The sequence below is a fragment of the Siphateles boraxobius genome, unplaced genomic scaffold, assembly GCF_051911475.1.
Source record: "Siphateles boraxobius isolate OS27281-9 unplaced genomic scaffold, OSU_SipBor_1 1, whole genome shotgun sequence".
Taxonomy (NCBI): domain Eukaryota; kingdom Metazoa; phylum Chordata; class Actinopteri; order Cypriniformes; family Leuciscidae; genus Siphateles; species Siphateles boraxobius.
The window spans coordinates 11064495-11192476 of NW_027508699.1; the positions used below are offsets into that span (position 1 = coordinate 11064495).

The 127982-nt window shown below is 39.2% G+C and overlaps 4 protein-coding genes and 2 long non-coding RNA genes across 14 annotated transcripts; 3 read left to right on the plus strand and 3 right to left on the minus strand.

The window, feature by feature from the left end:
* Positions 1–1598: 1598 nt before the first annotated feature.
* LOC143725963 (uncharacterized) lies at positions 1599–3340 on the minus strand. Its single transcript, XR_013198517.1, has 3 exons — positions 3261–3340; positions 2853–2934; positions 1599–1712 (listed from the first exon to the last, which is right to left on the minus strand). It is a non-coding gene; the product is annotated as an uncharacterized LOC143725963 (long non-coding RNA).
* Positions 3341–44427: 41087 nt separating this feature from the next.
* Positions 44428–52745, plus strand: LOC143712204 (Krueppel-like factor 9). 3 transcript variants are annotated; one of them, XM_077204563.1, is made up of 3 exons: positions 44428–44547; positions 44627–45270; positions 49319–52745. In XM_077204563.1, exons 2-3 carry the CDS (start codon positions 44769–44771, stop codon positions 49594–49596), a joined length of 780 nt encoding a protein of 259 aa, XP_077060678.1. In that variant the 5' UTR covers positions 44428–44547; positions 44627–44768; the 3' UTR covers positions 49597–52745. The 3 variants fall into 3 exon arrangements, with proteins under 3 accessions (XP_077060678.1, XP_077060601.1, XP_077060688.1); XM_077204573.1 differs by having other exon boundaries at positions 44451–44543; XM_077204486.1 differs by having other exon boundaries at positions 44443–45270.
* Positions 52746–54173: 1428 nt separating this feature from the next.
* On the minus strand, positions 54174–67240 carry colgalt2a (collagen beta(1-O)galactosyltransferase 2a). The gene is made up of 12 exons (XM_077204839.1): positions 67011–67240; positions 65389–65502; positions 65012–65129; positions 62414–62548; positions 59951–60155; positions 57881–58000; positions 56485–56558; positions 56271–56377; positions 55995–56127; positions 55177–55304; positions 54761–54967; positions 54174–54417 (listed from the first exon to the last, which is right to left on the minus strand). Exons 1-12 carry the CDS (start codon positions 67238–67240, stop codon positions 54174–54176), a joined length of 1815 nt encoding a protein of 604 aa, XP_077060954.1.
* A 1405-nt stretch (positions 67241–68645) lies between these two features.
* LOC143712872 (uncharacterized) lies at positions 68646–84205 on the minus strand. Of its 3 annotated transcripts, none has more exons than XM_077204813.1 (11): positions 84153–84205; positions 81243–81316; positions 79783–80714; positions 79074–79143; positions 78552–78692; positions 76913–78114; positions 76436–76556; positions 75113–75332; positions 69881–70002; positions 69158–69330; positions 68646–69041 (listed from the first exon to the last, which is right to left on the minus strand). In XM_077204813.1, the coding sequence occupies exons 3-11, from the start codon at positions 80711–80713 to the stop codon at positions 68848–68850; spliced, it is 3174 nt and encodes a 1057-aa protein (XP_077060928.1). In that variant the 5' UTR covers position 80714; positions 81243–81316; positions 84153–84205; the 3' UTR covers positions 68646–68847. The 3 variants fall into 3 exon arrangements, with proteins under 3 accessions (XP_077060928.1, XP_077060937.1, XP_077060947.1); XM_077204822.1 differs by having other exon boundaries at positions 79783–80730; positions 84153–84198; XM_077204832.1 differs by lacking the exon at positions 84153–84205 and having other exon boundaries at positions 79783–80730; positions 81243–81466.
* On the plus strand, positions 83581–117776 carry rc3h1b (ring finger and CCCH-type domains 1b). Of its 5 annotated transcripts, none has more exons than XM_077204593.1 (19): positions 83581–83743; positions 85947–86399; positions 86493–86613; positions 87739–87978; positions 93352–93527; positions 93754–93954; positions 94062–94194; positions 96969–97200; positions 97294–97533; positions 99439–99635; positions 100792–101216; positions 104607–104762; positions 105217–105363; positions 105463–105676; positions 106571–106658; positions 107112–107202; positions 108164–108331; positions 108473–108567; positions 115951–117776. In XM_077204593.1, exons 2-19 carry the CDS (start codon positions 86169–86171, stop codon positions 116111–116113), a joined length of 3318 nt encoding a protein of 1105 aa, XP_077060708.1. In that variant the 5' UTR covers positions 83581–83743; positions 85947–86168; the 3' UTR covers positions 116114–117776. The 5 variants fall into 5 exon arrangements, with proteins under 5 accessions (XP_077060708.1, XP_077060904.1, XP_077060699.1 ...); XM_077204789.1 differs by having other exon boundaries at positions 108191–108331; XM_077204584.1 differs by having other exon boundaries at positions 83589–83743; positions 106568–106658.
* Positions 89360–89791, plus strand: LOC143713761 (uncharacterized). The gene is made up of 2 exons (XR_013195305.1): positions 89360–89458; positions 89490–89791. It is a non-coding gene; the product is annotated as an uncharacterized LOC143713761 (long non-coding RNA).
* Positions 117777–127982: the final 10206 nt, after the last annotated feature.

The window sequence follows — 127982 nt, forward strand, 5'->3', positions numbered from 1 at the left end:
ACACCTGAGCAAGCTGATCAAGGCCTTAAGAGAAGCTAGAAAATTGCAGGTAGGTGAGTTTGATCAGAAGCTGTGTCTGAAAATCACCCCCTGTTCCCTCATTCAATATTTCCCTACATTAGTCCACTAATATAGTTCAATTGAAGGAGTGAATGATAACGAGTGAGATTTAAGGGCTGCCGTTTTAGCATAGATTGTGCTTGTTGTTTAATTAATTGAAACTTAGCAAACTGGCAGCTCCAGTAGTAAGATGAAAAGATTTATCTTGAACTCTGTCATAGAAACTATGTCCACACCGGACACCACTATAAATGGCTGTCCTCTCAAATAGTGTCCTATTTAACGTTATATTGGGTGATTTGGACCCAGCCAGAGTTTGAGCTAAAGGGCTGGGTTTGAGGAACTCTGTTTAGATCCTTTTTGAGAATGGCAGCTGTGTACCTGATTGTTTCTGTCAAGCCTGGGTCCGTTTGAAAGGGCATGTATGTGAAACTGAGCCAGTGTTGAGATAAAGGGTTGTTTCTGCTCTAATGAATCCTTTTGTTTGCTCACCAAATTCCAAGAGCCTTGAATTCTGACCTGAACACACGCAAGAGACTTATATATGGAAGATGTAAAAACATAAATAAATAAATATATATATATATTTCTGTCTGGCCTCACCTGATTATGGCTTCCAAACAGAGTACAGTCAACACTCAGATCACCTAGTTTTCTCTGAGTGTCATTTTCTACCCTAAGATCCAAACCCCAACCCTGAGCCTTTCCTACAATTAGAGAGACAGCATGTTCATGATAATAACTGATGCCACATGTGACCAAATAAGCAACTTCCCTCTCAATAGCAATGTGGTATAGCCACCTGTCAGTTCTGTATAACTTTGCTGTAATTGTGTTTCACCATCTGAGGAGTCAGACTGTGTTAAATCCTGATTCTCCCACTGTGCTCGGTGCGTGAGAGTATGTGACCCTCTCTTTCCAAGATAGCTTGTCTTCACAGTCAGATTCCTGGGCAACGAGTGTAGCTGGTATAAAAATAACACATTAATCAAAATGTAATGTAACACAACATAATGTAACATTCATGTAGTGTTAAGGGATGGTCACATTAGCGTTACTTGCGCGAAATCGTCCATTATCAATAGCGATGCATGAAGTCACTTACTTGGAGGTTACTTCCAAACTAAGCAGCTCTTTATTGGTAAACATTCAATTTGCATGTTCAAAGTTTAACAACAATTAATTTGATTCAAAAGCCATGTAAATTCCATATTACTATTAAGATGACTGCATTTCGCCTGTAGAACAAAGTGTGGTAAAATTAGCGAAATGTCTGCAACATTTTCATGTTCAAAAAAGGTCCATTGTTCGTCACAAATAGTGTAATGATGTATGAAGCACCGCTCACTCACACAGAAGTTTCAAACCAAGCAGCTTTCTGTTGGTCAACGCAGAAAATTTGAGTTACCAACCTGAACCCTTATGTGAAATATCCGGATTTCGCTGAGAAGCGGTAAATGTGACCTCACCTTTACAGAAGACACTATATTACGGCTGACTCAAAATTACACTACCTGAGGTATAGAGTGATTGAACACCAGCACTTGCTTAAAGCCAGAGATTGTACTCGAGATCTCAGCTTCAAAAGTCAATCCGCTCATGCCAACCAGAAGTTCTGCGGTGCCCTTAACTGAAGAGCGCGAGTGGCTCAACTGTGAGGGAACAACACGTAAGGCATTTTTACAAAAACAAAAAAAAGGATTAAAAATGCATAATAATACCCAGCTAATAAAAATATGTTTTAAGAACATTTAGCTAATGTTCCAATTAAGTTACGAAACCCTTATTTCTGAAGTTTCAAAACATAATATATATATATTTTTTTAGATTAGTTTTTATTCTTAGTAGCCTACTGCGAATGTTAAAGGAAAATGAATTACATTTTATCATTTTTCAAACATTATGGGAACACTGCTTTTGAATGTTCTCTGAACATTCTGAATCATTTTTTAAAAACTGTTCGAAGAACATTCATCTAAAACATTTTAACAAAGAAATGTTCCATGAACAACGTATAAATAACGTTTTTTTTTGTTCAAACATTTTGAGAACATTATTAAAGACCAGATTACTCTGAACGAACATTATACTAATGTTACTAGAAGAAGGTTTCTTTATAACTTTGAAAGAACCTTGCCAGAATGTTAGCCAAAGTTCTTAGAACGTTCCCTTAAGCTAGGTAACTACCCAGCATAATGAGGTCATTTGACAACACTCTAGCATACTTGAAAGTGCATTCAGTAGTTTGTTTATTTTTTTTAAGTACACTTCAAAAAATAAATTGTTTTTGAATGGTATACATACATATGAGATGAACACTGTACTTATATATATTTTTTATAAAAGGTATTTTAATTATACATGGTTGGTGCAGGTCGCCCTACTGTTGAAAAGAATCCTCACACTCATTGGCTGTCTCTGTATGTACGCTAGTAGTGTTGTTTGGTGATGTGAAGTGCAATAATTAGACAATGAAACACATTTATTATCATGCTATCGACAGGTAAGTGAATTAATTATTGTCTAGAGACCACTACCTAAAACTCAATAGTATTAGTGTGATTTTCATAAAGACAATATAGATGACAGTGCAGTGACTAACAACAGTAGTATATAATAGTAATGCTAACACTAGCTAGAGAACTACTGAATGCTCCTTTAAAATATTTATCATGCATTCACACCCACAAAAAAACTAGTATGCAATAGTATGTACACTGTTTTTTTTTCTTTTGTATATGGAATACTGCACATAGTAGCATTGCTTAATGGAAGTAACATGATTGTCATACCTGTGATTTTGAGTGAAACTCAAACGGCAGGTACGGATGTAAAGCTGATATGTTGTGGGAAATGTTCACCATTAGCCCAATGCTAAAAAAAGACATCAAAACTGAGTCCTCTGGACAGTCTAAACATACATTACATTTGTATCTCGTTATTGTAATGTATATTTAGTGATATTTCGGAAATGCTTCATTTTACAGTACGTTAACTTACGTGTACTTACAGTGTACTTACCTAAGAAAGTATTGGGTAATATAAGGTAAGTACACAGGTTAAGGTTAGGTTTAGGGGTACGTTCAGGGTTAGTACCTAGTTATTACCCAGTTATTGTAATTACTATAATAAGCACATAGTATGTACATGGGGAGAAGGACTGTAAAATGAAGCGTTACCGATATTTCCTATAACAATACCTTGGGGTATTGTGGTGACCTTGAAGATCAAATGAGAAAGCTGAACTCTGAGAGTTGGAAAGACTGGCTCTGATTCCAACCTACACAAATATCAGGATGAGTTCTGATGTACAAACACAATCAAATGTTCAAAGTGACCACTGAATCATTCTTCAAAAGAAGGAAACAGCCTTTCATGTTCTCACATATGTACCTTCAATGAGTCTTCCTCCTCCTGCCCAGAGCAGACGCCCAGCAGGTGGCCCGTGTCCATCCCCTCTGTGCATTTCACCTGTAAAAACAACTCTCTGTGCCTTCAGTTTGCTTTACTTGTAGGAGAGGAGTGTGGAATCAGAGGCATTTCCCTTCAACAACATGAGAAATGACCCAGAATGTACAGGGAGTTTCTGGGACATCCATATGTATACCAATGCACACTAAACTGATGCTTGCTTATTCTTCAACAAGTGTTTGATTAAGGAAGGAATTAACAGTGGTTTCAAAACAAACACAGATACAATAAAAAAAAAAAAATGTGTCCACATTTATCCTACATGGATGTTAGAATGGTTTAAGGACTAGCATATTCACTCATTCTTGATCAGGAGTTGTCAAACTTTTTGACACCAACCCCCAAATATAATGATCCCCTTTTTTGTGTCTTCTTTCCTAAAATATAATGGCAGCTAAATATTTCTTAAACTTAAAACCCATTTATACAGTGTGAAAAAAAATATTAAAGGGATAGGCCCCAGTTCTTTCAAACCAGTATGACTTTCTTTCTTCAGTGATATTTTGACAAAAATAGGTCCATTCAATGACAGACAATGGTCACCAAAACTATCGTGTTACCAACATTCTTCAAAATAACTTTTTTATGTTCTGCTGAAGAAATAAAGTGTTTGTATGCGCGTGTAACATAAAAGCTGGATGCTCTAATTGCATTGCAATTCCAGTAAGCTGTCCTTGCTTTATTCTCTCCCAAGGGATGAGATTCTAGCATTTGCATGGAGCACGTTCGGTTCTCAAAGAAATGGGAGGCACTCATGGCGATGCATTCATGGTAGGCTCTGTTATTGCTTGATTCTCTGGAGGGATAAGAATCTAGCGTATGGACAGAGCACATTCGACTCTCAAGACTCCCTCTGTTTCATTACCTCCCTCCCCAAATGGTTGGGTCTTGAAATAGGGATTTGCTCCCCTTTGGTAAGATGCTGCTAGAGGTCTCTCCCGATGATTAGTTTTACAAAATGACTAGAGTTGGATCACCTATGGCTCCCTCCTTGTCATTGTAGCGTTCTATAGTTTAACCATTAACTATTGTCCTGAAAAAGTGTCTTTATTCAAGACAGAGTATGAGCTGCTCTCCCCCTGTGGTCTGGGGTTTATAATTAGGGCATATATCCCCTGTGGCCTTGAGGTTTACATAGAAGAACAAGGAAGACAAAGAAAGTGTGCATATACTTAATTTGTTCTTGTGTGTCAGTTAGTGTGAATGCGATTTGAGACTCTGGGAGACTTTCAGTGATTCACAATTACTGAATGACTGTGATTCTCTAACCTGAGAGTGGACGGTCGTTTGTGTTTTATGGTGTGAACTCTGCTCCAGTGTGGCCCTCAGGCCGCTGGCCCCTGTATGCAGCTCCATTTGGGCACAGACTCTGCTGTCATTCCAGTTCACATTCACACCTGCGCTGCTGTTAAATGGAAGCCCTGCTCCAATTGACAGAGACAGAAACATATTACACTCTATGACACAGCCATAACTAGAGACTGCTAATGCCGCTGAGTATACTGTACCTGCAGAACGTAGCCAAGGGAATGTGTGAGACACCTGGGTATGAAGACTTCTGCTGCACCCATGCTGTGTCATATTGCTGCTGATGTTCACACACAGTGACTCTTCCATAGCAACTACACATAGTAAGTCACTAAGTTCTTCTCCAGAGTTCCTCTCATGCTGACGAGTCACTTCCAGTCCATATACAGAGTCATCCACTACTAGGGTCAACTCTCCTGCACCACAAACACACAACAACATGAGAGTATCAAGCACTTACATGTACATATTAGACAAACACACACAATAATAACATTTTCAAACTATCTTTCAGTAACCACGTTAATTAATATTTCCAATTAGACCATGATAAGAATGGACATTATTTATTATAGATTTATATATGACAAATATAGTCACAAAAAAAAAACTGAAAAAGGTTAGATAACTAAGTAGGAGGTACAAAAGTCAATTTAGTTGTGGAAGTAAGCCAGATTACTCTCTGAAAATTACAGTCCATAAGTCCTAAGTGGACCTCCCTTAAAGTCATTGAACTTTCTGAAACTGAACTTTTTTCACCAAAATGTTTATTTACACTCTATTAATGAATCTATGTGCCAGTGTATTACAGTAAATGCATTGGCACATTGATCTTGCACTTACCTTCAATTAGACCCTTTGTCTGAGTTAGTACTCCAACCAAACTAGCTGAATTGGGTAAAGCAGTGAGATCTCGTATCGAATTAACAAGATCCCCTGAAAGAGACAGTCGCAATTGATCACGTGGTAGAATTCCACTCAAATGAGCACTAAACATCTCCTCTTCCTTTTTTACTGTACAATGCAAGAAAAAACTAGAGAGAAAGAAAAAAAGATAGAGGCTAAAATCAAATGATAGGTAATAAAACAGTCATGATGCACAGTGAATGCAGTAGGTCTTGTCCCACAGTACAACAGAACTGCTGTTGTCGTTTTACCTTTCTGAAGAAGAATTAGCAGCTAAATGAATATGACCATCAGACGGGAGCCCTGGGAATAAGGACTGATGAAAGCCAGCATGGATGCACACATCACTACTGCTATTTGCCACCTTGTTTTCTTGAGTAAAGTGAAGTGTCACATTTTTTCCAGCTGCCTTCAGGCTGATAGAACTGACGATGCTTCCAAAAGGTGATACTATTATTTCTGCATGTGCCTGGAATGTCATGAAAAATAGGCAAAGCACTCAATATCAGTTCATGCATTCATCAACAGAACTACGCTCAGAAATATGCAATAAATTACTTGCAAAAGAGCACTTTTGAAGGTATTTACATGATAATTCTTGTCGTCAATGGCTATTTTCCCGTCAGAGTAATACTCAAACTCGCTGGTGTTCTTAGGACTACTGAGTACTTCAACATCTAGGCTGACAGAGTTCGGGAAATCCAGCTGAAAAACACTCTTAACTCAAAACATTGTAAAGGTACAACACAACATTGCTGTGAAAATGATTTGCCTTCCATCTGAATTTGACTCTAAGGCCATTTTCACACCTGTAGATAATTTGCTTTGTTCTGAAACAGGGATCAAAATTGTTACAATTGCTGCAATTTCTTCTTGGTTTGGTTCGCTATCATAAGGCAACATTTCTAAACAGACCAAAGATGTTTAATACAAGTCACTCATTAGTCATAGTGCACTTTTACTGTAAGTTCGAGGATTCCACTCATAGCGAACATCCTTCAGACTGGATGCACAGCAGCTCTTCGGGCTTACTGTGGCTTTCTTTGTTGCTGTCTAATATTGCTTTCTTATTTTGAGCAAGAATCAAAGCTTTGTTGGTATTTTTATGTGTTTAGGTCAGTTGTTCTGAAATATGTTCATCTGTCCCAACATGCATTGGAGCATGAATAAATTATGCAGCTGAATTCTGTTACTATTTAGATTTGTATATTTTTTTTATTGCCATCATTATTGAGGTTTGTATGATGGGTGTTGATGTCTAAGTGTGTCTCAACTTTTACACAAGAGGCTGTCGTGTATTTGGAAGACTGCACTCACTGCAGATATATCTTGTCAGCATTACAAGTGATATTTCTGTCAAAACAACTTAACTTATTGCTTATTTTCTTCATTAATAATATAACTTCTTAGTTATTTAAATCAGTTATGAAACTACATGTACATTCGACTGCTATTAAAGCAGATATGTTTATATGCTTTCCATCCTTCTCTTTCTTTATCAATTCACAAATGTTCTCTTAAAACACTATTACAATTGCTAAAAGAGAAATAAGTTAATAAAAGTAGAGGGTCAAGAGGCCAACTAAAGCAAAGACTAAAAAAGCTTATTTTCAAAAAAACATCAACACCTAAGCCTCTCTTACTCTCAATAAGAACTTCTGTGCATGCATAAAAGAAATAAAGACAATCTGGACTGTAATAAGTGAAGATGTAATGCTGTGAGTTGTTTAATCCACTGCTGAGGTTTTGAGAGATGTACTATCTTCTTTTATCTTCAGTTGATTTCATCTTAAGCTGTGGCTGAAAGTCATAGTTTCTATTCTTGTTGTTTATCTTTCCTTCAGTTGTTCTGCTTGTTAACAGCAAGTGTTTGAATGTTTGAAAGAATGTTTCAGGAAGATCATACAAAACTTTTTTTTTTAATTCCACACTAACTTCAAGAAAACTGGACATTTTAATGTTTCCATAACCAAAACAAAACGTTTGGAAAACGTTCTTAGAACAAAAAGTTGTTCGCTGGGAATGACTTTTTTACAGAGCGACACTGGTATCTAGGTCTTATTGTTGAGTTTTTGTTCATGAAGGGGGGATTTTTGTGGATTCATTTGTTTGGGTTGAAGATCTAATGATGTTCAGTGTAAAAATATGCAACAATACAGGAAATCATAATGGAGGCAAACATTTTCTCAGCACTCTATAGTGTAAATTGTAAAGGCAGACTTTGAAGTTATTTCGCATGAAGGTATAGAACAGAATACAATTGACCTGGCTTAGCCATGCCCCCAAACGCGATGAGCCAATCACAGTGCGCATAGCTAACCCAATACACTCGGATATTCTCTGCTTCCTCGTCCATTGAAATGCATTGCAGTTAGTCAGTTTTCATTCGTTTTTATATGTTTTTTCTTGTCATTTTAAGTTTGAAATGGTCAAACCGTGTGCATGGTATACATGCAACTCCGACACTAGGTATCCCGAGAGGCTGGGCGATGGTGTGTATTTTTTACCCTTTCCCAAGCCACATCTCAACCGAGATAAGTGTCTGGATTAAGTTATGCGTTAGACCACAACACCAACTAAACGTGGATAAATTAAACATGGATGTCTACATCTGTTCTAAGATAAGTCAACAACTTATTTGAACGTTATCTTTAACATCTCTAAAGTAAAGTTAGCGTAACATTAGAAAAGGTTAACGTTAGCTTCTAGCTGCGTTGTACATTATGTCACTTAGTTCATTAACGTATCTGTAAATAACCGAGATAACAAATGTTAGCAATGTTGTGCTGAATGATTCGTGTAAATACTGTAGCACCAAACTAACGGAGAGGTACTCTTGCTAAAGATGGTAAAAAGGCTTGTCCTGGAAACGTATGCAACTTAGACCGGCACATATTTAATTTGATCATGAACCATTAATTACATATTGAAGCACAACATTTTAGACAACTTTCTACCAAAATGTAATCTATGTAATCTTTCTGTCTCCAAAAATCATCAATTGCCTCCTGTGAAATGTCTCCTACAGTGACCGAATGACACCGAATGTTGTCTGTTTGTCCGAGTGAGTGTGGAGGGGGCGTGGCCTAGCCATAGGTCAATTAACTAGAGACTTGCTAACTTGATTACAAAGATTAGAGGCAAGTCAAAGTAAAAAAATAATGTGTTATTGTTTACCTGAAACAGCTGGGACAGGTTTGCTTTCATTGTAATACCTTGCTGAGAAGTTTTTAGGTCATGAAGTTGTACTTGACCAAAGGCTGCAAATACTTCCTCTTTTCCAGTCCACAACCTGCCCTGAATTTTATGCACATTCTTCACAGAGAGGTGAAGTTAGCACATTCCCAGGAACAAAGACAAAATGTAATTTAAATTTTTAAATTATGATCCTATATGTGACTTAAAATGAGACTAGCCTTACATTATTTGGGTGTAATTGGATATGTATATACATAACATATCTCTGCTTGCTTACCTGTTTGTTTTGGACTGTGACGCAGATATTTGAGTCTTGAGGAATTCTCTCAGTGCTGAAAGACTGGACTATTGAGGAGCACACCTGACAAATAAACCATATTATACAACAGTTATTTTCATTCCTGAAATCTGATTTGCTGAGCTGATATAACAGTCTGGTACCATTGAGACTGTTTTCACTGTTTGCATCACTTGTCTGGCTCTTTGGATCATTCATTCAACCAATTTATTCAAAAACACTGATTCATTCAGAAATTAAACAAATGGCTGTGTCCTTCGTAATAGGAAGGCTGCTTCCTTGTGAGGATACTTCCTTGACCAGTCCTTCTGAGCCTTTTATGCTTGAGTCCTCCTCAGCACTGAATGCTAGAATTCAGGAATTTAGGAAGGGTGTCCAATCCTGCTACCGGACCATGGAGCACCAATATCCAGTTTAGCTCCAGCCTTTCCCAATAGACTTGCCTAGAAGTTTGTAGTAACCCTGAAGACCTTGATCAGGCCCGTTTAGTTAGGATTGGAGCTAAATTCTGCAGGATAGTGGCCCTCCAGGAGCAGGACTGGACACCACTAGTCTAGTAAGTCCACATGGCTACATTATAAAGGTTTTCGCTCCCCTTGTCACAGCATAAAAATACTGCTAAAATGATTTTTTTAAAATACTTTACATTAAAAATCTTTGTATTTACAGACTTTCAATGAATGTTGCTCAGTGAATTGTCTGTGGTCTACCAGTAGTTTAATAATGAACAGTTTATGCCATTAATCGACAACAATACCAAAGAAAATGTAATGCTTTCATCCTGATCTTTTTTTGTCTATATTTTTGTCAATGCATTGAGCAAATACATAAAATACATTTGGTTGAGCTCAGTGTAGATTAATTTTTCACCAATTATTTTTCGTGCATTGGAATATGCTCAAAGGATTGTGTGTGATTAAAGGATGTGAAGGATATACATGATTGTAACAGCCCATAGTTCTGTTACTACTGTGTGGTTTATAGATGGTTGTCACCCTACTACCGTACACTAGGGGCTCTAAGCTGCCCACCTCTAGCCTAAAACAAGGTAAAGTAGTAGGAAGTGAGTTTTGTTTAGATAGGAGGAAGCATGGGGTGCTTCTCAATTCTCAATTTGATGCTTCCTTGTTTCCTCGCTCCTTCGTCCTCCAGCCTGTGACCCGGAGGATTGAGGAAGCTTCCAGAGGAGCTATGAGCAAGGATGCACAGGTGTGGAAGTCTACTTGCCGAGAAGCCTGTCGCATGTATAAATTCTACCCCACTTCACATGTCACAATAATTTTAATTTATGCTTTCAATAAACCATATATCACACATATTTCAAAAGGGCATCTTTCTTTATTATTATTATTATTTATGAATTTCTTAAATAATCAAACTTCAACAAAATATGGGCAGATCCTCTGAGCTAAGCTGATGAAGCTTTGAACTTACGCTCGAGTGATCAATAATATTCCAATATACAAGTTTTCCTTCGATACCTCTGTCCTCATTTTCTTTCCTTGCAGATTTCCCTCGCATCATACGGGGGGTGGAGCTGAGACCCGAGAAATGAGAAGCACCGATGGGCTGCATCCGAAATCACATACTTCCCTACTATATAGTAAGTGAAAAACACAATGTGACAAAAGTAGTATGTCCGAATTCACAGTACTCAATAAACAGTAGGCAAAAAGTACCTGGAAGACCTTCTTCTTACGGTAAGAGTCTGAAGTGTGCATACAATGGACACTTTACTATCCCATGAGGCCTCGGGAGAGGATTTATGAATGGCATTGAAGTGACACACCTGACGCTGGTAGGTCACATGATAATGACAATATGGCGAATGTAGTACATCTGGATTACATTCATACTACATACTTTTTTAGAGGTCATGAAGTAATTACTTGTTCAAAATAAGTACCTACTCAAGAGAGTATGTGATTTCGGACGCAGCCAAGGCCTTTCTACACTTGCTATCATCCATACTGAGAGTCCAGATTGAGAAACGTTTGTGCTTCAAGCTCAATCAATAAGAACTCTTTTATATTGGTAGTTTTAATACTACTAATATGCTCATTGACTGGATATAGGAAGCATTTCCATTTTGAGACTATTACATTGCATTCTATAGTGGATTTGGGACTAATCACTCAAGGAATAAAGTGTTTGTTTGGGATCACATGGTTAATGTTTATCGTTTTGACAATTGTTTGTCGCTCACAGAACTATATTTCATCATCATCATCATCATCATCATCTACAAAAAGTATGATGTACATTCATCAGAGGACATCTGTGCTTCTCAATGGACAATGGTCAGATCAGGTTTTTCTTTGCATCCATTATCCTGCCCTATTGCTACATTGTTGTTGTTTTATGTCAACCAGATTCATTCATATGGGTTTCTAAGTCTGTTGATTGTTATTGATGTGTTTTTTATTGTAAACTTTTTTTTTTACTATCCCAATTTACATTTTTCAAGGGTGGTACATTCTTATACCTCATCTGTTCTTTCTCTCTTTTTTTGGATTATGTACAAACTTTAATTCAGATAAACATGACAATTTACTTCTGTGTGCATATTTTCCTTAATAGTTCTAGCCTGGTATAATATGATTTAAGGTGCATAAGCATCTGACTTTTGTAAATATAGGAGGACAGTTACATGATGCATCCTTAAAAACACACTGAACAAAGGACACGGAACAAAGACAGAGGATCTATCAAATTGAGAAGGCCTTCAGGGGTGCTTGATGATGTGAAAGTCGAGATATTCAGCTGTCATGTCTTGTGTTGGTTTTGTTCACTTCATGCTTACATGTCTTTTATTTTTAAATCTGTCTTGAGGCTTGTTCGACTTGAACCAGCGTTGCACAGACCGATCGGTTGATGACATCAAAGTACCGCGAGAGCGATTAGAGAGCAGACGGCTCCTTATGCTTTTGAATCGCTCTCGCGGTACTTTAATGTCATCAACCGATCGGTCTGTGCAGCGCCGGTTCAAGTCGAACAAGCCTTTGGTCTTGTGTCCTGGTTTGTCATGTGACTCCCTTGCCTCTCATGTAATTTTTCATGTGCTCCTTAGTTTCTGTGTCATGTCCTGATTGGTTCTTTGTTCACAGGTGTTGCTTGTTATGTGATTAGTCTGTGTATTTAAGCCGTCATGTTTACCTTGTTACTTTGTCGGATATTGAATTAAGTTGCCGTCTTTGTTCAGTAACAAAACAAATATCTGTCTTTATGAGTGAGTCATTGAATCATTCACTCAACTGATTTGTTCAAACGATACGATTTGTTCAGAAAAAAATGTTTGTATTTATAAGTGAGTCATTGAATCACTAACTCAACCCATTCATACAAACCACTGAGTCTTTCAGGAACACAACTACTGTGTTTTGCTTAGGGAAGCACAACCATTTAATCATATGTTTGGGAAATATTTTTGTTGCTGCAGCAAAAACAGACAAAGCAACAGGTCATATTGTGTCTAAAATGTTACTCTTATATAGTCTTGTTTATTGCAACTGATGTATAAAAAACATATGGCCCTAGTGTTTACATTAATTGTCAATTAACAAAGCTAGCCACATAACATACCTGACTAACTGCAAGGACTGCAAGTTTAAATCTGGGGTAAATTACTTGGGTGACTCTAACATAACAGGCTATGTACTGTAATACAGCCTATGAAAACAATTATGACACTGTGTGCAGAAAAAGTTTAAACTCACATATGGCTGTTGTGGTTGAAAACCTAGAGTCAGGATGTGAATGGCCTTTTTGTTTCCATGGACTAGAACCTTTGACTCCAAAGTGTAAACCTTTTGATGTAGATCACTTGTGAATGTCTCCTGGAGGATGAGACTCTGAGGGAGAAATTTGAATGGTTGTCTGTTGGAAGAAGCAAAAACATAACTAAACAAGCTTATAGATATAGTGTATTACAGCACTGTGGTTAAAATCAGTGCAGTGTTCCTACTGCAGTCGCCACTATCATCACTATTCTTAGTTGTTTTCATATTCTGGACAGACCTGAAATTTAGCTTCCATCTTTTCTGATAAACCCTCCTGTCCTTCCGTATCTCCTCTATGGCACCCTCCATCTGTAGCTCTGCATAAGGGTTTTTGAGATCCGACAGGGTAATTGTCGTCATCAGACGCCTCTTCTTTAGCTTCTGCTCAGAGAGAACACAAAGTCCAGTATGGCCAACTTTCATGCAAATTCAGGCTTGGATCAGTGCATATTTTAGAAACATATTTAAACCTCAAAGGCATGAAAACATGTGTTCTGGTACCTTATCCAAAGTACTGAGAACTGCGGAAATGTTGAGGTCCTGCTTGCCATAGCCTGCACTTATTTCCAGAGTCTTCACTTGCTTACCATTGCCAACAGATATTTCCCCATGCAAGGCTGGTGTCCAGGCTGTGCTGATGGAGTATGAAGCATTAACTCCACGCTTACCCATCATGCTCCATCCACCAACCTGGAACGATACTAGTACGCTTAATGTCATGCACTTATCCTGAACCTTCTCCAGGGGGACCATCTAAGCATTTCTAAGGCTCAGGAATTATGTAGCTTGACAGAAATGCTGAAAAACAGTGATTTAATCAGGATCAGGTGTTGAACAGAAGGTAGACTCACCTTGATATAACTGGCCGTCGGCGTGAAAAGGTGTAGCTGGCCTTGCCGTTCTTTACCCCTATCCTTGAAGACACCCTCCAGTGTAACACTTCGGATGTTGACTAGTTTCCGTGTGGTGACCTCAGAGCTAAACTGTGTGATGCCACGCTGGGGCCGAGTTAGTTTTTGAGCAATGTAGACATAGAGCCAGGGTGTATCCATGTTGAATGAACCTGTGGACACAGTGATTGACAAGCATTCTTTCACATAGTTAGAAATAATATATTCATTTATACACCATTTATTTTTGTCATTCCAGACGTTTTCTTCTTCAATAAAAACATTTATTGAGGTGGGACAAGAAATGTGATTTCAGGCTCAATCTTGATTGATTGTGTGTGTTTTAAGTTAGATTTTTTTTTTATATATTAGTAATAATTTAGTAATTTTAAATACTTTTGAGTCATACTCCGCCCCCCCCCCAATAGTGGGCTCAGTGGTCTAAATAAAGTAAAACTAAAACAGGTAAAAACAAAATTCAGTCACTGGAGGAGGCTGTGATCGGACATGTGATTTTGTGGGTTTCGGAGATGGAATGTAGACATAAAAGCGATTGAAATATGGACTTTAAAAAAAGATCACTGCTTCTGCTTGGAAAAATTAAGCCAAAATGTCCCAGTAACAGTTGTTGCTGAGTATGTCTTTCGGAGCACGAGTCTGCGCAGTGGTGATCCTGTGGTGGAGCCACGACATCAAGATCACACCCACAGACTCAATCGCAAGCACAGCTGTCAGTCGCAATGTTACACCCCGTTTTCATAACTTATTGGGAAAATGAACACTTGAACATATGTCTTCGTGATAAGAAATACATAAAATTACAGAGCTAAAATGAAGAACTAGGAGACCAAATCTCATAGATCAAATTCCAGTGCCTCACATCCCAATCTACTTACTACTTACGTTTTCAAAAGTGAACATAACTGCTTCAAAATGTGCGTTTTTGCTATATGGGTCTGTGTAATTTACGTTGTATAAAACCTTAAAGGAAAATCTCAAAGGAACCATCAGCGAGTTAGTCTTCCGGGATTCTGACGTCATATACCTGGATGTCATACCAGGTATAGGACGTCAGAATCCCGGAAGACTAACTCGCTGATGGTTCCTTTGAGATTTTCCTTTCACTTTGTAGGCCAAAACTCGGAAGGAAGTTGGAATTTTAGCACTTCCGGTTCCATCTTCCCGAAGTCAATGGGGTTTTGATTTAATGGTTGAAATGAGGTCTGTGGTGAACACAAGCTCAAGATACTTTCACGTTTTACTTCACGACATAAAATACATCAGTATTACCCAACTCTTGATTTTTTTTTAAAGCCGTTACATGTCTTGAAAAAGGCGGTTGCTAACAAGTGGCTAAATGGGACTATTGAGGCTGTCAAGGAGAGTAAACGTCATCATCCTGAAAAGGTAAACTCAGTCTGCTTTTACAGCATTGTTGTGCTTATAATTGTGCTCTTATACACTATTGTAACTCAAACGTTCTGGGAAAATGTTTTAGATAAAAATAAAAAAGGGTTGTGTGAAGCTTAGTCATGGTGACGTTGTATTCATGGGACCGTGGTGTAGTTGGTTTATAGCCTACCTTTAGCTTTTTACTTCTGCCGACTACATTTAGGCTTCAGAATTCATAAAAGTTGTGTTCATATGTGATAATTATCTTGATATACAAAACATGGAAGTATCATAAACTTTTTGTTGATCACACAGCTTGTTTTTAGCGATAATCCAATGGAAAAAATCGATTGGGTTTTTGTCGAGGTAACCAGCGTTATGCTAACTGTCGGTTGGCCTACAAAGTGACGTCAGGCCTGCACCACTCTATTGTGCTGGGTTTTTCCTAGTTCCTGCGATGCGAACACGCCAAAAAGCAGTTACTTCCGCCAATGGTTCTGGTTGGTGACAATCAAGGGAAAATTATACTTACACACCTTCCCACTTTTGAAGGGAGGTCTTTGACAGATCTTTCCAGTGGACACCAGCTACCAAAGGAATTTGATTGTTATAATTGATTTTCAGGTGGGTGCTGCTTTCAGATTTTTCTTTCTTGAAATAAGAGTGCAGAAGCTGAGTTCTATAATTCAGTCCTCTGTCTAGGAGTCGCAGGCTGAGCTGGAAAAGTCAGTATATACGTTATTATTATGAGACACAATCGTAGAAGACCACAGCATAAACATGTAATAATGTGATTTAGCACATTTGATGTACACATTCTAGATTCAATTGGAATATTTTAGTTAAGTTGAACCTCTACTGCATAACTGGTAAGGCCGGGTCCAGACTTGTTTCTGAGCGACTGATTGAAGAGAATCCTGTGTTTGTTGCTGCTCTGGTTCCACTGCTTTCCATAGCTTATATCAAGCGATGACTGAACATGGATTGGGCTCCGTTCATGTCTAAGGTGAATCTGTTGGTTGAAACATTCAGCAGGTTTCCATATTTGTTATCATAAATAAGCATAGAATGTGCAACACTGTGGGTACAGTACTAGAAGTACCAAGCCAGTATTAGAATTAATTATGTAAAGCTATTTTTGTCCAGATCTATTAATTTTTTCAAAAATATATATAAAAATACAATTCACACATTCAAAACACACCTCTTCTATGATGAGCATGTTTTTAACTTCTGAAATAAAAATTCATCAAAACATAAAACAGGAAATGATATCATAGAGTGGACCCCTGCAACCCCATAAGCAAGGTTTATAAGATTTATAATACACGAATTCAGATAATATGGTGAATGGACTGCATTTATATAGCGCTTTAACAGACGGCGGTGTCAGCCATGCAAGGCGCCATTCAGCTCGTCGGGAGCAGCCGGGGTTAGGTGTCTTGCTCATGGACACCTCGACACTTGGTCAGGTGGAACCAGGGATCGAACCACCAACCTTTCAGTTTGTAGACAACCTACATGAACCACTGAGCCACTGCCACCATAGATCCGCAGACTCTGGCTCCGAAAGACATACTCAGTAACAACTGTGACTGGGACATTTTGGCTTAATTTTTCCAAGCAGAAGCATATATCTTTTTTTAAAGTCCATATTAAAATCGCTTTTATGAAATCGTTTCCATCTCCGAAACTCCTCCAGTGACTGACTCCTTAAAAACGTAATGATATTTATAAATTAATAATGCATGTTATTTGTAAATGAGTCTTTTGAAATATATACTACTGATCAAACGTTTGGGGTATATTAGTTGGGCTATGGTTTTTGTAATGTTTGTTATGCTCTTAAAAGTTTCTTCTGCTCATCAATGCTGCATTTATCTGATCAAAAATACGGTAACACTTTATAATAAGTACACAATAATAAATATTAGTTACTTCATATTTTTGATTAGTCTCTACATTGTTAATATATTAATAGGCTATATACAAATAGAGTTCTTCATTCATTGTCACTGATCTAATTATTTTTAATTAGCATATTGTTTAATTAGCTCACATGTAAAGTATGGTAATGTTTTTTTATGCTTAGTTAATAACTTATTATTCACTGTAAAAAGTTCTCACTATTTACTATCTGACCTATCTGTGATTAGGTCACAGAAATATTTCTATATATACTTTTTTTGTCAAATCAAGCTCTTGGAGAACAGTGAAGATAAAATCTTGATAAAAGTGCAGGGGAATTTATTAGTGGTAGAAAAATAGAAAAATACATACATTAAACGTTTAAATACTTCAGTTTGTGTATAGGATTAGGGGATATAATACACAGTTTGTACAGTATACAAATTACTATTTCTATGGAAAGTGCCCATACATTTTGAAAACCCACCATGTGTGTGTCTCTTCTTAATATATATGTAAACTAAGGAATACTTAATATGAATTCAATTATTGTTACATAAAAGTTGTTTTAAAGCACTTAAAAACATTATACGATTTTCCGTGACCTAAGTGAGAACTATTCACTCCTAATAACCATTACTGACTCCTTTGCTAATGGTTTAAAATGCTGTACATCAGTTATATGGTAAATAAGTTGTTAACAAATGAAGAACTCACTATTTGTATTTAGTTTATTAAAATATTAGCAATGTAGAGACTACAAACTATGAACTACTAATTATGAACTAATAGTTTGCAAATTATTTGTAAGTACTTTATGACTGTATACTTATTACCTTACTACCGTAAAAACAGATATATCGTGAAAGAATATTACAATTTATAATAAATGTTTTCTTTTTTACTAACTGTTCAAATTTAATTTATTCCTGTGATGGTAAAGTTGAATGTTCAGCATAATTACTCTAGTCTTTAGTGTCACATGATCTTTCAGAAATCAGTCTAATATGATGATTTCCTACTCAGGAAACATTTCTTATTATAAATGTTGAAAACAGTTGTGTGTTGTAGAAACCGTCATAGATTTATTTTTCAGGATACTTGATAAATAGAAATTTCAGATAAACAGTTTGAAATAAAAAAAATTCAGTATTTACTGTCACTTTTGATCCCTTTATTGCATCATTGCTGAATTTCTTTTGAACCTTCAAACTTTTAACTTTTTTTTACTTGATGGTTACACCACATAGTATTTCTCTTTTAATTGTTCTTGAAAATTGTATAAAAAAATAAATATAAAAGAAAAACAGATATTACCTTGTGGTTTAGGTGGGAACAGTGGAGTTCATGTGTTGCTGCTATACGGTACGTCTGTTCTGGGTCTGACTCGCTGTGAAGGTTCTGGTTCATCTGACACTCCTGTATGTCCTGTGAATCCTCTGAAAATATATAAGTGAATGAAGAGTCACTTAGAGTGTTCTTATCTTGAACTGTTGCATTCTTTATTGCAGAAATGACTTACCTTGTAGACCATACCTAACCCTGACAGCAGAGCTCCACTCTGGGCCCCTTTGCTTTACTAACCCAAGAACTCTGATGCTGACAGCGCTAGGTAAAATAAACCCGGCATCTATAGAATAATGTCTCCGGCCATCTTCCAGACTTCTATCCAGCTGCACTGTGAAGTGAAGCAGAACATAAAGAGCTGGCAGCAAATCATCATATCACTGGAAATGATGTCCCAGAGAAGTAACTATACAGCACAACTGTGTGGTTCAGGAAATAACCACCATTAATTGTGTAAATAGAGGAAATTAGTTTTAACGAGTATGAATAAATCCTTTAAGAACTACCGAGCTCTAAATTTCAAAGCGATAAAATATCCATCCAACCATCTATCAATCAATAAAAAGTTTTGGTTCCACTTTATTTCGAAAGTCCACTTTAGACATTGTACTAACTAGGCTATAAGTAAATTTGCAACTACATGTCAACTAACTCTCATTAGAGTAATAGTAGACTGTAGTAGACTGTTAGGTTATGGTTAGGTGTTAGGGTTCGGGTTAGTAGAATTAGTTGACTTGTAGTTGCCAAGTTACTTATAGTCAGTAAAATGTAAGTTGGGGCACCATCAAAATCAAGTGTTAGCAAATATTAAGCAGAGTGTCTACTAATACTCTAATACTCTAATGACAGTTAGTTTACATGTAGTTGCAAAGTTACTTATAGTTAGTAGAATGTCTAAACGGGACTATCGAAATAAAGTGTTACCAAAGTTTTTTATTACGCCATTCGCAATGCTTCATAGGATGAGTAGTTCAAATGATCATATACTTTATTACTTTAAAATTTGTATTATGTATCATGCTTAGAATTCTACATTGACAAATCTTTTGAAATGCCTAATGAATAAAAATGAGAAAGTGAATGGGAAAAAAGACTTCTGGGACCATTAAAAATGTGATCACTATTAGCAGATTCTTGCCTGAGAGTGATGCGTCCTTATTGAAGACATTTTTAAGCAAGGCCTGTATTATGAACTTCCTGCTGCGAGCATGTGTGGTGTTGACCGAGAGGGAGAATGGATGTCCATCTGCTACTACTTTGGCATCAAGATGAAAGTGGGCTCTCGTCTCTGAAGCAAGATTCGCCGTCTCCAGTAGTCCCTTAGGCACAATGGTGAATGATTTAATGAACCATGATCTTGAATAAGACAGGATTCTTGAATAATATAGCACAACAAGCTTTTCTTTGGACTTTACAAAGCAAATGTTCTTTTCACTTACCTTGATAAAATAATGGTGGATGTTGTCAATCAGTAATTCGATTCTGCCTGAATGTTGGTTGTTTAATAATTCAAGCTGCGCTGTGAGAAAAAAGATGAGAAAACATTCACAGAAACTATTTCATACGATAAATATTGTGCAATTGTATCGTGTTCTTGTGTGAAAGCAGCCTTTGAATATAAGGAAATCCATTTTTGAAGTGGGGTTGAGACCTTGAATGAGAATGTTTTTCAGGGGATGTATTATTTTCAGAATCAGCCTGTTTGGACTGAGATTGACATCCAGGGACACATCTCTGGGGATAGTAGATTGTGGCGTGCCAAGAAAGAGAAGCAGAGTGGCTTCCAGTGGCATCCAGGAATTCCGCTGTCAAAGATCCACAGAAAGCACAGAAAGAATGTTATTTTGACCTTCTTAACGATGTAAGGGTCACCATGATTTTGCCAAGTAAGACGTCAACATATTCAAATCAGTTTATGATTTATTATAAACTTTGGTGAAATTACACCAATGTAGAAGCCCCTAACCCTGGTTGTAAGCCTAAACTTGACATAAACCTTTCCCTCAAATCTGATTGGTCGATTGGAATTTTGTTCCAGGATCAACAAAGATGTTGCTACAGGAACATGTTGAACTTGGACACCCTGATGTCAGATATCTTGCCTACCTGGGGAACAAAAGTATAGGCCGCCTCCAAGAGGTACTGGTTGAGACCTTTGTCCAGTTTTTGGAGTCTGAGAGTAAAAAGAACTGGGCCCAGTGGTGGGACGCCTTTTCCCATCAAGGTCAAAGGATAAGTGACATCAGAGCATAACTGCCATCCAACCATCTTAGACCCTGCAAAAAAATAAATAAACATACAACTATGTCGACACTAAGCATTCTTTCCATGAAAAAAAGTAAAGATATGTGTAGCTGGCTAATGTTGTTTTTAAACAAACTCACATGTTTTGGGAGTGCATGTGTTCTTCTCCTTAAGATTTCTTGTAGCAATGAGCTCCTCTTTACTGTCCCCGCTCACACGAAACATTCTGGAGCTGTCTCAAAAATTTTAGAGTCAAGATAAAACTACTGTTTTGGTCAGTAGGTATGTTTACATTGATTCATTTTTGTCATTCCTAAAGAATCCAGTCCAATTTTATAGAAAATATTTATCAAATTTTCTGTCTCCCACTGACAAACTTGTAAGATATGCGCATTATAGCACTGCACATGCACAGGTATTTGTTTAAACAGATTGTGAAGATAGCCGTATTCAAGCATTTACATTCTTAGTTTTATTCCTATTGATCAGATTATTTCAGGTCTACACCACACCTTCCAATCCAATTAAAGTTTTATTCAGATCAAGCTCAGTCAGATCAACTGAGATGTTTACATGAAGGCTTTTCAGTCTGATTGAGTCATCAGTCTGATTTAGGTGCATGTAAACGTAGCTTCTGACAAATAAAAGTGGCTACAATTAAGAAAAAGAAAAAATATTTTAAGAATATATAGTTTAAAACACATGTTCCAAGGTCTTAAAAACTTTATATTCATGTTGGATACATTTGGTTTTGAAACCATAACCTTTAGGGTTGATAGTTCCCTTTAGACATTCTAATAACTATAATTAACTTAATTTGCAACATGTTAACTAACTCTCATTAGAGCATTAGTAGACTGTTAGGTTAGAGTAGCGGTTAGGGCTAGTAAAGTAAGTTGAAATGTACTTGTGAAGTTACTTACAATCAGCAAGAATGTGTGTTGGGGAATCATCACAATAAAGTGTTAGGAGATATTAAGCAGACAGTATATACTAATACTCTAATGACTGGTAGTTGCAAAGTTACTTATACTTAGAATGTCTACAGTGGACTATCGAAATAAGATGTTACCAACTTTTATATCTCTTTCAATAATTTAAATTAATGTTACATGGTGCAACCGTCACGTACATACTGTACACTTTGAATACATTTAAGTGTACACATCTTAATCATTATTTTCAAAAAATGTAAAAAAAACTTTTGAACGTAAAAAGTTTTTAATGAATTCTTCTTCTTAAATAAATTCATAAATATAATTTATTTTTGGGAGGAGTGGCATCACATGACATTTTACAGGCCTAACCAGTTTTGCCTGGTCATAAAATAATATCTGAATTATTGTCTGCAGTGGACTAAATGACTTCATTTCCCATTTTATGTTTTTTATGCAAGCTTCTAAACGTTGTTCGCACCACATGACTTTAATTTATAGGACAAATGTTTTAATAAGCATTGTAGAAGTTTTTTTTTTCTTTCTAAGAAATACTAATAGAAGATCATTCCAAACTACTTAAGGTTTTCTTAAAGAATTTCATTCATATTATTGACGCGTTCTTTTCTTCATTATGGTATCAGGAAAGTTGTACCATCCTGACATGTTGGTCTTTTTTCCACCGAATAACATATCAAAGTGAATTTACATATAAAATTCTTTAAAAAACATAAATATTGTTCATACCTGAAAGTCAATATATCCATGACATCTTCTGGAGTATTGAGAACCACTTTCAAGCTCTGCCCATGGTGGAGATATACAGCTCCATCCAAGCTGGTGAAGGTTTTGAGTTGAGTGACCCACTCTAATCCCACACGACCAAACGCTCCATCCACTCCAGCTCTCACAGAGATGGCGACCAGTGCACTGCGGAAGAGGAAAAACAGGAGATGACTTCCCATCATCACTTTAACCTGACAGCACACTGCCATTATCAAAACACCAACAGACATACTTTGGTTTGACATAGCCAGCCAGAGAAAAATGTGACCAATTCTTATAGTTAGCGTTGCCTTTGAGTCTGAGGGACAACAGAGTGGACATGTTGATGCTTAGCCTCATGGGTAATCCAGAGAGAGATGGTAAAACCAGTTCCTCTGACAAAACAATTGGCCTTTGACTGATTTTAACCTCTTGACCCTGAGAAAAAGGAAAAAATTAAAACAAGGATAGGGTTTAGTCTTATTATTATTATTGTTGTATATTATATTATATTATATTATATTATATTATATTATATTATATTATATTATATTATATTATATTATATAGTTAAATGTATATTATGAAAACGTCTCGGGTTACGTATGTAACCCTTGTTCCCTGAGAAAGGGAACGAGACACTGCGTCGGTTACGACACTAGGGGAACGCCCTTCAGCGTAGCGCATCTGAATTTATGAATGAAACTGAAACCAATCCTATTGGCGTTGCGTGATGACGTAGCGTGTGACGGCATAAGCGGATGTACACAAAAGCATGCCGGCACACAGAGATGTCAGCTTTTGCTATAAAGCAAGTGCTCCAGGCGGGGTGAGGTGTGGCTAACCGACGCAGTGTCTCGTTCCCTTTCTCAGGGAACAAGGGTTACATACGTAACCCGAGACATTCCCTTTCAAGGGAACTCGAACTGCGTCGGTTACGACACTAGGGGAACGAGATACCCACTATACCACAACGAACCCCGCTCATCCTAGTGTGAAGCTGTCTTCAGGCACAATCTAGGACGAAAGCACTCGTGCACCGGGTGAAGAGGGAAGGTCCAGACTGTAAAACTTCATGAATGTGTGCGGAGTGGCCCAGCCAGCCGCCTCACATATGTCATGTATAGAAACCCCTGAAAAGAGGGCTCTAGAGGATGCTATGCTTCTGGTGGAGTGAGCCCTCACGGTCATAGGTGAAGGCAAATTGCCCACCTGATAAGCCAGGGAAATATTCTGAACGATCCAGTTGCTAATGGTCTGCTTAGAGGCTGGAAGCCCCTTCTTGGGCGACCCGAAACACACCAGCAACTGGTCCGACTTCCGCCATGAGGAGGACCTCTGGATATAACACTGCATTGCTCTGACAGGGCAAAGCAGATCAAGTCTCTCCTCATCTGCCGTCACATGAGGTGGAGGATGAAATGCCTGCAGAACCAAGGCCGTGCCACATTAGATGGCACCTTGGGCAAATAGCCGGGCCTGGGGTGTAAGATGGCCTTAATGTTGCCTGGAGCAAACTCCAAGCACCCATTGGAAATAGAGAGCGCCTGGAGATCTCCTACCCTCCTCAGAGAAGTAATGGCCAACAAAAAGACCACCTTAAACGAAAGGTTCTTGGCCTCAGCCGACTCCAATGGTCCAGAACAAATGCCAGGTCCCAAGAGGGAACCCTGGTGCGAGTCGCAGGTCTCATCCTCCAGGCTCCACGGAGGAAACGTACGACCAGGTGATGCCTTCCCAGAGGACCATCACTCAGAGGAGCGTGGAATGCCGCAATGGCAGCCACATAAACCTTGAGTGTGGACGGGGTAAGCCCGGCAAAAAAGCGGTCTTGGAGAAACTCCAGCACTGAAGCCACTGAGCAGTGAACTGGGTCCAAATCACGCTCTCTGCACCAAATGGAAAAAACATTCCACTTAAGGCAGTATAACTTCCTCGTGGAGGGAGCTCAGGAAGTGAGTATAGTTTCAACCACTTCTGCTGACAGGCCGGCTTCTAGGTACTGTGCCCCTTCAGGGGCCAGACCCACAGTTTTCACAGCTCGGGCCGAGGGTGGAGAACTGAGCCCCCTGCCTGAGACAACAGACAACCCTCCTCATGCTGCGTTCACACCGGACGCGAATAGCGCGTCAGGCGTGAGTGATTTCAATGTTAAGTCAGTGCAAAGATGCGTTACGCGCGTAAAAAATTCCTGTGGCGCGAATGAGGCGTAGAGCGCGGCGCAGTAGACGCGAATACGCCTCATTCGCGCGTCAAGTTCGCGCGAATGGCGCGAATTGAGCGTATGGTGCGTTAAGCGCGTTACGTGCGAATGATTTAGTTAGTGCTATTTGTGCATTCACACGTTTGACGCGAATTCGCGTCTGCCGCCCGAGTTGAAAAATCTGAACTTCTGCGTCAATTCGCGCCGCGTTAACCAATCAGGAGCCTAGCTGCTTGCTGCTGTCACGTGGTGAAGTATCTGAATGCTTCAATAAATTATTTTGTAATATGACTGTGGTTCTAATGCACAACAAAACAAATATTTTGTCACATAAAACTTGATTTCAATATATGAGACATATTCATTTTGTATTGGATGCTATTTATTCCATATCTAGATTATATGAAATATTATTATAATGTAAAGACAACCAATTAACACAATTAACGAATTAACACAAAGTGGTCAAGCGTCAAACTAGACGCGGTAGACGTGAATTTGACGCGCTATTCGCGTCCGGTGTGAACGCAGCATCAGAGGGATCTGCCATGGCGGGCCTGCCAGAAGCAGGATGATGTCCGAAAACCATACTCGGGCCGGCCAAAACGGGGCTACTAATAGTAGGCTGACCCCGTCCCGACGGACCCTTTCCAGAACTGCTGGGAGCAGAGCGATTGGGGGAAAGGCGTACAGACGCAGCCTCGACCACGTCTGCACGATGGCATCGAACCCCAGCGGGGCTGGATGAGTGAGGGAGAACCACAGTGGACAGTGTGTCATCTCTCGAGATGCAAATAGGTCCACTTCCACCGGGCCAAACCTCTTGCATATTAACTCCACCACCTCGGGGTGGAGTCTCCATTCCCCGGGCCTTAGCCCCTGCCTCGACAGCATGTCTGCTCCCTGGTTCTGGTCCCCCGGGACATACATCGCCCTGAGAGACGACAGTCTCCGCCGGAACCACAGGAGGATCTGGTGCGCCAGTCTGCACATTAGGCGCGACCTCAAACCCCCCTGGCGGTTTAAATAGGACACCACTGACGTATTGTCGGTTCTCAAGAGAACGTGGCGACCCTGGAGGTCTGGCAGAAAACTCCTCAGAGCTTGGATTACGCCAACATTTCTAGGCAATTTATGTGCCAAGAGAAATGATGGTCCTACAAGTGACCTCTCGAAAAGCGGCCTTCCATGACCGCGCCCCAGCCCGTGAGGGAGGCATCTGTCGAAATGGATATTCGGCGACATAATGCTCCCAACTTGGGACCCTGGGACAGGAACCAAGGTTTCTTCCACATTGAAAGGGAACGAAGGCACCTGCGCGTAACCCTTACCAAGCGGAACGGATTTCCCCTCGGGGAAAACCCCTTGGCTTTCAACCACCACTGCAGGGCTCTCATGTGTAGCAGGCCAGAAGGTATGACGCTGGACGCTGCTGCCATGAGACCCAACACCCTCTGGAAGTGTTTTACTGTGATGGTATGGCCTAGCTTCACCCTGGTTAGTGTGGTTAATATGGACTCGATGCATGCAGGAGACATGTGTGCCTGCATCGTCGTTGAGTCCCATACCACCCCCAAGAACGTAGTTCGTTGGGCGGATGTCAACACGCTCCTGTTTGTGTTGAGCCTCAACCCCAAGTGCTGAATGTGGCCAAGGACAACATCTCGATGCCGAACTGCCAACTCTCGAGACTGGGCCAGTATGAGCCAATCGTCGATATACTTCAGCAAACGGATGCCCTGGAGCCTCAGTGGGGCCAGAGCTGCATCCATACACTTGGTGAACGTGCGAGGGGAGAGTGCTAGGCCGAATGGAAGAACCCGATATTGGTATGCTTCGCCCCCGAAAGCAAACCTCAGGAACCTCCTGTGAGATGGAAGGATGGAGATGTGAAAATAGGCGTCCTTTAGATCTATCGTGACAAACCAATCCTCGGATTGGATTTGACTCACGATGATAGAAATAGTGAGCATCTTGAACCTGAACCTCCTCAGAGACCGGTTCAGATCCCTCAGATCTAAAATTGGACGCAGCCCTCCATACTTCTTGGGAACTATGAAGTACCGGCTGTAGAACCCGGACTCCCTGACTGGTGGGGGAACATGCTCTATGGCCCCGTTTTCCAGCAGCGAGTGAACTTCCTGTTCCAACACCAGACCCTGCTCTGGGTGAACTGAAGTCCAGACCACACCATTGAACTTTGGTGGGACCTGGAACTGCAGTCTGTACCCGTTTTCTACAGTGCGCAGGACCCATGGAGAAATATTTGCGAGGTTTTGCCATGCCTCTGCAAAATTCGCCAAGGGAATCACTCGCCCGAGGGGCTGGTGTCCGGTGTTTTGTGCGAGTCCTTGACGGCACCCTCAAGCGGAGGACCGGCAGGGGAAGACAGACAACGAGTCACAGTGTGCGAGCTAGAACGCTGTCTGGCTGCAAGCCTTTGGGGCAGACAGATGGGCGTGAGCTCGCTGGGAGCTAGCACGTCCCGAAGCGTCAGAGACGGCGGGATACTGTCGCCAGCTTCCGGAGGGCTCGACGAGAGAGGGGACCTCAGTCGCTGTCTCTCGGGGGGCTGGGGGGCGGCCCTTGGAGGTCTTCTGAAAGTTAGGACCTCTTTCCCTTAGACTTTCTGGACTGAAGGACGGTCCTCAGAACCGTCTTTTCAGGAGGCTGCGGGTGCGAGCGTCGCCTAGAGTCCCAGGCTCTCTGAGGGAGAGCTCAAGACGCGACACTCACCTTCTGACTCTGGCGGTAAGAGGAGGAAGTAGTGGGCTGTTGCTGCTTTCCTCTAGCAGCCGCCCTCCTAGACCTAGAGCGACGAGGGAGATATTGCTTAAAAGCCTCGCTCTGTTTCTTGGCGTCCTGGAATCTGTCGACGACAGCATTTACTGGCTCGCCGAAAGGACCCGTAGAAGAAACAGGTGCATCAAGGAGAAAAGATCTGTCCTTCTCCTTGATGCCAGAGAGATTAAGCCACAGATGTCTCTCCGTGGTTGCCAGGGCTGACATCGAACAGCCGATTGCACGGGCCGTCTCCTTGGTAACCCGGAGAGACAGATCCGTGGCTCTGCGAAGTTCAGCAACATCATCCATAGAGGGCCCCTCGCCCTGATCTATTTCTCTTAACAGGTCGGCTTGGTACGCCTGCAGAAGAGCCATCGTGTGCAGGCTCGCACCAGCTCGACCTGCCGCCATATATGCTCTGCCCACCAAAGCAGATGTAGTGCGACATGGCTTGGAGGGCAGCGCCGATGATTTAAGGGATGATGCAAGGTCGGGTGAAAGATAACTGGCTAGAGCCTCTTCCACCTGAGGCATCATCCCATAATGATGATGATGATGATGATTTATTTGTCCTCAGTTTCCACCATAGATGCGTACACAATACAAACACACATGTATAACCATTCTCTCTAGCTCCCACAATGTCACTGTAATACAACATGGGGGGTTAGACAGGCGTGAAGAGAAAGGCCTGTTCAAAGATTTACACAACTCGTTGTGTAAATCTGGAAAGAATGGAAGGGACCGGCGAGAAGGCTGCATGCGGTGCTGCAGGAAGCGCTCGTCGAGTTTACTTTTGGCGCGCACTTCCTGCCTCTCTTGTGGCCAAGAAATATCGAGCTTGGCCACAGCCCGCGTTACAACCTCGAAAAGCTCATTATAATTAGGGGCAGGAAGAACAGTTCGATGTGTTTGGCTTAGATCCCCCTCCCCAATACCAAGCACATCTAAATCCTCAGACTCAGACAGCTGTAAAACGGGGTCTTCATCCCGATCGGGAGAAGCCGCGGAGGGGGCTCCCAAACGGGGGATAGGGGGATCTGAGCTACCAGATGAAGAGTAGGAAAGTGCCTCGGCAGTCCCACTGTCATCTAAAAGATCTCGCTGCGATCCCCACGTTCTAAGCCGCCGCACCGCCTCGGCAGATGCGGGACCCGAACCGCGGGAGCGCGCATTTGGCCATCCTCATCCGTTCTAGCTGGGAGAGATTCACAATGAACACAAGCAGCCCCCTCGAGAGCTGCTTGAGCGTGCTGCCTTCCTAAGCAAGACACACACATCTCATGTGTATCCCCAGGCGTGAGAAAGCGAGGGCATGGAAACACACATTTTTTTAACTGTTCACTTGCCATGATGCAGATATAAGACAATACAACATCAAATAAGACAAACTGGTTTTCACTTTCACACACACAGAGCGCTTGCTGAATAGCAAAAAGCTGACATCTCTGTGTGCCGGCGTGCTTTTGTGTACATCCGCTTATTGCGTCACACGCTACGTCATCACGCAACGCCAATAGGATTGGTTTCAGTTTCATTCATAAATTCAGACGCGCTACGCTGAAGGGCGTTCCCCTAGTGTCATAACCGAAAGTTCGAGTTCCCTCGAAAGGCAACCTATTGCATGAGACCTCCAAAACAAAATTAGGAACATTTAAAAGCATCAATGTGAATCTTGTAATTTTAAAAATGCACTTACTTTTATTCTTATGTCAAAATTGGTGTTGAATTTGAGTGTTTGTATTTTAGTGTCCGGGATTTAGGTGTTGTGTTATATTATTATGATGACAAAGTTGTAAAATTGGATATAACTTAACACAGGTGAGGTTTGTAAGTGATTTTTTTTTCACACTAAAACTATTGAAAGAGTGAATATTGAACCTCAGAATATTCCTTTAAGTAATAATTTCTTACCTTTAACAACTTGACAAAAACACCAGCCGTACTAAGTGACAGCTTTCTCTGATATGCTTGGAGGTCATCACAGGTCATAAAGGTGAGGTCATTGCCGAACATCTTCACATTTATCCAACATCGGAAGGTATTGTCTCTTTTCCTCTGCTCTGTGAACTTAAACAGTCAACCCGGTCATGTCTGATGTAGAGCCAAATAACAGACACAAAACCACCATCCGCAAGACTCTCACCTTAGTCTTGATGGAATTTAATGCTGTGGATTGACAGCCATCACCGTCACTGTTTCTATCATTCTGTCCATGCCTCGTGGAGTCTGTTTGAGCCTTAGGGCTGGAGTGATCACCAGATGCTAGAGGGTGCTCCTCAAAGATTTTCTTCAGAATAGGCTCTAGGTTTTCCATTCTTAGGCTAACCTAAACAAGTAAATAAAAAATACTATCGTTGAACTCATCCATTTGCTACAAAAGTACTAAAATATTAGTTTTCTGCTAACATTATCCAGTTCCCCACATGGCCTAGACCAGTGGTTCCCAAACTAGGTGGTGTGACCTCCGGGGGGAAGGGGGTTATAAAAGGGGGGTGTGGCAAGGCTAAGGGATAGTGTATATACAGCATATTGTTATACAAAATAAACCTCTTCGGGGTGATATTAGAACACTGTATCACGAAATGATCCGTCTTGTTATGCTTCTTGACACATATTTCATTGTCTCAAGATGACTCGCAGTATCTGCTTGAGCAGTCTGTTATCAATTGTATAGTATTTGTTGTCATGGAATAACAGAACACTAGATGGCGCGATTAACGAATCTGCTTTGATGCATCAAGTGTAGACAGCCTCGTCGAGCTGTTGCTTTGTCAACGTTGTCAAAATTATCCCTATTCACAGGGATCTGCGAAAACAACTAAAAATGCTGTGTTATGCATGCCAGGCCAGTAGTTGGCGATGTCACTTTGTAAAGAAACACTACGCGTCTATAAACTAAACATGGAATATGCATGCGCATGACATCACCATTTTCACAAATTCGCTACTTTACATGGAGACGATAATGGTATCGTTTTCAGAAACTTTCACTTTAAAACCATGAACGTACAAAAAGTTTTAGTTGAAATGATTGCAAGTAAGGTCATGTTTGAGAGTGTCTGAGAGTCTTTATGTGGGTCCATGTTGTTGAGGGACTTTACAAAAAGGGGCCCGTCAGAAAACGTTTGGGAACCACTGGCCTAGACAAATGGTAAGATTATTCATATTACCCAATTAACACCTGTAATGTTATGTTTTTCTGACTTTCTTTCTCTGAAAAATATAGAAAAAGGCCTGATTTTATCTATTGGTTATTGGCCAATAAATGGTAAAGGCGACATAAAAAAATATGGCTGAACAGCTATTCGGGTTCCCATTCGAAGTGTAACTCCGATGCAGCATCATGGCGTTGACACTATGGGAATGCCCCTACGTGAGCCGATGTGTCTGAGGCACATGTCTAAACACGGCAATCTTATTGGCCGGATGTATGGACGTGGCAACATAACATAACGCATCAACGAGACCAGAAATAGACACCAGAAATGCATGCTGTCAGCTTCTTTGTCTTCAAAAGCCACGTGTTTGCTGAGCGCATGTCTGTTTCCTGTATTGTGTGTGTGTGTGTGTTTTTAGAGTCTTTAGACCAAGAGTTAGAAAACAAAATGTCAGGTCTAAAGTTCAGGAGATGTGTGACACTGTGCCCCCGCTTTATTACGGCAGACGACTCACACGTCACATGCGTTTTCTGTATGTGTGAGGAGCACGCTAGGTCAGTCCTCGAGGGGGCTGACTGTGTACATTGTGAAAGATTTAGCATGCGTAAGCTCCATTCCCGCTTGGCTCTCTTGCTGAGGGATGAGGGCCAAGTGCCTGCACCTTGTGGCTCAGTTCATGGGGATGGCAGGTTGAGTTGGATCTCGAAGCTCGCTTTGCTAATTCTTCAGACCAAGCAAGCGGTCATTCGTTTCAAGCTTGATGATAGCTTCCTCCCCTCAGCTAGAGTGCATTGCCGCCTTCTCCCGTTCTTCCTTGACCTACATACTGAGGTGTAAAGGGAGGCTTGGAAGAACACATTTTCAGCCTTTGTACAAAACCAGGCCACCTCGAAATATTCTATGTTAGTCTGGATGTGCAAGCATGGGTATGGGGTGATGCCTAACCCCTCAGCCCATGCCTATAGTCATGTCATGTGTGAAATCAGTTATTAGATTAAAAGATTATGAAGACAAATGGAATAAACTGATAAATAACTACACAACTACACAACAGTACAATAAATAGTAAATAGGGTCAGTTTTGATTTTTATGTTTTGTGGGAAATACAAACAGATGTCGAACAGATTCACCTCCAGAAGATTGAATGCTCTGCCTAGGATGTGAACAGTCAGATTCGCCATAGCATAACGTGGAAGAAAAGATTCAGGGGAGAAAACCACAGTTCCCTCGATGTTTGCAGCAGCCACTCCTGGAGCGGACATAAAACCCAGACATCACATATGGGAGCACATCAAAGTGTTATAAATAGAAAACTGTTGGAAACAGCTGTAAAAGTTACATTATGTTTAGTACCTGTGTCCACTGTGTAGTCCATATGCGAAGAATATTTCCATGGTTCAGCTTCAAAGTCTTTACTTATAATATCATCTGGAAGTGACTCCATCAGGTCTTTCTTCAGAGGGTCTTCTGTTTTCTGGATATTAAAAAGGTGACTCCAAACAAACGACCCAACTGTGGATATATCATAGAGAATGTATGAAAATGTGTCTCATTTTACAGCTGAAGAGTGTTGGAAATATGAAAGTTGAAAATATACAACCATTTCCATGCAGAACATACAGTATTTGGCTCATTCTGCCATTTTACCCCATGTGTGACTTATATTGATGTAGTTAGGGTAAGGGTTAATTCATTTTTATTTCACCACACATTTTTTAGGAAACTTTTTTTTTTGTTTAGTGATGTTTACACTCATATTGACCTTGCTGGTTTTTAAAGCTGTATTTATTACAAGTTTTTTGCACTGACCTTTAACCCCACAACCCTAATTTTGAATCTAACAGGACTGGAACCCCCCAAATATAATGTGTGATTTATTATGAGACACACCAAATGGAGTGAAACTACCAGATTTTAATCTTGAATATTTATTGGTAACACTTTACAATAAGGTTCCATTTGTTAACATCAGTTAACTAGCGTTACCCGTTTCATTGTTAGTTAATATTAACTAATGGGACCTTATGGAAAAGTGTTATCAATTTGTCGATTCATGTTATAATTATTAGAATTTCAAACTTTTTGTGATAGTGTTGATTTAATGAAGTACATTGAGTTGCTAATAATAAGAACTTTTCAATACCTTGACTGGACTTCTCGTTGCTTAACGTTTTCTTCACAATTGTGAAAATCTCCTGGTTTGGACAGTGCATGAGCTGCTGATATGCTGCAATTCTGACCTCCACGTTCTCTTGCTGTCTTTGAAATGCCTGAGAAAGGGCATTCCTCTGATAACATATAAAAGACCATAACGCAAGGCTGTAAGTTATGCCATAATAGACGTTGCATCAATGTAAACTTGTCACTGTTGTTTGGTGATACTGACGTCATGGTGGCATGGGATTCTCCTGAACGCTCGAACAGCGGCCAGCCGCAGCTCCAGTGGCACTGAATGATTCTGCACGCAGCGGCTCAGTGTGGAGATGAGATCTGATCCAGCCGCACCAGCAGTCTCCACTGCTTTCAACACATGCAGAAGCTGCACGAGAGATGCAGAACAGATTAAAGGAATATTCCAGGTTCTTCAAGAGTTAATTGGCATAATTTCTGGCATAATGTTGATTACCACCAAATACATTTTTGGCACATTACTTTTAATACATAAAAAGAAAAAAAATCTTGGTTAGCCTGAGGAACTTACAATGGAAGTGAATGGAGCTAATTTGTAAATGTTAAAATACTTGTTTTATGTTAAAAAATGTTAAAATATAGAATGTTTCATCACTATAGCCAGAAGACATAAACAATATGAGTTATTCCAGTTTTCCAATATCCATTATTGCCAACTCTGTCACCATGAAATTGAAACTCCATAAACCTATCACATGTTGTTTCAGTTCTAGGACTCTTCTTTTGACTCTCATTTCTTTCTATTGTCTGTGTCTTTCTTGTTGTTATATTTTGTCCCTGTTTACCTTGGTTGCCTTGTTTCCTGTGTGTGCTCATTTGTTCAATAGTTACCCATTGTGTTAATGTAATCTTTTACTCCTGTGTATTTATACCCCCTGTATTAAATACTGATAAAATTACTGATAAAAATTAAGATTTAAACAACTTTAGAGCTTAACTACAACACAAGTCTTAACAGAAGAATTTATGTAAGTGCTTTTAAAATTTAGAAGCTTTACATTTCCTTTAAATCCTTAAAAAATGGCCCCATGCATCCATTTCCATTGTAAACTGAAATTATGCAACTTCGATTTTTGCTTCTTTTTTGGGGGGGGGGGGGGCCACACACACAAAAAAACTGCTGCCAGTTGAGTTTAACCTGTATCGAATCCTTTGGTGCTTGCATGATAGCATATCTCTGCTGTCTATGGTTATTGTTATCTTTCTACTGTACCTCTGATCTGAAAATGATCATCCACTTCACATCCTGCCTCAAGACTCTGCTTCAGAACATGGACAAACTGCTGGACTTCAGAAATCTCATTGCATTGACCCGGTTCCTGTTGACAAATGCCGTGGACCAGTGAAGACACAACCAGTAGTGCTTTTGGCCGGATAAGAGGTATATCCAGAAGAGCCTGGAGGAGAAAAGTCCAGCAAATCCACTCTGTTTTAGATAGAGCTTTCAGTCTTGTATTATAAATAATTCAAAATAATTCAGTGAATTACTCAAAACCGTACACTGAGGTGGCTAATCATGGATGAAGTAGGGTGGGAAGTAAAACTGATAGTATTGAGGAGGGGTAGGACATGTTCCAGGTCAACTTCTTTGCTCAGTATGAGGTCTGTCGTGACAATGATGCAGTCCTCAGTTCCACAGGCTGACAGCATATCTACAAGTGGCTGCCTGCCATGACAACCGAAACCAACATTAACATAAGAAAATAACAAATATAATAAAACATTGTAAAAAACATTGTATTTTATTATAAAACAATTATATCAAGCTTGTCAATAAGAAAGCCCCTAAGGGGACATTAGGAAATTAGATGGGGGAAAAAACATTTTGTGTTCCCTCCCAAAACATTTGTATTTTCTTGCAAATGTATTGGGTTCCCTAGTAAACCTTGCATTCTCTTGCAAAACAATTACATTCTCTGGGAAAATTTGTATGAGATTCTCGGCAGAACGCTGTAGCATCTGGACCAATCCAGGCACACAATTATTCAATATATTTAATATATTAATAAATGATTATTACTGTCTTGTCTTTTGTATTGTATACTGTTTTATGCATGCTTTATGATAGAACCATTAGTTGATGTAACCTCACCTATGTCATGTTTTGTATCATTGGTATATCATTTTTATTTTTATTATCTGAATTAGCATTTATGTTATGTTGATACCTATGCAATATATTAATATTGCAAGAATCTTTAATAGTTTCTCCATCAACACCCAATCCAGTTACATATGCAAAACAGCATGCTCAATGACAAGTTGTATAGATTTTGTATATGTTTGTGATTTAGTTTAGTAAAGCTTTTGAGCACATTCATGTGAGTTTGATTCTGCTTGTAAATCAACGATCCTTTAACGATTCGATCACAGCAAAATGCTAAGAAAGAGTAATTTTACTGTGGCGATGAAAAATATCCTTTAAGTATTGGCAGACGACCAATTCTGAGTGACCGCTGGACGAACAGATTAATTGATAGCAATGTTAATACAACTACAACAAGCTATTTCTATTCAAACTGATCCAGATATTATTCATATTTCTCTTTTGAGCTAATTTGCTACAATGCAAAAACATTAATGCAAAGATAATGCAAAAGGTATTGAAGTAAACATTTTCCTTCCATCTAATTTTTTTTTACCATTATTACCATGTCTGTTTAGAGGCTGCGTGTGCCTATTACTGCTATTAACAGGAAGGTAAAATGAATTAAAAAAATTCACCCCCAAAATTAAAATAAAAAGCTAGAAATTATACATGCATTTATAAAAAGGCATTATGTTTATGGCAATTTAGCTCATCAGAATTTATTTTATATTCAATTCTTTAAAAAATCATTATTATGTGATCAGATCACAACAACACTGTATTGTATAAATTATGATAATATTTTTTTAGCACAACAAAATTAAAGTCACAAGCAAAAAAAAATATATACATACATTTAAAACTAAAACTATATAATAATTGTTGAAGGACCAACCAATCGTCTCTGCATTTGAAGGAGGCCTCAAGCCACAAGTCTCTCAACTGATGGGATGACATTGATCGCAACTGAAGCACCAGATTGAGCAGAAGCTCTGATTGCTAAGAATAATGAAGAAATGTGAGAGAAACCTGGCATCATCAATTAAAGAAATGCTTTAATGCCATGAATCAGTGCCTGACCTCACCTGTTGTTGATCTGCAAGATAAGCACACAACCTCCTCACGGTGTTGGAAACCTCTTGAACTGATGGTCCACCGTGTCTGCCTGAGGTTTGGCCTTCAGCCTCAAACACAATACTGGTCAAGTGGCCCGTGATCTGCCCTGAAATTACAGAGAAGAATAAAGAATAATTAAGAATAATGCGTGAGCTTCTGTTTGCCATATTGGATGTGTGCGTTGATGAATACGTTCATTCAGTATGTGAATGAAGCCCAAATTCAATCTATACATCATATAAAGCCAACGTGTCGTTTCAGAACATTTTGGACCAAACCGTTCAATTCATATGGATTAGTTTTAAGATCTCTTTATGTTTCAGTTGCATAGCTGTCAATAGAGAGTTCTCAGATTTCATCAAAAAGATCTTAATTTGTGTTTCGGAGATGAACGAAAGTCTTACGGGTTTGGAACAACATGAGGGTGAGTAATTACTGACAGAATTTTCATTTTTGGGTGAACCTTTAAGGAGATAATCCATTGCACATTGTTATACAAAATGAATAATTTAGATATCTTTTTGAACCAGTTTTACGGATTCACAAGAATCTAATTGATCAAAAGAGTCGGCTAAAGCTATTCGTTCATCAATTAGATGTCGCTATCAACGACCGGTTTGTAGCTTGTTCGTGGTTTGAAAAATTTAGCAAATTTGATCCTTAAAAGGGTAGAGAGAAATGTATCAGAGAAGAAGTATTCATTTTCTTATCAAACTGTAGAAGAAATATAGCATTACTATACACCTATGAAAAGGAATAATGTGATCATATTGGATCAAAAGCCATGTAAGTCTTACCCAAGTCGATTGGAATCACGTCAAGGGTTCTGAGTAGAGATAGGCTTGAAACGGTTTTAGTTTCTGTTGCTTCTAACAGGCCCGGCAGGGGAATCAGTGACACTGTTTCTGTACAGTTGACCTTCTTTAGCATTGTCCCATCATAGAGCTGGATGCACGTGAGCCCTGCACTCACTGTCTAATCAAACGAAAGGGACACTCAAACTGAAGACAAATTCTCATTGGGTCAGTTATGTGAATATTAAGTGGGATATGCAAAAATAGGGGCCCACCATGCCCTCCTTCAGCGGGACAGAGTTCCTCCAAAACTGATTAATTCTGTCACGGAGGCACTGCTGGAGGTTTCGGGTCTTCATCAGTGATGGTCCTCTCTGTTCATAATAACTCATACATGTCCCATACACATCAGACTGTAGAGAAAACAATCCAACATCATTAATATTATATTGCTCATACTTATGTGGTCTTGAGAAAAAAAGTAGATAGATTTTTAAATAGATTTTAAATGATGTTTAAACTCACTAACATTCAAAAGTGTTTTATTTTTTTTGAAATAAGTCTTTTATGCTCATTGTCAGGTCAGGGAACAGCATGCACCTCAGCCTTCAAATATGGCTAACTCAGACTCCATGGCTGCAAAGCGTATGCCTGCTACTGTGCGATTTCTGCAATCCTATGATTATTACAAATCACACTGTACGACATGGATCTAATAAACTTGGGTACGACATGCATGCATGTAGACTGTTTAGGCTACGATGCAAGTTAGTATAGCAGAATAAAATGTCATCAGCCTGCACTAGTGGTGAACAAATAGCAATTTGGACTTTGGCATTTGTGGTTTTTATGTGCGCTGAAAAAAAGAGGAGGAAGCGAAAGAGGAGAGTATGGACGCGGTCATGACTAGGAAAAGAGGCCAACTTGGCATGCACATTTTGCAAATGGAGCTTGAGGTAAATAGTTATAAGTTTTAGCGCCTTGATACGTTTATCAATTCGCATTTCATGTTGCATTTTTATTGGCTAGTCAGTAGACGTAGGTTGTAGTACCAAACACACTGTGAGATAATCATGCTACATTTCTGTCAGAAAATGATCACATGCAGAGGCTGTCTTTGGTCGCAAGACCGTGACAACGGCCATCTTTGACCTCTACGAGGACGCGACTATTTAACTAGTTGAAATCTCGTAATTACGTTAATTACGACATGGAGTGAATGCACCTTGATTTCGGACAGATTTCTAAGTCAGCGTAACGGTTTAATGCTCTACAACAAAATAGAGCAAACTTTGCTGACAACTAAGCTAATATTTAATTACTACAATAGTCATTTCTCGCTATATGACATAAAAAGTGGGCAAAGTAGGTCAAAAATGTACATTTACACACAAACTGACTACCAACCGCAATTTTCAGACGCCATATTTATTTTTCGCTCAACTGTCATGGAACGGAACGCACAGGATTGTGGGATATCATAGTCAGCGAAGGATTCATCTATGCTGCCTTCAAAAATGCATCAGATGAATGTATCTCACAATAATTGGATTCAGATGTGTTGCCTTCCTACCTCCTTCAAGTGAACTATATTACTGAAATAATGTAGGGAATAGTTTAAGAGGGTATGGGGCTATTTCGAACGCACCCATAGAAACTCTCGATTCTTAAAGCTGAATTTTCAGCATCAGTACTCCAGTCTTCAGTCACATGATCCTTCAGAAATCATTCTAATATGCTGATTACTATATTTGCATTTTTCTCAAATACATTTTCAAAAATGAGCATATGTTTGTTGTATAAAAGCTGGCCTGTAGAGAACTGCGTTCCGAGTGAGTTACACTTCCTCTCTCACCTCTCTCAGCGTCTCCCTGACTCGTCCCGAGCGAGAGGTCTGGAACATGCTCAGAATGGATCGCTTGATGTTGAGGGTCCACACCTGCTCAGCCTCCTGTGGGCAGAGCTTTGTGACCTTTCCCCCCTCGAGCGAGAACCACAGGGGGTTCTTCTCCAATGACTCTCTGAGAAACCAAAACACCAGATGGACCTTCAACCTCTCAACACTCGTCCCATCCATGATGAATACAGACTAACTCTCGTGTGTCAAGAATTATAGCCAATGACATGACCCTCAACTATGAGTACTATGTTATTTAAATTGATTATATCACTCATAAAATAACAGTGACTATACAATTTTTTTGTAATAATTGGATGCAAACACAGAAAAGGTTTAGTTAGAAGAGCATGAGTGAGCATAAGCAAATAGCACCAACAGAAACTTTGAATTTACCTTGTGTTTTTCAAGCGTAGCACCGAATTGTCTCTTTTCGATGAGCTATGCTTTATTTGTATGTTCCTCAGCTATATATAAATGGAATAGATTAAACATAATATATAAAAGGCATTAGTATGTGAATAATGGCTATTAACTATTATCTAAGTTTGAATCAAAAGCCCTGTGTCATGTCCATGAATCTCATGAGAGATTGTAATTGTTGTTATAAAACTTGTCGCATTGTAAAGCATGAAAAGCTATATCAATATGCACTCAAAAAAATATAAAAATATAACTCCGTTAACTGTCACCCCCGTTTTTGTGAATAGAGGTGAAAATGCACTATCCAAACTTAAACGGTTGTAATTCAAGAATGCTTTGGAATATAGATCTAAGTTTAGCCTTGTTTTAAAGATGACACTCAGCAGAGTATTACTTTAAAAAAAAGTTGTGGAAGATTAAATTTATTATAAATTAAATGTATTTTACTAAATATTTTTTTGATTTTATATAAAATATATATATTTCACTAAATAATTTGAAGTTGATATCACAAAAAGTTCCTATGAGGTTTTGTTTAGGCCCTGTACCAAAAAGTAGCCACCGGGTGTCACCTACATTCTATTGAATTTTTTTTATTTCTTTTTATGCGTTCTCCTGTAAAAAAAATAATACATTTTTGTCTAAATATCACTTCTATCACTAAATATGGAACCTTGAGACTCAGGCCTTTCCGACGATATGTGTTTTGTCAAGATTAGTAAAGGTTTTGATTAAGTAGTTAAAATAAATGTTTGTAATATGAAACCTGGCAACGCCCACTAGGGGAGGAGCCTGATAAAGGAATTAAAAGTACCGTTACCATGGTAACGCAATGTCCAATTTGAAAACGGTTTTCACATGATGTTTTTTGAGTTCGTAAGCTTTCGAATGATACCTAATTTATGACGATTACTAAAATATGTGATATAAAAAAAAAGAGCGCCAAGCGTCCCACTAGCAGTATGGTGACAGTTAAGGGGTTAGAATCTCTGAATATCACTTAATTGATTGTTTGAGATTGTACATGCCTAAAAATCTGTTTTTAGTAGATTCACATTACTCATAACTATTGTTTTATTAACATTGGCTTACTCAAATATTTGCAATTGATAACATGACTGACTTACAGTAATAGTATAGAACATACCTTTAATATCATTTCTGGACATCCTGGCTGGACATCAATGTCAACAACACAGTCCAAAGCTAACTGACTGCTTCCTGATGAAGGACCTTTCCCGGCACTGGTTATCGTTGTACTGTATCTATAGGTGTGCCTTTGCCCTTTCTGCACATCTGTACACACAAGTCATATATGAGTGTGTGTGTGTGTGTGTGTGTGTGTGTGTGTGTGTGTGTGTGTGTGTGTGTGTGTGTGTGTGTGTGTGTGTGTGTGTGTGTGTGTGTGTGTGTGTGTGTGTGTGTGTGTGTGTGTGTGTGTGTGTGTGTGTGTGTGTGTTTGTTTATACTTTAGGAATAAATCTGTCCCCAGAAGTGAGCTAAATCACACACAAAACCTCCATTTGGTGAAATCCTCAATTGTAAAAGTGATAAAGTAAATACTGTTGTTGCAATTTTTCATTCTTAATGAATAGCAAAAACATATTTATCTACATATTCTCTTACCAGGGCAAGTAGACTTGCAAAGTTGACCTTGGTGCAGTTTGTGGCAGTCAGCTTATAAAAACACAAGCAAGTTTAAAACCATCATTGAATGCAGAAGTACTTACACAAAACTTTGTAGAGAAACAATCATGTAGGCAACTTGAACATTTTATATTAAATCTGAATATTCAAAGGAGGATATTAAAGAATAGGATATTAAACACTTACCACTGAAGAAGATAAGCAACATAATTAAACAGAGATTTTGGAGAGATAGACGGACCGGAGACATAGCCATAAGTGATTGGATTTAAAGTAATGCCTTGCACCAGCACTTATAGGAAGAAACCATTACTAGGAACGCATAACCACATAAGTGAATGGATAGATGTTGAGTTAAGCCTTTGTAAAAACCCACAGGACATTCAGACACCAATCAGAAGACAGATGCCCACCAGGGGACCATCCAGCTAACAAAATCTCGCAACATACCGATGGACATCTTGAACTCAGTCTCTGCCTTCTCATAACATGCTCACGGATTTGGCATGGCTTGAGCACTGAGCAAAGTTTTACCTTTGAAACGTTTAATTATCATTTCATTATTTTAATTACAAAGTTTGTTAAATATTTTGTGTTTAAAGAGCAATTTGTTTTATTTAATTTCTATTTTAGATTGTCATGCCACTATATGTGTTATATATAGGCTTTATCTATAATACAATCAACAGCATTTATGGCATTATGTTAGACAGGGGCACTTACAATAAAAGTGAATGGGGACAATCTGTAAACACTTAAATACTCACTGTTACAAAAATATTACGAAAAAGTGTAAACAAAATGTGTATCATGATTTATGAGTTAAACATCACTTACTAGCTTTTTTGTGTACAGTTACAGTATATTAAATTTTACCACCTTGCTGCTATGAAAAGTTAATGCTGAAATGCTCTAAAGCCGTAAATATGACTAATAAGGTTTTAACAGATAAATTAATGTAGGCTAATTGTTTTTATGAATTGCATCACATTTGTGCTTTAAAATCCTCCGGAAATGTGCCTCATTCACTTCCATTGTAAGTGGAACCACAATTTTGACATTATTTTTTAAGAAAATAAGCATGCCTCCTGCCATCTGATTAATAGTTTATCCTTTATAGCAAGTAAAAGCCCTTTAGTATAATTGTAAAACCGTCCCCCTTCAGGTCGTGGGTCGTGTGTCTTTTTGCTGTGAAACCTTCAATGATTTTTACTAAAGTAAGTGAAAGAATAACTTTTACAGTTGTTCGTTTTTCAAAATAAACACTTAATGGATTACAAAGTAGGCTAGTTAAAATTATTTTGTAATATGAAATCTGACACCGTCCACTAGGGGAGGGGCCGCAAAAAGAATTTAAAGTACCGTTACCATGGTAACGCAACGTCCAATTTCAAAACGGTTTTCACTGGATATTTTTGAGTTCGTAAGCTTTCGAATCATACCTAATTCATGATGATTAATAAAATATGTGATATGAAAAAAGGCGATAAATAAAAAAGAAAACCAAGCGTATAACAGGACGGTGCAGTTAAAATCTCTTCATTGATTGTTTGAGATTGGACATACAACTTGCCTACAAATCTGTTTTTAGTGGTTTCGCATTACTTTTTGTTTAATTAAATTTGCTTACTCAAATATTTGAGTTTCTTAACTTATATTTCCCAAAATCATAAGGTAGGGCCTATATTTAATTGATTTATCTGCTTTTACTCAATATTTTAAGTGTAAATGTAAAAATTACTCTTAATGGACTGAAGCAACAATACTGTGTGTGTGTGTGTGTGTGTGTGTGTGTGTGTGTGTGTGTGTGTGTGTGTGTGTGTGTGTGTATATATGTATATGTATATGCCCCCCCCCCCCCCCCCCAAAAAAAAAGTGGAGTGTTGCATTTATCATCGTATTAAGACATTATTGGGAGATACAGATTATGTTATAGGGTTAAAGATCTCACTAATTAACACTTACAAAATATCAAAGTTTCATATTACTTTTTGGCCATGTAAATATCAGCAACTGCACCATATTGTATTTTTTTTTGCTCATGGCCTTTGAATGAAATTGAGGTGTTTTTTTCCGAGGTGTTACATTAAAAAAAAAAATCTGACTATTGTTTCATATGTCAAGCTTTACATTGTTAAATGTCTAAATATAAGTGATCGTAAGAGTAAAGTTTAAATCTAGTCTGTTCACTGAAGACAGTTGAGGAATAGAAAGGCTTGTCCTCAACTTTGGCACCATCTTCTGGGCTAGCTGTGCAGTGAAGCACAAATAATAAACAAAAGCTTGAGTGCAAGTGCAAAAGTTAATTTCCTTATTAATTTTTTTTTTGCAGTAAAAATCAAGAAACATTCTTTAAAAAAATGTATTCACAAGAAGCAAAAAACTAGTTAAATCAACGTGTGTGTGTGTGTGTGTGTAAGTGTGTGTGTGTGTGTGTGTGTGTGTGTGTGTGTGTGTGTGTGTGTGTGTGTGTGTGTGTGTGTGTGTGTGTGTGTGTGTGTGTGTGTGTGTGTGTGTATGGCCCCAAACCTTACATGAACAGCACACACACACAAACTATCTACAAAGCCTTTATTTTCACTGATCTGCTAACATTATTCCTTTCAATCCTCCAAAGTGCTACCTATTTTTCCACTACACATTTCACTGTAGCTATGAACTGTTGGGCAAAAAAGGGAGGAGGCCATCATGCATGATTCACAGCATCTGTTGGGGCTTTCAGGTTGCCCTACTTCATCCGTAGTGACTCTCTATATCTCATAATCATGGCTTTTCGTGGCTTGTTGCTCGCTGTAATACTCTGACACCAGACTCCATCTGGTCTTGGGAGGAACGGCTGAAGGCCTGTATTGATGAACTGGGTCTAATCTGCTGGGCCGGGGTGTTCAATGTGCACTCTGATGACACTAGTTTATGGCAAGAGGGTGTTGTTTAGAAACTGTAGAAACTATTTCAAAAAGTTGAGGATTTATATTTTAGGATTAGAGTGCAACTTCGTGAGAGATGATTGAGTGTAAACAGGGCATCAGCCTCCATCTTAGTAAACTGAAGAAAAAAACAGACCAAAATTTTATTCCATGAACTAAATACTACTCATTTCTCCATTAGAGCTTTCTTGTCGTGCAGATTAGGTAAGATTAGGTAGTCTTCAAAATGAAGAGGACACCGCCTTCATTTAGCCTATGCTATGACGTCACCAACTGAAAAGAATTCATTTGAATAGTTGTTAATACTATTATTAATATGCACTGCTCGAAGCAAACTGCAATGTGATCATATTTTTTTTTCCAACAATGTAATTTGACTTATTAAATGGTCTCTCTTTGCTCCACGCCCGTAGTGTGCGTCGTTCACCACGTGATTCGGTGCGTGTTTTTCTTTGCATGCTGACGACTATGGCAAATGTTGGTACATGACTATGAATTAAGTCACTCTGAAGTTGCCTAGTAACCTTCCCGGTCCCGCATTTAATTAATATTTATGAGCTCGCCATGATTAGTGTATTCGCCTGCTTAAGCCACGCCTATTTACTCACGTCTGATTTTCAGCCAATCCATTAAGACTACTGGGCGAACGGCGCGTTGCGTAATCAATATTCATGAGCCAAGCCTTCTCCTTAGTAGGATTCCGAAATTCGCTACCGGGGGGCGTGGCGTGGGCTTTGCCGGTTTCAGCAGCAGACACAATGAAACGAGGGGCAATGTAGGATACCACGTTGGGGCTTGAAACACAGACACGTCGGTAGCGTATTATTTTTTACTTCTTTTTGATATTTTTTTTTATGGTTAATTTTAATTTGTTTTGTTTGTATTCATCATAGATAAATAGCAAAGGTCGCTGCTGCTGATGAGAAAAAAACAACGTGTTCAAAGTCTTTGGAGAAGAACCACACGGGCTCAGGAAACGAGGCTCTCCATCAGAACTTTTGTTGTGTCGTTAAACCCAGTCACGATAAAAAAAAAATGTCGTTCGCCTATTCGGATTATCTGGCCGCTGAGTGTCTGGTGTCGATATCCAGCGGTCCCGTCCTCCATCGACCCACCCCGGTGTCTGGTGCGGCTCAGGCCCCTCCTCAGGGCCTTCCTGCCGGGGAGCCAGACGGGTCGAGCGAGGACAGGGAGGTGCGGGAGACGCTCCGGTTAGAGGGGGCCAACATGATGACGGTGGCGGAGATCCTCACCGACCTGCACGGCAAGTTTCGTCCCATGTCGGCCTACTCCGAAAGCAGCAACTCTTCATGCGGAGAGAGCGGCTACACCACGTTGTCTGACTCCACCACCCCGACGCCGACCATGACCCCCTCCGCCACCCCTGTCCCGGGACAGTACAATAACACTCAGCAGTTTTGGGGAGGAGGGGGCGCACCCCGGTCCCCCACCAAGCGTCACCCGTGTACTTTCGACGGTTGTGACAGGGTATATGGCAAATCATCCCACCTGAAAGCGCACATCAGGACACACACAGGTAAGCTGAAGCACATGGGAGCGGATGGACGCTTACGCCGCAGACATCATTAACATTAATCATACACGTATATGTGTAGGCCTAACGTGTTGTACTTTGAATATGCACATTTATACTGTCCTTGTCATTAACTTGGATCGTATGAAATGTATACAGTTTTATAAACTGCTCATAGTGAATGTATTTGTTTTCAAATTCCCTGCTGGAAGGGTTTAACCATATTATGGGTTGTTTTATTGGAGCTTACGGTTAGAGTAACTTTTAACGGTCGCCCGTTTGTTTGTTGGCTGTTGTCAGGGGCTCCCTCTGTCAACTCTCACTAACCGCTATGAATAGAGATAATAAAAGTGAATTTGTGGATAATAATGTAATTCACTACTCGTTACTTGAACAAAAGAGTGAAAACTCCCAATTGTGTTCTCCGAACAAAGAAAGTTTATGAACAAAGGAAGGAGCGCGTGAGGGAGGACGAGTATAGTAGTAGTATAGTGACGAACCCTGTATTTGCATATGAACGGAGCTCGATTACAGAACGCGCGTGCGCGGTCCCCGTGTAAATCCACTTTCTGTTATTTGACGAAAGCTAAAAGAGCCATTTAAGCCACACCTGGCCTCTCATCATGAGCTGTTCAAAACGGTCTTTACCACTTGGTTTTGTTCATGAATTTAAGTTTACTGTTTAGACAAAGTGATAGTTTTTAAACAGAACAAGTGCAGGTCCTTGTAAGATAAACTAGTTGGCCTACAGTTACTAGTACACTAATAAAATGCAAGTACAGATAGCTACTACACTAAGAAATCATTAGTACACACAGTTAGGGTTACTTTAAAAATATAGGACTATTCCGTTACAGTTTTAAATTACTTCATACAGTATTTAGTAAAATAATCCAAGCACCACAATATGAAAGTAATGTAATCTGATTACTTTTGGATTCCTTCAAGGTCACATATGTAATTGAGGTCAAGTGAAAAGTTATGTTTAGGAGAATAATTGTGCATGCACCAGTATAGCGACAGAACCAGCTATCAAATAGAGATATCAACTGAATTCGCTGTTAATATAAATCATCCACCCACCACCTACTCGAACCTGTGATAGTCTCTGATTTAGATATCTGCACCCGATCGTCACATTAAAAATAATCAAATTCTCAGTGTTAAGCATGATGATATGGCAACATATTGCACTGAAGTAGGCTGCTTTTAAATGACATTTGGCGTATTTAAAGTAAAAGTTTTTCTTTGGCCAAACTGCATTTCCTTAATAGCCTAAACACAGGCTTTACTCCTTTAAACTTAAAATTGTTACTGTTTCCAGTGTTTCCAAATTCCCGAACACACACAAGAAATTAAATGTGCTCATCCCAAGCAAAGGCTGGATATAGGCTTAATGAGTTTTTTGTCATATTATACACAGCACTTCACAGCCATTACATATTACATACTCATCGCCTGATTCGCCCTGGTTAACTATTCATTAAAATAGTTAACACACACACACACACAGTTCTTTTCTTTCCTTTTGTTTTTAATTCTCCTTTTCTAAATTTCTCTCAGATCTGTTTTCAGTGTTCAATTATTCGAGATTTTGATTTTAGGTCATATCGTCCAGCCCTACAATATCATTGTTATCAAAATACTAATTTATTTAGTTTCAAGTGAAACCATTGTAATCCTGATAGTATTTTATTTTTATTTTTTTACAAAATGTAACTATAATCTGATTTTTTTTTTTTTTTACGTAACTAACAAATTAGTTCCCCGATTTTTATATCCTGATTACGTTCGCCGTTACATGCATTTCGTTACTCCCGAACCTCTCTTCACGGGTCCTGCCAAAAAAAAGTTATTGTTTTTGACCCATGTAACCTAGTATTTAAAAAATAAGTTTATGACGCCAACATTTTAGATACCAGGGAAATTTCCAATGCCAATTTTTATACCACAATGAAAACCTATCTGATGTAATTAGGGCCCGAGCACCGATGGTGTGAGGACCCTCTTGGAATTGCTCTTGTTTATGTTTAAACATTATTCTTCACCAAAATTAGCATTTTGGATTCTCTTTCATGTCTTATCGATCTAGATTGGTTTAAAATCTCTTGAATTCTTAAACTAACAAGACATAAAAACACATGCAAATGATTAACTTTCGTGATGGCCTGATTGGCTCTGTCGACTATGACCCTGGTACTGTATGCTAATGATAGCTGGTGATCAGTTACAGATTGCATATATATGATGATGATGATAATTTAAGTTATTAGTATAGTGTAATCTTTTACAATACACAATTTAGTTAATGTATTCTGACTAATTTTAATAGGACAGTCTTGTACCATATTGAATAAAAATACAAAGAGAAGATCTATTCCATTTTTTGTTATCCAGAACATTAAACATTACATTACATCAGGGATTCCCAGACTGGGGTTTATGAAGGAACTGCAGAGATGTAGGGAGTTTAATGAAAGCTAATAATTCATTAAATCATAAACATGTCAAATTAAAATAAGTAAAGACAAATCAACAAATGCTATTTAGATTAAATACTTTTTTTTTGTACCTGCATGTCACTCATTAATTAATTAAAAGATCATTAATCGGAATTAGAGAACCATGAATGTCCGAATGTGTGCTTAAATTATTGACTTAGTTATTAATTATATTAGGTGAAAAGAGGTGTAGCCTAGCTGACAAAAAAAAGTTTCTGTTTACCTGCATAACATGTAATTATGAAATGATATGAATTTGTGCATTTTAATGTGATTAAAAGCCAAAACCCTTCCAAAGACATATTTATACATGGTTAAATGACTGCGTGATGATTCAAATAATTATTAAAATGCATTCTTCAGGAGTTGATTAAATATGCAATGTTGAGAAAAAATGAAATGATTTTTGTATATTCAGTGGTTAAGTGTCCTGCTGCCTCTCCTTTTTCATTTAATTTTTGAGTCACGGATCATATAATTTTTTCGATCAGCATGAAAAATAAATAATTTGAAATGGGGGGGGGCATGAAAAAAAATAAGAACAAAAACACTAATTATTACAACAAGCATAAATAAATACAATATAACAAAGTTACATATAAGGAAAGGTAGTACGCCTAAATGTAAAATAACACTACAATGTTCACTGTATACCTTAAATTTAGATTAATCTTCGTTAAAGCTGTGCTTTGTTGTTTGATTAACATGAATGACAGACAGCAGGAGGTATTTATAGGCTGCTGTCACTTTAAGACCTTACGCACGGGTCCAATATAATGATACACATCCGATTTCTTTCTCAACTGTTTACGTTCACTTAAGACATAACCAAATGCGTTTACGAGAATACTTGCAGAGGCGGGTATTTTGACATAATTAAGTGTGTGGTCAAGCGCAAGGAGATGCGAAAGAGGAATCAGTTAGGTGTTCGCACGCTACCTGAAACGCGCACAGATCTTTCTTTCTTCTGTTAAACACAAAAGATATTTTGCTGAATGTTGGTAGTCAAACAGTTGACGGCAGCCATTGCCTTCCATAGTATTTTTTTTTCCTACTATGGAAGTCAATGGATACCAACAACAGTTTGATTACCAGCATTCATCAAAATATCTTTTGTGTTCAACAGAAGAAAGAAAGTTTGGATCAACATGAGGGTGAGTAAATGATGACACAATTTTCATTTTTGGGTGAACTATCCCTTTAAAAACATTAAGCATGTCACACCTATGTGACAGTCATGTGTCCAGTCTATTTTACTCTAAAACTTTTCAAAACTTTCTAAGTATTAAAATCATTTAGTTATCACAAGCTGCTGCAATAGTGCATATGTACATTTGCAATATTTTGATAATTTTTTATATATCGTGCAGCCCTAGTTGCTAAAAAACTAGTATAGTAGCTGTCTGAAGTTCATTAGTTAGTATGCTTTGTATTTAGAATAGTAGGTAGTGCAGGTGCCAAGCCATTGCTTACTTTATAGTGCACTTGTGTATTTTATGCGGCATTAGTGTCGTCTAATGAGTTGTGGATCGTCCATGTGCTCTGTCTAGGTGAGAGGCCCTTCCCTTGCTCCTGGCCCGACTGCGAAAAGAAGTTCGCCCGTTCCGACGAGTTGGCCCGACACCTGCGCACCCACACAGGCGAGAAACGCTTCCTGTGCCCACTCTGCGACAAGCGCTTCATGCGCAGCGACCACCTCATCAAGCACGCCCGCCGGCACCCCAACTTCCACCCCTCCATGATCAACCGCAAGGGTTCGGCTCAGGGATCCGCTTCGACCCAGCCCACCGCCGCCGCCTCCACAGAGTACGCCAGCACTGCCATGTAGACCCCTGACTTCTGCACTGTGACCACCGTCTCTTAAGACACTGCAGCTTACTCGATCACCGTGCATGCTGGGATCCTTTAAAGCTCAGTCCTCACTTCCACAGGCCAAAAATGAAGAACTTCACCACGTCTTCCTCCGAACCCCTTCGCCCAACCAGTGACGACCAAAACGGGCGAAGGAGACACAAACGCTCAAGCACATTCCCAAGTCACGTGATTAAACGATCACATGACCGACAAGTGATGGCGAACGCAGCTTTGGTCTTAAATTGCTTGCTTTGGTGTTCTAGATTCATCTGAAATGCCGTAATGGCCTTTATTGGGTGCATGCAAACAAAATTGCTACCAGCAGCACAATGTTTTCCGTCGGCCATCGTTGTCGTTTCACTTGTCAGCCATGTTTTTGAAGCTTCCTAAAGGATATGTCACAGTTTAAGGGAAAGTTTACTGGTCGTTCCATCTATCGTCGAAAATTTCGCACAACCTTGTTTTGTCATGTTGTCTTTTTGTGTAGCCGGAAAGGCAAACGCTCTCTGGTTTTTGTTGTCCACACATGCTGTACGACGCAATAACCAGGTTCAGTTGCAGAATTATTACAAAGTATTTGTGTGTTACTCATGAATTAGTCACGCATAACATGTGCAGTGACTTAATGTATTCTTAAACCTCCTTGGCTTTGCTAAACCTTAAAGTTGTGACGTCAAGTTTATCCATTCCTTAAATGAATTATATTCTTGACCACCTTTGAAACCAAACGACGTTATCGATTGAAACGGAAACGGCCAGTGAGTTTCTTCCTGGTAGAAACACTGCCTGCAATGCCTCATTTCCACATAGCTTTCCCTACTGAAAATTATAATAAGTTATTGTCATCTTAATTTCCTTTTGTGCTTATTTCCTTTTGTTTTCTATTAGTAGTATAAGCATGGCAACTGAAATGGTAGGTTTTTTTTATTGTTAATTTTATTAGACCATGCATTTAATATTATTATTATTATTATTTTCCACTTTGGAGGAACTCTTTTGTTTGGCCATGTAATGTTGATACATGTAGCAACGTGTTTAATAGTAATGTGGATAACGTGTAGATAAATATCTATGCTTGCAGCTTCAATGGTAAAGATGTTATATGAACTACTAGAAATAATACACCTTATATTAGGGGTGACAGTACACGCTTGAATAGAATAGTGCTGCTTGTGTGCGAATGTGTGCGCGTCACGTTCGTGTGTGTGTGTGTGTGTGTGTGTGTGTGTGTGTGTGTGTGTGTGTGTGTGTGTGTATTCACGCGGGAGAGCCCGGGAAACGATCTCTCTCCAAAACTGTCCCGCCCGCGGACCTTTTACAACTATCTCAGAGAACAAAAAAAAAACACATCAGGAAACTCAGAAAGCCTTAATATACTTGTTTTGCACCATTGTTTACTGTCGGATATTTTCTACAGGTATGCCGTCAGGCATTGTTCTTCTCGACTAAAGAAATACACATGCAATATTGCACTTTTTTTCTTACTGGTATTGTCAATAATGCTAGTCGTCTGCTAGTGTGATGGGTTTCACTCCATAAATGCTACTGCATAGTGCTCAACTATACGAACACTGTGGAAGGGGATAAAAACTGTCACAATAAATCGATACATTTTGTCTAAATGCGCACCTTCGTCTGAGTGCTTAAACCAGTGTGATGGAAAAATGGACTTGATTTTTGTGGACTTTTCACTTTCGTTTGTATTTTGCTTTACATTTTGGAGTGTAATGGATGCAAAAAGCTCTGAACTCAGTTGGTCTGGTATCAAAACTACAGCTTTTTTTTAATGGTTCATCATACCGTTCTTCTAATCATGCAATATTCGGAGTGCTTTGAGCTTTACTGCTGGCAGTAACTTGAAGCACGATGACAACTGACAAGTTAACAAACCAAACCAGAATAGCATTGAAGACTCTGTTTGTTCTGTAGCTAATTAAAGTATGTATTCGTCACAATGCTTGTATGTTTGGCCGGGTTTTTTTGTTTGTTTTTTATGTCGTCTTTTAGTAGTAGTTCTCCTGTAGTGAGTCGTCTGGATCTTTTGACCGTTGACGACATCAATGGTTCACTGTGTTGGGCTGCGGTGGGCTTTGTATGTGATTCTCGACAGACTGAGACCATTGTGATCGCGTCTTTGGACTTTCACTCACAATGCCCTCTTTTAGCAGTCCGGATTCAACTTTGCATTTGATATCCATCCCATTATACTCTACACATTCGCAGCTAGTACTCTGGACAGCCATCTCATACCACTGGATCAAATCTGATTTTTTTTTTGATTTTTTTTGTGCGTGTTTTGTGGTCTTTAATTTCAGTTACTATCTTTTGTATTTAGTTTGATGTACTGGAAAGTCTTGTTTCTTATGCTTTTGTATTGGTTGATGTACTGTAGAGGTCTATAGTATGCAGAACATAGCTTTCTAGATGGTTTAGGACCGAACCCAGATAGCTTAGCAATCGTATAGCGGGGAAAACGCGTATTCTGTAGTTCCTTCGGGGAAAAATGCTGCAACTTTTGCCGTGTTCGAGGCATCCGATCTCTGCGTTTCAAACTAAGATGTGTGTGAGCGCGGCTGCTTTTACACGACGCTAAATTGAGAATATGTAGATTGACGACTTTATTTTAAGAACTGATTTGTTGCTTGGCGTACAATCTAGATCTTGTCCATAGGTTTTGACACACTAAAACGATTATGCACTGATTGGTAGATTGTCTGTAGCGATCACACTAAAAGGATGTCTAATGAGATCTACTAAGGTCTCAGTCTACAGCCATGTCTCACATCAGTGGACCGATGGGTTTTGTCAATACAAAAGCCTCCATGTATCTCCTCAGGTGATAAAACGTAATGCTGAAAACCTCTGTCCTTCACGAGTAGGACCTAATGATAAACGTTCTTTTCATTTGCTTTGTTTTGCAATTCTCTGCCATTTTATTTATTACATGCTTTTGTTTTGGTGTGCATTAAAATATTTTTTTTTACAGTACTTATTTTATGGTATGAGACATGACTAATGATTTGATTTGATTGATTCATTGTTTGCCTCCAACAAAAACAAACAAACAAAAAATACCCTCCAGTCCAGTGCTTTTTAAATAATAAATAAATGGATTAAGAATTATTTTGTGTTTTGGTGTTTATTTTTTATATGAAAATACTGAGATGTGACTGTGATTGTAATATAGTTTAGCTTCAGTTCATCATATGTCCTCATATATACTGCACACAAAAATGGTCATTACGTTTTTCATCAGAGATGAGAGAACTGAAATATGTGAAATACAGTGTGACATGCTGTACTTCATCTAAAATATTTTTTCTAATTCTTGCATAACCTAATTGATTGAAATACATTCTTATTTAAAACAACATTATATAAATCCTGTCATCAGTATAAAAACTAACAAGTAAAAAGTAACAAAATATAATTGTTTCTTAGTAGAATTTCTTACTATTTGGTTTGTTGCAATATTAAACTATAAACTATATTTGCATGTTTGAAGAAATATCCAAAGAATATCGAACCATCTGTACAAAGAGTTCACAAGATCAATGTAACAAATTTGCTTGTTTAATTAGTATCCTTGAAATGGTGCATAATCTGAAATGCTTGATTTTGTTTAAAACTTTTTTCAAGTTTTCTTTGTTTAAAATTTTTCAAAATCCTAAAAAAAGAAGAAAATTTGATCATACATTTGAACCCCACTATTTATATACCTGTTTGGAAAGAGTTATTCTACTGTAAGCCTTATTGAAGGAGTGTGTAGCTTTTCATTTCATAAACAACCATCCAGGAAGACACATCATGGCCATATTCCAGGATCACAAGATTCATCAGGCTTAAATTGTGAAAGAATGGTTGGAAGGAGCATGAAGAATCATTTTACACATACACGAGTCCAGGCCTTAAATTCATTGAAAGTCTTTGGGATGTGCTGAAAAAGACTTTACAGAGTGCTGGACTCTTGCATTGTCAATACAAGATCTTGACCAAAAAAGATCATGTATTGACAATGCAAGAGTCCAGCACTAAGCAAAGTCGTGACACACATTTTGAGTAAACCTAAACATTTTTAGAAGCACATTCATGAAACAAATCCAGAATTGTATGAGTAATTTCCACCTAACTCTATTAGTGTTTATTTGATCACCACTTTCATCTGTATTTTGTTTTGAATCTGGTCTTTTACCTGTTCAATATTTCTCACAGCTTTCATTAGTGTGCTAATAATTGGTACACATGATTGTACATCTGTGTCAGGATCATTCCCACAATCCAGATATATAATTTGACTCTTAATCCACATTATTTATCAAGATACACGTTTTTCTTTGTGCTGTAATCTGACATTTGACATGTTCCTTAAGGATTCTCAGTAAAACTTTATTTTAAAGTGTTCTTATTACATAATGTTACATATAGTAATAACAATAACTAACCCTAATCCTAACCAGAACCTTATTAATATTACTCAGTTCTTAAATGTATAATTACACTGCATCAAGGACACCTTAAAATAAAGTGTAGCCGGATCCTGTAAGAGCTTAATCATAGTTCCTCTCTCGGGCTGCTCTCAGAGACTGGCGTAGGAGACTTTTCGCCACGACTGCGGTCTCCCCGGACGTGATGACGGTCCCAGTCAGTGTCCACAGTCTCATCGTTCCAGATGGTGGAGGTCTCGGTGTCGCTGAAATACCCCGACTCCCCAGTGTAGTGTGTGGGAAAGAGCAGCAGGGGTTCTACAGAGAAAGCCTTCAAGTCTCTCGGTTTGAAATGAGACATGTATTCCTCCCTACAGACAGAGGGAACACTACAGTTAGCCCACAGAAAGAAGTTTACATTACAATGCCTTTATAAAAGTCATTATTAAAAGTGGAACACTTAATGATAGTGCAGAGTATAGCCACTACATTTATATCCTGTAAATGCACACTACATTTAAGTTTAACTGTTCAAGGCTGCCAACTCTAATGTTATGAGTAGAGTGACTAAATTATGACAGAATTGTAATTTTTTGGGTGAACTACCCTTTTAACTCTCCTGCCATTGACGGAAATTTCTGAATCATCAAAAATGCTGGCGGTGGCTGGCAACTTATTTCAAAATGACTGGTGGGGAACATCTACGACACTTACTTGGGGTGCTTGTTAAACATAACAGGCAGAAACTCGTCCACGGGCAGCATCTTTCTGAGAGGCTGGGCTTCCAGAAGCGTCTTTGCCCCCTGCAGTGAAAGTGCATAGCCTAGTGTCCAATAAGAGTAATCCGGGCGCACCAAGTTCTTCACTCCCTCCACCCAGCGCTCTGGATGCTTAATTTGCAATCGTTTACGCCCCACGTAACTTAAAGAGAAGAGGAGAAACGGAACAGACAAAGGAAACACAATTTCTAATTATCAATGTAAATTTTATACATTTATGAAATGTTCATTTGTGGACCTCAAGAAGACAAGTGACTACTTTGTGGAAGCTCTGATGATGGATCTACTGTATATAAACACTCAAAGCAGAATAGAGAACTGTGAAGTTATCAAAATAAAACCACAACTCACATTAAGTCCCACTGCAGGCCTGATTGTTTCACATCCTCCATGATGGTGTTGAGGCGGCTCTTGAAGTTGGTTTCAAACCTGACATCATCCTCCAGTACGAGCACCTGCTGTTGCTGGAGCTCCACCACCTGAGAGCGACACACAACGTAAAGTGACTCATTTACTGTTCACACAGCATCGAAAGTCACTTGTAACTCATACAGTATTACACTCTTGAAAAGAAAAGTTCCAAAAGAGTTTTTTTCAGTGATGCCTTAGAAAAACCACTCTTTGAAGTGAAGAACGTTTGACTACCATTTTATAACCACAAGGATCTTTTTCCACTTTGAGTGTGGAAAGAGCTAGTAAGAGCTGCGCGTGTAAACCTACCTCCCCTGATCTCAAGAGTCACGCTGGCGAATGAAGCTAGAGACTGAGGGCTTTTGTTAGAGCGCCTGTCTTTTACCCGACCGGTTACATTTGGTGCCGTGACCCGGGTGGGAGTAAGGTTTGGTGAGGTGAGTATAACAGGCTATTTTTATACATCCACACCTTTTGTTTCAATCGGAATGAATTAATTCCGATTGGTGAATCTGAACATAGTGTTAAAGTGATCGGGTTGATGTGCGCGTTTAAATGTCTCAAGCTTCAAAAATGTGACTGCAACGGAGGCAAGCTAAGAGCTGTGTGTGTAAAACGGACTCCAAAAGGGGTTCTATAGCCTTTTGCCTCCTATGTTGAAAACGCTGGTTTGAATCCCGCTCGAAGCGTGTCGAGTAGGACCTGTCACACATGTTTATGTAGCAGCATATTGTAGGGCATCATGTTTTGCTGTATACCTTTTTCCAGATGCTGTAATGACTAAGGAAGCAACCGATTTCACCCTTAGTTAGCACACGATCAGAGTAAGGATCTTTATATCCAGGAAGCATCTCAATTCCTAAAGCTCTTAGCTGAGTTGAATTCAGGGTTCTGGGAGAGAGGAGACACAAGAAACGTATTTGACTGTGGCATGTTGTGTAGTAGAAAAATACACTTTGCACTGAGAAGCAGAGATGAAGGACATACAGTATAAACATAGGGTGACCATTGACATTTTGGTTATCATATCATACTTGCCATCCACCGCATCGGTGAGGGTGACATCTATACCCAGAACCTCCAACGAGCGCAGCATACGGTCTCTGCGATCTTCCCGGCGTTTAAGATTGATCAAGTAGACCTAACAAGGGGAGAAGATAATGGTAATAGTTCCATTCTGATTGGACACATGATTGAACAGTTTTTTCAATATTCTACGTTTAGTATTTCTGTTGTCAGTATCTATACCTGATTGAATGCCATGGTGTCTTTGGGTTTGGAAGCAATGTGTAGGTAATGTGAAGTTTCCAGTTTGAAGTCAACTGAGGAAGATAAACTTCAGGTTATTTGTCTTTTAAGTGCAAAGAAACATTTGCTGGTAGAAAGAAGCTCATTGTAATTAAACGATTTAGTGATTTATTGGAGCTTGTAGATTGGATTTTGAATGATAATTGAAAGGTGTTTACATTTTTAATTTAAAGACTTTTAATCAGTGTTAGTTAATTAATTTTATGCCAAAATATTGTCAAATGTTAGTTTTTAATAATTGTTTTTCCACCCCCGTTCTGACATTTAAACTGTCAATTCAAGTCATATTTGTTTGTATATCGCTTTTTACAACATGTTGTAGCAGATTACAGGGTGAAATTCTTGCTTTCTTAGCTTTGCGGAAAATCATATTAAAAAATATATATCTACATGCCTTATAGTTGCATTTAGCAGATTAGAGCTGGTTAATAACATGGTTTATATTTTGAGCATTTGAGATATAGTATCACCTTACATGGGTATAATGCATGTGGATAAAGGTGAACATAATATATATCCAACTTTAACTTTAACTTTGCACCGAAATAAATAATCTAGAGGAGATCTGCTATATTTTGTATCTCTTTATTTGATACTGCAGATAAAGTTGGATATAATATATATTGAACTTTATATAGAGAGCTGTACTATAATAGAGTTTACATTTTGTGCAAATCACGCACCTGAGATTTGAGTTATTGTATATATACCGTATAGCGAGTATACTGTATGCAGTTGGTAAAGTAGGATGTACTATATCCAACTTCTAAATATCACTGGGCAATAAATAATAGTTTACATTTTTCAGTGATATTACAATCAAACAGTTGAGATTTGCGCAAGACTCTTATGGTTAGTTCTCAGGGTGTTTAATAAAGAATTCAATAAATTATCTTTTTGGATAGGGGATGAAGTTTTTAGCTCTGAAAGTAACACTAGCCTATGTTTTATTTTTATTTTTCCTTTTTTGAATCCTTTTAACATGCCGATTTCATAATAAAGTCAAGCTAATCTAATGACCGAAGACAACAGGGTCGGAAAGAGGAGAAAGAATGTGTGAGAGATGTCACAGAGGAGTGAAAACTCTCTCTTACCTGTGAAAACTATACGGAAAAGCATACAGTAAAGTGTCTGTGTAAGCTAGAGGATCAGGAAGGCGTAGTGGTGAATGGGTGGCCCACACCTCTGCTTCACAGTTTATTCACTCATGCATATTGTACTATGGCTGCTGTATTTAACATCACCTCACCACAAAGTCTCTCAGCTTAAAAGTTGTTTTTGCCTGTGAAGACTTTTATCAATTCTTCATATTGTTTTGTGATTCAGTGATACACACTTAGTGCCTCGGTGACCGTGTGGCTGAAGCTCTCCACCTCCTCCTCCAGAGTCTGCTTTATCTCCAAAGGCAGTGGCAGGTACCCATAATGCTCTTTGTTACATAAGAACATCTGCACTCCTGTACAGATAATAACATCTAAAAAGTCATATTCGTGATATCAATACAGATAGTTTCAAAGCAGCTTTACAGTGATAAATAATGATTCAGTGATGCAAACAGAGTTCAAGCTAGTTTTAGTCCGCTACCCCCATGCTGGTGAAACGGTGGTTGTGTGACATTGTTTGATGGAGGGGTGTTAAAGTCAAAATTTCAAATCAAATTGTAAGTTATTTGGCTTTTACTATGAATATGTTAGCCTTACTGTAAGTGTGCTCCAAAACAATGACAAAATTCGCATTTTGAAGATATAAACTTCTCACTTTCGCCAATATGGATCAATGATTTTGATGACATCACGATGCACTTTAGCTTCTCATCAAATATTTTGTCCAATCAAATGATTTCTAGAATCTAAAGCGTCCCGCCCCTCACACTATAAATTGGCAAGGCAAGGCAAGGCAAGTTTATTTATATAGCACATTTCATACACAATGGTGATTCAAAGATAGATAAATAGATAAATAAATGCTGAAGCTGCGGCTGAAATTGGTCACTTGTTCACACATTTATTATTTTCTACAGGGTGAATGGCACGTAGTGCACCATAGGGGATAGAGAACGATTCAGATAGTGTAAATATGCTTTCCATTGGGGCGAATGAAGGCTGGTTTCACATTATTGTCACGCGATTTGCGAACCACACTAGCACCCACTCAGGCCTTGTCCACACTAATAAGTTTTCATTTGAAAACGCATCTTTTTCTCAGTTTTTAGCACAAAGCTTTTTGAAAACGCTCACCAAAGTGAATTCACTTGAAAACGCAGTTTTCCCGTTGTAGTGAGGACTGTGAAAACGGAGGCATTTGAAAACGATGATGTAAGTTTAGTCATGTGACGCATATTGAACCCATAAATATTCATGTTTATACCGTTATTGTGCCTGTTATGTGCAATTCACTTTCACACAGTTGCTAAAATATGTTACTTTGCACACTGTTAATATCAGAGTCCTGCAAAGATGATAGAAATAAGACCAAACATAATGGTGAGTGAGTGTGACCTTGGCTCATCAGTGAATGGTGCGATATTTTGCCAAATAAAATGATCCTGCCAGAAGAATTGTGTGATAACTTGATTATGGTTTTTTTTTGTCTGTATAATCTCAGTGAGCTTTTATGAGGGTTTACCTTTTACAGTCTATGCGGTTTACGCATGTGCTTTCAGGTGAGTTTAGCGTTTTTTAGCGAATTTTCCGACGTTTCAGTGTGGATGAGAAGCTTTTGGAAAATGCTAATGTGGACGGAGAACGTTTTGAAATGAAAAAATCTATCCGGATAAATGTAGATGCAGCCTCGATCTGCTCCGGTCAAGAGACACGAGAAAACGAGTCGGATCTGAATTGTGCACCGAATGCTATATTTTAAAGTGACATGAGGAGAAACGGTTATAGATTAGGAGGAAACTGCGGCTCTACCGAGCTCAACGGCTCTGGTCGAGTGATATAAACTAAACACTATATGGTTATCTGGTCTTTAATAACGTTCTCAAAACGTCAGCACAAAAACATTATTTATACTCTACATTGTTCATAGAATTAGTTTTTTCTGAAACGTTTTTGTTGGTAATAGATGTCCGGAGAGCATTCAAAAGTAACGGTCCCATAATGTTTGCAAAAAAAAATAAGAAATTTAATGGGAATGTAAGCAAAACATTCTTAGTACATAGTTTTTGTTATCTGTGGAATCAGTAAACACCTCATGATATTTCAGAGGAATGAATCAATTGCTGGCAAATTATTTTCAGTCAAGTTAAATTTAAATACAAATAAACCAAAGTTAAAGCAAACATCAAGCATACTGTAGGTTGCGACTCAATGACAAATTGGTTACTCTTTAATCAGACTCACAGTAAAGTACAGTAGAATATAGTACTGTGTTGTCATAAGTACAGGTATAATGGATTTGTTACCTGCTTGTCTTGCAGAAAATGCAAAAGCCATGATATCATCCAGGGCCCAAAGATAGTACCGGTGCAGAGGGTAAAAGGCCAGGGCTGCACTAGCACTGCGCCGCAGGTCTATCAGCATTGTGGAGTGAATCATGGGAACTGGGTGGCAACCGATACGCTTCCAGTTCCGAATGGGTACATAATGTGGTGTTCGCTTATAATACCCCTGCAGAGACGAAAGAGATGCTCAACATTTTCAAGATTCACAAAAGATTCAGAGCATTCTTTTTTCTTTTCTTTTTTTTGTGAAATACACATATACATTTTGCAGAAAAGGGAGAAACAAGGAATATTCTTACTATCGTATTCTAACTTGCAGTGTATTGTTTTATCATATTACATTTTTAGTTCCTCTCCTCACTTTCTGCAGTTTACATTGATTCACCAGTAGATGCAACAAGGGAGTCATTATTAAATGGATCACTTAGATCGATGATTTGTTAAAAAATAAGGACGGTTGATTCTGCTTTCACGATGGAGCAAAAATAGACAACGTAACTGGCAACTATGTGTCGAAAATGTAAGTTACTCAATATTAACTTCTTTACTGAACTGCTGTATAAGGGCAATAGGCTTCCCATAGTGACGCAGGCCTATTTGCATTAAACTTTTCATTGAATAGGTCAGGCTGTGTTAATACCACAGTAAAATAAATGGACACAGCGACCCCCTTGATTTCAACGGAGAAAACTAAACCCCGGTTAAAGCACTCACTTCCTGATGGCTGAGCGACTGCGCAGGCTCAAACCGAGCTTGACGACCATAGACATCATCATGATATCTATGTTGACGACAGTCTGACGGTTGTAAATCTTCTAGTTGCTGTGCCAAGACAAATCTGAATCACCTAATTCCTCAAAAACGTTGTTGAAATATTTTGTCCTGTTGCTTTTATGGACTCTCTATCTATGGGCTTCTCCCTTGACTTTATGCCTCCATGTCCCCCTGATTGCCTCATAGACAGTAAAAGATTGCCTGCGAGCTTCTCCTCTTGTCTATACGGTAATGTCTCTATTGTGCGACAGAAAGTCGCGTGGTTATGACGCAATTGTTAGCCTAATTTTACAAAAACGGCTTCTACGAGGCCATAACGTAAGATACAAAGTAATGGAGCCTTTTATACATTGTCGTGTTTGTTTAGAAATACATAATGGACAAATGAAGTCTTTGGACGCCTCAGATGTAAAGATATTCGCTGTCAAAGTGACGCCAAAATGAATGGGAGTCAAGGAAATGCTAACAGCAGGTGAAGTTCTGCTACAATGGCGGCTCACGCGAGGCTTCAGTTTCCGGCTGATGGATTACCCCCTTGGTTAATACAGTGCCTGCATCATTTAAATACCAGTAAAGTTAAGTCTATATTAGTTTTATTTTGATAAATATAACACAATATAGCGTTAAGATTACATCTTACATCTTACATCTTACAAAGAGTTTTTAAATGACAATGGTACACGACTGCGCTTAATGACCACAATGGATAACTACAATCCCATGAAGTATTGCGAATGACAATCAAAATAAAAACAAGAGATAAATACAAAACTATTGATTTAAAGAGGTTGATTATGTTGTTATTGTAATATATGCACAAACATTAAGTAGTTCAAGAGCGTGTAGAGACTGGCTGTATTATGACATTCTAAGAGTTTGATGAGTGTGGATTTCATTTCTCAGATTGATGGAAATTTCATGCAAAATCATAGGTAATGTAATTGTTCCACCAGGAATTGCCCTGTTGAACATGATTATTTAAATAATAATAATAAGTTGAAATAATGCAAGCAGACAGCATTTAGGCTACAATTTATTAACAACCTCTGAGCTCACATTAGGTCTGTCTTTAAAGGTTTTGTTATCATTAAAATTCAATTCCCCTATGGAAAAAAGAAATGACAGACAGAACCCAAACGTATAAATTCAACACATAGCAAATAATAATTTGTCCAACATGTACAAATATATCTACTTTCCTGCAAAACTACAGACCAGCTTTTTTGAAGTTTGTGTTTTTTGTTTTTGTTTTTTGTTTTGTAATTCAGCACAGCGTGACGTATCGATCTATTGTGGTCACCCGCGTCTTCACGTAGTATAAAGTTCACCAAATCTGAACTTTAAAATGACTTGGAATGAAAAACTTCATTACCTCTGGTGTCATGAATATCTGGCTCAATTAGGCAATCCCTTTCAGAATGATGCATCTCCGAATCCTAAATGTACACAACTTGCTATAATCATGAACGGCGGGCCACCCCTAAACTTGGGTCACGGTTAAATTGGGTAAAGTGTTTGACAATCACCCATCTTGGTTTAAAAATAGCATAATGGGGTCCTAATGATACATGATTTACCATAGAAACTGATTGTAGATCACACTGATCTCCTGGAAGTGGAAGTCATTGTAACGAAAACTTTAGCCTGTACCTGTGAGGTCATACCACACCAAAAGTTTGAATAGAGTGTCTTTGACTCTAGCATTGGAGCGACCAGCGTCCGATTCTCAGCAATCAGATGATTCAGCACTTGTGTGTTCGTCAGCAGGTTATCACTGTCTGCAAACTAGAGGAAAAATCATGCAAACAATCACACAAACCTTTCAAAAATTATCATTCGACTCAAATTCCCTTCCCCATCCATTGAATTTTAATTGGGAAGATAAAGCACACTTTCAAGCCTGTAAAGCCTGACATATGAAATAGGCCTAATAGTGAGACAAATATATTCTTTCTTTTGTATTATTAAGTAGGCTATAATTTGAGCATATTTCATACATCAGGCTTTTATGGCTCATATAGTGTGAGAATATGGAGCTTATACTTGAGAAGGGAAAAATACACAAACTGAAAAGAAATATGCAATTTGGTGCAGTTACTGATTTTTTATATGGCTAAAGGGTAAGATGAAATTCTGAAAGCTAACAATAAAATGCATATTTCTCAGTATCTTCCAATTATATGACTTATATTAAATGATTAGTTTGGTCGCACTTTAGATTAGGGTCCAATTCTCACTATTTACTAACTATTAGCTACAATTTTCGTCTCAATAAACTCCTAATTACTGCTTATAAATAGTTAGAAAGGTAGTTGTTACATTTAGGTATTAGGATTAAGTATTTAGAATATGGTCATGCATAATAAGGCATTAATATGTGCTTCATAAGTACTAATAAACAGCAATATCCTAGTAATATGCATGCATTCTAGATAATAGTGAAAATTAATATCAAATAATATCATATTTGATACTCAGATTTTATCATGGATCACAACTATTCCGTATAGAATTTAGTAAATTTGTCTAAAAATACAAAAAACATTATCGAAATAAAATATAGTTCATTCATTTAACTGAAAAAAACCCAGTTATTTTTGACCATTACGCGGGCATCACCAGAGGGTTAATAGTAGTTAAATATGATAATACAGACAGTTGTGATGCACATACAGTGGGGGAAATAATTATTTGATCCCTGCTGATTTTGTAAGTTTGCCGACTTACAAAGAAATGAAGGGTCTATAATTTTTTATGGTAGGTTTATTTTAACGGATAGAGACAGATTATCAACCCCAAAATAAAAACACACTAAAAAAAGTTTATAAATTGATTTGCATTTCAGTGAGTGAAATAAGTATTTGATCCCCAAGCAAAACATGCCTTAGTACTTGGTGGAGAAACCTTTGTTGGCAAGCACAGAGGTAAGACGTTTCTTGTAGTTGGTCACCAGGTTTACACACATCTCAGGAGGGATTTTGGCCCATTCCTCTTTACAGATACTCTCAAAATCCTTAAAGTATCTTGGCTGTCACTTTGCAAATCGAAGTTTCAGCTCCGTCCACAGATTTTCTATAGGATTAAGGTCTGGAGACTGGCTAGGCCACTCCAAGACTTTAATGTGGGTCCTCTTGAGCCACTCCTTTGTTCCCTTGGCGGTATGTTTTGGGTCATTGTCATGCTGGAAGACACATCTTCAGTGTTCTGGCTGAAGGAAGGAGGTTCTCATACAAAATTTTACGGTACATGGGCCACGTTCATCAGCCCCTCGATACGGTGAAGTCGTCCTGTACCCTTAGCAGAGACAAAAGCCCAAAAGCATGATGTTTCCGTGCTTGACTGTAGGGATGGTGTTCTTGGGGTCAGAGTCAGCATATCTCTTCCTCCAAACACGGTGAGTTGAGCTGATGCCAAAGAGCTCAATTTTGGTCTCATCTGACCACAGCACTTTCTTCCAAGCCTTCTCTGAATCATTAGATGTTCGTTGGCAAACTTCAGATGGGCTTGAACATGTGCCTTCTTGAGCAGGGGGACCTTGCGGGCGCTTCAGGATTTCAATCCATTGCGGCGTAATGTGTTACCAATGGTTTGCTTGGTGACTGTGGTCCCAACGGCCTTGAGATCATTAAAAAGCAGTTTTGGGCTGATCCCTCACCTTTCTCATGATCATCCGTACCTCATGAGGCCAGATCTTGCATGGAGCTCCAGAACGATTGATTTTTCATTTAGTATTTCTAACATTTCTGAATAATCACACCAACAGTTGTCTCCTTCTCTCCAAGCTTCTCGCTGATGGTCTTGTAGCCCATTCCAGCCGTGTGCAGGTCTACAATCTGGTCCCTGATGTTTGACAGCTCTTTGGTTTTGCCCATGGTGGTGGAGAGTTTGGAATGGAAGAAACAGATTCTGTGGACAGTTTTCCACTGACATTAGGAGTACTTTCTTAAAGTGGCAGGACTAATTTATGTTCCACATGGGCACATAACCAATCTGCTGGTTGCTTTGGGATCAAATACTTATTTCACTCTATCAAATGCTAATCAATTTACAACCTTTATATAATGTGTTTTTCTGGATTTTTTGGTTGATATTCTGTCTCAATCTGTTAAAATAAACCTACCATAAAAATTATAGACCCTTCATTTTTTTACTGAACTTACAAAATCAGCAGGGGATCAAATCATTATTTCCCCCATAGAGACACCAGAAGCTGAGCTAAGATCAGCACAGAAGAAGAGGTCATCTCACCAGAATATAGTCTGCCCACTGTGCCCTGGCTGATGTGAGCGCAGCCTGCCTCAGCTTCATCACATGCGTGAACCGAGACTCCGACCAGTGTTTGGGGCCCAGCTCATCCACATAATAACTGTAAATCAATGTAAATCAACCAGATTCAAATGCATGTTTGAGCTGTTTTATCTTAAAGCAACTTGCACTGAGATATCTTAAAATATGTCAGTGCCATTGTTTTGTCTCAAGATGTACACCAGTAATGTTTTTTTTTTCTAAGGCAAGTTTATTAAAGCTATACTTAAATGCCCTAATTGAACCAAGGCCTAATCCTGGCTTAATCTAAACCCTGTCTGTGAAACCGGGCCGTTAATGAAATGTGCATGTGTTTTCACCTCTTTTCCTCCTCCATGGTCTGGAGTTGTACTGAATGATACAAAAGCTCTACTCCAGAGAGCCATTCATGCAGCATTGCAGTGGTGTTGTCAATATTGTGATCGGTAGCAGCCCTGACAAACAGAAAGTCCATATTAAGACCAGAATTATACCATTTAGCCCATGCTGCAGTTTTTGGTAACACGTTGAGGTGACATATTTACATGTTACTGCATGTACTTACCTTAGTCATAACAGTAAATTATACATAATTACAAGTAACTAACCCTAACCATAACTCTATACTAAATACATGTTGTAATTTAATATTACTCAGTACTTATTTGAGTAAATACATTGTAACTACGTCACCTTATAACGTCGTCTTGCCATACAAAACTAATGTTCAAGATTTGTTTAAAAGAAATGAATACTTTCAATTCAGCAAAGACATTGATCATTAAATTGATCAAAAGTAACCGTAAAGACATTTATTACGTTACAGAAAATTTCAATTTTACACAATACACAATTAATAAGTCATGTCAACATGTTTTTACATTACTTCAACAAGATTCCTCTAAGTTTTTAAATTCAGTTTAATGTAAGTTGAAATGAAGGTAGCAAGTTTTTGTTTCGTTTTTTAAGTGAAGGATCATGTGACAGGAGTAATTATGCTGAAAAATCACAGGAATAAATTACATTTAAGAATATATTTAAGTATAAAATGATTATTGAGAGACTTCATTCAAAAACATTTAAAAAATCTTACTGGCTCCAAACTTTTGAATAGTAATATTCTTTTGTCCATTATTGTCTGTTGGTTTTATAATAATTATGTAATAAAATATAATATAAACAGTAATTAATTAATTAATTAATAATATTACTACCAATAATACTTTTATGTCTTTATTTGATTGGATTTTTAAATCATAATAATAATTTATAAATATTTATATATATATAATCAAATTATATATAATCAAATTCAAATAAATTATTATTATTATTAATATAAAAATAATACAATAAGAACCAAGACGACATTATTTTTGGTCACATTTTTGCGGTTTTCGGAGTGCAAACTGCCTCCACTTTCTCCTTCATTTCTCCATTTACTCATCTGCATTCTTTCACTTCACTGTGATTCTTGTCATATTTACTTTTCAAACTTTCCCGGATATTTCAGACTAAGGTGTAATTAAAAGCCCAGTGCTCACTTCAATGTCTGGTCAAATACAAAACCACTGACATATGTATTATATATCTGTGTGATAATTGTACCACATTATGGTAACTTTCAGCAATAAGACATTAAACTAATGTAATGAATTAAAGCACTTTCATGTAAACTCACATTTGAATCTGCACAATAGATCAGTTTGCGGATTCAAATGTGTTTACATGAAAGTGTTTTAATTCAATAAATTAGTTTAAGGCCATGTGATGATCTGTTAAGATTTTTAAATATAATAATGAGGGATGATATAAGTGTTACCATGATACATCCATTCCTAACCTTAATCTGATATGCCTTCCTATTAAAATACAAATCATTTTTCATAGAAATAAAGCTCACAAATTCTTTGGAAAAATAAAATTTGAAAAGCATTTGAAACATGAAACAAAAATGAGTTACCATATAGAGATGCGGTCCTTGGGATAATCCAGTCTCTCAATACATCCCAGAAAATAAGAAAGACTGTGTTCAGCGTTACGGGCCAAAACCGCAATGACTACTTTGGGTTTGAGTAGATATGTCTCTTGCAGAACAGGCTTCAGGTCAATGAGTGTATGAACAAAGCAGGGCCATGTCTGTAACAGTAACAGTCCAAACAGAAGCTTCCCAGATGCTCTTAGGTCCGCCATAGTGTCTGAATGTGCAGAAGCATGCCGTACTATAGGATACCAGTGAGAGAGGTGAAGACGCACTGACTGGGGAGGTTTGAGTGTGCTCAGCCTATATACGCAAGTGCGCTCATTTGAGTGTAAAAGAATAGCATTCACTTAGGTGCAAATTAATTAATAAATAAAGGCACGCACAAAAAAAAAAGAAAAAAATTTGTAGTGTACCCTAATCATTTTCATTCCTAATCATTCCATATATTCAATGAGCATGTGTTATAAGACAAAATTCATTAAATTCACAAAAAATGTATAAAAATTATTTGAAGAGGATGTTTATATTAAAGGGCTGGATTAACCACATGGGCTGGTTGAAAAATAATGCAAATTATTAATACAACTTGATTCAATATAATATGATGGTCACATCTTAGATTAGGGCCCAATTCTCACTATTAACTAGCTTTAAACCTCATAAATTATTAATTACTGCTTATTAATAGTTAGTTAATCCTGTTATTGGGTGATTAAAGGATGTAGAATATGGTCGTGCAGAATAAGGCATTACTAATATGTGCTTTATAAGTACTAATAAACAGCCAATATCCTAGTGATATGCATGCTAATATAAGCAACATTAATAGTGAGAATTGGACTGCACAATTTAAAGTTGCATTTATGAGAACTGGCCAGCAGATGGAGAAAGTGACACATGTCTTTAAAATTATGCTCCTGATTGGAATATCATACGACATTATTCTTAGAATTGTGCATGTATTCTGTCTTAAGTGATCCGATTTTCTTCATCTATGGAAAACCTACAGTATGACATGCTTCTTTTGCTAAAATGTGTAGCAAACACATTACACTGCGTGAGATACTGTATCCCAAGATGCAATGCACTTAAACTTCTATTTTCAGCGTGATGAATGTCATGTCATGTTTGTCTGTACAGTTTAATGTGTGGGACTTGCAGTATAGTCAGTTATTTAAGGTAATTACTAATGAGCTTTTTTTTAAAGAGATAGTTCTCCCAAAAAAGAAAATTCTCCCCCTTATGTTGTCACAAACCGGTTTTACTTCATTTCTTGAGCATAAAATAAGATATTTTGAAAATGTCTCATTTTATCCTTATAATGGAAGCCAAAATCTGTTTGGTTACCAACGTTTTTCAAAATATCTTCTTTTGTGTTCTACAATGCAAGCGGTGACCGAATTTAAATTTTTTGGTGAAATATCCATTTAACATATTACATGCACAAGTATCTTTAATTTGGTATTTTGTATCAGCATATGCTTGTGTTGTTGACAGCTTATTACTTTATTTTGCTTCCATTTTCAAGGTAGCAATCCTCCCATTCATTCATCCATCCATCCATCGACAACGAAAATCATTACAATTATTAAAAAAGACCAAGTGGCAAGTATGTTTAAAAACCCTCATGTTTTAAATGTTTTATTTCTTATTGCTCTGTTAACAAAGCATTGCAAAAAGACATTTTAGATTTCTTAACCCATGACTGAAGAACATTACTGTGTTAAAGTCATCTCAGTCAGTGCTTTGTAAACCTTCCTTTATACTTGATCTTATCTGTATAACTCCATGCTCTGTATTTAGCCTCTCAAATGTATCAGTGCTTGATCCAGGAATGTGGAAGGATTCGGATCGTGGCTTTGCTGTCACGGGTCATGAGGCGTGTAACCTGATCTAGGGTCAGTCCAGCAATGATTTCTCCATTGACTTCTAGAATCTCATCTCCTACACCCAGAAGTCCAGTGTAGGTGTTCTCTGTGGCACTGTCTCCGACCCGTTCCACATATATACCTATGAAACCAGCATAACAGATTTTGATTAAAGACCTTTAAATGCTTTGAATAGTTTCATACATTATACAGGGTTTGGGTTTTGGGTGTCATGGAGGCGAATGTGGGGGAACTAACCTGAGTCTGGTCTTCCTTTACCCCTAGAGATGACAAAGCCAAAGGGTCTATTGTTGGCAGGTCTGATAAGCTCTATCAATATAGTCCCATCAGGAAAGGCCTGCACCAGCCGCCCTAGTGGACCTCGAGAATCCTGTAGTGCCTCCTCTATGCTCTCTTCCTTTTGAAGCTGCCTGAAACTCAGAAATCAACAGCCCAATCAGAAATTTGGCATAGCCAAATATGGTTTAACAGCAGAATCAGAGTTTACATATCTGAGGCATGAAGTATGCATTTAAAGTAACCATGAAATCAAAATGTACTATTTTTTTGTACAGAATATTGCAGTGCTTATTATAAATAATTGATCCATGGACATCATTATTTTTTATACACTTTTTTTAAAATTCATATGCCCTCGTAATCTTTAATCAAAGAATGTTAACCTCCCTTCGCTATCGAAGCGACGCCTGTTACCTTTATAATGTATGTCGTAATGTGGGGCTAAATATCCTCCGTGACTGACTGCAAACTGGCATTTAGATCTACCTTCGAACTTTCTACGACACAATCAATTCCCGAAGGAAGACATCAAGTCTCACCATACATTTTTCTCATTTTACATTCCCTCATTCACTCAGATATACGTCACAATAGGGAAGAAAAGACTATCGAAACTTCCATTTCATGCCGACTTTAATACTAAAAATGTATAGAGACTTTATCACATTTAATATTACACACCTTGGTGCCAAACTCAATGGCAGTAGTAGCTCTCCTAATATGGTGGAACGTTCAAACTTCCTCTTCGGGGACTGTAGACTCTGGACAGAAGATGCTTTACGTAACTGAGCCAAAGGAGACTCCTGGTGGCAGAGAGAAACACTGAAGCTTTAAAACACTGTCTTTCTAATGAATAAACATATGTAAATAGCATCAACTGACATTTTGATAAACTAAGATTTTACTGACACGTTCAAACCTCTGACATTATATGGGTATTATAGTTTTAAAAACATCAAAAAATGCAAATTTTGTCATCATTTACTCACCCTCATGTTGATCCAAACCCGTAAGACTTTCATTTTTCTTCGGAACTCAAATGAAGATCTATTTGATGAAATCTGAGAGATTTCTGTCCCTCCATTGACCGCTACGCAATTACCACTTTGACACTTCAAAAAGTTCATAAAGAGATCATAAAACTAATTTATATGAATTGAACGGTTTAGTCCAAGTTGTGAAGAGACTCAATCACTTTATATGATGAACAGATTTAATATAGGCTTTTATTCAGATATAAACATTGATCAACACGCACATCAGATATAATAAACATAAGCTCAAGCTAATTTGCTTGACGTGCGAGAACCAATGTGGTTCATTCTTGTGTTGCGCAGCACGTTTGAGCTTCTGCAAGAACCAATGAGGTTCATTCTTGTGTTACGCAGCACGTTTGAGCTTCAGCAAGAACCAATGAGGTTCATTCTTGTGTTACGCAGCACTTTTGAGCTTCTGCAAGAACCAATGAGGTTCATTCTTGTGTTACGCAGCACGTTTGAGCTTCTGCAAGAACCAATGAGGTTCATTCTTGTGTTGCGCAGCACGTTTGAGCTTCTGCAAGAACCAATGAGGTTCATTCTTGTGTTACGCAGCACGTTTGAGCTTCTGCAAGAACCAATGAGGTTCATTCTTGTGTTACGCAGCACGTTTGCGCTTCTGCAAGAACCAATGAGTTTCATTCTTGTGTTACGCAGCACGTTTGCGCTTCTGCAAGAACCTAAGAGGTTCATTCTTGTGTTACGCAGCACGTTTGAGCTTCTGCAAGAACCAATGAGGTTCATTCTTGTGTTACGCAGCACGTTTGCGCTTCTGCAAGAACCTAAGAGGTTCATTCTTGTGTTACGCAGCACGTTTGAGCTTCTGCAAGAACCAATGAGGTTCATTCTTGTGTTACGCAGCACGTTTGCGCTTTTGCAAGAACCAATGAGGTTCATTCTTGTGTTACGCAGCACGTTTGCGCTTCTGCAAGAACCAATGAGGTTCATTCTTGTGTTACGCAGCACGTTTGTGCTTCTGCAAGAACCAATGAGGTTCATTCTTAGGTTACGCAGCACGTTTGAGCTTCTGCAAGAACCAACGAGGTTCATTCTTGTGTTACGCAGCACGTTTGAGCTTCTGCAAGAACCAATGAGGTTCATTCTTGTGTTACGCAGCACGTTTGCGCTTCTGCAAGAACCAATGAGGTTCATTCTTGTGTTACGCAGCACGTTTGCGCTTCTGCAAGAACCAATGAGGTTCATTCTTAGGTTACGCAGCACGTTTGAGCTTCTGCAAGAACCAACGAGGTTCATTCTTGTGTTACGCAGCACGTTTGAGCTTCTGCAAGAACCAATGAGGTTCATTCTTGTGTTACGCAGCACGTTTGAGCTTCTGCAAGAACCAATGAGGTTCATTCTTGTGTTACGCAGCACGTTTGCGCTTCTGCAAGAACCAATGAGGTTCATTCTTAGGTTACGCAGCACGTTTGAGCTTCTGCAAGAACCAACGAGGTTCATTCTTGTGTTACGCAGCACGTTTGCGCTTCTGCAAGAACCAATGAGGTTCATTCTTAGGTTACGCAGCACGTTTGAGCTTCTGCAAGAACCAATGAGGTTCATTCTTGTGTTACGCAGCACGTTTGCGCTTCTGCAAGAACCTAAGAGGTTCATTCTTGTGTTACGCAGCACGTTTGAGCTTCTGCAAGAACCAATGAGGTTCATTCTTGTGTTACGCAGCACGTTTGCGCTTCTGCAAGAACCAATGAGGTTCATTCTTGTGTTACGCAGCACGTTTGCGCTTCTGCAAGAACCAATGAGGTTCATTCTTGTGTTACGCAGCACGTTTGTGCTTCTGCAAGAACCAATGAGGTTCATTCTTAGGTTACGCAGCACGTTTGAGCTTCTGCAAGAACCAACGAGGTTCATTCTTGTGTTACGCAGCACGTTTGAGCTTCTGCAAGAACCAATGAGGTTCATTCTTGTGTTACGCAGCACGTTTGCGCTTCTGCAAGAACCAATGAGGTTCATTCTTGTGTTACGCAGCACGTTTGCGCTTCTGCAAGAACCAATGAGGTTCATTCTTAGGTTACGCAGCACGTTTGAGCTTCTGCAAGAACCAACGAGGTTCATTCTTGTGTTACGCAGCACGTTTGAGCTTCTGCAAGAACCAATGAGGTTCATTCTTGTGTTACGCAGCACGTTTGAGCTTCTGCAAGAACCAATGAGGTTCATTCTTGTGTTACGCAGCAGGTTTGCGCTTCTGCAAGAACCAATGAGGTTCATTCTTAGGTTACGCAGCACGTTTGAGGTTCTGCAAGAACCAACGAGGTTCATTCTTGTGTTACGCAGCACGTTTGCGCTTCTGCAAGAACCAATGAGGTTCATTCTTAGGTTATGCAGCACGTTTGAGCTTCTGCAAGAACCAACGAGGTTCATTCTTGTGTTAAGCAGCACGTTTGAGCTTCTGCAAGAACCAATGAGGTTCATTCTTGTGTTACGCAGCACGTTTGCGCTTCTGCAAGAACCAATGAGGTTCATTCTTGTGTTACGCAGCACGTTTGCGCTTGTGCAAGAACCAACGAGGTTCATTCTTGTGTTACGCAGCACGTTTGAGCTTCTGCAAGAACCAACGAGGTTCATTCTTGTGTTACGCAGCACGTTTGAGCTTCTGCAAGAACCAATGAGGTTAATTCTTGTGTTACGCAGCACGTTTGCGCTTCTGCAAGAACTAATGAGGTTCATTCTTGTGTTACGCAGCACGTTTGCGCTTCTGCAAGAACCAATGAGGTTCATTCTTGTGTTACGCAGCACGTTTGAGCTTCTGCAAGAACCAATGAGGTTCATTCTTGTGTTACGCAGCACGTTTGAGCTTCAGCAAGAACCAATGAGGTTCATTCTTGTGTTACGCAGCACGTTTGCGCTTCTGCAAGAACCAATGAGGTTCATTCTTGTGTTACGCAGCACGTTTGAGCTTCTGCAAGAACCAATGAGGTTCATTCTTGTGTTACGCAGCACGTTTGAGCTTTTGCAAGAACCAATGAGGTTCATTCTTGTGTTACGCAGCACGTTTGAGCTTCAGCAAGAACCAATGAGGTTCATTCTTGAGTTACGCAGCACGTTTGCGCTTCTGCAAGAACCAATGAGGTTCATTCTTGTGTTACGCAGCACGTTTGCGCTTCTGCAAGAACCAATGAGGTTCATTCTTGTGTTACGCAGCACGTTTGAGCTTCTGCAAGAACCAATGAGGTTCATTCTTGTGTTACGCAGCACGTTTGCGCTTCTGCAAGAACCAATGAGATTCATTCTTGAGTTACGCAGCACGTTTGCGCTTCTGCAAGAACCAATGAGGTTCATTCTTGTGTTACGCAGCACGTTTGAGCTTCTGCAAGAACCAATGAGGTTCATTCTTGTGTTACGCAGCACGTTTGCGCTTCTGCAAGAACCAATGTAGTTCATTCTTGTGTTACGCAGCACGTTTGCGCTTCTGCAAGAACCAATGAGTTTCATTCTTGTGTTACGCAGCACGTTTGCGCTTCTGCAAGAACCAATGAGGTTCATTCTTGTGTTACGCAGCACGTTTGAGCTTCTGCAAGAACCAATGAGGTTCATTCTTGTGTTACGCAGCACGTTTGCGCTTCTGCAAGAACCAATGAGGTTCATTCTTGTGTTACGCAGCACGTTTGAGCTTCTGCAAGAACCAATGAGGTTCTTTCTTTTGCATCAAGCAGGTTTGGTTGAGCTTCTGTTTATAGTCAATGATCAATGTTTATATCTGAATAATATAAAATATCTCTATTCATATGGATTTTTATTTTACAATCTCTTCATGAACTTTTTGAAGTGTCAAAGTGGTAGTTCTCCAGTATCAATGGAGGGGCAGAAATCTCTCAGATTTCATTAAAAAGATCTTCATTTGTGTTCAGAAGATGAACAAAAGTCTTATGGTTTTGGAATGACATGAGGGTGATGAATAATTAATGACAGATTTTTTATTTTTGTGTGAACTATCCCTTAAAGTACTTTTATTACAGAGTGAATTTCATGAAAACATGTCATTTTTCACCCCAAAATAAAAATAAATAAATAAACTACTGTTCAAAAGTCTGTGGTCTCTTAACCAAGGCTGCATTTATTTGATCAAAAATACAATAAAAACAGTACAATGTTTAAATATGTTTTACAATTTAAAATAACTATAAATAATTTTAAAATAATAATTTTTTACTTTTGTATATTTTAAAATACATTTTATTTCTGCAATGGCAAAGCTGGATTGAAGCATTCTCAAAATTACTGTAATACAATCAGATCAGCATACATCAAATACCAGCATGGTGCATAAACATATACAACCAAATTATACTATTTATACGCTTTTCTTCCTATTAGTATAGTATTGACTCGACATATGACGAATCAGCATGTTCAGTCTATGAAAACAAGCAGCGACCAGTGCAAACAAAACCCAATGAATGTGTCTGTTGCCCATGTCCAGCATCTGTCAGTGTCAAACAGCCTTTAGTATCCAATATTTATATTTTCTATAACCAATTTGCCTCAATTAAATTCAGCAAAGATGCATTTTATGTCAACTTGCCTCCATAAATAGAATACATTTGCTTCTAGTTTGTTCTGTTTGGTCCACCAGACTGATCATAGTGTGTCGTTACATCATTCTGCAGATGTATTAAGGTCAGCAAATAGCATGATATATGTGGTGAGCAGGACGAGGCCGAGGGCCGTGGGAGAATGGCGCGAGGCCGGTGGCGTGATTACTAGTGAGCGCCATCGGCCTCGCGCCATTCTCCCACGGCCCTCGGCCTCGCCCTGCTTGCCACAATATGTTTTTCAATTTCATTAAACAAAGCCAGAGATACAGTCCAAATGATCTCTATATTGTAAGTGAATTAACTCTTTAACAAAGAAGGGAACTCACTGTGTGGAGAGACTGGAGAGAGGGGGTCCTCTTCAGAGGGACAAGGCCTCTGTGTGTAGGGCTAGGGGAGGCAGAACTGTAGCGGGCATTCGGGGAACAAAGGTGCTCCATGCTGTTGGACCGGCTGCCTTTTACCATCTTACCCATACTGTTTAGTCCCATGGCTGAGAAAAAGCGACGTAGGGATAACTTAGTCCTCCCTTCTCGCTCCCCTGTTCTCCTACACAAAGAAGTTGTGGAAGAAATTCACGAGTGCTGTAAATGACTATAAAAGTACAAATTTATCTTGTGAAGTAATGCATTTATCAATAAGGCTTAGAGTGTGTTCACACTTGTTCACAGGTTTGGTTCCATTAAAACGAACTCTGATGTGTTTGATCAGTTATTTCGATTCACTTGAATAAGTCTGAACGCTGCCATCCGGTCTCTGGTGCGCACCAAAAAAACAGACAGAGACCTCTGAAAAGATGGGTCTTGGTTTACTTTCAAACAAACTCTGGTGCAGATAAACTGAAATATGAACCCAACATGGAGAAATCTAAACTAACCAAAAACAGGACATGATGACACAAGATCCGACCCTAAAAAGAACAGAATGCTCAAGCATATATTTTTTCTCGTCATAGGAGCTACGGTTGCCCATTACAGTTAAGTACAGGCATCGGAATGACATCTCCCTGCAGCAGATAGTAGTTTGTGAGTATGACAGAGTAATTCCTGCCACTGTTTTGACTCAGTTACACATTTTATAAGCTCTTCACAAGTTCTCAGAAGGTAAAAATATCACTGTCAAACATGTTAGAGTGAAATTACAGTATATTCCAGGTTAATTATTGCATTACTTTCACAGTACTTCCACAGTAAGAATTCTCTTGTATCTAACTGCACTCTTGGAAATATCTTATAAAATCTACAATATCATACTGTATTTCAACATTGCATATGTACTATGAAGGTATCCAGCATGCAGTGCAGCATGAATAGATTTATTTTGTAATGTTCGAAATTTATCTTTTGAATTAACCAACTTTTGCAGTGTAGACAGTGGATACTTCATTGATTATAATGGAAGCAATTTAGTAAGGTTGCATTGCGGGTGGGTTCACACCACACATTGGGCTACCAGTTATATTCAACCCATCCATTTATAAGGTAACTTTAAGGAAACTCCTTCAGGTGAGTTTGACCTCTTTAGGAACCTTTGTGTACTTAATGCTTTGTGTACTATGATGCAAATGTAAACATATAAAATCAGCAATTATCTATAGCACATAGATAATATTACACATTGTAGGGTAAGGGATCTCTTATGATATAGCTTACCTAGACGCAGCTAAACTGTCATCCCAATGTATTTCAGCTTTTCGGTGCTCTGCTCTCAGAAGTTCTGCCCTCAGGTCTTCTGCCTTGGACATTCCCATAGCTCTCAAGGCTGGGCGGCAATCTGAGGAAACAGAAGTTGTGCAAGTGCTTCTGGGATCCATACAGACACACTCACTTAACAAATGATCTGATGCAAAACAAATGAATGAGCAAACCATGTTGGAGTTGGAATCAGTAAATCAGTTCGGAATCACGTTATTTGTAAATCTGTTGTTCATTTAGAGGCAGTGTCTCACTAGCTGTTTTTCAGGCAATTTTCAATTGTATGCTTAATTTACATGGTTGATAGAACACAGGAAAAAAGCATCAAGGTTTCAGCTTAAAACTTTTTGGTCTGACATCCTGACCTAGTTGTTTTGAGTTGGCTAGTGGGTTGCCACATTTCACCATTTGAGATCTTGTTTCAAGTAAACTTACCAGTGACTGGGTCGCCTTCAGAGTCCCATATTGTCAAAGCCTGGAGGTCTGTTGTCAGCATAGATGAGGAATACCTGAGAGAGGATGGTCTGTTGCAAGACGTCAGTCCTGAGGTGACAGGAAGAACCTGAGGGGAGGCACTGAGAGTGACACTGAGGTGCTCATCAGGTTGTATGTTTTCATGGTGAGAGCCTCCATCCACCTGGTGGTCAAGGTGAATTAAACGGTACTGAACTGAGGGCATTAGCTTGACCACCCGTTGCCCTGTAGGACGGCTTTTAGAACCTGATTTTAGAGCCGATTTGATGGGGAGGTGAGGAGGAGAGTCCCTGACATTGCTGGAGAGATCCTTATTCTCATGGTCAGGTGAGGTGTCTGTAGTGCCTTGTGCAGACATCTTCCGAACTTTAGAGGGAGTAGTTTGATCCTCCAGACTTGACCGGGTTTTGGAGTTCCTTCTCTGAGCCCATAGATCCTGACTTCGAGCATAAGGTCCATTAATGGTTTCACCTCTGCTTTCTCCTTTCCTGCTCCTTCTTCGAAGCTTCCCAAAAGCTGACGTGCTCTCACCTGCACCTCCTACACCTCCCCGCCCTACACTTTCTGCCAGGCTGACGCCTCCACTAAAAGTTATCCTTTCCATGAGGGTTGGATGGATGGTTCGGCGGCATGATTGGTTAGGGCTGACCCATCGAGGGACTGCCTTCTCCCGGGAATCTACAATACTGTGTATTGGCTTGGAAGGACAATCTGTGGTCTGTGCAGGTCTCAAGATGCTTCCACAGGTTTCACATGTCCTGAGCATTTCGTCCTTTGGCACCATGGCAGCCAAACACTCTCCCTCTTTGGTTAATATGGCCACAGGAATACCAACATTTACCCAGTTTATTGCCTTGCCCCTGCTTTCCTCCTGAGTATTGTACACCGGATCCCCCTTTATCTGTTGGCTGGAGTGACATTTCTCAACCACCACTGGCCCGCGTTCACGCACCCGCTCCAGGTATCGTCGCTCAGCCTCCTTTTCTGACTCGTCTTCGAAACGTACTCTTGTGGGCGACTGGCCATACCGACGCGAGCGCACCCCACGTTCATGGTTCCTTCCACGGACGTCCGTTGACTGAAGAGGTGAAATCACTTCCTCTTGAGCCGTGACAAGAACAGCATTGTGCAGGGTAGATGACACACTGTTTGGTAAGAGCTCCCTATAAAGCAGATACAAGAGCTTTTAGAGAATACACGGAGGTCTGCAATCATTGTCTGTATTATTTATCTCTATTACATCACTGCATAATATTACATAATTATCATTCAAACCTGAATAGAAACAAACACCATTCATTTGAAGTACATAAACGAAGGCTTTTGATCAACTTTTATTTGTGTTTCAAGGAAACTGACTAATAAAAAATGCTTGACAAATATGTGTTATGTGCAGTTCATGTAATTATATAACACAAGAACACAACTCTGAATGAATTGCTTAAATTAATATATATGTGCATCACAGGATATGGCTAATGACTTTAGAAAGTATTGCATTGTTTTTTTTTTCACAGTGATATAATTAATATATGACTGTAAATAGATTCCCATGATGTTGGACAACAAGAAGGGAATTAAAAGTGTTGTGGTGACTTACAGGCCTTCTCTTTGACCAGGGCAGGTGGGGGTTTCACTCTTAGGGTTTTGAGAACGTGCTTTGAATCGAGCTCTTTCTAACAAACGCTTTGCTTGTTCATGTCGTGGACTGAGAGTTACTTCAGCGGTGGAGATCGGAGGTCTGTCCAAAACAGAAAAAGAATTTGACACTCTCTCGTGTAAATGAAATAATTATTCAAAATGTTTGATATGTCTCAACAGTAATCCAAACCTACAAAAGTACACCTTGTAATTGCATGTGTGTGTACAATATTGAACATTAGACTGTCAATATTGATGATCTTTCACTATACTTTCCACAAATCTGAAATAAACATAGAATGCCAAAGCGCAAATCTGTTTATATAATCTCTATCATGGGCATGTTATGTGCATGCCTTAATCTTAAAAAAAGATGTGTGTCTTTCACATGGATTTGTGTTCTGGCAGAGGTCTACCACAGCTAAGTGCAAATGAACAAACGTATTCAATAATGTGTTTGATTGAGTGCAATGTCTCTTACCTATAGTTAAACATAGGCTCTTTTGCAATAATTGCTGAGTCCCAATAATCTACTTTGTAGGGAGGTAAATCTGTAAAAAAAAATAATGACTTGCTGTAAAATAATAAACTCAAGCACACAGATTTCAAAAACCCAGCTGATATGTGATATCATTTGAATAAGTATTTAAAACTTGCAACAAATAAATATAATTTTGAACTCAATATCACATAATTTCTCACTTACAACATAAGGGTGCTATGTGCAACACACTGAACCATTATTCTGTAGCCTTCCGATCCAGAGAGCTCAGCCCGGTGTTACACAACATCCAGAAAACCAAGCCGGCAGATTTCAGACTACCCCTACGTCGTACAGTATTACAACACTATTATCTCCACTGCTCCACTCTCTCCCAAACCCTTCCCCAACCCTTCCCCCACATCTGTAATTACAGTGACAGGCAGGCACATCTGTTCTGAGAGATCATACTAACCTCCCTTCTGTGAGTTTTGGCTCAGTGACCCTCGAGTGTCTAATGCTGGTTAAATCATGTATACAGTGAAAAACTGCACAAGGCAATTAACGGAACCCAAAATAAGAAGACATGAGGATCCAAACAGCATTGAACATTTTTCGAAATATCTTCTACTGTGTTCCACATACGAAAGAAAGTAACAACATAAGGGCGAGTAAATGACAGAACTATCCCTTTAAGCCAAGGTCTTACCTCTGTGTGGCTCCTTTGGTGGTTGATACTGTCCCTCTGGACGCATGGAGGTTGTGATCTCAATGGCCTCAACTTGATATTGGTTAAAGTATGTCTTGTTCATCTCGACTTTCTCTGCAACAGACAAAGACCCTCCTCTGGAGCACACAGTCTCCCAACTGTCTGCCTTCCACAGCCCACCAACTGTATCTGCTGCTCCAATCTCCTTCTGGAGAGACCTATGAAAAGCACTTTCCAAGCTGTCAGACCTTTGCAACTCCTTGTGAACAAGTGCACCAACAGTTTTTAGTTTTGGCTTCCGTTTTGGACCCTCTTCAATTGTGGGAGGTACATCTTTTGCAGTTGCCAGTGTGGAGGAACTCTCTGAATTGAGAAATAGCGTCTCTGGTCGTGCCACTCGCCAAAAGCCCTTGGGAGGAGCCCAGTGCCTAGGAGAAGACGTCATTGACTTTGATGCAGTGTCACCTTGAGGTTCACCAGCACCACCCACTGCAATGTTCTCCAGGCTAGACCCTTCACAAAGCCCACGGGACAATTCTGGCACACCTTGAGATGGGCTGCCTTTCCCACTTTTGCTGCCAGTCTCCTTTTCTCCTTCCATCCCAGAGTTGGGTTCCAGCACTTCTTGCAGAGTGCTTGACTTATTGCTCTGCTCGGTGTATTCTGTTTGACAAGGAGAAAGAACTTCATCGTCTTGGGATTTCCTCACTGACCCTTCTGTGGAATCCTCTGGTAATAGATCACCTCTCTCCGCCGCCTTTAACCTTCTTTGGGACACTGCATTGACTTTAGATTGCAGGGCAGAAACTGCTGAACCTATTGCTTTGGATTTCAATAGATCAGTGGATGGTCCACTTTGAGGGTCATCTGGTAGCTCTGCCACACTTCTTAGTGGATATGTCCCAGAGAGATCTTCTGTCTCCTCCTCCATTCTGCAATTAAGGGACACTTTAAAGAGAAAATGCCAACAAGATAAAGCAGACTGAGTCGCTGTTCAGGGATTCCATGTTAGTAGATTAAATATTTTTTGAATCCCTCTTACACACAACATACTTTGTAAGAGTTTGCATAACACCAGTACTTTCATAGTGTTAGATTCCCCACACCGATCTATGTGAAATTAGTGCAAGTTCGTGACAAGGTTACACTCTCTTGAAGATAATGACAAATATCACAATGAATGCATTGTGAATTCATTGGTACAGACTTATCACTCCTTAAGTGATCTGTTTTTGGAACTGATGTAATTATACACGGACAGATCTCCGGTATGTATGTATTAGTACCTAAAATAAAGTTATAAGAAGTAAGATATTGCAATATTTCTGCATAGGTTTATTCAGATAAAAATATCTGTAATAAAATAAATAATAAAAACAATATATTATTATTTTATAATATATAGGTCATTAAATTATTACATGGCATTGTATACTATTATATACTGTATAACATCTTACCTTAATCCTTTCACTGATGGTCCATTTGAGTCTGTTACAGTTCATGCAAAATCATCCCTGCCTCCCTTTTAATACTTGAATGGCCGAAAACAAGAACAAATGTCATCCGTTGAAATGAGGAATTACTCCCATGATGCTCCTCTTCGTTCAGCTGTCACCAGCACCTATCACTGCGCATCCCCTGATGGTAGATTCCATCTCTAACCTATAAAGCGCTCGCTCAATATTCATGATTGGTCTGTTAATCCCCGCAGAAATCAGACGGATTAGACAAAAATGGAAAATAAATGCGTACTTTAATTCCTTTGATGTCAACCGTAGCATTTCATTGCATAAGTTGGTACAATTCACAGAAGCAGTATTTAAAAAGTGCACTCAGTATGTAAAGGTCAAGTGTGACAGAACAAGTATTTTGAGAGATGCTACTGATTGCAGTTGTGCAAAAAGATAATCTACCTGAGAACTTTGAAAATTTCCCAGTGTTGAAAAATACAACAACAGAAATTAAATGTACTAGGATTGTTTTATGATCATGAGCATGCAACACACAGACGCACAACTCATGAAGACTGCCTGCACACCTTCTTAGCCCATTTATATACTATATATATACCATCCAAAACAATCTGTCAATATGAAACTATGAGTCAGCCATATTATGTAAGCTGATTTTCCCAAAAAGTGTAGCTGCAAAAAAGTCTTTCTCAAATATCTTTGCGAATGTGGACTACACACTGGACATTTTCCAGAGAGAGAGAGAGAGAGAGAGAGAGAGAGAGAGAGAGAGAGAGAGAGAGAGAGAGAGAGAGAGAGAGAGAGAGAGAGAGGATGTGAACATGAATGATGACAGTTGAGAGAAGGAATAATCACAGTGTGACAACTGTATTCTGAACTCTGTCTATATGGAAAATTACATTTACATTTCTGTCACATAAGGGGATAAAAAAGTAAAAATTATGATATTAAAAATAAAAAAAATTGGTCAATTTCAACATTTTATTTATATTTCATAAATAGAGTTTATGTTATAATAAAGACTTCGTCTGTCATTAATTATGATTATTATAATTAATTATGATTATTATATGATTATTATATTATAATTAAAAAATTTTACTTTTATTTTTAAAAGTCACTAAAAAATCATAGTGTAAGTGTAAATGTGCATAGCGTAAAATGTATTTAAATTATATTTAAAACTGAACCAATAATATAAAAAGTTATAATTATGATTTGGTTTGTTATTGCAACCTTTTATATTGTAATTTCATAATTGTAGACTGTCATTATTTCATGTTTTATGTCAGATTCCATTCATCTTATAAATGTCACAATTTCATCTTCTTATGTCATAATTTTTATTTTTTGTCATAATTAAATTTTTATTACATAATTTTGACTTTTATTACATTATGACTTTTAATGTCATAATTTCCATTTTTATGTTCCAACTGACTTTTATGCCATAATTATGCCTTATGTCATGTCTATTTATCTAATAAATATTACCTAGTTTGCCGTAATTTCATCTTTTTTTCTTAAATTCATCTTAAATTTTCATCATTTATGTGATAACTAGCCTACGTTTTGTCATAATTTCGACTTTCATCTTATAATGAGATCATTATGTCATCATTTCAATTTTCATGTTCGAAAAATTACATGTAGGCTGTCATAATTATGACTTGGTATGTTTGAATTTCGACTTTTAATCTAATAGGCCTACTTATGATTTTTTTTATAGTGTCAACTGTTTAATCTTATAAATATTACACTATATGTAAATTTTGTCTGTTTGTGTAATAATTGTGACTTCTTTTCTCATAAATATTACTTTTCTGTCATATTTATGACTTAGTATGTTATAATTTCCCCTGTTTTTCTAATAAATATGACTTACTGTGCCTTAATTTCATCTGTTTATGTTATAGGCTAACTTTCACTTTACTTATCTCATAATGACTTTGTATGTCATCATTCTAATTTTCATGTTCCAATAATGACATTTAGGCTGTCATAATTATGACTTGGTAGGTTAGAATTTCGACTTTTAATCTAATACTTTTTTTTCAACAAAAAAAAATTTGTCAACTTTTTTATCGGATTTCGTCTGTCATAATTGTGACTTTTTCTAATAAATATGACTTTTCTATCATAATTATGACGTAGTATATCGATTTTGAGCTTTCTTATAATTATGAATTGTATGCCATACTTATTATGTCATAGAAACGATTTGCCCAGGCATGATTTTATTTTGTGTGTGTGTGTGTGTGTGTGTGTGTGTGTTTTCAGCGCGCTGCTCTGCTCGGCCACAGGGGGCGCCCGCTACTCACTCGTTCGGTGAACTCGAGCGCTGCCTCTGCTGGTAGTTGTGCGCGAGGAGGAACTCCCGAACTACTTCGGCAACCCGTTAACGGTCGACATGGCGACCGAGGAAATAACCAAGCGTTTTCTTAAGAAAAGATGAAGATAGCTGATACTCAGTAAAGAATGAGCGAGTGAGTGTGCATTTGTTTTCTTGCGCCTGTGGGATGCAGAACAGCGGTTAAGGTTTTGCGTGTATTATGTGTTAGTTTCTGGGTGTGGACCGCACACGGCTGGCTAACCTGATAGCACGATTGCAGCATTTAGCCGCCCGGCTAGCCTTGTGCAGCTTCGGTTTAAGCAATTTTTCGTTCAGCACGGGGCTTAATCGGTGGTTCGTCCGTGAAACATCTATTTTTTGGCGTTGGCTTTGCCAGTAAATTTGGTTTAAGCGGTGTATTCGATTGAAATAGCAATTTCGTTAGCCAGTGTAGCTTATTAGCTTAGGTTGCTAAACTGAAAGCTGTGTTTACATGGGCCCCCGTTTACAAAAATAGCTGTTTACAGTAATCCACGTGATTATGTATTTGCATATACGCTTACCACATGCCATGATTCCGCTGCGGTGTTTTGACAGTTGGCTGGATAACGTTAATAATCCAGCGTTTTGGTCAGGTTCAGCGTTTGCTGTGTTAACGTTACATAATCGCGGGATATCTTGAGGTTTAGCATAAAAGGATCGTATATTTCGCATTTATAATCTCTCAATCTCACATCAGCACACATTTGAGTCTGTTTAATTATTTTTCTATGCTTACAATCCCTGTTAGGAATTAAAAGAGGGCGTATTTGCTGCTAACGTATTCAGCCCAGATAGACACAAGAGCCAGCGAACATTGTGTTAGCTTGATAGCTAATTGAGATGGACAGTGGAGAACACAATATTAATCTGTTAATCAATTTGGATTGTTTGTGGCAGGTAAATGGGGTTAATTTGAATACGTGACTATCAAACGAGTTCATGCAAAGCTTATACTTTCAGAATTACTATATAAAGTTAAGTTTATTGACAGACGAGTTAGCTGAGGGTAAGTTAGCCTGTGTATAGCACAGGTGAATTGTCTAATTTTAACTAATAGGTAGATGACACCATACTTCCCCAACTGATAAATCACAGTACTTTAATATAACTTTTTTGTATTACTAATACTTTTTGTTTTTTTAGTGTTATGTTTAAACATGCTCCGTTATGTAATTAAAAATGCACTTATTTGCATATATTTCCAGCACACAAATCTGAACATGGGATAAAGCCTGGTTCATTTTGTTGTCATATTAGATATAAATGTTTTTACTGAGGGAATTTTGGATTTCATCTCTCTTTATACCTCCGTTTGTCAGAAAATTTGGTCAAACAAAAATACATTTCCACCATTTTTTTAGTGAATAAAATGTTATATAAATACAAATTATATATGAATAACCCCCTCTGTAAAAACCTTCAGAATATATATAGAAGAAAAACTGTAAAGTGATCATTCAATCAAACATGAAAATGCTGTCATCATGTACTCATTCTCAATATGTTCCAAACCTGTAGTTTCTTTCTTCTGTTGAACACAAAAGAAGATATTTTGAAGAATGCTGGTAACCAGACAGTTGACTGCATCCATTGACTTCCATAGTTTTTTTTTCCTACTTTGGAAGTCAATGGCTACCGTCAACTGTCTGGTTAGCAACATTCCTTAAAATATCTTCTTTTGTGTTCAACAGAAGAAAGAAACTCATACAGGTTTGGAACAACTTCAGGGTGAGTAAATGGTTACAATTTTCATTTTTGGGTGAACCTATCCCTTTAAAGTTTGGTGTATGTAAATGCTTCTGAAGTTGAGATTTCGGACTCGGTGCATTAGAAAAACTAATTTTGAGCAAACAGCTTTTAAAGATAGCTATTGTAATTTAAAAGTCTACAGATGCAATTAGATAAAGTGTAATGAACACTTAAATGTGTATTTTGGATGTTTTATTTCCACTAGTCTGAAAGTAATGGAAGTAAAATACCATAAAAAAAAAACAATGGTTTTGCCTTTAGTGTCTTGCCGTAATAGTCGCTCAATGTAATATTCCTTGACTCAATTCTTTTCAGAAACTAGGAAAAGGCTTTTTAAAGAATGTATTCTTATAATAAATGTTTAAACTAGTCTTGTTTTTAGTTTTCTCCTTTGTTTGGGTAGCAACAGCTGCCAGACGCGGTTGATCTTCAATAAGCTAGTCGTTTATTGTATTTAACTGCATAACTTTGTTGGTTAATGACATGTGTATCATGACGGTAAAGATGTTGTTTCCTAATTTCCATATTTGTCAGATTATTCATCAACGGCATCTCTTTTGTTCCAGGTTTCAGGTTTCACACCATGTGATGATCACCCGGGACGTGTGAACTTTTTTAAGAACTCCTGTGTTCAGAAGATTTTTTGATTCCAGTGGAATCTTTCATTCCCCCCCCCCCATCTATTATTTCCTTTTTGTTAAATGACACACCCAATCACACATACACCTGCACGCACACCCAGGAGAAGCGCCCCCACCCTTGTTTACATGTAGAACAACCTCGCTACAATGCCTGTACAAGCTCCACAATGGACAGAGTTTTTACTGTGCCCCATATGCACCCAGACGTTCGAGGAGACAGTGCGTCGGCCCATCAGTCTGGGTTGCGGCCACACTGTTTGCAAGATGTGCCTCAACAAGCTTCATCGCAAGGCCTGTCCCTTTGACCAGACGGCCATTAACACCGACATCGAGCAGCTGCCCGTCAACTCGGCCCTGCTACAGCTGGTTGGGGGTCAGGTGAGGCATTTTGACCGATTTTACCAAGCAGCGTAATCGTAGTCTTTCAGATCTCTCACTGTGTGCTTCATTTCATTTGTCTTTTCGTTTCAGGTGCCCAAACAGCAACCTGTGGCACTCATTGCGTGCCCAGAGGACACCAAGCATTATGATGAGGCTCGGCAGTGCGTTGAGGAGTTGGCCCTCTACCTCAAACCCCTCAGCAGTGCACGAGGTACCTGACATGGTCTCATGTGGTCTTTAAAAGTAGTTAAGTGCACTAAAGTAAATGTGGCAGGCATGCTACAATTTTTGTTCACACATCAACAGTAAACTGCATAGACTAATGCCGAGTTCACACTGCACAATAGATCAGCGACAGGGGGTTACACAATGCATGCCTTTACAATAGGAAGAATCGTCAACTCTGTCTGGTCCGCAAACTACGTTTCACAACCAAACACGCGCGAGAAGTGACGAGGAAATAACGCTAGATCACACGTGCGTGAGACCGAGATTGTTATTAAAAATGATAGACCACAAGAAGTTTGCGATCCAAATCGTCTGTGCGTTGAAAAGGTGAAAAAGAAAAAGATTATGGAGGAGGAAATGGTTGGGGAAACACGGGCAGCAAGGATTGTGTGTTCTGCTAAGAAAGTTGGAGGTCAATAAATAATTTTGCAATGTGCTGCTGTTGCGGCTTTTTAATCAAATGTATGTGCTTTTTCTGTTTGATATAATTGTAAATATATATACTACGATACTGATATTGTGGTCTATAAGTCATACCCGAACTTCCCGCTGCTCTGTATCTTGGGCTCTCATTGGCTGTAGGTCATCGGCGATGTAGTTTTCAGTCAGAACATATTTCACATATTGATATTTAGCATGCCAAATATCTCACGGGCGTCGGCGACTCATCAGCGATTATCTCAGATCGCGTCTTTGATAATTCACATTGTGTGATTGTCACTCTTGTGAACGAGCACCGATTTGCCTCCAATTTCTGGCATTTGTCGGTGATTTCGCAAAACCTGTCAGCAGGTTATATATATATAGATGCTAACATATTAAAAATGCATCATCTGAGAAGCGCTAATTAAATGTCACTTTTTTTTAGTCAATGATTTTGGCCCTCCAAAACCATTTTGTGAAAAACTAAAAAAAAATTATTTTCTAAAACAATAATTTTTGGTTGCCAAAATTACGGTGCATCACTACTTTAAAGTCGTAATGTAAGTTAAATAAATAACAACCTCCATCCGTATATAGAAAGCAGAAAGGGTGAAATTTTCATTTAATGCCAACTTTAAGCCAGTAAAAAGGTCATGACCAAATCATTTTTTTAATCATATTTTAGGAGTGGGGTTGAGTAATGCTGCTCAGAGCATGCTGAGCCGCCCCATGCAGAGGAAGCTGGTGACTCTGGTGCACTGTCAGCTGGTGGAAGAGGAAGGACGGGTCAGGGCCATGCGGGCGGCCCGCTCTCTGGGCGAAAGAACAGTTACGGAGCTCATTCTGCAGCACCAAAACCCCCAGCAGCTCTCCTCCAACCTGTGGGCTGCTGTGAGAGCCAGAGGTTGCCAGTTCCTGGGCCCCGGTAAGTTGACACTTTAAAAACCTATTCACACCAACATAAATGTTTGCCATGGAAATCTTGATTTGATTTGTCTGTACAGTCCAGGGGCCTGTACCATGATGGTAGTTGAACAAACTCAGGGTTACAGGAGTAGTTTAGAGTTGACAAAACCAAACCAATCCAACCAGCCTTTGTTGGTACCATGATGCTGATCATCAACTTTCTCTGTCAAACCAGGCTTTGATCCTGAGTTTAGGAGTTTAAGTGTGACATCAGTAGCGAAAAGCCAATCACATGTTGAGAAAGAGTGAAACTGAGATTAATTTCTCGCGAGAGAAGCAGCGCAATTCACTTATTAAATAAATGTATTAAAATAGTAAGAATGTAAACAAATTTACACAGCAAGAAGAAAACAGCTGTCTATGAAAGAGGACAACTAAAAGAAAAAGTCTCGCTACTGTATATCAGTGCAAGTAAAAGTTCTGAAGATATTTTATACAGCTGATAAAGGTATAGAGAGAATTGAACATTTAAGCTCACATGTAGTCATTTTATAGCTTCATCTATTGATGCTAAAGCGTATATATATTACCTTTATATATTTATTCATTTAAACTGCGTAATAATAATTGTTTAACTAAAATTGTACATGTGTGATTGATAAAGGGTATAATAATTACATAAATAATATCTAAATCATACAAATTTATTATTCAAAATAAGCATCACTATAAACCAGACGATTTTGTCTTTAAAAATCATTTGCTATGTAGTGACCTTTAATTTGGAGTACAAACAGGTGGAGTGACTTTATCACATCAGACATGTGTCACTTTGCTCACAGCTGATTGGTCCAAGTTCAGTTTGCAACCTCTTACCTGGAACATAACCTGCCCCGGACCAGGTTAGCCGTGGAGCGTAAGTTACTATGGCGATGAACACTGCTAAAAGCCAAACCACTTTCATGGTCCCTAAAACCCAGGGTTGACGCAAACTAAACTGAAACATAGCTGGCTAGCCACCTAAACCGGCTTCATGGTATAGGCCCCAGTGCAGTAAAAAAAAAAAAACGAATCCGAAAACAAAAGATTAATAAAAATGACTCCTTCCTCAGCTAAATGGACCCTTTTCACATTTCTGGTGTTCTCAAACGGGGAAGTCGTCCTAGTTGGGTATACTTTTGTAGTAGTGAATGGAAAAAAAAACAATTATGGCTTTACAAAAAGAGGAAAAATATATTGAGAGATTGATTATCATGGTCAGAGAGAGAACAAGGTCAAATTTGCTGTTGTAAAAGTGGTAACGCTTCCTTTTACAGTACGTTAACTTGCGTGTACTAACAGTGTACTTACCTAAGAAAGTACTGGGTAATAATGCTTAATTTTACAGTGCGTTAACTTACGTGTACTTACCTAAGAAAGTACTGGGTAATAATGCTTAATTTTACAGTGCGTTAACTTACGTGTACTTACCTAAGAAAGTACTGGGTAATATAAGGTAAGTACACAGGTTAAGGTTAGGTTTAGGGGTAGGTTCAGGGTTAGTACCTAGTTATTACCCAGTTATTGTAATTACTATAATAAGTACATAGTATTTACATGGGGAACAGGACTGTAAAAGGAAGCGTTACCATAAAAGTAAGTAAAATGTATTTGTATAGCACTTTTCACGGATAAAAATCACAAAGTGCTTCACAGCATAATGTTATACAATACAACAAAGTACACTACAATGCATAGGAAAAATTTTTTTTTTAAAAGACAATAGAAAACATAGGAGCAAAAGACCAAAAAATAAAACCCATGTTTAACTAAAAGCCTGCTTGAATAGCAGCGTCTTTAGTTGCTTTTAAAAGAATCAACGGAATTCACACAACGTAGAAAAGGAGATAAAGCATTCCACAGCCTAGGTGCCACTGCTTGGAATGAACGATCCCCTCTGGTTTTAAAATGAGTGTGGGGAACCACTAACAACCTCTGACCTGATGACCTCAAACTACGGGTCGGAGTATGAAGCTGCATCAACTCAGGGATGTAGATAGGAACTTGAACGTGCAGGGCTCTAAAAGTAAGGACCAGATTTTTAAATTGAATTTTATACTGGACAGGTAACCAGTGAAGTGCTGCTAACACAGGTAATGTGTGCTCTTTTGTTAATGTGAGTTAAAAGCCTTGCAGCAGAGTTCTGAACAGCCTGGAGACGGTAAAGCTCCTTCTTGCTCAAACAAGTAAAAAGACTGTTACGGTAATCTAAATGAGAGGAGATAAAAGCATGAATATTCATCTCTAACTCTAACTCTAACCCCTTGACACCAGTATTCTTAATTTTGATATATTCCTTAGTTGGAAGAAACAGTTTCTGATTAATTGTTTAGAGTTGTACTCTAAGGGCATTGCAGAATCAAAAACAACACCTAATCTTCTGAGGCTCGGCTGAACAGACGAGCCTAAGTCAACAATATGCTATTTAATCTGAGGGATTTTACTTTCAGGGGCGATAATCAGTGTTTCTGTTTTCTCTGAGTTTAGAAGCAGGAAGTTGTCACATAACCACTGTTTAATACTGGTCAAGCAGTTAGTTAAAGAAGACAATTTATGGAACTCAGTTTCCTTGAACGAGCAGTACAGTTGAATATCATCCGCATACAGATGGTAAGATATGTCATTGAATTGACTAATTATCTGTCCTAGAGGAAATATATACAAAAGGAACAGGATGGGTCCCAAAACAGAACCCTTAGGTACCCCACACGACAACCCTGCAGTTTCAGACATGATCTGATTTACATAAACACTAAAACTTCTACCAAAAAGGTACAATGAAAACCATTTTAAAACTGATCCAGACATCTCTACCAGATCATAATATTCATAATATTATGATCAACCGTATCAAAAGCAGATGAAAGGTCCAAGAGAACCAAAACTGTGTATTCCTTTGAGTCAGCTGACATGAGAATGTCACTAGAAACTTTAAGTAATGCAGTTTCTGTGGATTGCTTTTTATGGAAACCAGACTGGAATTTGTCAAACAGCTCATGATTCTCTAAGAAAAGGGTGAGTTGTTCTGCTACAACTTTTTCTATAATTTTTGACATGAATGGAAGTTTGTATATCGGCCTGGAGCTCTTAGGTTGTAATGGATCCAAACTGGGCTTTTTAAGTACAGGCTTAAGAACCACATGTTTAAAAAACAAGGAACGACACCAGTTAAAAGTAAAGTATTTAACATCTCCACAATACAAGGGCCAATAGAATCAAATGCTTGTACAAATAGCACATTTGCGAGAACATCCATAGGACAAGATGAGGGTTAAAATGTGTGTAGCAGAGAGGTGATGTCCTGTAATGCCACAGGTTTAAAATATGACCAGGAATGAGCAGAAGACAGATCACATACAGAGTTCAGAGTAAGTGATGGTGAAATGTTTGCCCTAACAACTCTGATCTTACTTACAAAGAAGTGAAGGAATTCATTACAGCCTGATTTAGAGGACACAGTTGGTTGAGGGGCAGAAGGAGAAACTATTGAATTTATAGTGTCAAACAAGATTTTTGGATTTTGCTGCTTAGAGGATATAAGCTGAGAAAAGAAGCGAGTTCTCGCATTTCTTAACATCTCATTTAAGGTAACCCTTAGTTCTCTCAGATGAAGCCTATGAACCTCAAGTTTAGAAGACAGCCATAGACGTTCAACTTTTCTACAATTTTCTCCTAAAACTCTGGATAGTTTCATCAACCCAAGGGCAAGGTTTTTTATGCGAGACAATGTTTGATTTCATTGGTGCCACTTTATCTAAAAGTGCTAAGCACTGATTATTAAAAGACTGGATAAAAACATCTACATCACTGCATCCCATCAGTGAACATGGGTCAAACAAGGCAGAGAACCTCTCCCCAGCATCATGATTAATAATCCGCCTCTGGACCCTAATTCCCAGGGGCGGAGGATCCAGAGGAAAGTTAATGTCAAAAAACACACAGCTCTGATCACTCACATTAACATCTACTACACGAGCATTTACTATATCAAGACCAAGTGAGAAGACAAGGGCCAGGGTGTGACCCTTAATGTGTGTGGGTCCAGTAACATGCTGAATAAAATTAAAAGAGTCCGTGAGGGATAGGAGATCCGCAGCTGTGTTACATGCGATATCATCAATGTGGGGTTAGTCCCCAAAAATTAAGACCTTCTCCACCTTTGATAATAGACGATAAAAAGTCAGTAATAAAGACGCCAGCCGTGCCAGGAGGACGGTAAATTAACACACAGTAAAATGAGTTTAAAGCACCTATTTTGAACATCTGTGATTCAAAAGAAGAAACACTTTCAGAGTTTATAGCTCTACATATGAATCTGTCACGATGCACAACAGCAAGCCCACCACCACGGCGTGCCATGCGGGGTGTCCCAGTAACAGAACAGTCGACAGGACAGAGCTCATTTAAGTGAACAAACTAATTTTCCCTTTGCCACGTTTCAGTTAAGAACATAAAATCCATATTCTCACTGGTAAAAAGCTCGTTAAGAATTAAGGTTTTGTTAGAAATGGGACGAGCATTGAGCAAGGCAAACCGGAACGATGACGGAAAGCCAGCATCCACAACAGCTGACGGAACTGACCGTAAACAGGTGACACGGTCACGTGATCTCCAGTTTCGGCGAGCAGTCAATCGCTGGTCAGACAGCACAGTAACCATCAGTAGTGGCAGGTCCGCGTTCCCATCAGTATGAAGCTGGGACAGAAGACGTTCTCCTCCAACGGGTAGAGACATTCAGGGGTACTGCAGCTGGGGAACATTTCATTCTGCATCCTGGAGGGAAACAGGCCACAGCCACTGGATTCGTTCTCCGCACTGAGGCCAGAGCACACCCATCCAGGAAGGTCGTCGCTTCTTGACCTGCAGCCCCGTCTCCTCGGTCTCTTCTTAGAATTACCAGAGCCCCTGCTCGTAAACAGAAGCCGGTACTTCGGTGAGGAGGGAGGACACACGAGTGGGGGTGGAAAAAATTGTTTGTAACGTTCCCAGCTATCAAAGAGTCCTACCATAGACTCTCTGATGTCCAACAACTAGCGTCGATAATAAGTCTAAGCAGCAGAGACACAATTATTAGACCTTACGGCTGATATGATGACAAAACATAAGAGTACAAACAATGAAAGATGAGACATATGCAACGCAGCTTCGTCACAGAGTAATGGAAAAGAGATTAGAACACCCCTCTGCAAAACAAAACAAAAATTGTCCATGTCAGTCTAGACAGATGTAATAATAGTTAAAAATATTAAGTTGCTTATCTCAACAGATTTTCACAGTGAATATTTGTCCATTTAACTTATTTGTCGAGCTCTAGTGTCTTAAGTCTGGCCTTTTTTATTTTTTTTACCAACAGCCATGCAGGAGGAGGCACTAAAGCTGGTGCTGTTGGCCTTGGAAGATGGGTCCGCTCTTTCTAGGAAGGTTCTGGTCCTCTTTGTGGTCCAGAGACTTGAACCGAGATTTCCTCAGGCCTCCAAAACCAGTATTGGACATGTAGTTCAGCTCCTCTACCGTGCCTCCTGCTTCAAGGTAGTTGTCCTTTATTTTGCACTTGATCTCACCCAAGCTGTTTACATGCATCTTACGAGTTTGTCTGTAGTTTTTCTTTTGTAATTCAGATCTGATGGGAGTTAATTAGATTCGTTTCTGTGTCTTTGAATGTGCAAATAATATTTTCATTACCATAACAGCTCATTTGCAATAACATTAACAGCTGCAGCTCAGAGGTTTCATTTGAGTCTCTTGTGAATCGTAGGTGACTAAGAGAGATGAGGATTCATCGCTAATGCAGTTGAAAGAGGAGTTCCGCACGTACGAGGCACTTCGGCGGGAACATGACTCTCAAATCGTCCAAATCGCAATGGAGGGAGGGCTCCGCATCGCCCCTGATCAGTGGTCCTCTCTGCTGTATGGAGATCAGTCTCATAAGTCACATATGCAGTCCATCATTGATAAGGTATGACGCCCATCTGTCTGTATGGCTTGAGAATTACTTGCATCCTTTCAAATTCCAGAAATAGTATTATGTCTCAGAATAAATGGATGAATATGCTTCTCTTTCAGCTGCAGACCCCAGCGTCTTTTGCTCAGAGCGTGCAGGAGCTGACCATCGCACTACAGAGGACGGGGGACCCTGCCAATCTCAACCGGCTAAGACCTCACCTCGAGTTGCTTGCTAACATCGACCCCAGTCCAGGTTTGCTAAATAATGGGTTACAGACAAACCCATTATGATGGACTAAGCATATTTGTTAATACTAAGTTATACCAGTGGTTCTCAATTTTTATGTCGCACCCCCCTTTAAATCAGTGTTAGTAGGGCCGGGTGATAAAATAACGATAATTATTGCGATACATCTTTTTCTAGATTAAACGATATCAAGAGTTCGCTAAATGTTCGATAATGTTTATGCGCCAAAAGCGTAGCGAAACTCATTTATAAATATAAATGTAAATATAAACATGAACGGACACTTGAAGGTATGTTGAAAGATACAGTATACTTACTGAAAGGCATCATAACTCGTTTAGTCGCTCAATCAGTGTTTCAGCAGTGGAAAGACGTCAATAAAACAGCTTAGTTTTTCACAAAGCATTATATTTACCTCAGCAAAAAGTCATCCAAATGAACTCTTGCACAAAATAGATGCAGTATATTAGCCTATATTACGCCCGTTTCACACGAACGCCGTTTGCAGTGCGTATGCGGTGCGTATTTTTTTACGTACCCATGTTAACAGGTTAGAGCTTTGACACTGCACGCGGGTGCGGTCCGGCGATGCGTTGCAGGAGTGGTGCGTATACAGAAGTGCAGAGATCGTTTCCGCACCGAGTCTATTTTTGCTGTGCTGCATGCGCAGAATTAAAGTGGCAGCGCATTGTTCACATTAAAATAGACTTTATTTACAAAAAACTATATTAATTTTATCATATACGCATAATTACAGTGAATGTGTTCTACAGTTACTAAATTACGGGGTCAAGAAAAACAAAAAAGTATGATTATAGTCCCAAAAGTTGCAAAATGTCATCATATATGATTTTTCCCCTTCAAAAAACTACATGATATATTTTGGGGAGGGGGCGGGGGGAAACTACATGTAAAACAAAGAATCACAATGATTAAAACTAATTTTCATACTTAAACAATGGCAAAGTTAACGTTTGGATTTAAAATCAAAAACACGTAGCCATTTTTGATTTTGTGTCATACAGAAACTGCGGATCAGTAGCGCACTGCAAACGCAGCATATGTGAAAGCACTATAACGCGTGCTGCTCCTGTACCGTATACGCACCGCAACACGCACTGAACACGGAGTATGTGTGAAACGGGCGTTAGGCTATATTTTACTTAACCTGTTAATGATATCTTGATTATTTAATGTATGTTTATATCTTTCATAAAAAATGACAGCAACTGTGTAAATTATTATATTTCAATAACGAATTAGATTAAAAACATAAGTTAATGCAAAAACTGCCTTATGTTCAGTTGACATGTTTTCATACAATGTTTTGGGTGTTGATTATTATACCTAAAAAATAAATAGCATCTGAATTTCGGCTAAAAGTCTAGCTTGACTCCAACTGGCAATATTTGAAAAATGCTGGAAAAGTAGAGCCCAGTAGAGCCTCCGCAGAGCCCAGCGGAGGGGGGGGGGGCGTTCACCTGAGACGCGTCTCTCTGTAGGCAAGGGCGTGGTGAGCTGGTAGCCTCTGACGTCAGAGAGTACCACAACCTCCAGTAGGAAAATTCAACTGCAGTAGCCCCCGTTCAACCTGAAGAGGGCAGCACTCAGATGTTTTTACACCAGAAAAAATGTTGTGGTGTAAAAACACCAGAAAAAATGTTTTTACACCACACATATTGTAGAATTAAAACACTTTAAACCCAAATGTCAAAAAATGTACTCTAATCAATGAACAGCATTTATGAAGCTCCATTCTTACAGATCATTAACTAAAAAAAAGTTGTTTGTGTTTAGTTACCCTTAAACTGTACGTACACACCGCCGCCGACTTGAACGGCAAAGAAGCTCTGGCCGCCCTGTCAAGGACGCTTGTAAAAACGTACGGGGAAGCTTGTTGGCGTTTTGGCCGCTCTGACGTTGCAGGGAGAAGAGAAGTGTCACAACATGAAATGTCACATGAGATTGGTGTTTTTGCATTCCACTTCACTGCTTTTCTATTTAATTATGTAAACACGCGCTAGACTGTGCTCTTCGTGTCTTTTGCAGCGTCTCGGGCATGTCACAGCGTTTAAAAAAACTCGTCATTCAAGTTAAAATAAGTTCAACTAAGAACAAAAATGTAAACTATCCCAGCTACTTTATCCCCATGCCTCTTCTTTTTGTAACTGGTCCCTATAAGCAAACAACATCATTTCATAGATGATAGGAAAACCCAGCAATGGTGATGATTAGCTTCTCCTCCATTTTCTCGGAACTAATGTTTTGGTAGGAACGAAAGTTTACAACGTATGTTTCTCCGGAATCAGCCAGCGCGAAGGACGTCTATATTCCGATTGGTTGCTGGCGTTTTGCCGCTGAACCGCATCACAGCTCATTACCATGAAGTTGAGCTACTTTCAGCTTTCTAATTGACGCGCAAAACGGCAAAATGCGACGCCGATGGATTTGACGGAAGCTGACAGAAGCAAGCTTCCATTGAAAATGAATGACTTCTGGTATCTTTGGAAGCTCAAGTCGGTGGCAGTGTGAACGTACAGTAAAGACAAAGACACAATTTGTTCACTGTTTAAAAAATAAAACCAAATTTTTTTAGCTTTCTAAACCCCACCCCACCGAACCGAGACGTCAAAACCGTGGGAAGAACCGAACCGTCAGTTTTGTGTATCGTTAAACCTCTAATACTAAGATATTGAATTCCAGTTAATTAGAGCTTAGCGGTATGATGCATGCTTGCTCTGTTCCGTGATTTAGTTTTGCTTTGATTCATCTTTATTCAGATGCTCCTCCTCCCACCTGGGAGCAGCTGGAGAAGGGGCTGGTAGCGGTAAAGACGGTGGTGCACGGCCTAGTGGACTTCATCCAGAACCACAGCAAGAAGGGCGCGGACACGCAGCAGCCTCCCCAGCACAGCAAATACAAGACATACATGTGCAGAGACATGAAGCAAAAAGGAGGCTGTCCTAGAGGAGCTAGCTGCACATTCGCTCATTCTCAGGAGGAGCTGGAAAAGTCAGTGACATTGTAACATCTTGCATGTCAAGTAAAAAAAAACACAAAACATCCATTATAATGAGAATCTCTTTTGTTGTTTTTGTGTTACAGGTACCGTAAAATGAACAAACGTCTCGCTGCGCGAGTGCCCTGCAGCCCTGGCCTGCTGCCTGAGGAGGTGATCCCGCTGGAGCCTGGGCGAAAGGCTCTTACCAACGGCATTGTCGCTGGTCCTGGGACGCCTCTTCCCCAGCTCATCCCCAGAGGCACGGACCCCTCCACGTATGAGCTCTTACTCAAGCCCAAGATGGATGGCTCTAACCACAGTGCTCCTGGGTCGCCACCTGACTCGTAAGCCTTTGATTTTGTCAACTTTGTTTGACTTCTCGTTTCTTGCTTTTCTGTCATGACTTTAGCATCTGAATTCTTTCGACTCAAAGAGCAACGGTTTTATTTTTTCCCAAATTCAGTTCTATTTTTTTTTTTGTTTGTTTTTTTTATTAACATTTTTCTGAACTCCGCTTTAATGATTAGAACAAAAGCATGAAACTTATCAAATTTAACATCAATTATAAAAACGAAGAAATTTAAGGCCCGTTTTATTTTTCCTTTCTTTTCATTTTTCTCAATTAGATTTTAATGGTTTAATTACATTTTAATAATCAAAACAACTTCAACTTTAACAGCTCAATTTAAATAATAAAAAAAACGGATTTTTTTTTAATTTTTCTGTATTTATGATTTAATACAAAATGATCAAAAATGGTAGTAATTAAATTAAGCCATTACCAGTTTAATTAATCTTTTTTTTGCAAACCAAGTGCTGCACAGCAGAAATTTAGTGTTAAATTTAGAACATGGGAAAAAAATTGTGAATATGAAAAAATAAAAAGAGTTATTGTTTTATTATGGGCCAAGCACCAAAGGTGCAAAGGCACCTATTGTATCCATTAGTCGTCTTCTTCCTCCTCTTCTTTCTCCTGCTGCTCCTGCACCATAGAACCGTATGGTACAAAGTTGTGACATTTGGCACACTGATAGAGGACAGTCTGAACACCATAGCAATTTTGGAGTCTTTAACCAATGCTTTATGCTAATAACTTTTGAACCTTAACACCAAGAAACAAATTATTTTCCTCTGATTCCTTGGCTCAAGATGTTTCGATTGCACCAAATGATGTCATTTTCCATCATGACATTTTTCCCACCATTGAGAATTTTCCAAGAAACCTTATTTGGAACTCCTTCTAGTCGATTTTCGCGGAAAGGCATCACTGAATAATAGGGCCTATAATAGGTTTGGCTTTAAAGGGCATCTTGCAGGTTAGAGGACCCAACGAGTCAATGTATATATATGTATATATACGCTACACTGGCTTCTGGAGTCGTTTTTGTGAGAATTTTTGTTCCGCATCTGAAAATGGGCGTGACGTTGCGTTGATGGAGGGGTTTGCATTTGCAATAGAGATGTTGTCTTATTTAAATTGTATAACATGGAAATGTGTAGCTGATCAGGCGTATGTCATGCTCCTTAATATCTGTCCAGAGTAACGTTAAATTTAGCGGTTTCTCATCGAGAGACAGAGAGATATTTTTATTCCTGATACACGTTTTTGTTCCATAGGTGCATGTGTGGGAAGTGAGAGGCAGTTCTTACTTCGGCATCCCATGTTGAACTCCTCCATATCGCCACAATGATAATCCTCCGATCTAAAGTGAACGCTACACACGACCGCGTTTTTCGAAGCCGATGCGGAAGAGAAATCCCATCTCTTCACCTGCACAAACCGTACCCAGGCACGAAAGATAGATGGCATCGTCCTTTTTTTTTTGTTAGGAAACCTGTGGACTCGATGTCCTGACAGGCAGGAGTTTTTGCAACCTCCACAAACACAATAATTTACCATGACGATGATAAATTAAAATACAAAAACTACCGAAAACACTGACTCACGACCGCTCTTACTGCACTGAGCTGACGCAGAGCGTACACACAACTCCCTGTCGTGACGTAAAATGACGCGATGCTGAAAAAAAACGGTTTTTATGAGCACTCAAAGAAACGCTCACTTTATCGACTAAATTGGTGCCCTTATGCGTTTTAAAACATTTTAAAGCCTGCATTAACTTTTCATATGGTATTTTCATACAAGGTTATGTATTAATTTAGATTTTTTTTTACCTGCAAGATAACCTTTAATAGGAAGGAACAAAATATTTTACAGCTGACTAATTTCTGCCTTTGTTTCTCTTCAGTTTGGATAAATCCGGCTTGACCCTGACACCCCACCCTGTGCCTCACCACAGGGCGGAGCACTTACCCATGCCCAAGCAGGTGCAAGTCGTGCCCAGAGGTGCGCCACAGATGTATCCGCAACAGCAGCCCGAGCTCTTCTATCCAGAGCCAGCCAGACCTGCCTCGGGATCTCAGTATGATACTCAGTACCCAGCAGGTGAATGCTTTTGCTCATACGGATGGTTGTCTGAACAAATTACGAATATTGTCATTCATTGGCTCCCGAGATTCTCGAAGGTCTTTAATGCCAGTGGTGCTACCCAAATTGTGATCGTTAAGACCTTTTCATTTGATACTATGTCCTAACCATATCATATGACTGTAACGGATGAACTCTGGGTACTGCCGACCAAACAATCAAAATAAAACGTTAACATGCAGAAGATGCTTATTATTACGCATCACAACATTAAAATGTACCGTATGCATAATAGATATATATTTCGAGATTTGCTAGATTACATTTAATACATTTAAATTAGTGTTTTTAAGGTTTACTTTTGAATGAGCGCTAGTGAAAAATGTAAGAAAAAATTAAATGTCCAACATCGGACGATGTGATATATTTAAAAAATATATTGGCTAATAACTGATATGTTACCAATTTATTGTGCATTTTGTGACTACAAATGAATCTAATTTCTTCTAAAGGCCCAACACGAATGTTCGGCACAAAAATTTGGTACGATTTTGCATGCGATTTGTCTGTGCACTACTTGTGATTATTTTACGATTCTTTTTATGTAAAGCACTTTAAATTACCATTGTGTATGAAATGTACTATATAAATAAACTTGCCCTGTCTTGCCTTGCGCAGACCAATGCGTAAAAAATGGCAGAAATACCCCGGTACGCAATGTGCTCCGTTTAAGGACACCTGCTTGTCAAACACTATTTATGTGTTATCAACCAGCCATTCAGTTTTTTGTGTTTACTGTAGGGTTTATCAAACATGACTAAATTCAAGAATACAGAGTTAAAAGAGCCGCTTCAGGATTCTTCCTCTGAAATTCATCAAAATAGTCTGTTTGTGAGTGCCAGTTTTATTGTAATGGCAGTGGATCAGTTCTTGTTACCAAATGCGAATCTTATTGTTTGGCCACTATTCTGTGCAGTGCGATGGAGGAGAGATTAGAACACCTCTCTGTGAAATTGACGGCATGCAAAAGCTTGTATTGGTCTGAACAATTGCATTAACAGCTGTTCATTCAAATTAAAATGTGTATTGCATGTAATTTGTGAATGATTACTTGTCTTAGCGTGAATAGGCATTTAGGTTTTTCATAATGCTCATAACCTTTGTTTTCTTTCAGGCAACCCCTACCCATATCAACCACAGTATATCTCTCCCCGCTACATCCGTAACCCGCCTCCCCCGGGCGAGTCTGCAGTGCCACCTTACACAGAGCCCTACCCAGGTTACGGCCCAGAAAGCCAATATCAGGGCCACCACTCTGGTCCCCCTTTCTCAGCCCACACCTATGGACCGCCCCACCATTACAGTCGCAGGCACGGACACTATCCCGCACCCCCGCCTCCGTTTGCCCCTCCCAGAGACGACTTGGTCAGGATGAGCCCGGTTCCCTTGGACGTTCCCCCGAGTGCTATGCCTCCACCTCCATCAGGAGCTGCAGGTTCTCTGTATCACCCCCAGGAGACATCATCCAGAGACAGATACCCACCGGACGGGTACTATCCTGCTGGACCACACCACAGCCAAATGAGGACACACATAAGAGTGAGTTCTGTTCTTCTTAAAGGGGTCCTATTATGGTTCTAAAGGTAGGGACACTCCAAACAGACGCCAAAGAACTAGCGCGGATCAAAGCCGACTGTGTTGTCGCCTGCGTCAGGGGAAAAATATATTAGATATATTAGTCTATATTCGTCATTCAAAAAGGGAAACCGACGCTACAGGCTGCAGATACACAAACCGTAAACAAAGCAGTGCGTGCTTACCGTTTTGAATATCAATCCTTTTAAACACTTTCTTTATTCCACTCCGCTTATGTTAATATTGAAATATTCGCCAAGGAACACGCAGGTAAGATGACGTAACATAAGAAAAGCCTTCTATCTGTACCGTCTTGACTTGACTCGCTGTTTTGCTATTATTCTCGTGCACTGACTCGTTCACTAAGCTGAGCAGCCAATCAGAGTGCTCTCTCTCACCGACGGCCCAATGCTGATTCAACATGTCGAATCGGGCGGAAAAAAAATTCAGCCGACGGTGCGGAACAGACTGAGAAAACTTAGTTTGCTGACGCACAAAAACTGCCCGACGGCCGACCGTCAGCTTGGTGTGTCCCTGGCTTAAAAAGAACATTATTTTGTGCATTTGGTTTAATGCAATGTGTGGTTTTAGATTAAAAAAAGTAATTATTTTACTCATACTGTACATTATTGTTGCTCCTCTATGCCCCGCCTTTTTGAAACGCGTTGATTTTTACAAAGCTCATCGGTTTGAAAAGCGTGGTGTGCTCTGATTGGCCAGCGATCCAGTGCATTGTGATTGGCCCAAAAACCTTAAACATGTTATGGAAATGTCACGCCCCTTACCATATTTGGAACATCAGCTCCCAAAGCATTAATGACAGGTGATAATGTCGTACTACCTTATCAATTCGAGCCCGAATCTGATCCCGAAAATGCTGATGACCAAGCTGATCGATCAAATTTGCCAGCGCGACTGGACCAGAACGTATCAGATTGTAGGGCTGCACGATATTGGGAAAAAATTACATTGCGATATTTTATTTTTCTGCGATATATCACGATATGAAAACAATTTCACCAGATGACTTTGGAAAGAATGAATCATCTGAAGGACTGGGGTGATTTTGTAATGGAGTAAATCTGCATAGAAACTATTATAGTTAACTAATGCAGTTAACTAGAGTTTAATAAATGGAACATTTTTGTAAAGTGTTACCGATTTGTTATGTCTCGTGAGTTCAGTGTTGGACAGATCAGTTGTTTTAACCATTCATTAAAGTGAATTGGTTCAAATGAGTCATCAGTTCGCGAATTGGAGTTGTCATTAACGGACCACGACACACGTTGTGTGATTATCCAGGCAGTCGCACAAGATTTGTCTCAACACAGAAAACATTTCAAGTCAGTCATCCTCATTTATATATCGCTTTTAACAATGTAGATTGTTTCAAAGCAGCTTTACAGAGATAAAGATATAATTTAAGGTAACAGAGATTGGTTTGGTTTTATAGTGGCTCTTGAAAAATGTTTTTTCCAGCTAAAGTTAGTTTAGATTGATTCACTTCCGTCTAAATGATCATTTGTTATTAAATTAGGGGCCGCTAAGACGACACCGTTCTCTCTAAACAGACTGTTTTTCGAACCGAAAAATTCCACAACGCTTTATCTGTAGAGTGGTATAGGGATCCTCCATAGGGAGAGGCTAGTTGGCACTTCAGCACTGCATTGTCATCGGGTCCAGGCGAAAGTCCTTCGTCAGATCTGGAAACGGCCTGGATCCGGCAGGCTGCGGGAAAACCTCGGGATAAACAAAGACACTAAAATTAGCGAAGATGCCATTCTTCTTATGATGTAACGAGTACATCAGGATTTGAGGGAAGTGTTCCCAGTTCCCAATTTCATCACTGGATAGATTTTTTTGTTGTTGTTTGTTTATTGAAAGTGTGGTTTATCTGAATGTGTGGGAAAGCTTTTCAGAGAAGATTTTTCTAGCACAATTTACAACCAGCGGTAGTTCAGGAAAAAAAAAAAATCCAAATGCTTCACGTGAAACTTCGGTATTCCGACCTTTTACCATTGTGTATTCTCAAAGATATTCAGTCAACTTTATTCATTAATATGCGTGAGGGAGGGAGAGAGAGAGAGCAAAACAGTTTGAAAACGGTGAAAGTGCACGCGCGCGACCGGGACTCTCTCTCTGTCGCTCTCTCTGCTCGTTCTCTCAGTTTAACAAGCACAGCAGTCAGTCATCTACACTCACCGGTCAAATAAGGCTTTGGCGGGACAAAAATACGCTTTGGCGGCCGCCAAAAAAATGTTCAATGCAGGAAGAGCATTCTGACTTTATTTTGAATTCTCGTGTTCGTCCAAGCTCAGAAATAAGAGAAAGACCACTGATCTTTGTGTCTGCCCGGCTCACAGAAAACAACGCGCAACTTCCAGTCGTCTTACGTGTGATGTTTAAACTGACAGGACTTAAAAACACATCCAAATGATAAACTTTCACTATATGATTGATAAACTTTGCAATTAATCCGCGAATCGCAAGCGTTACGGGCCAGGGAGCTGCTGGCCCGTACTGATCATGAATCACGGATCAACTACGATCCAAGGCTACTTACATCGCACATCCTGCGATGTGACTATTGTGGTTGCGCACATCGCGATATCGATGCTAAAACGATATATCGTAAAGCCCTATCAGATTGGTAAGGTTTTATTTCATTCAGTATGCAGAGAGAATGATTTATACATATGTAGCATTCTCGTTGCATGCTGCTGTCATGTTAGTTTCAGATAAAGCCGGGCTTTAGGCCATGACCAAAATGGCCACAAATGATATCACCTCATGAAGAATGCTGCTCAATCTCTGATTTATTGACATATAATGCCTAAGAACCGGTTTGAGTCAGTCAAAAGGATTTATGAAACCCTCTTGAACTTGCTTGTACGTTAGCAGTTTGAATCAGACTCTGTGTTATCCATGCATTGTTTAAAGCCATAACTAAAAGAATCCCTCACCGGACCACAACGTTTTTCATTCTGCCCAATTCGAAATTAACCAGAAATAATTCCTGTGATGTGTTTTTTAGGTTAATGAGATTTTTATTGTTGTTAATGTGCAACATGTAATGAATGAATAATAGCTCTCTAAAACATTCAAATACTTCACAAAACATATGAACTAATGTGTTTGTGAATCGTAATCAAGTGATTCTTCAATTTGTTGTCTTAAGTTATTTAAAAAATACAACTTTTAATTTTAAACAACATTTAATATCTGCTCATTTTTTGTACGTTTTTATGTCAAATCGCTCAACTTGAGTACTTGTTGCACTGATTTCCTTAAGCACCTCGAGTCAGTTCAGTTATTTATCTGCTAGACAGTTATTTATATGCTCTCCCTCGGCAGGATCCATACAGCCGCTCTCAGCCCAGTCTGGATGACTTGCATCGCAGGCGCAAGGAGCTGCTTGTCCAGCTGGAGGAGAGAAAAGTCATCTCCCCTCCCCCCTTCGCTGCCTCCCCCACTCCTACACACCCGTTCCCCAATGACTACCCTCAGGAGGTGAGTCCTGAGCGAGATCCCACAATGCTTGCTTGGAAAATAATATTGAAGCTTATTTTCACCACGGAATAAAAATGATAATTGCAACTTTGTATCTCACAATTCTGACTTGGAGTTTATATCTGACAATTCTGAGATATAAACTCTCAATTCTGAGAAAATAGTTGGAACTGAAACATGTTAACTGTTCACTAAAATGTCTGAATTTTGAGAGAAACTCGAAATTGTTGGAAAAAGTCTGGAAAAAATTTATCTTAGTTTTTACTCACAATTACCTTTATTTTTATATTACGTGGCGGAAATAAAAAACAAACAGAATTACTAGATATAAAGAGAGAAAAAAGAATAGTGAGATTAAAAAGTTTTTTTTTTTAATTCCGTGATAGAAAACAAGCCTCCATAATATAATGCTCAACATTGCTCTTTGTCATTTTTGAATTCTGAATGTCTGCAGTATTTGGAGGACGGCTCTAAAGCCTTTGGAAGTCGGGAGCCGGACTATGCTGGGCAGTATTCCCCGTGGTCATGTGACACCATAGGATCATACATTGGCTCCAAGGATGCTAAACCAAAAGATGTCAGTAATGCTGTGGAAATGATGGCAAGTGATCTACATCACACTTTGTGTTTCCACACATCAACTGAGACTATAAGTAACATGTCTTATTTGTTGTTTCCTTCCTGTACTCTCCTACAACAGAATGCAGAGGGAAAAGTTCTGCGTGAACCTCCACTGGACACCCAGCGGCGCTCCGCGGAAGCCAAAGACGACGATCCCATCATTCCCTTTGGTCCTCTGCCCACAGTGTCTCCTTTTGGTGCCATTTCACGTACCTCTAAAACGGGTTACCAGACCACTGGGCCTGTACAGGCCATGGCGTCCTCACAGGTCTCTGGCTCCAAACACATGACAGGTGACTGGAGATCTTTATAATAGTCATAAATTGGGATGGAAAGTTGAAATTAACAATTCTTAGTACTTTTCAGTACATTCGAATGGAAGCTTCCACCACAGATTTTTTAAAAATCCTTTTTTTCCTCTCACAATTGCATGATGCAATTGCATGTTATAATGGCAGAATTGCGGAATATAAACTCATAATTGCGTAAAAAAAAAAAAAATCAGAACTGGGAGATTTTGCGAGTTGTACAATTGTGAGTTGTAAAGTCCAATTCTGGATGGAAAATTTTACTTTTTTTCTCAAAATTGCGAGTTATCTCACAATTCTGACTTTAGAACGCAAAATTGCGACTTTATATCACACTTCTGAATTTATTAGTTGTTATTGTGACTTTATTCCATGCAATTGAGCGATTAAAAAGTCACAATTACCTTTTTTTAATTTTTTTATTCCATGGCGGAAACAAGTTAAAATACATTTAAAAACCGCTCATATTTTGTTCATGGAACACTATTGGATTATTTCAGTATGATTTGAATACAAAAACAATTGTAATTTCCCAACCATAAAGCAGGAGTGAATTATCGGAATTTCAATAGTGTATTTGGTTCAAGAAGCCACATGAATCTCAGTGTACACTATTGATTTAAAGTGTTCTCAGACATTCCAGTGGGAATCCAAACGATCAGGAATTTTGCCGGGCAGAAGTTTTGTCTTTAAGGTTTAAGTTGTTCACCCAGATTTGCTGCAATGTCCAACAGAAAGTAGCTTGCTTTGAAAGTGACTTCATACAATGCTAAACATATTAACAATGAATAATAATGTGATCATGTGACCGCTCCTGTAGACTTTCTTGTTCAACAGTTGTAGTTTTATTTTTGGTAAAGTTTGTTTTCCTCTCAGCAGACTATCCGTATGGAAGCCACAGTGGATGGGGCGGAACGTCGTACCCTCAGCACCAGAGCATCAACTCTCAGGGACACTTCAACGAGCGGTACTTAACCCTTGCCTTTTACACTGCCAGAACAGTGTCGATCTCGCCACTGAAATTACTAACAAAAATGTTACTAAAAGATTATTTATATACATTTGTTTTATTATCATTGATAAATACAAGATGAAAAGATGTTTCATGGCAATACTCGGTTTTTATTTGAAAACAATGGTGATGAAAACAATGCACTAATTATAAAAAAAAGTAGAAAGAATATGAAGTTTGCCCTGTTACATAAGTCTTTGTTTTTGCGGTTTTGCACATCATTGGCAAATACAATTATTTTTGTTGGCTTAAACTATATGCCATTTAAGTCTAGTAAAATTTTATCAAATAACCATGACTTTTCGTCAAAGAAACAAACTATGCAGATATTTAATCAGGATACATAATTAGTTTTTTCTTTTTGTATGATTTAATTTTTGAGCATTTTTTTTTTCATGTCTTTGCCAGTCTGCCCATGTCTGCCCCTGACCGCGAGCAGCTCAAGATTGAGCTCCAGCAAGTCAACCAACAGATCAGTCAGCAGACCCGCGGGATGGAGGTGTGTTTGAAATATCCGTCTAAATTCATGACGCACAATTAATACTAGGGCTGGGTAAAAATATCGATTCGTCAATGCATTGCAATTATTTGTTTCTCAATTCAATATCGATTCATCAAATCCTATGAATCGATTCAGCCCACCGGCCAGTGGCGGCGCCGTGGGCAACACTCTAGTGAGAGCGCTCAGTGTTGTACAAGACGCGCTTTACCAAAACAGCAAGATGAGGGACAGCAGCTGCACTCCGTTCAGGCCTGCACAGTGCACCACCAACCAGGGACGACGTTAGGCCTATTTTAGATGGGCTGAACCTACCCCAAAATGTTCCTAAGCCCCCCTAAATGATAATAAGAACAACAATAAGTCTCCGGGAGTCTCTCGCATATTGATAGCGGCTCCCTGATGTCCGCAAATTAGTTCAAATCTCCCGGAATCTAGAGCTCGCGAGTTCCAAACCGCGTAGCGCGCGTACGACAGATAGGGAGAGAGCGAGAATCCTTGCGTGTGTGTGCAAATGTGCGCGCATGTGCCTCACGAACTGCATTTTTTTATGAGTATGCACATTTTGTGCTTCTGTTTATATTTCTTTTATAACTTGAATGTATATGAAGAAAGAAATATACTCTCTACTACTTAGTTGCATGCACTTTAGACGTGTTAATAAAGCACCTGTTTGTTACAGTTGTGGTTTGTATTCAACACATGGATAATATTGTACAGTTTGTTCTGCTAAATAAACCATGACAGGAAACATGCTGGGGTCAATTTGTTCTTAAACATAGGTAATACTGCACACATTATTTAAAAATATACTCGGGTACTTAATTACTTGTGTATTTACTTATTATTGAATCGATATCGAAGCTAATAAATCAATATCCAATCGAATTGTGAAATTCCTAACAATACCCAGCCCTAATTAATACGTTTATTACTATTAATACGTGGCATGTACGCTAAGGCTGCCAGTAACTCAATGCTCCTGCAGAGGGAGGCGTGCGCTCTGGCGTCTCAGCCCGTGGCCGGGGTGAAGTGGTCTTCAGGTGGGACTGTGTCCAGTGAGCAGCTCAGCCTGGAGCTTCATCACGTGGAGCGAGAGATCGGGAAGAGAACCCGGGAAATTGCCATTGTGAGTCGAACAGCCACTGTTAGCGAAATGGGAAACTTATGGTATCAGTTGTGTGTTTCTGTGAGGTTCTTTTTTGTAGAAGTGCTGATTTATTCTGGTATGAACAGTCTGAGTTCACTGAACCTGTTTTTATGATTGAAGGAGAGCCAGGTGGCCCACGAGTACAAGCTGAAGGCCACTGAGAATGGGCAGCCTGACCATAAAGCCCAGCTGGAAGAGCTCTCTTTAGCATTGGGGTGAGTGAGGAAACTTGTTTACTAGCCATTTAAGGAGCCATTTACACAATGTGTTTTTGCATTCCACTACACTAGTTTTTTGCTGTTTTTCTACATAAAGCATGCAGTAGATACACACGTGTGACCGTTGTGTTCGCATCTTTTGCAGCGTTTATTAAATTTTGTCTACATAAACTTTGAAACCAGAATTTTTCAGTGCGTTTGGTGCAGCTTAGGCTACAATCGTGATAATGTGGTGTATCGTAATAAGTACATAAATGTTACATAATGTGTACGTTCTCTTATGATATAAGTACTGATAACAACCCTGTTTTTTTAGATAGTTAATGCAAGTAAACAAAAATATAAACAAAATTGTTAATTACTTATTTAATTAATTTTAGTAATCACCGATAGTCAATTTATCATTTCTTATATTGTTAGATTAGTCAGTTATCAAAATAATTATTTGCAGTTCTAATTGGAGCTATTGCTTTTTTATCTACTGTAGCCTGTATATTTATATATATGTGTATGTATGTATATACACCGACCAATTTATTAGGTAGTGCTTGCTAGTACCAGGTTGGACATCTTTTGGCCTCAGAACTGCCTTAGTTCTTCATGGCAGAGATTCAACAAGATGCTGGAAACATTCCTCAGAGATTTTGGTCTATATTGACATGAAAGCATCAGTCAGTTGCTGCAGATTAGTCGTCTGCACTAGGGATGGGCATTCGATTACATTTTCTTAGTCGATCGTCGGGAGAATTAACGATTGACTATCGATTAATCATTAATATTTTTATATTCATTGTTTATTTAACTTTTTATAAATTAAAAATACAATGAAAATACAAAAATACAGCGTGTTTTTCCTCGATTAGATCTTTATTACAAGATGATCAACTTGTGGCAGTAAAACTGGACGTTCGATTAGGCTAAACTTGAAGATATATGCGCTGCGGTGCTCGAAAGCAACGGAACCTGCAGCTGCGAGTTGGCGTTCTTAAACAGAGACCCTCGTTTGTTCCAAAATAATAAATAAAAAAAAAAAATCATGTTAAACAATAACTTAACCAAAAACATAATAATTCTTAGATCTGACAGGTTTTGTCAAAATGTAACTCAAAACTATCCGAGAAACAGGGTGAGAGAGATTAGCCTACCTACTGTAACAATCAATTAGGCTAGGCTACTTAACAAAGCCTCATAAAAAATAACTAGTAACTCAAATACAACTTCTACACCAGTCTACTGATTTTTGTTGAGAAAGATCAGCATGTTGATGACATGATCTGGGGTCAGACGTGACCGCAACCTGACCATCAAGCCTCGTTTACACTTTCGCCTGGCTCTGCACGTGAGTCTCCGCAGACTGCTCGCGCACCTCCCCAAACAGACGAGGCGTTTATACTCGACGCGCTCGCCTGTGAAACACCGAATACCGCAATGACGTCATTTTTGCCACGCTCACCTTCGCGCTCATGCGGACGCGTCGAGTGTAAACAAGGCTTCAGTCCAGCCGCTGAAAACAACCCCTCTGAGGGGACTGACGTTGCCGGGATGCACAGGTACCTCCGCGCTAACTTGACCAGCCCGGGAAACACGTTCACTTTCCACTCACACTACGCAACGCAGCAGCATTAGTTTCATGATAATCGATAACAAATTAACGTGATCGACGAAATTCTTAATAATCAATAATCGATCGTCGATTAATCATGCCCATCCCTAATCTGCACATCCATGATGAGAATCTCCCGTTCCAGCACATCCCAAAGAGTGACTGTGGAGGCCATTTGAGTTTAGTAAACTCATTAGTCCCTTATACACATACAGTCTTTACTGGTAAATTACCAGTAAGGGATCATATGTGAACAGGACCTTTTCAAAAATACCGGTAAATAGGTTCCGGCAATTTACCAGTAAGGGAAGTTATAACATTACCAGTAAATTACCGGTAATGTGCTCTGTGTGAACGCGGAATGAATCATATGTGCCGGTATGATCAACGTCCGAACGTGCTGACGTAAGAAGTCTTCTTTGGGCCAATCATAAAGCTCTTATGGAGATGTCGTGAATACATGGCGCTGTTTACAGTATGCTTTTAAATAGTTTTTCTATTTAAATATGCGCAAGATTATCATATTTGACCGCTTTTTCACCGTGACATGCTCCATCCATTCGTTGCGGATACTATTATGTGCGTCTTGTGTTTTTAAGAGCAAAAGCGCTTTCTGTTTGATCATCCCCTTATGCCTGTCACTCAGACATCAAATGTATTTGTCAAATTGAACAGATAGTGAAACTAAAGTGCTTTTCCTCATGCGGACGAATGAAGACAACGGCGCGGTGTTTAAAGATCACTTCCGATGACTGACATCACAGAATTTACCGGTATTTTGGAGCTGGTGTGTGAATGGTCTGTTAACGGTAAAAAGTCAGAATGCCGTTGCTTGTATGAACAGCATATTTGTGTATTTTTAAGTAATTCTGGCAATTTTACAGTAATTTACCGGGATTGCTGTGTGAAGGGGCTATTATCATGTTCAAGAAACCAGCTTGAGATGATTTGAGCTTTGTGACATGCGTGTTCAATGTTTGATGTGTTGTGCGTTCAGAGATGCTCTTCTACAGACCTCGGTTGTGACGAGTGGTTATTTGAGTTTCTGTTGTGTGTCAGCTGAACCAGTCTGGTCATTCTCCTCTGACCTCTGGCATCAACAAGGCATTTTCTCCCACAGAACTGCCGCTTACTGGATATTTGCTCTTTTTCTGCCCATTCTCTGTAAACCCTAGAGATGGTTGTGTGAGAAAATCCCAGTAGATCAGCAGTTTCTGAAATACTCAGATCAGCCCAGCTGGCACAAACAACCCTATCAAATTTAAAGTTACTTAAATCACCTTTCTTTCCCATCCTGATGCTCAGTTTGATCATCCCGACTATGGGTGCATATCAATCAGCTTCCTAGGTCTTGAATCAGTGTATCGTGTACACTAATTTGTGAGCTGGTAAGGACCCTGGCTAAATACACATTGGGACACTGATTTACAGCGAAATTTTAACATCCTTATTATACAACATTACTACTGGTATTTAGAAACAATGACAGAACTGTTATCTTTCTGACATTGTTTTTAAATGATATTTAAAACACATTGATAAATACTTTGCGTGTTACATATGTGTGCAACATTTTTGCTTTAAATAAAATATAAATGTTAGCTGGACTGTTGATTACCTTTCTAGTGATGCATGTTTATGCTGAAATATAAAAAAAAATGGTTTCTATTTTTTTTTTTAAAACATATTGTGTGTCATAATGTGAAGTTAGTTGGCTTATGTGATTTGTTTATTGCTTCAGAACTTCTGTTAAAGGAACCTAGTGAGCATCAGTGCTCCCTGGTTTTCACAGTGCATTGTGGGACTTCGGTGCAGTGTGCACTGATAGGATTTCACAACTGAGGCCCTTAAAATGTCCGACTCTCTGATCAGTGCCCGGACTACTGAACTTGAGAGCTGATTGAGACACACCCAATGTCTTCATGACTAAATGCATGGAGACATTTTAGAGAGTTGCTGCCTTATGATTGGTCGATTAGATATTTGTGTTAACAAGGCATAAAAAAAAAAATAGTTTGGTTCCGGTTGGTTGTCAGTTGAGGTCATGGGTCGGTAGGGACTTTTTTTTTGTTGTTGTTTTTTTTTTTGTCCAGTGGCAGCAAGGGATAGGAAGGAAATTATTATTTTTTTAAATTTTTATTTACAGTAGCGATGGAAAAGCTACTCTATTTTTTCATAACATAGCCTACCTGTACATGTACTCCACCTTGTGTGTCCCAGCATGTTACACACACACACGCTGATTTCAAATGTGTGCGCGGGGGCAAACGGGACGTCAGACGTCTCGTGAGTTCAGTGTTGGAAAGATCAGTTGTTTTAACCATTCATTAAAACGAATCGGTTCAAATGAGTCATTAGTTCGCGAATTGGACGTGTCATTATCGGACGTGTGCGCGTTGTGTGATTATACCGGCGGTTAGGACATCCCACAAGATTTGTGTCATCACAGAAAACATTTCATCACTGGATAGTTTTTTCGTTTATTTAAAGTGTTGTTTATATGTCAGCTGAATGTGTGGAACGCTTTTCAGAGAAGATAAGGAAACGTATTTTACCGGTAGCACAATTCCCACCCAGCGGTAATTCAGGAATAAAGAGATCTCCGAATGCTCCACATTAGGGCTGAAACGATTCCTCGAGTTACTCGATTACAAAAATTCCTCGAGGCAAAAACTCTTCCTCGAAGCCTCGTTAAATTCCTATGACGCTCACTATACGCGCGGCGCAGGGATTTGTTTGTTTCACACGGACCGTTTATTCACACAGACCTGTTCAGGAAGCATATATTTTGAATTTAGTTGGCGCGATGGCGGAGAATAAAAATGTAAATAAACGGCAGAAATTGTCTAAAGTGTGGGATCATTACACACTTAATAAACTTAACTCGCTGAAACAAGGTAACGTAGTCTAAGCCTATTCTCAAGGTCGGACATCCGGGACTTTTACTCCTATAATGCACTGCGCGCGCATAGCAACGCGGCGAAGGGTAAAACAAACAAGCTAAACAAGCGCCGAGAATCATGCCTAAAAACTATACATTTATGCAGTTAGCCTTTATTGGCTTTTTTGAAAAAACTGTGTCCCTCACTGACATTGTACAAGCTGTGCCACTAACAGACTGAGCTCATTACAGCCACTTTGTAACAGTGCTTTTGAATGAACAGTTTTTTTTAATGAATAAAAAATCGATTACATAGTTAATGTAATCGATGCTTGATGGGTATTTAAACATGACTGCAAGTGTAGGACACATGGTGTTCATACGAGGGGATTTGATGAGGTAATTGTATATGTCTGGATACTCGAGCCTGGGCCATGCTTTTGGGTTGTTCTTCCAGGCCTCAGCTGGATGCCGATAGGGACAAAATTGTAATGCTAAACCTACAAGAGACAGCTTTCTGTGGTACCTGGTCAATGCAGGCGCTAGGAGACTGTCTTTATATATTGATAAGACTTTCTGTAATAGAAGAAGATGATCTGTATTCATATAGCTGCTAGCGCCTTTCACAGACATGTAGCAGTAACGTTAGCTAGTCACAAAGCGCTTTACATGAGTGTTTTATTACATTCACTTCTCACCACCGACATACATTCGCATACACAGATATTGCGCATCATTAATACAAAGTAGTCCGTTAGTATCCATAACTGACATAATCCACAGCAAAACTTCTGTGAATAGATACCTTTTTGATTTGCCTCGGGCTGTGTCTTCGGTTTGTTTTACCCTTCAAACACGGTGGCAGCTTTTTTCTATGCAGGTCACATGATTTGTGATGTAACGCCGACCAAGAGAATTGATGTTCGCTGATTTTAATCCCATACTGTATTTGTAGCGATGTCGTGATGCGGTTTGACTAGATATGATTTTTAGCTTTGATGACATTTTTAAGTAGTAAACGTAACTATCACGTTCAATTGCAAGAGAGTATAGCCTAAAAAAAGAACCCCTTCACACACACACACACACACACACACACACACACACACACACACACACACACACACACACACACACACACACACACACACACACACACACACACACACACACACACACACACACACACGCCAGTCAGACCAATTGCAGCAATGCATCACATATGCTTAAACTTTTATGTAGCCACGCAACAATAATTTCAGCATGTATTCACTGTACACACCGGGACGTGATGGAGGAAGTCTTTGCGAGACCTTGTTTGTATTTCACGTCTGCCAAATAGTTACAGACAACAACAAAAAATTAAAGTCCCCAGCTGTGAGTACTCATTTTTCAGTTAAAACGCACCGAACAAAAAGTGCGTCTGCTTTTACTGCGTGTTCAACAAGTCACGTTACAGCTCTTCTTCAGCGTTAAACTATCAGAATACACAAATATGCTTAGATGCTTAGAGTGGTTATATTATAACATCTTAAAGGAAAATTCACATATGAGATAGCTTTATAACTTGCATACTATATAACTTATAGTATATAACTTATAACAGCTTTAACTGAAATAGACACAAGTTTAATATAACTATTCTGTTAATAAAACACACACACACAAAAATATCCGATTACTCGATCGATTAAATGCTAGATTAATCGATTACAAAAAGAATCGATAGCTGCAGCCCTACTCCACATGAAACTTTAGTCTTCCGACCTTGCCATCGTGTCGATATATTTTGATTAATAAGTGCGAGGGAGAGAGAGCAAGACAGTGCTTAGTTTTGAGACGGTGAAGCCTATACTTTCGCCTGGCTCCGCAGAGAGAGTGTGCGCGCGCGACCGGGGCTCTCTCTCTCTATCTCTGCTCGTTCAGTTCCTGCGCCCTGTCACAAGCGCAGCAGTGCATCTACATGTCAACAACGATGTGTGAACGCCCGTGGCTGCCTCGTTTGTTCGCATTGCTGGCCGACAACAGGCTATACAAATACGGTGCTGTACAAAAACATAAATTATAGTTCGCCTCAAAAGTTTTTTATTTGTGTATTTATTTAATTTGTATTATTTCTTCCCCAAGCTCATAAAATAAATTTGGGTCGCACATAAATTGACAGGGTCGGTCGGAAACCGGAACCAAACTAATTTTTTTCTCATGCCCAAGCAGTTGAGCAGGTGCATTTAATAAATCACATTATATAGACTTAAAATTAGGGTTGAAACAATGTCAACTTAATGACGTGGAATGTGTTGATGCGTTGCACTGTTTATGTTCATCCCCAATCCCAAGTTATGTTTCAGACAAAACTGGACTCCATGGAGCAGATAGCTAATAGCTAGTATGGCAACATCGCTCAACACAGTTGCATACATGCAGCATTATGTTTTTGTTGTTTTTTACGAGCGTGACAACTGCATTTTATAACTAAACTGACTCCTGCACAACTTCAGGACTTACAGATGCATTCTCTGCAAACCCGCGCTGTATGACCTGAGCGTCACTGGACAGCTAGTTATCTGTGAAAGACTGTATAATCATGTTAATAAGTTCTGTGTTAATCATGAGTGGTTCATTTTACTCCGAGATGGTTGTGACTTCAGCTTTAAATGAACAAATAAGGAGATTAATTGATTTATCAAAATCCAGCCCTGGTTTGAACTGTCTCTATTCTACACGTTTACCTTGTTACTTGTTAGTCTTAGCAGTCTATTCCCTTAAGATACCATCAGCAGTCAGCAATACCATCTTTTGTTGTGTTTTCCTGTTGCTGCTAGCCAGTAGGCATGTCTGAATAATGTTTCCACAAATACACTTATTCTCTGATTTGTCTGTTCCCCTTCTCCAACAGTGAGGTGTCTAATGGATCCAGTGGCATGAAGCCAGCCAGTAGTATGGGTGGATCTATGCTCTCGCTGGCCAATAAGACGTCGTCTCTCTCCCTCTGCTCCGCTGACCAAGCGGCGAGTAGCTCAGACCTTCAAAAGAACGGGGTCGTTCACTCTTGCTCTTAAGAGTGTATTCACACACATGTACGCAGACAACCTCTCCAGAGGTCGATATTCCTCCTCGGAGGGCTTTAAAATGTGTCTCTTGACTAATTCAACCAGTTTCAAGAGTTTTTGCAAGATGCGTTTTTAATAATCAGACGGGGCTGATATGAGGGACACGCACTCACACACACGAACACGCGCACACACACCTGCATGCTGCTAAATGCATGCACGACACAAACTTCTCTGTTGTTTTATTTAGAAAATGAGCAGTATCTGCCGTGATATAAATTTTCTTTCTTTTTGTTCTGTGAATGAGCTTTTTGTTTTAATGACTTCTCATCGCCTGGAAACCAGGGCATCTGAATAATGCTTACTTTGTTGTGTTCCCAGTTTATCAAGAAAGGACAGTCAACCCAAAAGCTAGCACAAGACAGGACGACGCAAACTAGTGGAATCCAAACGAGAATCGAGAGCACTATTTGAAGCTGATTTGCGACGGTGCGGTCGGGACTCTGTCGAAACGTTCTCCAACTCTCCCTGGGTCTCTGCAGCCTTGAATATGATCTGACTCACCAGGTTTAAAGTAGCACGGAGAACCTTTTATGAATCCATTTTTATGGACCGTTAACATGGGTCTCCTCACATGACGCTCGCTGTAAGGCAGTTCGATTGGGCTCTGGATGACACAAGGGGGAAGAGAGAGAGAGATATCTTTATATATATATATATATATATATATATATATATATATATATATATATATAATCAGTTGTCAGGTTTCATTTAATCTATGGTTTGGCTATATAACTGTTAAGGAATTTGTAAATGTGTGGTGACACGTGTCTAAAGCATTCTGTTTTATAGAATGCAAGCAGATGTCTTTAAAAATGAGCACTTTTTTCCATGTTTTCCATGAGTGTGTGCTTTTTAGTCGAGGAAGTGCAACACTTTACTTCCCTTGTGTTGTTCAGAGCTCTGTGGTCAGGATGATTTTTGTTTCTCCCAGTGCCACAGTCTTCGTAAGATTACAGCCTATTAGGAAATAATTTCATCAGTTTTCCCTAACTTCTGTGAAGTTGCATATTTGGCTCTCCTGGTCGAGTTTGCATATTCAGGTCTCGCCACTAAATTGCTGCAAAGAAATACACCAGGGTGCGTAGTTTCAACAACGCCGGGTCCCGTAGCGCTGAACGAGTGCGTTACAGTTTTGACACTGTTGATGTCGAAAGTTTTTCTAAATTAGCTTTGGTGAGAAATTTGTTGAAGGGATAGTTAATCCAATAATAAATTCTGTTGTCGTCGACTCGCCAATGCCGTTTCAAACCTGTATAACAAGATTTAAAATTTAAAGAAATGGACAAAAACTGTTTTTCAGAGCATCATCTTTTGCGTTCCACAGAATAATGTCAGTCATGCAGGTTTTGAAACAATTTTCTATTTTGGATTAACTATCCCTTTAAAAAAAAATCCAGACAGATGTTCATTATAGATGAGCTATTTAATGTCTTTTAAGTTTTCTCTTTCTCTTTATAAACTCTAAATTAGTTTGGAATCGATTAGAGACGATTATGAATATCTGTAGAAATGAGACGAGCAGAATTGAATGCAACTCGAAAGTTGCATGAATCGAGGCCCATCGAATTTATCCCTTCGTCAACCTGTTCGGCTTAAACGTGTTCTTACACAGCGACCGTTTCCAAACAAGGCCCCGCAAATGAAGAGAACAAGAGTATTTGAAGTCTGAAGTCTTCCTATAGTGATGACATTCTTCACGTGTGACATTTTGTTCTAGTCTCTTGAGACCGACTATGATATACAGCTCCAATTTTGGGTGCAACCTCTTAATGTGTAATCTTTTGTGGTTTTTTTTTCTATCCCATGTTGATCTAGATGATTTCTCTTATTACGATGACTTGTAGTCACGGTCATCGTTTGATGTTCTTGCTCGTGAAAGAGCACACGCAGCCTTTTTCAAGCACTCGTCGAGCTGTGCCGACACGCAGAGATGACGTCAACCTTACTGTCGAGGTTTAAACTTATCGCGTGATGTCCATCGCGCTCGCTGAGCAAATTTTCCGGAATGTCGTCTTTCTCCATGCTAAATTTGTTACCTCCTCCCTCTCCTCGACAAGGAAACTGAATTCTCGTAGTGATTCTATTTCATGCTGTTGAAGATCTCATGAATTAGTTAAGGCTTTGCCTGATCTGAAACGCCCGCGTAGCGTTAGCTTATGATTTCTCCGCTGATCCGCTTGTTTCCTTTCTGGTGAATCTGACGTCAGGCTAGATGTTTCCACCTTTGTTGTAGCGCAATTATTAAAGTGAAACTCATGAGAACATGCCGTGTCACATTTCACCCAAAAATTTAGATGAAGAGAACGTGTTTTTGTTTTGTTTGTGGCATTTTTATGACAATTAAGCACATCTACCTCCCCAAATTCGAAACGTATGGAGAATTGTACTTGATTTTAATGAAAATTTAAAAATTATATATATATATATAAATAAATAGTGATTATTTTGAGATGATATATGTTCCAGGCATGTTCTCGTCAGGTTTCATGAGATTCGCCCATAGATGTACTCAACTTTCTAGATATTGCTCACAAATATGTGCCACTTCAAATTTTTAGGAACATTAACACCGGGAGGATATAATGCGCTCAGAGAATTCCATTTATATTTATACAAGGAAAAAAAAAACAATTGCACACTGCTCCAAAAGTGAGCAGGAGGCGTTTAAATCCAGCGGCTCATTCTGACGTCTCATCTATAGAGGCGTGTGAACGTGACTAAGACTAGTTAAACGGCAAGGCTTTTATACAGAGGTGAGGATTTCTGTTTATTTTCCTCCCAGCTGTTTCCCATATAATTTTTCGGAGCTTGGCTAACATGCTCCGGTCACCGGTTAGCATTGGGTTTTCTTTAGTTTTGTTAGGCGCAAGCACTAGCAAGACGAGCGTTCGGTTTCGCAATTCTAATCGCTGCTACGACAGCGTTTGGCAGGTGTGTGGATTTTTTTTGGGCTTTCACAGAGTGCCCAAAGCTGTACGACGATAAGCATTCTCCAGTGATGCACTGCCAGGATGCTGCTTCTATTTGAATCTTTGGATTGTATGGGAATGTGATATCTTGTATTTAATATTTCGCACTTGCTTGGGTGCTGTAGAATTTTTTTCCCGTCTAATGATCAGTGATCTCACTGAGCGCATCACTGTTTTACAAATTGTCAACCATCCACACATTGTAAGTTATGGGAAACGACTCAGTCAGGCTCATTTACAGTTTTGTGCATGAGGTTCTTTTTCCTCAAGTAAGAAATTGCAGAATAATGTGATTTTCTTTGAGAATGGGTCTGTTCCTAATGGATGATATTCATTTCTCTGCCTGGATTGTGTCTGTTTTGGACAGACCTGTTGAATTCATTTAAATGAAATGCAAATTAACTCATTTTGAACCTTATAACACTGTTATGGCTGTCTTTATTTTTTTGTCGTTTTGTTTTATTCCTAACTTTTTGGGAAATGTAATGGCTTTTTTATGATTACTTCCAAGTTGTCTTGTAAAATCTCTTAAATTAAGGTACAGGCTCAAATTCAACAAGGAAAGGTTTTATATATAAATATATATTATACTCCATTAAGGAATGTTTAGAACCATCTTACTCCAATGTGGATGTAGCCATTATTACGCCATTTTATGACTTTGTAAAAGAATTCACTGTGTGAAAATTGGTTTGCATTTTTGTATAATACAATCTGCTTTTTGTTTGTTTAAAAGGTGAAACTGGATATTAGAGGACAAGATTTAAATAAAAAATAATTTAACAGAACCTGTGATATTGAGAAGAAAATGTAACTTGTGTACAACGATTCTAAATGAGAGGGATGGAATAAACAATATTGGTAACACTGCTATAAAGATGTGTGTTGGCTCTGCTGTTTTTATTTTATTATATAAAAGGGCAAGATTATAAAGAGACATCAGAAAATTTATGTATTGCCATCTTATTAGGACACAAATAATACAATTTTGTGACTTAAAAAAACAAAACATGACTTATTTTTGAATTTAATGTTTTGGAGGTGCAAATTCATTGAACAAGGAATGCTTGTTTGGCAATGCATTACAACATTTTAACCACATTTTTTCTCTTATAACTTAAAATTTTACAAAGAATGTTTAAGTATAATGTCTATGAATATATTAGCCTACTGTATCATATTTAAAAATTTCTAGGACCAAAACTTTGATAAACCTATCGTTCACAATCTACTTCTGCCCTCTGATTGATCTTTTTTTTAATCAAGTAAACTTTTTGCTGTGAAATCTTTAATGATTTTCATAAAGTAAATGCAAGATGAACATTTACTGGACTGAAGTAACTTGGGATTACTTGATTATTCATATATCATTTTTTTAATGTTAAAAATTACAAATTCTTTTTCATTTTTAGGGCTGGACGATTTTGGCTAAAATCATAATCGCGATATATCGAACAAGTTACCTCGATTACGATTATTGAACGATTATTTAAAATAAATTATTTCTCATGTGTCACTGGCAAGGCTTATACTGTAAATATTCACGTTTTTTTTTTAATGAAACAATGCATAATCCTATCTTTGTGATTCTAAAATAAGGAAACACAGATAGCTTTTAATGCTTATTAAATATTTCAAACAATTGAATCAAACAAAGCATACAATGCCTGAAATAAAAACATCTTATAAAAAGTAAGTTTTAATGTAAAAAGAAATTTCCTAAAAATGTAGAAAATAGTTCTTTTTGTAAACGAAATAAATTATTGTAGCTAAATATTGCCATCTTAAAACAGGGCTGCCAACTCTCACGCATTGAGCGTGAGACACACGCAATTGACCCAATTCTCACGCTCTCACGCCACACCCCCGATTTCTCACGCTTAAGTCAACCCGGTAGGTAAAATGCCTGAAAGATGAGTTTATCTATATATCTACCTGTTGAGCCACTCGCGATCGACTAGTTATACCGCAAAATAGTTAAATATCCCGTAATCTAGAGTAAAGATATTGTGCTCCAAACCGCGCGCACGGCAGAGGTAAGCGAGCGAGAGACCTTTCGTGTGCAGACCAACCCCCCCCCCCCCCCCCCCCCCCCCCCCGCCCCCGTTGGAGTAGTCTCACGCCAAGCTAAACTCAAAAGTTGGCAGCCCTGTTAAAAGGAAAATATAACTTGTATAAAACTAAAAAAACTAATCCTTTTCATATTGTGTAGCATTTGTAAATGCTTGTGTTATGGAAACCTGCTTTGTGGAATGGAGGCATGTGTTGCTGGGCGTTTGTCAGTCTCTCTCTTTTTTCGCGTGTTTCTTTGGTACAAGCGGCTCCTGTTGCTGAGTTGACTCAGTGTTTGAGTTCCCTTTCACACAGAGATTCCGGAAAATACACGGATAAAGTGGCCCGGGATTTGACCCGGGTTCGTCTGACTTTGGTTCATTCACACTGCCAGTGATTTTCTGAGTGCGTTCACACAGACACGCACAACCTGCAAAGACACGTGACATGTCCCAGCGACGTCTAGCCTATAGTTTGCTTATGAGCTGCGATTTCTCTCGAGAAACCACGCTTGTGCATTTTTTTTCTCTGATTCGATCATAAACTAGCGCATTACGAACCGTTTCACGCTGGCGAACGATCCCGATTTAGCGCCATCATTACGACAAGGCATTGATTATGGCTTTGTTCACACAGCGCGCGTTCCAGTACTGAACAATGTTACTATGTCCCCAACGTGGCATCAATCCCGGGTCGTGTTTGCGTTCACAGAAGGTGTTTGTTCTGGCAATTTCCCGGGATCAACGCGCTGTGTGAAAGGGGCTCATGTTGCTTCAAGGTCGCAGACTGGACGGGGCGGAGTTACGTGACTACACACGCAGTAATGTGTTTTAAGGGGAAAGTACATTAACAAATTGGGCGGAAATATTAATAGGATTAAAAAAACGAAATAACCGACATGGTCAAATTACGTCGGTTCTAGGCTCTGAATTTCGTTTTCGATTATTTGTCGATTACAGGCCCTAATTTTCATCATCCAGCCCTAATTTTAATATCAAATATGACTCGAAAGGTTTTTGGGGAACATTTATTTGTAATTGTATACAATTATCATTGAATTGCATATATGAGCAATAAAAGCCTGATGTATGAAATATGATACTTTGCAAAAACACATGCAAGTTTGCATGTGTTTTTCTTGAGTATCATATTACACACAAACATTAAACAGCGGGCATAAACAAAAGCTCAACCGAACCTCACTGGCTCTTGCAGAAGCTCAAAAGTGCGTACATGAGAATTAACCTCATTGGTTCTTGCAACAGCTAAAAAAGTGCTGCGTACACGAGAATGAACCTCATTGGTTCTTGCAAAAGCTCAAAAGTGCTGCGTACACGAGAATGAACCTCATTGGTTCTTGCAAAAGCTCAAAAGTGCTGAGTACACGAGAATGAACCTCATTGGTTTTTGCAAAAGCTCAAAAGTGCTGCGTACACGAGAATGAACCTCATTGGATCTTGATGAAGCTCAAAAGTGCTGCGTACACGAGAATTAACCTCATTGTTTCTTGCAAAAGCTCAAAAGTGCTGCGTACACGAGAATGAACCTCATGGGTTCTTGCAAAAGCTCAAAAGTTCAGCGTAACATGAGAATGAACCTCATTGGTTCTTGCAAAAGCTCAAAAGTGCTGCGTACACGAGAATGAACCTCATTGGTTTTTGCAAAAGCTCAAAAGTGCTGCGTAACACGAGAATGAACCTCATTGGTTTTTGCAAAAGCTCAAAAGTGCTGCGTACACGAGAATGAACCTCATGGGTTCTTGCAAAAGCTCAAAAGTGCTGCGTACACGAGAATGAACCTCATTGGATCTTGATGAAGCTCAAAAGTGCTGCGTACACGAGAATGAACCTCATTGGTTTTTGCAAAAGCTCAAAAGTGCTGCGTAACACGAGAATGAACCTCATTGGTTCTTTCAAAAGCTCAAAAGTGCTGCGTACACGAGAATGAACCTCATTGGTTTTTGCAAAAGCTCAAAAGTGCTGCGTACACGAGAATTAACCTCATTGGTTCTTGCAAAAGCTCAAAAGTGCTGCGTACACGAGAATGAACCTCATTTGTCATTGCGGAAGCTCAAAAGTGCTGCGTACACGAGAATGAACCTCATTGGATCTTGATGAAGCTCAAAAGTGCTGCGTACACGAGAATGAACCTCATTGGTTTTTGCAAAAGCTCAAAAGTGCTGCGTAACACGAGAATGAACCTCATTGGTTCTTTCAAAAGCTCAAAAGTGCTGCGTACACGAGAATGAACCTCATTGGTTTTTGCAAAAGCTCAAAAGTGCTGCGTACACGAGAATTAACCTCATTGGTTCTTGCAAAAGCTCAAAAGTGCTGTGTACACGAGAATGAACCTCATTGGTTCTTGCAAAAGCTCAAAAGTGCTGCGTACACGAGAATGAACCTCATTGGTTTTTGCAAAAGCTCAAAAGTGCTGCGTACACGAGAATGAACCTCATGGGTTCTTGCAAAAGCTCAAAAGTGCTGCGTACACGAGAATGAACCTCATTGGATCTTGATGAAGCTCAAAAGTGCTGCGTACACGAGAATGAACCTCATGGGTTCTTGCAAAAGCTCAAAAGTGCTGTGTACACGAGAATGAACCTCATTGGTTCTTGCAAAAGCTCAAAAGTGCTGCGTACACGAGAATGAACCTCATTTGTCATTGCGGAAGCTCAAAAGTGCTGCGTACACAAGAATGAACCTCATTGGTTCTTGCAAAAGCTCAAAAGTGCTGCGTAACAGGAGAATGAACCTCATTGGTTCTTGCAAAAGCTCAAAAGTGCTGTGTACACGAGAATGAACCTCATTGGTTCTTGCAAAAGCTCAAAAGTGCTGCGTACACGAGAATGAACCTCATAGAAGCTCTGTAAGGAACTCAGCTTTTTGGAAATATTAATAATCAATAATATCTTGTTATTATTAATTATAAATATTTGGGTCAGTTAATTGGATTAACTTGATGTGGCTGAATTAATATTACAATCAATTAATCAGTTCTTCCAACGAACTATTTTGATTATTAATTTATTCTAATAAAGGGTATCTTCCATGGCCACCGATGAATAATTATTTCTTCGCCTGTACAGTACTTTGAGCCAGTAGCAAAAACCGTGATCGTAAAGTGACTTGTATTGCAAACAAAACAGAACCAAATACATATTATGTACAAGTTTTATTAACTAAATATAGATATTTATATGAATATAAATAAACTAAACAACATACACACATGAATACATAAATAGGTTAGTGATAGGATGAAATTGGAAACCGGAAGAGGGTCTATGAGAAGAACCATCAGAATTTCATTTTCACATTTCATTGAATTGAATACTTGCATTTGTAATGGGAACAATTCTTGAAGTTGTTGAAAATTGGAGTCGTTGATGGTTCCGGCAGTGTCAAGTGGAAGTTGGTTGAGCGTTCTCTTTCTCCAGGAACGCATGACTGGTTTGGTGAAGGCCTGGGACTCTGTTGAGGCCACGCCGAGCACCCAGGAGAAGTGAGGAAGTCGGAAGGATGGGTGATTGGAGTCGTTGTTGGTTGGAGTCTTTGTTGGTTGGAGTCTTTGTTCCAAAACTCCTGAGATTGTCCTTGGTTCTTTGTGAGAGAGTCTTCTCTCTTTTCCATGAGGCCGGATCTGGTTGGAATCGAGGCCTGCTGGGCCCTGGGGCCCCCGTGGAGGGGGAGGGGGCTCCCCAGTCTCACCAGAACAGTGTTGCGGCTGGATGAAAAACTAAGAGAGGGCGGTCACTGTTGCCTGCCTCTGATATACCCTGAGAAAGAACCAACCCCTAAGGTTTGAATGGACCTATGAGTAAGGTGACATGTCCGAGAGGGGAAGCGGCTCTTAGTTGATTTATGGTCTTTGTCCCCAGCATGCTTAGACTGTTCATTCAAGCTCAAATAGACATAACAAATTCACATTGCATTCTAAGAGAAGGTGATGTACATCAAAGTGTGTGTCATTAAATGAGGATTAATTTGCTAGGAAGCATGATACAGGTGAGGTTATATTGACCGTTGGGTGGTTGTTCAACCACATACACCCCAATCAAACATACCATGTTGTTATACCTAATAGTACACGAGACAGTAAATCATCACAGTTTCTGTGAGGCATGTTCCTTCATAGATCAGAGTAACACCGCAAAGTTTATTTAATTAAAGATGGTCTCTCTCTCTTAAGCATGTTGCGCATGTGGCCACATTCCTTTGAGGTCGTAAAGTCTGTTATCAGTCTTAAAGTGTTCTGTAACCGGACACCCGGCTGACAAAGTAACTTCATTTGTGAGGTTAGTTTTGGGGGAGAGTTTCATAGACCTTTATATTCATTAAATATAGTGAATATGAATAATTAGTGTGTGTCTGATTGGTCCAGACCCTACAGCTCAAAAGTGCTGCGTACACGAGAATGAACCTCATTGGCTCTTGATGAAGCTCAAAAGTGCTGCGTACACGAGAATGAAGCTCATTGGTTCTTGCGGAAGCTCAAAAGTGCTGCGTACACGAGAATGAACCTCATTGGTTCTTGCGGAAGCTCAAAAGTGCTGCGTACACGAGAATGAACCTCATTGGTTCTTGTAGAAGCTCAAAAGTGCTGCGTACACGAGAATGAAGCTCATTGGTTCTTGCGGAAGCTCAAAAGTGCTGCGTACACGAGAATGAACCTCATTGGTTCTTGTAGAAGCTCAAAAGTGCTGCGTACACGAGAATGAAGCTCATTGGTTCTTGCGGAAGCTCAAAAGTGCTGCGTACACGAGAATGAACCTCATTGGTTCTTGTAGAAGCTCAAAAGTGCTGCGTACACGAGAATGAACCTCATTGGTTCTTGCGGAAGCTCAAAAGTGCTGCGTACACGAGAATGAACCTCATTGGTTCTTGTAGAAGCTCAAAAGTGCTGCGTACACGAGAATGAAGCTCATTGGTTCTTGCGGAAGCTCAAAAGTGCTGCGTACACGAGAATGAACCTCATTGGTTCTTGTAGAAGCTCAAAAGTGCTGCGTACACGAGAATGAACCTCATTGGCTCTTGATGAAGCTCAAAAGTGCTGCGTACACGAGAATGAACCTCATTGGTTCTTGCGGAAGCTCAAAAGTGCTGCGTACACGAGAATGAACCTCATTGGTTTTTGCAAAAGCTCAAAAGTGCTGCGTACACGAGAATGAACCTTATGGGTTCTTGCAAAAGCTCAAAAGTGCTGCGTACACGAGAATGAACCTCGTTGGTTTTTGCAAAAGCTCAAAAGTGCTGCGTACACGAGAATGAACCTCATTGGTTCTTGCAAAAGCTCAAAAGTGCTGCGTACACGAGAATGAACCTCATTGGATCTTGATGAAGCTCAAAAGTGCTGCGTACACGAGAATTAACCTCATTGTTTCTTGCAAAAGCTCCAAAGTGCTGCGTACACGAGAATGAACCTCATTGGTTCTTGTAGAAGCTCAAAAGTGCTGTGTACACGAGAATGAACCTCATTGGTTCTTGCAAAAGCTCAAAAGTGCTGCGTAACACGAGAATGAACCTCATTGGTTCTTGCAAAAGCTCAAAAGTGCTGTGTACACGAGAATGAACGTCATTGGTTCTTGCGGAAGCTCAAAAGTGCTGCGTACACGAGAATGAACCTCATTGGCTCTTGTAGAAGCTCAAAAGTGCTGCGTACACGAGAATGAACCTCATTGGTTTTTGCAAAAGCTCAAAAGTGCTGCGTACACGAGAATGAACCTTATGGGTTCTTGCAAAAGCTCAAAAGTGCTGCGTAACACGAGAATGAACCTCATTGGTTCTTTCAAAAGCTCAAAAGTGCTGCGTACACGAGAATGAACCTCATTGGTTTTTGCAAAAGCTCAAAAGTGCTGCGTACACGAGAATGAACCTCATTGGTTCTTGCAAAAGCTCAAAAGTGCTGCGTACACGAGAATGAACCTCATTTGTCATTGCGGAAGCTCAAAAGTGCTGCGTACACGAGAATGAAGCTCATTGGTTCTTGCGGAAGCTCAAAAGTGCTGCGTAACACGAGAATGAACCCCATTGGTTCTTGCAAAAGCTCAAAAGTGCTGCGTAACACGAGAATGAACCCCATTGGTTCTTGCAAAAGCTCAAAAGTGCTGCGAACACGAGAATGAACCTCATTTGTCATTGCGGAAGCTCAAAAGTGCTGCGTACACGAGAATGAAGCTCATTGGTTCTTGCAAAAGCTCAAAAGTGCTGCGTAACACGAGAATGAACCCCATTGGTTCTTGCAAAAGCTCAAAAGTGCTGCGTACACGAGAATGAACCTCATTGGTTCTTGCAAAAGCTCAAAAGTGCTGCGTAACACGAGAATGAACCCCATTGGTTCTTGCAAAAGCTCAAAAGTGCTGCGTACACGAGAATGAACCTCATTGGTTTTTGCAAAAGCTCAAAAGTGCTGCGTACACGAGAATGAACCTCATTTGTCATTGCGGAAGCTCAAAAGTGCTGCGTACACGAGAATGAAGCGCATTGGTTCTTGCGGAAGCTCAAAAGTGCTGCGTACACGAGAATGAACCTCATTGGTTCTTGCAAAAGCTCAAAAGTGCTGCGTAACACGAGAATGAACCCCATTGGTTCTTGCAAAAGCTCAAAAGTGCTGTGTACACGAGAATGAACCTCATTGGTTCTTGCAAAAGCTCAAAAGTGCTGCGTACACGAGAATGAAGCTCATTGGTTCTTGCGGAAGCTCAAAAGTGCTGCGTACACGAGAATGAAGCTCATTGGTTCTTGCGGAAGCTCAAAAGTGCTGCGTACACGAGAATGAACCTCATTGGTTCTTGC

Excerpts from the sequence above, each read along its gene's own strand:
- colgalt2a (XM_077204839.1), bottom strand. The coding sequence starts at position 67,240 with ATGGCGGACCTAAGAGCATCTGGGAAGCTTCTGTTTGGACTGTTACTG. Across the intron at positions 55,305-55,994 it reads ATTACAGCATCTGGAAAAAG|GTGGTGGAGCTCCAGCAACA; the intron begins GTATACAGCAAA and ends TGTCGCTCTCAG. Across the intron at positions 54,968-55,176 it reads GGCCTGCAGTGGGACTTAAT|TTACGTGGGGCGTAAACGAT; the intron begins GTGAGTTGTGGT and ends CTTCTCTTTAAG.
- LOC143712204 (XM_077204563.1), top strand. The coding sequence starts at position 44,769 with ATGTCGTTCGCCTATTCGGATTATCTGGCCGCTGAGTGTCTGGTGTCG. Across the intron at positions 45,271-49,318 it reads GCACATCAGGACACACACAG|GTGAGAGGCCCTTCCCTTGC; the intron begins GTAAGCTGAAGC and ends TGCTCTGTCTAG.
- LOC143712872 (XM_077204813.1), bottom strand. The coding sequence starts at position 80,713 with ATGGAGGAGGAGACAGAAGATCTCTCTGGGACATATCCACTAAGAAGT. Across the intron at positions 70,003-75,112 it reads CTCTCCAGTCTCTCCACACA|GAGTCTCCTTTGGCTCAGTT; the intron begins GTGAGTTCCCTT and ends CTCTGCCACCAG. Across the intron at positions 69,042-69,157 it reads TAAAGGAAGACCAGACTCAG|GTATATATGTGGAACGGGTC; the intron begins GTTAGTTCCCCC and ends CTGGTTTCATAG.
- rc3h1b (XM_077204584.1), top strand. The coding sequence starts at position 86,169 with ATGCCTGTACAAGCTCCACAATGGACAGAGTTTTTACTGTGCCCCATA. Across the intron at positions 86,614-87,738 it reads ACCCCTCAGCAGTGCACGAG|GAGTGGGGTTGAGTAATGCT; the intron begins GTACCTGACATG and ends ATCATATTTTAG. Across the intron at positions 99,636-100,791 it reads TGATACTCAGTACCCAGCAG|GCAACCCCTACCCATATCAA; the intron begins GTGAATGCTTTT and ends GTTTTCTTTCAG.